Source organism: Polypterus senegalus, chromosome 4, assembly GCF_016835505.1.
Source record: "Polypterus senegalus isolate Bchr_013 chromosome 4, ASM1683550v1, whole genome shotgun sequence".
Lineage (NCBI taxonomy): Eukaryota > Metazoa > Chordata > Cladistia > Polypteriformes > Polypteridae > Polypterus > Polypterus senegalus.
This window is the reverse complement of record NC_053157.1, coordinates 73,507,892-73,614,966: the sequence shown is the minus strand read 5'-3', so window position 1 is coordinate 73,614,966 and position 107,075 is coordinate 73,507,892. Positions and strand designations below refer to the sequence as shown.

Genomic DNA, 107,075 nt, shown 5'->3' with positions numbered 1-107,075 from the left:
AGGCGACTTGTTTTCCATGGGAGGTGAAATCATACATTTTTCTGATTTTGGTTCTGATGTGGCCCAGTGAAAGCACAGCTTCGTGCCTCTGGAGTGAAATACAGCCTTCTATACCCTGCCTGGCTGCTGGTAGCTCAAGAAAAAAACACAGTCCACTGTTATTTACTTCTCCTGGGGAGCCTGCAGCATTGTGCAAGAATGAAATGATAACATGAATACCATTTTCACTTTGTTCTTCATCTCAGGATAACAACTCTCAGTCGCACTGTACTGGTATGGACGGATCACTCCGATTTTTTTTGTTATAAAACTAACTAGGTGTGTTATCAGCTTCACCCAAGAAATCAACAAAGACAATTATCAGAGGAGAACATTTTGAACAAAGGGTGATATTTTTTTTTTTCTCTTATGCGCATTTTCAGAAGAATGCTGTTATGTAACATTCTTTTTTTTCTTTTTTTTTTACCGTGTCCTGTTCGGCTGTGAAGCAATCAGAATTGATGTCTGAATGCTGGCGACTAGCCTTACAGTTTTTCTCTCAGGTGGAGTGTTACAGCTTCTGCTGACGTCACACCTGATACCAAAACTTTATTAAAAATATTTTCAGATGTTTTTAAGATTCGAACCAGACACGGAGACAAAAGGGAAAGAAAAAGAAGAGAGAGAAGGAAGAGATGGAGGTAAAGGGGGAAGGGGGGGGTTTCGTATAGAAATTATGTAACATTCTTGATGTGTATTCTGCAAACAAGTCACCTGCTTTGAAGATCAGACTGCAAAAGTGAAAAGGCCAACGTCTTACTGGTTATTGTGATGGCTGTCTACAGGACATAGATATTTGCCCGATTGCCATAAAGTCACCTACTATGAAATTTTTAACTGAAATTTGAACATTGGTTACTACTCAGCAATATGTGTACCCCTTCTTGATAGCTGGCAGCAATACTTTTTGTTTAGCTTGTGTTTACTGACCTGTACTATTGTTTGATCCCTCGTCATGTTGATCTAAGCAGAGACTGAAGTGGATATATACTTCTGGGCAGTGGGTGGTGATCGCTTGGCCTAAAAAATGAGGGAGGGACCACTAAGAGCAATGCCAGGACCACTTGCTCAGAGGACAGGGGCTCACTGGCAGACAAGGGTACACGGCTGGCAAGACGTAACGTACACAGATGGCGACACCTACCTCCAGGGAGGAAGAGACAACAGTTCAATCAGAGAGACGCTGGTTGTGGGTCCAGCAGGAGAGGGAAGACTCAAGAAAGAACTAAGTGAAACCGGTGGACAAGAAGCGAGGTGTGCCTAAGGTGTTATAACAACACGAGGAGCCTAGAAGCAAAAAAAAGAAAACTCACTCCACGAGAGAGGGACACTGACAGGGATTGGACAATTCGGCAAAACCTCTGTTGGGAAACAAGCGTCTAGCGACGGTGGACATATAGTACGCAGTGCGCAAACTGGACTTCGCATCACTTCACCACGGTTATGTTTTTTAACAGACTTTTAGAGCGTGGACTGTGTGTATTTTTCTAAAAGGTTTTCATTCCTGATATTTTTAGATTCTTATGTTCCTTTATCTTTATCTTTTACACATGATATCCGATATGGTGTTCCACAAGGCTCTATCCTGGGTCCGCTGCTCTTCTCAATCTACATGCTTCCGTTAGGTCAGATTATCTCAGCTTACAACGTGAGTTACCACAGCTATGCTGATGACACACAGCTGTACTTATCAATAGCACCTGATGACTCCGACTCTCCCGATTCACTAACACAATGTCTTACTGGTATTTCTGAATGGATGAATAGTAATTTTCTCAAACTAAATAAAGAGAAAACTGAAATTTTAGTAATTGGCAATAATGGATTCAATGAGGTTATCAGAAATAAACTTGATGCACTGGGATTAAAAGTTAAGACGGAAGTAAAAAACTTAGGGGTAACCGTTGACTGTAATCTGAATTTTAAATCGCATATTCATCAGACCACTAGGACAGCATTTTTTCACTTAAGAAACATAGCAAAAGTTAGACCTCTTATATCATTGAAAGATGCTGAGAAATTAATTCACGCTTTTGTTTTCAGTAGACTAGATTACTGTAACGCACTCCTCTCAGGACTTCCCAAAAAAGACATAAATCACTTGCAACCAGTGCAGAATGCAGCTGCTAGAATCCTAACTGGGAAAAGAAAAACCGAACACATTTCTCCAGTTTTGATGTCACTACACTGGTTACCTGTGTCATTCAGGATTGACTTTAAAATACTGCTTATGGTTTATAAAGCCTTAAATAATCTTGCTTCATCTTATATATCGGAATGCCTGACGCGTTATATTCCAAATCGTAACCTTAGATCTTCAAATGAGTGTCTCCTTATAATTCCAAAAGCTAAACTTAAAAGAAGTGGTGAGGCAGCCTTCTTCTGTTATGCACCTAAAATCTGGAATAGCCTGCCGATAGGAATTGCCAGGCTAATACAGTAGAGCACTTTAAAACACTGCTGAAAACATATTACTTTAACACGGCCTTCTCCTAACTTCACTTTAACTTAATACTGATACTCTGTATGTTCAATTCATCACAATAACTATTCAGTGGCTCTAAAATCCGTACTGACCCCTACTCTCTCTTCTGTTTCTTTTTCCGGTTTCTTTGTGGTGGCGGCCTGCGCCACCACCACCTACTCAAAGCATCCTGATGCACCAACATTGATGGACTGAAAGCCAGAAGTCTACGTGACCATCATCATCAGGTCCTTCCATGAAAACCCTAAATACAAAGAGGACTGTTTGACTTATGTTAGGTAGATTGCCCAGAGGGGACTGGGCGGTCTCGTGGTCTGGAACCCCTACAGATTTTATTTTTTTCTCCAGCTTTTGGAGTTTTTTTTTGTTTTTTCTGCCCACCCTGGCCATCGGACCTTACTCTTATTCTATGTTAATTAATGTTGACTTATGTTTATTTTTTATTGTGTCTTTTATTTTTCTATTCATTTTGTAAAGCACTTTGAGCTACATTTTTATTGTATGAATATGTGCTATGTAAATAAATGTTGATTGATTGATTGATTGATCTTCTTGGTGTATTTTTATATTGTCATATGTAATACAAGTTACTGTTGCTTTTCCTGAAATAGCTGCTGTGTCTTTCATTGTGTGTTTACTCATCGCTCAATTTAAAGAGTCCTGTGTGCTACCAGCTGTAAATCTCAGGAATTTCCAGTCTCTTAATAAAGCTGGGTGGCCTAGTCAGATGTTTGAAGTTAGATCACTTGTAAGTGTGACCAGACTTCACTGATCGTGCCATTGCTTAACTGATTGTATCACAAGTACTACAGTGGGATGCAAAAGTTTGGGCAACCTTGTTAATAGTGATTATTTTCCTGTATAAATCGTTGGTTGTTATGATAAAAAATGTCACTTAAATATATCATCTAGGAGACACACACAGTGATATTTGAGAAGTGAAATGAAGTTTATTGGATTTACAGAAAGTGTGCAATAATTGTTCAAACAAAATCAGGCAGGTGCATAAATTTGGGCACCGTTGTCATTTTATTGATTCCAAAACTTTTAGAACTAATTATTGGAACTCAAATTGGCTTGGTAAGCTCAGTGACCCCTGACCTACATAAACAGGTGACTCCTATAAGAGAAAGAGTATTTAAGGGGGTCAATTGTAAGTTTCCCTCCTCCTTTAATTTTCTCTGAAGAGTAGCAACATGGGGGTCACAAAACAACTCTCAAATGACCTGAAGACAAAGATTGTTCACCATCATGGTTTAGGGAAGGATACAGAAAGCTGTCCCAGAGATTTAAGCTGTCTGTTTCCACAGTTAGGAACATATTGAGGAAATGGAAGACCACAGGCTCAGTTCAAGTTATGGCTCGAAGTGGCAGACCAAGAAAGATTTCGGATAGACAGAAGCGACGAATGGTGAGAACAGTCAGAGTCAACCCACAGACCAGCACCAAAGACCTACAACATCATCTTGCAGCAGATGGAGTCACTGTGCATCGTTCAACCATTGGCACTTTACACAAGGAGATGCTGTATGCGAGTGATGCAGAGGAAGCCTTTTCTCCGTCCACTGCACAAACAGAGCCGCTTGAGGTATGCTCAAGCACATTTGAACAAGCCAGCTTCATTTTGGAATAAGGTGCTGTGGACTGATGAAACTAAAATTGAGTTATTTGGGCATAACAAGGGCGTTATGCATGGAGGAAAAAGAACACAGCATTCCAAGAAAAACACCTGCTACCTACAGTAAAATATGGTGGTGGTTCCATCATGCCGTGGGGCTGTGTGGCCAGTGCAGGGACTGGGAATCTTGTCAAAGCTGCGGCACGCATGGATTCCACTCAGTATCAGCAGATTCTGGAGACCAATGTCCAGGAATCAGTGACAAAGCTGAAGCTGCGCCGGGCTGGATCTTTCAACAAGACAACGACCCGAAACACTGCTCAAAATCCACTAAGGCATTCATGCAGAGGAACAAGTACAACGTTCTGGAATGGCCATCTCAGTCCCCGACCTGAATATAATTGAAAATCTGTGGTGCGAGTTAAAGAGAGATGTCCATGCTCGGAAGCCATCAAACCTTAATGAACTAGAGATGTTTTGTAAAGAGGAATGGTCCAAAATACCTTCAACCACAATCCAGACTCTCATTGGAACCTACAGGAAGCGTTTAGAGGCTGTAATTTCTGCAAAAGGCGGATCTACTAAATATTGATTTCATTTCTTTTTTGTGGTGCCCAAATTTATGCACCTGCCTGATTTTGTTTGAACAATTATTGCACACTTTCTGTAAATCCAATAAACTTCATTTCACTTCTCAAATATCACTGTGTGTGTCTCCTATATGATATATTTAACTGACATTTTTTATCGTAACAAGCAACGATTTATACAGGAAAATAATGACTATTAACAAGGTTGCCCAAACTTTTGCATCCCACTGTATGTAACTAACTTGGCAACTTTTTTATTAACAAAATGTTTAGTTTTCACCCCCTCCCCACAAGTGTCTAATATTATTAGTTCATTGGAGCCAGTGTGGAATGGAAGTTAAAGTCTATTGCTAGCTTCTGTATGAAAATCTGCATGTTCTCTGTGTGGCTAGGTATTATTATAACAGATAAATACGTGTGCTTACATAGAGTAGGGCTGCCAGTATGGAATGCAGTTTTTGGCTTCTTCCCGGCTTGCCTTAGCAGTGTCTAGATTATCGTCCAATTAAGATGCCAAACGTATGACAAGCTTTCTGATAAGCTTGATTAAAAATATAAGAAAAGACTAGAATTTCTGCTTTCCGTTGTAATCAAAAATTGTGTAAGAATGTTCTGTGACCTTTGGATGAAACTGAGCTTATTTTTTCTAACTGTTTCTTTGAAGATTTCTGTTATAAAAATGCAACTGACTCCCCTTGAGGGGGCTTTTGCACTTAGAGCTCTGTAAGGCAAAGACCCTCTACTCACCAAGTGTAAGAAATAAAAGAATTCTGTTTGTTTGAATTGGTGCCTGCCTGCTGTTGTCTTGAACCTTCTTCCACACCAGTTACTCTTGAAAATGCAACATACAAGTGCACACAACTAAAACATTCCTGCTGCTAATTAATTCTTGCTTTTTCTAATGAAAGGTCTTGGCTTTTGTTGACAGTCACTACAAAACAAAATTTTTCAGGAAACTATTCTGTGGAATTGAAATGGGTAATCAGTAGGAATTTTTACTATTTCATTATGTTCACATTTTTCATTTGTTTATGTCGGTCACGAAAGTATTGCTTTTTGATATCTGCAAGCCCCAGAAGTCTGCGAGATCTCTTCTGTACTGTGCCCTGAATAGGACAAGGTACGCTAGAATAGCCCAGACACTGCAACGGTATTATTGATAAATATGGCAGGAAAAAAACCCAAAAAATCATTTTTTTTCCTACATCATCAATAACTATTAATCATTTTTGAGATTTTGGAGTATTTCATTTTTCTATTGTGGGGAGGTTTTACCCCTAAATATCGATATATCAAAATATCCTTTCTTAGTGGATAATTACTGGCCTAGATGTACAATCCTACAAATATCAGTCTTTTAATGAAAAAGGAAAGAGTGTTTATGTTGATGAGTTAGTGAGCGAGTCAGTCAGTCAACTGTGCATTGAACAATATAAATTACAGTGATCTGGTCATGTCATCCATCTCTAGAATACTGTAATCTATGTTTTAAGTGACTCGAGTTTTACAACATTTTAATTATTTTTAAACTGATTAACCAGATATGTTATCGTGCTATTTCCCTCTACTTACCCTTTACCTACTTTCTTTAAGGGTAAGTGTATTCTTCAAGTTTGTTACCGGGTTGGTCTTCTTGTGTCACACTATTAGTCAGACAGATACTTTATTAATCGAGGGAAATTCACATACTCCAGCAGCAGCATAGTGATAAAAAACAATATTAAAATTAAAGAGTGATAAAAATGCAGGTATAGCAGACAATAACTTTATATAATGTTAACGTTTACCCCCTCCGGGTGGAACTGAAGAGTCGCATAGTGTGGGGAAAGAACGATCTCCTCAGTCTGTCACTGAAGCTGCTCCTATGTCTGGAGATGATCCTGTTCAGTGGATGCAGTGGATTCTCCATGATTAACTAGAACCTGCTCAGCGCCCGTCGCTCTGCCACAGATGTCAAACTGTCCAGCTCCGTGCCTACAATAGAGCCTGCCATCCTCAACAGTTTGTCCAGGTGTGAGGCGTCCTTCATCTTTATGCTCCCGCCCCAGCACACCACTGTGTAGAAGAGGGCACTCGCAACAACCGTCTAATAGAACATCTGCAGCATCTTATTGCAGATGTTGAAGCACACCAGTCTTCTAAGGAAGTATAGTCAGCTCTGTCCTTTCTTACACATAGCATCAGTATTGGCAGTCCAGTCCAATGTATCATCCAGCTGCACTCCCAGGTATTTATAGGTCTGCACCCTCAGCACAGTCTCCTCTGATGATCACAGGGTCCATGAAGGGCCTGGTCCTCCTAAAATCCACCATCAGCTCCTTGGTTTTGCTGGTGTTCAGGTGTAGGTGGTTTGAGTCGCACCATTTAACAAAGTCCTTGATTAGGTTCCTATACTCCTCCTCCTGCCCATTCCTGATGCAGCCCATGATAATAGTGTCATCAGCGAACTTTTGCACATGGCAGGACTCTGAGTTGTATTGGAAGTCCGATGTATATAAACTGAACAGGACCGGAGGAAGTACAATCCCATGCAGTGCTCCTGTGTCGCGACCACAATGTCAGACCTGCAGTCCCGAGACGCACATACTGAGGTCTGTCTGCAAGATAGTCCACGATCCATGCCACCAGGTTAACACACACATATAGATATACGCATACACACAGACCTTAACTACAAAAGTACTGGGTGAAAGACGTACTGTATACACATACACGTTTCCCTAGCACTTTAACCCACACAAGTACCAAATAAATAATACATGCACAGTCCACTTTCCCTAGTACTCCAAGGACTTACTTATCATAGGCACGAACAACATGGAATGTCTTAGTTACGAGGAATATTCAAAAAGTTTCTGCACTTTCATATTTTCGTTGGAAACGGTGAAGGCAGGAGGAGTAGTAATTGGGCATTAAAAAGATGGTATGACGCTGGGAAAATTTCATCACAAAGGAAGGTAACTATGTAGAAAAGTGAGGCAATTTGTTTTTGAAATTCTTAATAAAGAAGAGTTAAAAAAAAAAGTGTGGAAACCTTTTGAACGTCCCTCGTATATCTCAGACCTAAATATTACACCTTTGGTCATCGTGGATATATTCAAACATATAAAGGCTCAACATCAACTGGTGAATGTTTTACTTTAACACACTGTTCAGTTTTGGACAGCTCAATAAACCTTGCAGATCAGACTGTATGGCAAACGTCTAGCTGCTCTTAATAAAATTATCTTATTACCTGAATCACTCCAAATATGAAGATAAAAGTATAGAAAGTTAAAAGCAGTGTGGAATTTATTACATGAATAATAATACCACATACAGCAGAACAAGGAATAATAGAAAATAAGATTCATAGTAAAGTCTTTTGGAAAAGCTTACACATAAGTAAAGATGTCAAGGATGAATGTCCTAGGCGGGTGGTGATCTAGCACTCGAAGTTGTTCAGGAGATGCTTTGCGGACGATCAGATGAAAATGGCCGCGTGTTTCAGTCGCTGTTCTGTCGTTGCTCTTTCCTCTTCAGCACGCACACTGTTCTCTTCTTTTTCCTGTGTTGCTCTCAGATGAGGCATATTTATTATAACATTTCCATTGGAGTTTCTCAACACATGATTATTACATACTCCGACTGGCTGGCTATCAATATGATGAATGCATTCACTCCGTCTCTTTAATCTATTTGAATACGTCCATTTTCCAAGCAATGACGTTTCTAATGTCTTAACAATCTCCTGTCTCAAGCTGTAATGTCCAGTCCCACGGCATCACCTTCTGTTCACAGGTTGTAAAGTATTCAGATACAGCTTGAACCATAGCATGTCTTCCTTTCTCAAGCTGTAAACCAATTTAGTCCTGGTGCCCTTCTCTTCACAGGTGATAAAATCGTCGATACAGCTTGAGGCATCTCCTGAATTCCTGCTCCGTTCAAACAGATGGTATTGTGACTGATATTGGTACAATTCAGGAAAACAGGCCACCCTTAAAGTTAACAGTCCTTCCAAATGTCCTGTATTTAAGCTCATCTGTTATTTTGTCTTGAGCAAAATATAATGAAAATATAGACCAACATTTACAGATTTTGCACACCAGAACAACAGGAATAGTTAGGAAAGATCTGGAGTCACACATTGCCCACTTCACTTTATTTAAATGGCTATCCCTGGACAGGGTAATGATTTTACTTTATTTTTCTTTCTCCTCTAATCCTTATTACATTGACCTCATATTAACATTTCCAATTGTGGAAAAGTTGAGCTTTAAGTAATTAGGAGCTTTATGACAGAAGTTATTTTTAAATATATTTTTCTTTATATAATATTTTGTAAACAAATGAATGTAGTGGATTTTGTCATCTTGACAGGAAATGTTCCTAAACTCTTCAAATTTTTAATAACTTCCATCTAAGGTTCTTTTTGCGATTATCCTCGATGATGGGTGAAATTCATCAGCAATTTTTTTCTGATTGAATTCTTTTATTGTAATTGAATCAAGCGTTAGTGAATTTGTCTGCACTTTATTCCCACAACTGGCTTTTGTATTTTGCAATGCTCTGTCTCCAGTAAGGACTGTAGATTGTTTTCTTAAACTGACTCAAAATGTTAAGAATGTAAGGATTATTCAAATATATTCTCTCTAAATAATGCTGTGCTGGCCACTGTGAAATCTCAATGGGAACAAGATCTGTGCTCCAGACTTTATTCACTTTTCCATGCTTCAATTGCATAAAATCTTTCCAGACATTGATACAAAATGTGTGCAAGCCCACCCCAGCTACCCTCCTTCACATGTATTGGTCGTGTCCAACAATAGATCAATTTTGGGATATTTTTCAAAAGTCTTAGATATGTCCATTGTCCCCTTATAGCTATCTTTGGAGTTCCTGAAACTTCCATTTTATCTTATACTCAGTTAAAGACCCTGCCGTCCGTCACTTTGTTGGTACGATGCCTGATTTTGCTGCACTGGAAGCAATCTGTGGCTCAGTGAGAGATTTGATGTAATTTTACCACCTGGAAAAAATAAAGTTTTCCTTCAGTGGTTCAACAGGAAAGATTCACTCTGTCTGGCAGACCTTCCTAAACTGTTTTAATTTTGAACCTTGGGTCTTTCAAAATGATCTCATCTTCTCAGTGATCACATTTATTGTTGCACTTTATCACCTATGAAAGTTCAGAGTTCCAAACCCTACCACTAGATAAGTTGTACTTTGCAAGGAGTTTATTACTTCTATTTAATGTCATTTTTTAATGTAATGTTTTTCTTGTGTGAAGGCTGAATGGGTTACAAGTGTAGAACACTCTAGATCAGGGGTGTTGAACTCCAGTCCTGGAGGGCCGCAGTGGCTGCAGGTTTTCATTCTAACCATCTTCTTCATTAGTGACCTCTTTTTGCTGCTAATTAACTTCTTTTGCCTTTGTTTTATTTAACTTGACTCAGACCCCTTAGTTCTTTCTTTTTCCTTAATGAGGAGCCAAACAATAATGAGACACAAAACAAGCTGCCACATCACCAGCTCACCAGGTTATCTGAACATAAAGCCTCAGTAAGGTTGATCTCTCAGGTCACCAAAACATCTTGACGGTGTTCTTAGAAAGAGAAAAAAAAAAAAGGAAATCAGTTTTGGAAATGTCTGCTGTGGCAGAATGAGAGCAGCAACAAGCTGTGGAATTAAGTAATTGGTTTAATTAACAGCAAGAATTGGCTTCTCGTTCAGGAACTGGTTGAAGTGAAATTGGCAGGAGTTTGAAGCCCCAGTTCAGCTGGTCATCTGTTGGCTCATTTCACATCTCATTTCTGTTTGGCTGCCATTTAATGAAGAAAGGAATCAATTCAGAGCACTGAATCCTTTAAAACAGGGCTATTAAAATGAAGGGAAAACAAGTTAATTAGCAGTAAAAACTGGTCACTGATTAGGGAAAGGGTTAGAATGAAAACCTGCACCCACTGCGGCCCTCCAGGCCTGGAGTGGACACCCGTGCTCTAGATCATGAACACATAACCCCTTGGCGTCTTCATATGCAGGATGTTTGTCGCAGATGCATACATCACATGAACTTATAAGTCCGTCTTACTGTGTCAGACAATACTTTGTCACATTGTCTTTTGTACAACTCACCTTATCTTTGTTCTGCAATATACCTAACTTCATAGTTTTTTTTTTTTAAATTGCAAGGCCTTTGTTGGATGATGATTGCCGTCACATTTATTATAATCCATGCTGGTATCTGAAATTGCTAAATTTCTCACCCACTCAGGTCTAGCAGTAAGCAGTGTATAGCGATGTCAAACCTGCATGGCATCAAATCTTAGTCCAGACTCTTTCATATGAAGCTCCTATCTGGTGGAATGAGCTGTTCACCTCCACCCAAACTAGTCTTGTGATGCTCTATTTGATTTAGACCTCTTTACTTGTTAAAGGACAAGATTACAGTTGATCATCACATTTGTTTTAAAACAGTCCATGTAGAAGGAAATTTTTTTATTAGCATAAGAGAATAGCAAATTAGCATATAGAGCCATAGAAAGTAATTAAAAGCTTCTAAAACATTAGATTAAGCATAAATTAGAATATAAAAGCAAATTACGATAGGTCTAGCAAATGGTTAACTAAAAAATCAGTTATATTGCATTATTTTATAGGCTTACAGCAAATTTTCCAAAGTAATGAAAAGAATAGCTAAAAGATGCAGCGAAATCAGTTTTGAACAGGATAAGAGTGGAAGACACCTGTGAGTCAAGGCTAGGAAGAGATAACATGGAAAAGAGGCCTCTAAGAGCAGCTGGATTGATGAATCAACAAAAGGCCTTTTACTACAAACAAGGTCACACTGTAATGCATCTTAGCAAATGCAGGCATTAGTAAAAATATTATAAGAATATATTAGCAATTAACTTTAGTGTAGAAATTAAGACAAATCAAGCATGGCAAGCAATGATCAAATGAAAGCACATACTATACTTCTTTTTAATTAAAGCTTAAGCTTCAGGTCACTATAGTAAAAAGTTTGGAAAGCCTAAGAGAGGAAAACCCATCTATGGATTAAGTAGCCTTGGCCAGTTAGAAGACAAATGGGAACAGAATAGAAAGAAAACACATTCCACTAGTAGACCAGTCTAATGAGATAAAGGCTCCCATAGAAACTCAAGATTTGGTCGGATGGGAGTAAAAAGGGAGTCAGTGAAGGTAAGCAAATTAGAGCAAGGTCAGAAAAGATAGGAAATTACATCAGGAAAGCCCAAAGATGGAAAGAGGAAGCCATCCACCCAGTCTAAGACCAATCAGAATAAGCCAACCAGACACCAAGAGGAACAATAGGCAGTAAGACCAGGTGTAGAATTAATTAAATAAATGAGCTAAAATGATAAGAAATTGTTATAAAAACTCCAATGGCTGTAATGATCTTTGCTCAATCGAATTTGGCTGTATTGGGTTGAGTCCTTGTTATTTTTTGTGTTGATTTATTGCAATAAATCCTTAAAACTCTGTCTGTCTATCTTGAGTTCTAATAGCCTTTATTTTTAGGTAAAAGCCTTCTGATGATAAATTTGTCGCCACGACATCCACAGGCTGATGTTACTCGATTTTGTTTGACCTCCTTTGTAAGTTGTTTTGGATAAAAGCATCTGCTAAGCTAATAAATTGTTTTTTCCCCCACTGTTATTTTCTATTTCACCCATTGGTCTGAGGTAGGGCTGTTTGGAATTGGCTTGTCTCAGAGGCCTTCAAGTACCATGATATCCTATTCGCTGTAGGGAGTTGGACAGAAAGCCTATAAATCTGCTTGCTCAACCACATTCTCTCTCTGACTGACCCACATATGATGAAGAAGCATCTCTCTCTCTAACCAACATATGATGATAGAAGCATCTCTCTTGCTAACCTGTGATGATGAAGACAACACAATGAAGAGCACAGCTCAGCAGCCATATTGAACAGACATGTGGCTGAAAGCTGAGCACCAACGATGCCTTAACTAGAGACATTTTAAGTAACTGCAAGTCTGTGTGCCACCTGAATTACACATCACCATTTAATCAGGTTGTATGGTTGCCAATATTCAAATGTACTTTGCATTTTGTTATTATTTATGAATATTATCAGTAATACATTATTTTATGTGTAACTTAACTCCTGCTTGTCTTTTACTACATCTAATTGCCTGAGGTTATAGATATAGAAGGGAAGGTGGGGATAAGTATATATACAGTGGTAAGTCTGTGAGATTAGGTATTCTAAGGCTACATATTAATAATACAATAGGGAAAGTAGAGCAATACATATATTACTCTACCAAGATAAAACAATTGGCGTAGTCGGCAGGATTTTGGGGTAACCAAGTTTTGCACCCTGTTTGCAAATACTGTTTTGATGTATGTGTTTGTTTATGTATGTGAATTTTAGGGCACCCAGTGTACAAATGCGTGGAAGTAAAACATTGTTTGGTTGCTGAATGGAATATAACCAACAAAGTGTAGAGACTTCATGTGTGTCACAAGGACACCCGCATGTTTGTTAGTACTGGTGGTAGTGAGTCCCTAATTAAAGTGCTAGGGAGTGGTGAAAGATGCATGCGTCATTCATACGGCATTTAAGTGGTTAAAGTGCTAGGGAGTGATGGGACATGCATTCGTCATTCATACGGTACTTATTTAGGATCTTTGTGTATGTATGTGTATGTTTGCTTACAGGGGCAAAAGTAGGCCAACCCATAACGAATTTGGCAAATTGTATTAGAGTAAATTGTAGACTTAGAAATGCCTAAGTTCATTTTAAAGTCAGCCATCTTCCAGTGGAGTGGCAGAGGAAGCAGGCTAAAGCTAGGAAACCTGTAGTTCAGGTAGAGAAAGCAGAAGCTGAGCTGAGTGTGCCACAAAATGGAAGGGGCTGGAAGGATTAAAAGCAAGAAAACAGAGATCAGGTTTAAAGAAGACAGCTGCTGTTATAAGAGGCTTAGTAGCTTGTATTGTTGGTAATAAGGAAGAAAATAGCAAAGTGAATGAAAGTGAAAGTTATGGAATGTTGAGTGAGAGTTTTGAAAGATGTAACAGTTGGTGTGATAATTGTGAAGTGTTAGCATGTAGAACACCCGCTGCTAAAGTAGAAAGCAGTGAAAGAAGTGGAAAAAAGAAATGTAAACCCCCATGGTGAAAGTTAGGGCAATAGTAACCAGATCGGACTGGAACCCTAAAACATGGGTGGGTGACTTACATGAGACAGATGTGTGCTCAGATAAAGAGTGGGAATGTGAGTGTGAGGAAAAGGAGAGAGATGAAAGGATGGAAAACAGCAAGGGTGTTTTCTTCCTTTATTCTCCACTGCACCACAATCTCCAAGTAATTCTGAAGTCTGTCCAGTATTTAAAGAACATGCTACACTGATAGATATTTCACCACTGTTAGGAAAGGTAACCAGTGCTGCACTGAAATTTGATTTAGGACAAAGAGATCAGATAGAAGGCAGAGGAGCTGGTGAGTGTGAATGGCAATTGTTGACTAGAGGGCATGAACTGGATATTGGCTTAAGATACTGAGTAAAGAAAGTGTGGAATTAAAACAAAGAACAATGGAAATGAAAGGAATTCAAGTGCTTGTGTGTGAAAGGTCTGAATGTGCTAGTGCAAGAATGGCTGAGTTGGAAAGAAAGTGCACCAGTTTAGGAGTTGGTTTGAATGAAACAGGACAAGCCAAAGAACAAAGGATGGGGGATGGTGCAGCAGGAAGCTCAGCTAGCAAGCCAGGAATGCACAGGGGTGTGAGGTCCTAACAGCTGTGCTAGGGCCAGCAGTAATTAAAAGCACACACACTTAGGTTCAGTAATTCGAAACCTGACTGACCAGTTGTTCAAAAAGACAGCCTATGACTCTCCATGCAATAAAATGGAGAAAAGTGAGCTGGTCTTTAGTAAAGAACACAGGTCAGTTTTAGCAGAAATGCTGGATTTAGAACTTGGGTTCTGGAGAGGTTTCAGCCCTCACTTTCAGGTAGCAGTTACCATACAATAAAAAAGGACACACAGGCAATGAAAAAAAATAGAAGGGTAGCACAGGAAGACAGGAAAGGAAAATTAGTTATTTCTGTTTCCATTTTCTGGCCTTTGCAATAGTGCTACTTCTATTGTAAGGTTTTATGGACTTTGGTTTGGTGCAGGTAATAAATAGTGAAGGCAATTAGCAGAGTAAAATCCATGCAGGAGATCGGGTTACCATTGGCACATTGGAGTGGCATGGCACTAGTGCCAAGCTGTTCCAATGAATGCCTGGAAGCAAAGTTTGAGTGTTGGCACCAGGTCGACAGCCAAGAAAATGAGATGGACAGAAACTGCTTTGTCACCTTCCATTTTGCAGACCTGCCTACATAGCAGAATGAAGAAAAGACAACACGTAAAGACTAAAGACAAAGACAAAGACATGAAGAAGAACTGAAGAGACAGCAAGGAAAAGACAGTTACTGGGGTTTAAGTGAGTAACAAGTCCACAAGTCATGCAATAATAATAGGACTAGTCACAATAGCTATAGTTTAAAAGGAAAGGTTTGTTCATTACTGCAGCAAATTTATATTCCAAGGGGTGGAAACTGAACAAACCAGTTAGGAATGCCAAAATAAGGGGATTATTTTGGCTCATAAAGTATACATTCTGGGTATTAATTAATTAAGTGGGATAATTAATAAATTAATACTATTAAGGAAAATGTATACTAAGAAAATTGGTGAACTTTTCAGGAAAGCAGGTGCAGCTGTACATTTGCAAGACATATGGGCTCCGATGTTTAGGTATAGTCTAATTGGGAAAATATGGAAGCCCTGCTGAGATTGTCGGCTGTGGTACAGGCACAGGACCAGTGGGCCAATTCTGAACCGAGGTGTTTAGCACAACAGTATGCATATGGTGAGCAAACAACTCTAGGGGTGGCCTACGGGGAATGATGAGAGTTGCATAGCTTTGATGTCTCATGGTGGTGATGCCAGCCTATACTGGTAAAGGCTGATGGCAGTCAAGAGTTGCACCATGGGTAGGAAAGCACAAGAGGCAACTAAGTCAACCCCAAATGTGTGCAGAGGGCCACAAATGTTGGTTTGTGAACAGTTTATGCAGTGGCACATGTGCTGTCACTTGGGCAGAAGTGGTTGTACTGGCACCTGTGGCATGTTACCTTTCAAATTTTGATGTTAATTGTACAGCTGCATATGCTTAAACAGATAGTTTGGGACAGGGGTCTAATTAGCAGTTAGACACAAAACAGATTAAAAATTCACACAATAGACTAAATTGTAGTGGGCTAGTTTAGTGGAAGGTGTGGACTTGTCTCATTTTGAACCACCAGATCTGATGACATATGAAGACTGCAGAAAGAGTTGACGCAAGCTGGAGCAGATACAAGTCATCAGGAGGCTTCCAAGTTCTTCAGATTGTCTTTGAAATAAAGAAGATATGTAATGGACAAATGGTCACGGACAACTTTTAACACTGGGAGAGCAAATACTGCCAATCAATGCACAAGTTATGCATCAGACTCTTTAAACAATTTAAAGACATTGTTTATAAAGACATTGTACAAAACATTCATCGGGGTGGAGTGTTGTGATGTAGATTTTGCATATAACTTGATAAATGTTTTGTATGTCTTTATTTATAATTTAGGCAAACCAATGTAATTTAGTGGTACCTTGGTGAGAGGCATTCTTGTTTATCCCCCCCATGTTTACGACTTTTCTTTGTAATTTTATGACAGGATTTGGGGATGTGTCTTAAACCAGTTTGATGAGCATTTCTTTGCTAAAGTCTTTTCCCCCATCCCCCACACAAAGCCAGGTTAGTGTAATATATGGTCTTGGGGGCAGGAGATAAGATGTTCTATTTCACCCATTGGTCTGAGGTATGGCTGTTTGGAATTGGCTTGTCTCAGAGGCCTTCAAGTACCATGATGTCCTATTGGTTCTAGGAATTGGACAGAACATCCTATAAATGTGCTTGCTCAACCACATTCTCTCTCTCTAACCAACATATGATGAAGAAGCATCTCTCTTGCTAACCTGTGATGATGAAGACAACACAATGAAGAGCACAGCTCAGCAGCCATATTGAACAGACATGTGGCTGAAAGCTGAGCACCAACGATGCCTTAACTAGAGACATTTTAAGTAACTGCAAGTCTGTGTGCCACCTGAATTACACATCACCATTTTATCAGGTTGTATGGTTGCCAATATTCAAATGTACTTTGCATTTTGTTATTATTTATGAATATTATCAGTAATACATTATTTTATGTGTAACTTAACTCCTGCTTGTCTTTTTACTACATCTAATTGCCTGAGGTTATAGATATAGAAGGGAAGGTGGGGATAAGTTATATAAAATAATATCTTATATACAGTGGTAAGTCTGTGAGATTAGGCATTCTAAGGCTGCATATTATTAATACAATAGGGGAAAGTAGAGCAATACATATATTACTCTACCAAGATAAAACATGGGGAAACAAAAGTTTACCAGTTGCAAACCTCTGTTTTAAATGAAGATTAAAACACACAGTGCATCTATATTTTCAAATTAGGTTTTTAAAGAGCACCTGCTCCGGTATACCAATAGGCCTTCTTCAGATTTTCCCATTCACTTCTTTACAGTTCAGTGCTAAACAGAGATACCAGTGAGTTAAATCATTAGGTGCAAATAGTTTTACAATTTTTGAGCCTTTCAACCTAATATTAATGATAATCTAAATTTGTAATATCCAAATACTAACATGAATAGATTATAAATGTACACCTTTAACTTATAATAGGTATTGTTGGCATACTTCATCATGAAAGGGTGTTCATAAAGCTTTAAAATGCAATTTATGTTACATCAAAAAAAAAAAAAAACTTTACAAGCAATGAAAATTGTTATAAATATATCACAAAATAATTTATTCAAATTAATTTACAGCACAGCATACATTTATACAATTTATATCTTGTTTTGAAAATCTTAGATTCATCTTAAACGATGGGTTAAGCAGTGCTTTTCCTTCTCTGACCCATTTAAAGATTATCAGGTACTAAAGGTTCAGCAGATAAACAAGACGACTGGGGTTTTAGACAATAACTTTTAAAATGTTCCGGAGTATTGGAATTCTTGGTTTAATGCAGACACAAACTTTCTTTTGTTTTGACACATGGGAACTTTGTAGCAAATGGTTTTCATTCTTTTGATAGTGTTTGTTAAAAAGTGGTCTTAACAATACACAAACAATACAAAAATGTTTCTATACAGTAATTACACGGTTAAATAAATGTTACAAATATCTTCATTAAAGACATGATAAATGACAATACTTGTTCCAGAATATTAGATACATCTCCCTGTATTAAATACAACTTTCATTAAATGTATTTTCCCTCCACAGTACAGGCAATTTTCATCTGATATGGAAGATAATACTGAGCAGGAGTGCATGATTGTTGAAAAATCCCTGGGACTTGTGTTAAAAGTCTTTAATGGCTCTTATTCCTTGAAACTCACACTTCTGAAAATATAGAGAGGAAAATATTAGCAAAATATGACACTGTCCATTTACTCTACTTTGAAAGGAGTAACACAAAAATACATTCATTCTTACAAGTATATACATTTTCATTTACAATCTGTTTGTACAGACTGGTTACTCATGAAGTTAAACACGCAGTGCCATAAAGTAATAATGCTTACACTAAAAAAAACGTGGAATTGTGAAAATATTTACTTTTTCATTGCTGCTATTTAAAAATTTTACTGAATCGTGTTTAATATAAATGACATTATAAGAAATAAATATTGTTTCCATATAAATATTAGCAAAAGAAAAAAAGTTTTACAAGGTAAGCAAAACATGCACTGCAATTTATTGTAACAGGTACAAACTTAAAATATATATAATAACTATACTGATCTGCAGATATGAACCAGTAGTGACTCAGAATTAAATAAAATCTTACTTTTCTCCAGATTTTTCAGATGAGTAATCTGGTGTTTTCAAGATGGATCGATCAGGTGAATGGATATTTGGACTAAAAGAGGAACTGAGGGGAGAAGAACTTCTAAAAGATGAAAGAGAAAGTCCTTGCCTCTTCATTTCCTGTATGGCACGCTCACTATCAAAAATAAAAAGAAATAATGGGTTTATGCAGAAGCTACAATAACAAATATTGTAACAAATACATGTCCAACTACTTATTTAAATATGAATCTTTTAATAGGTATAAATAAGATGTTTTTCTTGTACCTATTAATACCCATGCCTATCAGAATAGTAAAAGTCGTTATTCTAGTTATATAACATGCATGAAAATTGCCATGGTAACTGCAAGATTAGTTTAATTTGCAATAGTATTGCTGTTATAGACTCAGAGTAAAATTCTTACATTATATCATTTAACGATAATACTGCAATTTATAAAATATTTTACAATATATTGAACTTTATAATTTAATTCTATATTGCATTTTACTTGCCTACAATTATAATACCAGAAGGAATAAATTTTTACTGTGAAAATAAATTTCAGGTATGTTAGTCTTCATAGTAAGAGCAAAAATATATAGATATGGTACTTAAGCAACTAACATGGGTATCAACCCATTATAAGCATACATGTAATAATAATAATGCTGATGATGATGATAGCTGGTGTAGTATATGAGCTGCAGATGCTGGAAAAGTAAAATAAACCATCAACATGGCAGCAGGAATGGAGCTGCTGGCTTTGAATGCAATGCTAAAGGTGGATTTAGTTCAAACTATAACCATTTCTCAAATAAGCTTACACTAAAACTTGCATTACAACTATATAAATTTCATCCTGTTATTCACCATCCACAACTTGCCATTCACTTCTAGCATTCCTAAAAAGTTATCCACAGTCAGTCTTTCAAAGGGAAAAACTCTCCGACATAATGCATTAACACCACCGAAAAAAAACATCATTTACATGCATAAGCACGAATAGGGTAAATAGGAATTAAGGGTAAATATTTAAAGATAATCAAAATTCTTTGATTTCATCTAATGCTGTGATTAGAGTAGGCTAGTTAGTTTATTTTAAGGACCTACAGTAAATTAAATTTATATGTTAATGGAACTTTATGTTAAAAGTTTAAGCAGTCTTCATCGCCATACAATAAGTTACCCATTAGGCTGGCGGATTAAAAACAAAACTACAAGAACTACTGTAGTTCTACAATGGGTTTTCAGAAATGTCACACTTCAAGCACATTGCAAAAAAAAAACCCAAAAAAAACATTGCCATAAGTAATCATATTCTGGATTTATCAAAACCGCTATTGTGCATCAAACATCCGTTTCCCCTACCAGTACTGGAATTTTTTGTGTCCATAGGCATTTACATATATAATCTAGAAATGATGATTTCACTGAAAGCATATTTGAGTGGTTGCCAAAGTAAGCTGACAAATTCAAAGACATCCTGCACTGTACATTTAAAGTCTGCATGCAAATAATCAAAACATAGCTGGTATTTATGGATGCTTATTATGTCCTTCATGTTTCTACTCTTAGCAGCCCACAGCAACATTCAGACTTCAGTCTTTATTTAGCAACAATTTATGTATGTTAAATGGGTAACTCTTAATTTTTTCTTTTTTAACAGGGATTTTCATTCTGCGTTTTCATGTGGTCTGGTAATATAGCCATTACTTACACACTGCTTATTTAGTATGAAATTGAGTGTAATTTGCTCTGGAGCCTGTTCCGCTGATCATTAACTGTCTTTATTAGGATACAACAAAGTTAGTGAAATCTGCAGAAACACTAGGTGAATTAATATGAAAATGAAGAAAAAATTTCTGGTGTTCCTCCGAATTAAAATGTAATTAAAAAGGAAAACTAAACCAGATACTATGTTCAAAATGACTAGAAAAAACATGAAATTAAATAAAATATTCGAATACATCTTTTATAAAAAAAATGAATATTCAATTAAATCAACTATGTTTCTTAAGTATATCTAATAAAATCAAATGCGTTTTACCGCTCAAACTTCTCTGTAGTAAGTTGTCTTTTGAGAACATCCACTTCTGTCTGAAGTTGAGTAACCTTACTTCTAAGCTGCCCGGTTTCTCTTGTTTGGCTTACACTGTGAAAGGGTGGCAGAACACAGTAAATTTTATTGTGCTGTAGATACATGGAAACTTTGTAAATCCTACATTGAAGGCAAAACACTGGAAAGTAAACTCACGTTTTACTGTCTGCTAAAGTAAGTCTATTCCTGAGAAGAGTAATTTCAGACTCCTTCTCGTGTGTGCTGAGATGACTTTGAAATTCTTTCTCACGATTTCTCAACAGAAGTGTCTCAAGATTTTTCACGGTTAACTCCTCACTGAATAGTTTATTCTTTAAATGTTCAGCCTCTGATTTGACACCTTCCAGTTCTTCAAGCAGCTAGATTAATAAACAAAAATAAACAAATGACTTAAATTTGCATTTTAAGTAAAACACGTTTAGAGACAATATAACATTAACCCTTACCCTTTCCAGTTCCATATTCTTTGAATTTAGCTGCCGAGACAACATGTCCTTGTTGGAATCAAGCTTAACACAAAGCTCCCTGACAGAAGCTAGGTCTAATATGATAGATGATTTGTCAGCATCTGCCTTTTTTAGTTCTTCCTCCAACTTGGCCATGTTTCTAGTGAGTAATGAGATTTGTGTCTCATATGCTTGTTGTGCATTCATGTGCTAGAAAACAAGTAACAAAACCTTTTTTTAAATTAACTTGAATAATACAAATAGACATTTTTAAGAGAATAATAATAATAATGAGGATAAGACTAACACATTAGAAAATTTACTTTCTCTTCTAAAAGGAGGTGATATAAAGACAGGTCACCTTAATACTGATTTGCATTTACAAGTAATTACAAAACTTAACTATGCAGAAAATTGTCAGTAGTCAAGAGTTTTTTTTACATTACGTCAGATGATAAAGGACATCTACGGACAAAAAATGTTTTCAAAGATCAAGTATAGTTTGTTACCACCAAAGCAGTAAACATGGAAACCAAGTTCCTCATCACATACTACATCCCAGCTGTCAGCCACCAAGAGACAATAATCCTCACATGTATATTATGCTTGGGTACACTTAACACTTCAAGATTTGAAGCAGAAGGGCAGCTGTAATGGTTAGATTTGGGATTAAGTCTTAATGGAATATGAGCAGGCAGGCTGAATAGTTTGTTCTACTATATATAGATGTGTATAGTTTTGAAAAGTTATCTATGTGAAAGTAATGAAGGCATTTTAATTGAAAACATTGAAAATATTGTTGGCATTTGGACTAAACTCTCAATATCCCAGAGGATATTTCATTTGATCTAGTACCTGGCTGTAACTGTGGGGCAGTATAATAGCAAGTAAAACAGGAAACCAGTCCAACTCCACAATATCCCTTCCAAGTAAATCTAAAGAAAGAGAAATATTACCCAGGTGGGCTACTGGCTTGGTAAGAGTCCTGACAAATTCAGGGCAATAGGCATTAACCGGCAAACCACTTCCCATCCCCATTCAACCTTGAGACAACATAGTGTATGCAATATTTATCTGAAATCAAGAATTTCTAAAATTCCTGTGTTGCACCAAATGCCTTAAAAATCAATACTATCCTGATAAAGGATACTAATGGAGAATTTGTTTACATGGTTTGCACATGAATTTATGAATATCACACACAATAAAAACCTGGCGTTAATTTTTTTTTATGTTAAATAAAGTTGAATAAATTAACTTATTAGCAACACTACATAATCTGGATGACAAACTAGTGTATATGTAAGAAAAAGGGTTAATTCATACACAAATAATCTACCAGGATGAATTATACAAGTGAGTAAATATCCTATTTTACAATTGCTTCATGTAATCCTCAGCAGCAGGACACAAGATGCATCACACAGATATGCTGATAATTAAAACTGATTACATAAATTTAATGTCGCACTGAACGTCATACCATGTCTTCATCCCACGAAGCTGTTTACTGTCTGCTGTTTGCAATTAACAAAGAGCCACTCTCTTTGTCTTTAAAGAAAACATTAACCAGTCTCTTTCATAAAAATGTGTGATATTTACTTGCTTAATATGCATTCCACAGGGAAAGGAACAGAGGCATTGCTTAAATTTACTTAAATTAATTAAAATTACATTTTGAAGCTGTGGCTGTGAAGCAAATCTTACAGACAGACCTCAATATGTGCATCTTGGGAACTGCAGGTCTGACATTGTGGTCAGCAACAGAGGGGTGCTGTACTTTCTCCGGTCCTGTTCAATCTATATACAGACTTCCAATATGACTCAGAGTCCTGCCATGTGCAAAAGTTCGCTGATGACACTGCTATTGTGGGCTGCATCAGGAGTGGGCAGGAGGAGTAGTACAGGAAGCTAATCAAAGACTTTGTTAAATGGTGCGACTCAAACCACTAACACCTTAACACCAGCAAGACCAAGGAGCTGGTGGTGGATTTTAGGAGGCCCAGGCCCCCCATGGACCCTGTGATCATCAGAGGTGACTGTGTGCAGAGGGTGCAGACCTATAAATTTCTGGGAGTGCAGCTAGACGACAAATTGGACTGGACTGCCAACACTGATGCTCTATGTAAGAAGGGTCAGAGCTGACTATACTTTCTTAGAAGGTTGGCGTCCTTCAACATATGCAATAAGATGCTGCAGATGTTCTACCAGACGGTTGTTGCAAGTGCCCTCTTCTACGCGGTAGTGTGCTGGGGATGCAGCATAAAGATGAAAGTCGCCTCACGTCTGGACAAACTTGTTAAGAAGGCAGGCTCTATAGTAGGAGTAAAGTTGGACAGTTTAACATCTGTGGCAGAGAGATGGGCATTTAGCAAACTCCTGTCAATCATGAAGAATCCACTGCATCCACTGAACAGTGTCATTTCCAAGCAGAGGAGTAGCTTCAGTGACAGACTTTTGTCACTGTCTTGCTCCACTGACAGACTGAGGAGATTGTTCCTCCACCACACTATGCGACTCTTCAATTCCATCCGGGGGAGTAAATGCTAACATTACTCAAAGTTATTGTCTGCTTTTACATGCATTTTTATTACTATTTAATTTAATATTGTTTTTTGTATCAGTATACTGCTGCTGGATTATGTGAATTTCCCCTTGGGATTAATAAAGTATCTATCTATCTATCTAAATGTACAAAAAAGAGGTGCGTTATTGGCTTAAAAAGAATCACTGTGCTTAACATATATTTGCAGATTTAACATACAACTAGCATGTTACTTTTACCTCATTGATTTCCTTTTCGAGGTTGTTGACTCTTTCTCTTAAATGTCTTCTTTCTGTATCTGTAGAAAGTAATTCCAGTTTAATGGAGCTATTTTGCCCTTCTATCTGCTGAAGCTTAACCTCCCAGTCTTCAACTTGACTATGTGCCATTCTGAATTGCTCCAAAAGGTCAAGATTTTCTTTCTCCTAAAAGAAATTAAGCATTTAAAAAAAAACATGAAATAAAGTAATATCATAAAAGAGAAACATATAGTGCCTCCCATGATGTTTGAGATAGACACATTTTTCCTTTAAAAACCAAACCCCTTTGCTCCACAGTTTAAAACTTCAAGTCAAACAATTCAGACAGAATTAAAGTGAACGTTACAGATTTTGATTTAAGTGTACTATATTTAGATCACACCGTGTAGAAATTAAACTTTTTCTATATGGTCCTGCTGTAAGAGAACAATTTTAGGGTAACACAGCATTCATCAAAGAAATAGCTTAAATGTTTAATAAATGTCGGAAACCTGTACAGGAAAATCAGGAAACCAGATAAATGTCAAGTGAAGATTAAATAAACAATGATATAATACACAAAATGTGCTAAAGGATGACCAAGATCAGCAGATGTCCTACAGCAATAAGACAGTTGTCACATAACTAGAAATTGCATGGATAATAGCTAAACCTAAAGGAAGAACAGAAGTATAATAAAATAGGCTTTTATTTATATGTCATTTCTGTGTAAACCAAAAAACCAACCAGAATAAATGCTTGCATTAATTAACCCTATATATAAATTCAATAGTTTATAAAAATGACCCTCCATCCTCTGTTTCTTTGACCATTCTAACCATGCTGTAACACAAGCTGTGATGAATACTTCCTCTTCAGCACGTTGCTGAAAGAGTAATAAAGGACACAGATGGACAAGGTTTTCTGCTGCATGATTACGGACTCAAAAAAGGTTTTATCAGACTTGTACTGGTAGAGGATACGTTTCTTTATTTAATATGTTTAATTTCTGCCACACCCCAATTTCAAGCACCCATTTAGGGACATAGCAATAGCAGGTTGCATATCCCTTGCATGCAATGACTACTAGAGGTCTGCGATTCAGAGACATCATGTGCTCTGCCATGTCTCTGATGCAGCTATCTTCAAATCCTGCTTCTTTCAGGGGGCTTGCCCCCTTAGGTTTTATCTTAAATCATATAGAGGGCATGCCCAATTGGATTTAAATCAGGTGATTGGCTTGGCCATTCAATAATTTTTAGCTCTGAAAAGCTCATGCGTTTCCTTAGCAGTATGTTTAGGTTCCTTATCTTGTTGCAGAATAAAGCACAATCCAATGAGATTGGAGGCATTTAGTGAAACTTGAGCAGAAATGTTTCTATACACCTCAGAATTCAATGTGCAACTGCCATTAGCCGTTACATCATCAGTTAAGATAAGTGTGCCAGTACCTGTGGCAGCCATACATGCCCAAGCCATAACAACCACACCATTAAGCTTAACAGATGAGGCAGCATGCTTTGGATCTTGGGCAGTTCCTTTTCATTTCCACACTTTGCTCTTGCCATCACTCTGATATAGGTTCATCTTTGTCTCGTCTGTCCACAAGACCTTTTTCCAAAATTCTGCAGGCTTCTTTAAGTATTTTTTCACAAATTGTAAATTGGCCATCCTGTCTTTGTGACTAACTAGTGGTTTGCATCTTGCAGTATGGTCTCTGTATGTCTGTTCATAAAGTCTTCTGCAGATAGTAGTCTCTGACACATGCACATCTGCCTCCTGAGGACTATTTCTAATCTGTTGGACAGGGCCTTAGGACTTTCTTTACCATCTTGTGGATTCTTCTGACATCAGCAGGGGGTGGTCTTCTTGGGCCTAACAGTTGCTTTGTGATTACTGAGCTCAACAATGCATTTTTTCTTCTTAAAGTTATTCCAGTCACTTGATTTGGGTATTTCTAAGGTTTTATCAATGTCTCTGGTGGTTTTATAATTGTTTTTCAGCCTCATAATGTCTTGAATTGCATTGGCACATCGTTGTTCTCATGTTAAACAATGGCAACTAAAGACTCCAACGGTAGTCTATAGGTAGACTATCAGTAAACTGAATATATGGAGAATTGTGAAAGTCAATCTCCTGTTGTAATTTCAATATATGTATTAGATTTTTATGTTAAATCACCTACTACGGTAGGTCATGTTTAATACTGAGCTTTACTCCAGACACAATCATGGCTTCGTTTTAAAGTATTTGATTCATCAGTATCAGTAGTTATATGCATGCGGCTTCTGTCACAATGATTTATGACCCTTAAGCCCCGACTCTATGACGTCATACCAGAAGTCCCGCCCTATGATTTATGACCCTTAAGCCCCGCCTCTATAACGCAAGACCGGAAGTCCCGCCCTGCTGATGCAACACTGGAAAGTCCCGCGCCTGCTGACGTCACGTGACCTAGCCCCCGCCCTCTGGCACCTGATTGGTTCAGGAAACTGTCAAGGGCCTTTTGATGGATGTCTGACCCCTGTTTGAACTCATCCCACAGCCACCCGCTTAACTGTCAAGAGCAGCCCCCCTCCATGAATGGGCATGCCCTGGGCATGTCCTGACAAATCCAGGCCATTTACAGACCTGTTGGTGCCCCACTTCTCTCAGAGACACACAAGCGTTTCAAGGGGCAGAGCTGCCTGCCTCTACGGTTTGGGTAAGAACTCCTGTATCTATCTATTATTTAAAAAAAATCTACGACTTTAAAGATCTAAACCTTAGTTCAGAACTTGTAAACCGTTTTTTTTTTTATTTATTTTATCTAAGTCAAGCCCCCAGACATTCTCTGCACTGACAAGCTGTCCCTTCACTCACTCTACACAGTTGACGCGTGAGAGCTGAGACAGCCTCTGCTGTGTCGAAGCTCCAAGCGCACATGCAGTCAAGGTCGAAAGACACTTCCCAGTCCCCCACAAGTCCGTGCCAGTTCTGAAAGGCCGGCAAACAAAGCGAAGCATTTTGTTCTATCTACGTTTTTAAGATGAACACGCAATTAAAACATCTCATCTTTGCTTCAAACTAAGTCAAGCTGCTTTTTTCCATCTCACAGACAGATTCTGCAGTAAAAAAACAGCCTTAGCGGTAATTCGAGCATCCCACCTCACAGAAACCCACACCGACTTTTTAGCAGCCCCTGCTCTCTCTCAAAACTGACAGGCTCTGTGTAGACAGAGAGAGCCGGACAACCCCCCCTGCACGGCCCTGCGAGGTCTATAGCGGCAAACTGTATGAGGCCAGAGCTCTGCTGAGAGAAACACCCCCCACCCCTTGCTGTGTTCTGCGAGCGCATGCTTGTCAACGTCCCACCCTAACCCGGAACGGGAGCGCGCATCAACCTCGCACGTTTGCGCAGCTATTCAGTCCGGGAGAACAAGTTACGTGTGTAACTTTTAAAGTTAAAGGATTTAAAAATCACCCGCACAGTTAAATAATAGGCAACAGAGACCTTTTAAAGAACGTTTGAAACGCTAGCCTCGGATGTATATTTTGTATATCTTTAAAAAAAAGCCCTGTTCCATCCATTACCTCGCATTTTAAATAATCAGCTGCCCCTAAGGAAACAGATCGCGAAAGCACGGCGAATAGTTTTCTAAAAGTTAGAATTGTATTCAGATAATCCCAGAGTGAACGGAGCACAAATATTTACCAGAAGCGGGAATCGAAACCACGCTGGCATTTGTCCCTTGAGTCTTAAGGCCATACCCTTAAACAGATCAGACCTCCGGGAATATAGAAATACGCTTCACAGGCCAGAGATGGCAGGTGTTTGTGTGACCGGTTAGGGGGGAAAGGAGGGGAGCGATTCACAGCACCTAGGCAACAGTCTGCGTCCGATGTGAAAAATTGCCTTACCTTGTGGAATGCAGCTTGTAAAACAACGGATGTTTTTAGGAGACATTCCAAAGACGCGGTGCAACAAGCGTGGCTTGTGTCCGGTTCAAATGACTGGCAAACATAAAGCACTTCCAAAATACCGCTTTATAAAGAGAGATGCTTTAAAATTGTTCTAAAACCTTATAGTGTAAGTATAATATAATGAAGTTATTTTTAAAAGTAACACCACACCGCTCAAGAGAGACTGATTCCACATGTGTTTTTGGATTTGCTGTGGTCAGTGATTTTTTAATTTTTTGCTTAGCTCATTTCTATCACCTAGGAGCCTTTTGACAAAGGAAAACTCTGAAAATGCACTTGTGCATTTAAACGGAGCTTTATAAGGAAGCACACGAGGCTCTACTGGAGTGTGCTGGTGTAACTAGAGGCCTTTAAAACACCCTTTGGCAAGCCACGAATACGTCAGTCATTTTTTCAACTGTTTCCAAAGCACATAGCCCCCAGCATCTATATGAACTTCTTAGAAAAATTATTTCTTTTATCTTTGTATAGGATGAAATGAAATATAACTATTCTTCATGCAGACTATTCATAATTATTATAGGCGCCAATCGAGTATGTTTTAAAAAAACGGATGGCTGAATCCTTAATATTTCCAAGTTGATTCTCAAGTGTGTGCGTGAGCGTGCTCATGCGTGCATATAATATAAGATGCAGCATTTTTTTCTCTCTACGTGTACAACGATTAATGTACAAATTCATAGGACTGAAGCAAACCATAGTAGTTTTTCATACACAAACGGGTAATTCAATCAAATAGTTTTTGTCTCGGCGTCTGAAAATTCAAACAGGGGCCTCTACTCTGAGAATATTCAGGAGTGGCTTTAAAGCGCAGGCCGATGGTGCATTAACTCTGACATAATAAAAGTATTCTGAACTACCAGCAGAAAGGACCCGCTTGTGAAATGCCTACTGTTTCGAAATGGCCTCTCTCTGTACGGAGCGCCTGTTTTTAAAGGCGGAGATAACGAAACATTTTTGCTTTATAAACTCTCATTTGAACAACCAGTTAGAGACAAACTCCAGGAGCTTACTGTAACGGTGTTTTCATTCATTTCATTAAATGTAATTATTTTTAATACAGAATAGTAGCCCAAATTCCGGGTGATTTTAGACATGTGAGTAATATAATGAAGTTATTTTTAAAAGTAACCCCATACCGCACAAGAGAGACCGATTCCACGTGTGTTTTAGGATTTGCTGCGGTCAGTAATTTTTAAAAATTTTTTGCTTTGCTCGTTTCTATCACCTAGGTGCCTTTTGACAAAGGAAAACTCTAAGTACACTTGTGCATTTAAACGGAGATTTATAAGAAAGCAGGTTGCACACCTTATCCCAGTTACACTAGCACAAAATGTTGATATTTTCTGTCTACTCAAAACTAAAATTATTTCTATTAACACAGGGGATAATTAGAAATCATTTTACTATTTTTAATTAAACAGTTAAAAACAGAAAAGCCCAATTATGATTTTGTATGCTCTGTTGCACATCCGAAGTTTATTGTACTAAAATAGCAGAGCTAATTACTCTTTCTGCTTAAACTAATGATCAAATATTTAGGTAACTCTTAATTAAACACTAAAGCATTAGTGAACAAAATACATTTTCAGTAGCCAAGTAAAACGAACAGTTGCTTTAACATGAAAATAAAGCATTATAAGAAAAATCCCTTTTTCCAACAGTTTTCTTGACCGGTCTTTGGAATCATCAGTGCCTTTCTCATCACATCCACCCCAAACATAGCATAGAACTTAATTTCTGCATTCATTTTAAATGATAATAGCTAGTATAAAGTCCCTAAAGGAACTGGAGACATCAAATATCTTCTATCATATATCTTTTCTTGCCAGCCCAAGTCATTCAGATTCTGCTTACAACACACATGTACGATTATTTTTTCTCAAATGGCCAAATCTTTGGCCTGCTAATCATGAAATAATCTGATTTTATTCTCATGACACTTTTATTATACCTACTTAGCTTTTATCGACATTTATCTATCTCTATATCTCTGTATCAGAATGTAGTTTAAGTTCATTTGTTTTGGGTTCAATAGATGTATTTTTCATATTTTCGATTCTTATTTTCTTTTTTTCACATCTTCGCGTCCCCTTTTTGTAACTTCGCGCCCCCTAGCGGGGTCCGACCCGAGTTTGAGAACCACTGTGTAGGGTTTTATGTGTAAAGCACTCTTCGGCATTTCAAGCTAAATTAGATTCCCTTGTTTATTCAGCCGTCCATCGGTGTTCCATTTTTATTATAAATTGTATTTAGTCTCTCTTTATTTACCAAGCATTTTATACGATGATTCGAAAACAGTTATCTTGTTCAGGCTTTAATTTAAAACAGCATTTTCATCAACAGGTTATAAACACTTTGGTACTCAGGGGGCTTTGTATAATACAACGTTTTAGAAATTCTGTGAACGCTTGGTAAGAGCCTTCCATTTTACGTCAGTTATGAACCCCTGAAAATAAGAACGGTTACAGGAGGTTATAGGAGCCTGTACACTAGAGGGCTGATGAGGATTAGGCTTTGGACATGTTAGGCCAATCAGCATAGAAAATGCTTTAGTGAATAGTTACATCACATCTATTATATGTGTTACCACAAGGATTAAAATTTTACTAAAACTGTGAGGTTTTATTCTTTCTTTTAGGTAGTCCAGGTAACATAGGACAGCTGTCATTGAAAACTGCTTTTCCCTCTGTTTGTGAAAAAGCACCCTTGGTTTTAGTAGCATTCAGGGTGAAGGGGATGTAAGTTTAAACTGTGATTCCAAGAGTCAACAAGTGTCTGCAAACATCTTGAATACGAGTCAAAGGACCAGGGTTTGTGCAGGGATCATAGTCAGGGGCTGAGTTAAGCTAGACATTATTATTCCAAAATAAAACATTGACTCGCCCCTATCACAAAGATAAGGCAGTAAAAACTAAAATGTACAAATACTAAGTCACAGAGGAGATTATAAAACATCTTAAGACCGGATCAACAAGGGATCACTCCAAGCTCACCGCACACTACAACGGAACCTACAGTACGTGTTCTGCGATATATTATCAGCTAAACTGTCATGTAGGCAGTTCCATGGGATTGCAAAGAGTTGGGGAAAAACATTAATTAACATCGGCTAGTATGAGGCTAATTAACATTAGCCGGTTATTGTTAGAATCTTATCTGGCAGTAAAAGTGAGGCTTGTGTTCCTCCTGATTCAGGAAGAACATTAAATATTGGAGTTTAGAATATGAACTAGACTGATAGTCATGATGGTAAGGACATTTGTGCCAAAATAAATAGTTATTTATTAAGTAAATAACCACATGAAAAAGTGGAGTGATTACAATTTGAAAAACTGCCATGATGTATAAAAACATTTGAAATAAATAAGCTTTTTTTGACATGCGCAGTCTGAATGTGTCCTAAAGAGTTCATTTTTAAATAAAGCTTAAAAAGGCAAATTAAAAATATTAAATCTGAATAAAACACAGATATATCATTTAATGATATCAATTAGGGTTAAGTATTATCAAGCACCGGGATCTATTTATAAGGTTTATTTAATTTAGTTATAAACAAAATGATTGGTGGCATTTTGATTTGAAATGAACAATAGTTTGACAGAGCTTTAAGAATCAGAATGCAAGGGCTGACAAAGAGTATCTCGGATCTCTGTTTTATTTTAACCTTTTGACAAGAAGCCCCTGTTCAGGGAAATATACCACCTATATTGAAAATGAACAGTGCCAACATGCTAACTAAATAGATATAATCTAAGATATTTTAGAATATGACCTAAATAAATACTAAAGGGTCTGCACTTTATTGTCCAACTTCCTGCGGGTGCTATGGATCTTGTAATGGACACTGAAAAAGATTCTCTATTTACTCTATAATGGTCCATATGACGGAGATGTAGCGCCTGTGTCCGCAGTGTTAACCGGTCAAAATTCACCTAGGGTTTTTCAAAAGAGATGGGACGAGTGCGGCGTGTGTTCTGTATTCTCTTTTCTGTATTCACTATTCACAGCGACCATACCCCCCCGAAACCTTCGTTTTTTTATGTCGAAGTACCTTTCACTGAACCGAATAAGTGACATCCGTCAAAAAGCCCTTGACAGTTTCCCTAACCAATCAGGGCAGGAGACTCTTTTCAAAGAGTATTAAAAACTATTTCCACAACCCACCATCCTCGACAATGAAAGAAATTAGGGTTTAAAAATCAAATGGTCCTTTATTGGTCATTTTCAAAAAACTATATTAAAATTCAGAGAGTTTTTACTAACCACTTAACATTACAACTAAACAGCGTGATTAAAAGCCGACAAAAAACATATGATCTCATCGGGACATTCAGTTCAGAAGCTTCATCTGATTTTCCAGGTCGTATACCCATAAAACCTTAAAGGTCCATCAAACCTATTAGGTCCAGAAAATGGAGTTTACAGAAAGCCTCGGCTATTTCACGTATTTTTGAGTAAGAGTCAGCGTCCGTGTGATGAAAGGCTTGGACGATCGACTCCTGAATAGAATGTTAATTTTTTCTGGTCGTCAACAGCATATTGTACAAAAGTGATGAAAAGGCAGAAAGATGTGGAAGCAGCCCAGAGTCTTGATGACCGGGTTCCTGAGCCACGGTTTGTGGAAAACAGACAGTCGCTGCTGAGCCGATCTCAACCGTCTCAAACAGACCCGTAGGCGGTGTCTGGCTGGGTCGTTCTGTTCAACATCCCTGCCGGTACTTTTTAGGTACCAATCCGTTATTCTATCCGGCAGAGCCGCCATCCAACACTTGCCCAGCTTCTGAGCCTTTCGAAATGTTTCACCCAGGGTCTGTCCGTTTGTTCAAAATAATAATAATACTGTACACAGTAAAAATAATAATAAAAGTAAGAAAATAAAAAGCAGGCAAAAGAGCAGGTAATTTACAAGATCATAAAACATAAAACAGTTCCAAGATAGGAAAATGGAGAAAGTTATGTGGGATAAGCTATTTTGAATAGGTGAGTTTTTAGTCTAGACTTAAAAAGAGAGAAAGAGGTGATGTTTCTTATTTCAGGAGGTAGGGAATTCCAAAGTCGAGGAGCAGAGCAACTGAAAGCCCTGCTCCCCATAGTGGCAAGACGGGGGACAGGGACAGAGAGAGAAAGAGAAGAAGAGGATCTGAGACACCGAGATGGGATGATGATCTGTACCAAATCAGAGATATGGAGGAGAGAGATGATGAATAGCCTTAAAAGTATACAGAAGTATTTTAAAATTAATGCGATATTTGACCGGAAGCCAATGGAGCTGCTGGAGAACAGGGGTGATGTGGTGAATAGAAGGGGTCCTGGTGATAATACGGGCAGCAGAGTTCTGAACACGTTGAAGCTTATGAATTGATTTTTGAGAAAGACCAAAAAGAAGTGAATTACAATAATCAAGCCGAGAAGTAACAAGGCTGTGAACAAGAATGGCAGTGGCCTGTGGAGTAAGAAAGGAACGGAGACGATTGATGTTACGCAACTGGAAATAAGCAGACCGAGTGACATTATTGATGTGTGAATTAAAAGACAGAGTACTGTCAAGGATGACACCCAAACTTTTCACACATGGGGAAACAGAGACCGGCAAGTTATTGAAAGCAATAGAAAAACTATTAGTTCTGGATAATGTTGATTTAGAGCCTACCAGGAGAAGCTCTGATTTATTGCTGTCGAGTTTCAGAAAGTTAAAAGAACCATGTATTTAGTTCAACTAAACAGAGAGTGAGGGAGGATGGGGGAGAGCAGAATCAGGTTTAGTGGACAGATAAAGCTGGGTGTCATCAGCATAACAGTGAAACTGAACATTATATTTACGAAAAATATATCCAAGCGGGAGAAGGTAGATAATGAAAAGAAGAGGCCCCAGGACAGATCCCTGGGGGACGCCAGTGACCAGAGGAAAGGACTGAGAAGTGAATGATTTCAATCGAATAAACTGAGTACGATCAGACAAGTATGATTTGAACCAGGCTAGAGGAGTATGAGAGAGACCGATTGAGACTAACCTACTAAGTAGAATGGGGTGAGAAATAGTGTCAAAAGCTGCACTCAGATCCAAAAGAATAAGAATGGAAAGTAATCCGGAGTCAGCTTGTTCAAGGGCCATCCCCCAAATAATCCATCTTTGGGTGATATGTTCCAAACGGCCAGAGCCTCTACCGGGTCGTCCGCCTCTTCTTGTTGCACGGCCTGAATGGCTCTCTCCTCAGACCCTGCTAGGAATCCCGGAACATCATGAGCAGGTACAAAAATGTCAGGTACTGTGCGGTTCTCCAGGAAACTATCCGACCAATATAGTAGATCACCCGGGGCAGATACCCAAGGCTCAGGCCCCTAGATCTGGGCAGTTGAAGGCATAAGAAGGTCCGGCCGAGAAGGCCGGTCTGCAGGCTAGCTGTTAGGCGCAGAGTACTCCGAGTCGGGCACGATAGCCTCAGGTCAAAACAGGCCAACGTAGGGGACCGTCTGGCCCGTAGACCATCGTGGCTGATCAGGAACATAGCCGGAGAGCTGCAGATTATTAACCGTTCAAAACGCGTTGTTGAAAAAGTTTTTAACGCTCTTTGAAAACAGACTCCCGCCCCACCGGCCTGATTGGTTAGGGAAACTGTCAAGGGCCTTTTGACGGATGTCACTTATTCGGGTCTGTGAAAGGTACTTCGGCATAAAAAACCTAAGGTCTCGGGGGGGTATGGTCGCTGTGAATAGTGAATACAGAAAAGAGAATACAGAACACACGCCACACTCGTCCCATCTCTTTTGAAAAACCCTAGGTGAATTTTGAACATCATGTCCTATGACCGGTTAACACTGCGGACACAGGCGCTAGATCTCCGTCATATGGACCATTACAGAGTAAAGATTAGAGAATCTTTTTCAGTGTCCATTACAAGATCCATAGCACCCGCAGGAAGTTGGACAATAAAGTGCAGACCCTTTAGTATTTATTTAGGTCATATTCTAAAATATCTTAGATTATATCTATTTAGTTAGCATGTCGGCACTGTTCATTTTCAATATAGGTGGTATATTTCCCTGAACAGGGGCTTCTTGTCAAAAGGTTAAAATAAAACAGAGATCCGAGATACTCTTTGTCAGCCCTTGCATTCTGATTCTTAAAGCTCTGTCAAACTATTGTTCATTTCAAATCAAAATGCCACCAATCATTTTGTTTATAACTAAATTAAATAAACCTTATAAATAGATCCCGGTGCTTGATAATACTTAACCCTAATTGATATCATTAAATGATATATCTGTGTTTTATTCAGATTTAATATTTCTAATTTGCCTTTTTAAGCTTTATTTAAAAATGAACTCTTTAGGACACATTCAGACTAATCCAGACTGTGCATGTCAAAAAAAGCTTCTTATTTATTTCAAATGTTTTTATACATCATGGCAGTTTTTCAAATTGTAATCACTCCACTTTTTCATGTGGTTATTTACTTCATAAATAACTATTTATTTTGGCACAAATGTCCTTACCATCATGACTATCAGTCTAGTTCATATTCTAAACTCCAATATTTAATGTTCTTCCTGAATAAGGAGAAACACAAGCCTCACTTTTACTGCCAGATAAGATTCTAACAATAACCGGCTAATGTTAATTAGCCTCATACTAGCCGATGTTAATTAATGTTTTTCCCCAACTCTTTGCAATCCCATGGAACTGCCTACATGACAGTTTAGCTGATAATATATCGCAGAACACGTAGGTTCCGTTGTAGTGTGCGGTGAGCTTGGAGTGATCCCTTGTTGATCCGGTCTTAAGATGTTTTATAATCTCCCCTGTGACTTAGTATTTGTACATTTTAGTTTTTACTGCCTTATCTTTGTGATAGGGGCGAGTCAATGTTTTATTTTGGAATAATAATGTCTAGCTTAACTCTGCCCCTGACTATGATCCCTGCACAAACCCTGGTCCTTTGACTCGTATTCAAGATGTTTGCAGACACTTGTTGACTCTTGGAATCACAGTTTAAACTTACATCCCCTTCACCCTGAATGCTACTAAAACCAAGGGTGCTTTTTCACAAACAGAGGGAAAAGCAGTTTTCAATGACAGCTGTCCTATGTTACCTGGACTACCTAAAAGAAAGAATAAAACCTCACAGTTTTAGTAAAATTTTAATCCTTGTGGTAACACATAATAGATATGATGTAACTATTCACTAAAACATTTTCCATCCTGATTGACCTAACATGTCCAAAGCCTAATCCTCATCAGCCCTGTAGTGTACAGGCTCCTATAACCTCCTATAACCTTTCTTATTTTCAGGGGTTCATAACTGATGTAAAATGGAAGGCTCTTATCAAGCGTTCACAGAATTTCTGAAACATTGTATTATACAAAGCCCCCTGAGTACCAAAGTGTTTATAACCTGTTGATGAAAATGCTGTTGTAAATTAAAGCCTGAACAAGATAACTGTTTTCGAAACATCGTATAAAATGCTTAGTAAATAGAGAGACTAAATACAATTTATAATAAAAATGGAACACCGATGGATGGCTGAATAAACAAGGGAATCTAATTTAGCTTGAAATGCCGAAGAGTGCTTTACACATAAAACCCTACACAGTGGTTCTCAAACTCGGGGCAGACCCCACTAGGGGGCGTGAAGTTACAAAAAGGGGACACGAAGATGTGAAAAAAAGAAAACAAGAATCGAAAATATGAAAAATACATCTATTGAACCCAAAACAAATTAACTTAAACTACATTCTGATACAGAAAAATAAATATAGAGATAGATAAATGTCGATAAAAGTTAAGTAGGTATAATAAAAGTGTCATGAGAATAAAATCTGATATTTCATGATTAGCAGGCCAAAGATTTGGCCGTTTGAGAAAAAATAATCGTACATGTGTGTTGTAAGCAGAATCTGAATGACTTAGGCTGGCAAGAAAAGATATATGATAGAAGATATTTGATGTCTCCAGTTCCTTTAGGGACTTTATACTAGCTATTATCATTTAAAATGAGTGCAGAAATTAAGTTCTATGCTATGTTTGGGGTGGATGTGATGAGAAAGGCACTGATGATTCCAAAGACCGGTCAAGAAAACTGTTGGAAAAAGGGATTTTTCTTATAATGCTTTATTTTCATGTTAAAGCAACTGTTCGTTTAACTTGGCTACTGAAAATGTATTTTGTTCACTAATGCTTTAGTGTTTAATTAAGAATTACCTAAATATTTGATCATTAGTTTAAGCAGAAAGAGTAATTAGCTCTGATATTTTAGTACAATGAACTTCGGATGTGCAACAGAGCGCCCCGCTGAATCCGAACACGGGGTCGCGGGTGTCTGCTGGAGCCGAACCCTGCCAACACAGGGCGCAAGGCAGGGAACCAGTCCCAGGCAGGGCGCCAACCCACCGCAGAAACAAAAATCATAATTGGGCTTTTCTGTTTTTAACTGTTTAATTAAAAATAGTAAAATGATTTCTAATTATCCCCTGTGTTAATAGAAATAATTTTAGTTTTGAGTAGACAGAAAATATCAACATTTTGTGCTAGTGTAACAGTGAGTGCTTTTAAATGCACATACAAAACTGGGATAAGGTGTGCAACCTGCTTTCTTATAAATCTCCGTTTAAATGCACAAGTGTACTTAGAGTTTTCCTTTGTCAAAAGGCTCCTAGTTGATAGAAATGAGCTAAGCAAAAAATTAAAAATCTCTGACCGCAGCAAATCCTAAAACACACGTGAAATCAGTCTCTCTTGTGCGGTATGGGGTTACTTTTAAAAATAACTTCATTATATTACTCACATGTCTAAAATCACCCGGAATTTGGGCTACTATTCTGTATTAAAATAATTACAGTTAATGAAATGAATGAAAACGCCGTTACAGTAAGCTCCTGGAGTTAGTCTCTAACCGGTTGTTCAAATGAGAGTTTATAAAGCAAAAATGTTTAGTTATCTCAGCCTTTAAAAAACAGGCGGCTCCGTACAGAGAGAGGCCGTTTCGAAACAGTAGGCATTTCACAAGTAGGTCCTTTCTGCAGGTAGTTCAGAATATACTTATTATGTCAGAGTTAATGCACCATCGGCCTGCACTTTAAAGTCACTCCTGAATATTCTCAGAGTAGAGGCCGCTGTTTGAATTTTCAGACGCCGAGACAAAAACTACTTGATTGGAATACCCGTTTCGGTATGAAAAACTACCCTCGTGTGCTTCCTTATAAAGCTCCGTTTAAATGCACAAGTGCATTTACAGAGTTTTCCTTTGTAAAAAGGCTCCTAGGTGATAGAAATGAGCTAAGCAAAAAATTAAAAAATCACTGACCACAGCAAATCCAAAAACACACGTGGAATCAGTCTCTCTTGAGCGGTGTGGTGTTACTTTTAAAAATAACTTCATTATATTATACTTACACTATAACACGTTTTTAGGTTACTCATTTTGTAAGGGACGGCAGACATGGGCTGGCATCTCGACATGTACAGGACATGGTTCATTACTCAACCAGGAGGACAGTGTAATTAAGGAAATTAGGGATTTGCTCTTTTTTAGTAACTGTTTTGTCTGATTTTAGACAACCGCCAGGAAAATAAACCCTAAAATTAAGCTCTGTATAAATGTGAACATGTTTGGTATCAGCCACCAATCACCCCCAGGCTAGATATTTTAGACGTCTCAAACATGATTTAAAAGGGAACTGCGGCATACGTCTGTGTGATTTTTACAAGGCTTATATATCAAAATATATTTAAAAGGGGATGAAAAAAGGTTTTAGACCAATTTTAAAGCATCTCTCTAGGTGCTGTGAATCGCGCCCCATCCTTTCCTCCCTACTCTACCGTCTCCGGGTTGTGAAGCGCACCCCCCATCACCACTTTAGCTTCAGGCGAGCACCGCATGTATTTGGAAAATGTCCTCCGTATTCGTGGCTTGCCAATGTGTCTTTACCTTTTCCCAGAATGACGGCACGTTGAAGGCAATCTAACTGTTAGACCTATAAATGTCTAAAAAATAAAATCTAAGTTTGGGGAAATACTTTTTATACACAGAGGATAGCTTTTTTTAAAAAAAGCCATTTAAAAAGGGTGCTGTTGCCTATTTAACTGTGTGATTTTTACAAGGCTTATATCAAAATATATTTAAATGGGGATGGAAAAAAGGTTTTAGACCAATTTTAAAGCATCACTCTTTATAGAGTTAAATATTGGAAGTGCTTTATGTTAATGTTTACCAATCATTTGAACCAGAATATATTTAAATGGGGATGAAAAAAGGTTTTAGAACAATTTTAAAGCATCTCTCTTTATAAAGCGGTATTTTGGAAGTGCTTTATGTTTGCCAATCATTTGAACCAGACAAGCCACGCTCGTTGCACCGCGTCTTTGGAATGTCTCCTAAAAACATCCGTTGTTTTACAAGCTGCATTCCACAAGGTAAGGCAATTTTTCACATCGGACGCAGACTGTTGCCTAGGTGCTGTGAATCGCTCCCCTCCTTTCCCCCCTAACCGGTCACACAAACACCTGCCATCTCTGGGCTGTGAAGCGCATTTCTGTATCCCCGGAAGTCTGATCTGTTTAAGGCTATGGCTCTAAGATTCAAGGGACAAATGCCAGCGTGGTTTCGAATCCCACTTCTGGTAAATATTTGTGCTCCGTTCACTCTGGGATTATCTGAATACAATTCTAACTTTTAGAAAACTATTCGCCGTGCTTTCGCGATCTGTTTCCTTAGGGGCAGCTGATTATTTAAAATGGGAGATGATGGATGGAACAGGGCGTTTTTAAAGATATACAAAATATACATCCGAGGCTAGCGTCTCTCTGTTGCCTATTATTTAACTGTGCGGGTGATTTTTAAATCCCTTAACTTTAAAAGTTACACACATAACTTGTTCTCCCGGACTGAGCAGCTGCGCAAACGTGCGAGCTTCATGCGCGCTCCCGTTCCGGGTTAGGGTGGGGGATTGACAAGCATGCGCTCGCATGCAAGGGGGTGGGGGTTGTTTCTGTCAGCAGATCTCCGGCCTCATACAGTTTGCAGCTATAGACGCGTGCCTGTGCGCAGGGCCGTGCAGGGGCGGCTGTCCGGCTCTCTCTGTCTACACAAAGCCTGTCATTTTTGAGAGAGAGCAGGGGCTGCTTGATTTCTGTGAGGTGGGAAGCTTGAATCACCGCTAAGGCTGCTTTTTACTGCAGAATCTGTCTGTGAGATGGAAAAAAAGCAGCTTGACTTAGTTTGAAGCAAAGATGAGATGTTTTAACTGCGTGTTCATCTTAAAATCGTAGAAAGAACAAAATGCTTTGCTTTTTATACCGGCCTTTCAGAACTGGCAGGGACGTGTGGGAGACTGGGAAGTGTAGACACAGAGCCGGCAAATCGTCTTTCGAACCTTGACTGCAGGTGTGCTTGGAGCTTCAGCCTGAGAATCTCATGCAGAGGCTGTCTCAGCTCTCACGCATCAACTGTGTAGAGTGAGTGAAGGGACAGCTTGTCAGTGCAGAGAATGTCTGGGGGCTTGACTTAGATAAAAAAAAAAAAACGGTTTACAAGTGCTAAACTAAGGTTTAGATCTTTAAAGTCGTAGATTATTTTAAATAGATAGATACAGGAGTTCTTACCCAAACCATAGAGGCAGGCAGCTCTGCCCCTTCAAACGCTTGTGCGTGTGTCTTCGAGAGAAGCGGGGCACCAACAGGTCTGTAACTGGCCTGGATTTGTCAGGACATACCCGTTCAAGGAGGGGGGCTGCTCTTGACAGTTAAGCGGGTGGCTGTGGGATGAGTTCAAACAGGGGTCAGACATCCATCAAATTCCCCTTGACAGTTTCCTGAGCCAATCAGGTGCCAGAGGGGGGGTGCTAGGTCACGTGGGGGGAGATGTGACGTCAGCAGGGGGTGGGACTTCCGGTATTGCTTCAATGGGGGCGGGACTTCTGGTACGACGTCATAAGGGGGCGGGGCTTAAGGGTCATAAATCATTGTGACAGAAGCCGCATGCATATTACTACTAGTATCTTTAACCATTTAATGTTAAACAGACGTCATGCATTTATAATATACTAGCAAAATACCAGCGCTTCGCAGCGGAGAAGTAGTGTGTTAAAGCAGCAATGAAAAAGAAAAGGAAACATTTTGAAAATAACGTAACATGATTGTCAATGTAATTGTTTTGTCACTGTTGTGAGTGATGAGTGTTGCTGTCATATATATATATATATTTACACACACACATATATATATATATATATATATATATATATATATGTATATATATATATATATATATATATATATATATATATATATATATATATATATGTATGATTAACATAATAATAATACTGCCATTTTATTATACAAACAATAGTGAAGAATTTGATAAACATCTTGTTTGATAATTTTAAAATGGGCAAAAAAGAATCTGCAAAAAATCTTCAAAATGTAAACATATAAAAGAGGTGAAGACTTTATCCTTATTTGAACTTTAATAATTGTTTAGTGTACAGTACAAGCAAGCATCTGGCAATGTTTATGTTTTTTGTTCAATCAAATAATTTAAAGGATTTTGACAGTGTAAAATATCACAATATAAAGTGAAAAAATACAAAGCTATCCTAAGTGGCTATTTTTAGAAAGAAAAAAAAATTAGATTACCTTCAATGCCATTAAATTTTGTATTCTGGCAACTTCAGTAATGTAGGTCTGAACTCTTAATTTCAGCTCATCTTTTTCATGCATAGCTTCTTCCATCTCTGTACGAATTCTCTGCAATTTCACAAAATAAATAAAAATCAATAAATAAAAAGATCTGTTATCCTTCTATGGGCTCTAGACAGACAAGTTTGGGAATAGACTCTGAAAATTTACAAAAACTTTACATCACTTCAAAGCTCGGAATGGAATTAGAATCATATGAATGCAAGAACCATGAGTTGTCACTTTGTAGCTTAATATACATGCAAGTTTATAGGTCTTAATTTTTAACTTATAAAGTCATCTTTGATACAGGGCTACTCATGAACTGCTTAGTCTGTACTTGCTAGGGCTGGGTAGTGGCACTAATGCCCCAGTTCAATTAGATTTCATTTTCACAGTATCCCGATTTGATCTGATATCAATTTCATCTTGATTGAATTGGCATGCATTGATATATTTGTAGTGTTGGCTTTTTAAAGAGATCACTTACCCAAGCACAGAGAACATTAATATAATGTGACAAATCTAACAGGTTTCTACATGACATTTAAGAAGAAATACTTGATTAGTAATGAACAATTAACATCAGTATTTGGAAGATGTGGAACAAAATATCACTGCTCCAAATAAAAAAAAAAAAACCCACTCATTTAAAATTCATCATAATTAAACTAACTGTGGACCACCAGGTGGCGCTCTTGCCACCCAAACCAAACACTTTATTTTTATTTCCCCTGTTTCCCACCTGTACAGCATTGTCACAGGCACAGTCCAGCACTAAAAACTCTTCTTTCTCTTGCTTTGCCTCCACTCCTCCTATTTGTGTTCTCCCACCTGACTCTGGCTCTTGCAGTAGTGGATGCTGGCTCCTTTTATAAGGCACCCGGAAGTGCTCCGGGTGCTCATTGACCTATTCTGGCAGGACTTCTGGGTGTGCCGGAAGTGTTGCAACCAAGGGCTTAGCAGCAGCTGCAGCACCCCCTGGTGGTGCCCATGAAACACCAACAGGGCTGCTCAGGATAAGTTTCCTCCCCCAGTGCTACCAGCGTGGAGGCGTCCTGGCCAGAAAAGGGCTCCAGCCGTACGCCACATAACATATGTATCACCACATCAGAGTCCATACATATTAGGGTGACTCCTTGTTTTAATACAATGCAATGGCATCTACTTTATAAAACATCTATATCACCTTGCAAATATTATTCTAATAAAATACATTACTTCAATAACCTATTCATGTGCTATTAATCTCCATGTAGACATCCTTAAACTAAACTGTTAACCAAATTTATCCCCCTATTGGACATTTAGAATAATCTTAAATTAGTCAAAATTAAAGATACAGCGGGAAGACTTGTCTTTGTATAGTTCAACAAGTTACACATATCTTCAGTTGCTTGTTGCAACAGTCTCAATTAGTTTTCGAAAATTTGTCTTTACACTTCCTCCTCAAATAAAAAGGAAACATTTTAAAATGAGGATCTAGAACTGATGCTTGTTGACAGTGACATTGGATGAATGGAACATAAAAGAAAAAGAAGCAGCCATCGTGACTGACAATGCCAGTAATATGATTCGTACAGTGCAGGTTATAGAGATATTGGTGTCGGCTACTTTGTGCACAAGCTCCCTTTGGTATCACAGGATGCTCTGAAAATTCCAAAAACAGCTTTTTTTTAACGTATTAATATGTGATTGTGAAGTAGAAATCTGATGTCCTTAAAGTTCAGCTGTCGCAGGTTAGGGCTGCTGTCTCCAGTGACCTGAGAGACGTGGTAATGCTTTGCTCTTCATAAAGCCTTGTTTGCTTTCTGGTTGGAAAAGCACCCAGCAGTTCAAAAACCTGGATGATTTGTGGAAAACCCTAATTTTCAACAATACTGTAGGTTTCATATTTTTAGATAAAAACTGCTATGTAAAGGATGAAAGCTGCTGGGTTTAAAAGGTAACACAGTTTTATTGTGCTTCATCATACACATTGATCTCATACAATGTAAATTAAAGTAACGTGACTTTCCACATATAAAGATGTGAATTTAGCATTAAAATAATGCAGGTTTAAATTTTATGATGTGGATGAAATTAAAGTATAATATCTTGTTGAAAAAGTAACACCCAAACTGTGCTGCAGTTGGGCGCAATAAAATTAACATTTGCAATCAATACACAGTTACTAGCATTTTAAATGGACATCAAGAAATAAGTGTCAAGTTTCATTGAGATTTATTGACCCATTATATTTAAAGCTTAACAGCCTGGTATACAGACAAATATCCATTCCAAATGTGGTCCATGCTGACTCAACATCATCCGCTCCTAAAAATGTGACTTGTTACACATTCAGGCTTTGAATCTTCTGTTCCACCTTATCCCAAAGGTGCTCAGCTTTCCTGAGATTTGGGAATAGTGCTGTTCATTAGAGTAAACCGTTATCAATGAAACTTTCATAAAACCATATTGTGGCATGACATGTCACCCAGCTGCAATAATTCATTTGAAAAGTGTTGACTGTGTCTATATGGTGATGACCATGGTTAGTAAAAATACTTACCTATGTTGTGGCATTAAATTAGTTAATTAAGGAATTAATAGGGCAAATGCATATCAAGAAGCCAGTCCCACAGAATAAGGTTACCACCAATAATCTGAACTATTGACTCACTGTAGGACACATTCATGTTGTATATAATAAATGATCATACCATTTGCAAGCTGCAGCAGAAACTGAGCTTTGTCAGAAGCAGTAACATTTTGTCAATCCTTAACAGGTTAGGTGATCACGTGACTACTTTCAATTCTTACCTTACAGGATTGTAAGCGACCATGGGACTCTGCCCCAGTAACCCATTTGCTCCAAAACATTTTCAGAGATGTCTTGCTCCATGCCAATTTTAAAATAGCTGTGGTCTTTCTGTTAGTCTGGTCATTCACAACTGACCTGTCAAATTAGCATGATCTATAGACAGATCACTTGTTAAATCTTTTTTGCTTATTATACCAATCTCAGTAACTGTAGAGAATGTACTGGATGACATACCTAGGAAGGCAGATGTTTTTGAAATTCTAGAACTACCACATTTGGCATGAACAGTTACAACATGGCCAAAGTAGACTGCATTATGTCACTTTGCCTATTTTAATGTGCAAATACACATCATGGGTCAGGACTATGTGCGCTCTCTCTCTCTATATTATATATATATATATATATATATATATATATATATATATATATCTATATATATATATCTCTATATATATCTCTATATATATATATCTCTATATATATCTATATCTCTATCTATATCTATATCTACACACATACACACACATATATACACTAGGCAAAAAAAGAAACGTCCTCTGACTTTCAACTGTTTTTACTTTCAGTAAACTTAATGTGTAAATATTTGTATGAACACTATAAGAGTCAACACCATAAGACATAAACTAAAAATGTTTCACAATGTGTCCCTGAATGAAGAGAGGCTCAAATTCAAAAGTACCAGTCAGTATCTGGTGTGGCCACCAGCTGCTTGAAGTACTGCAGTGCATCTCCTCCTCATGGACTGGACCAGATTTGTCAGTGAGATGTCTCACAGTGCGGACATGGCAATTTATTGCCCTAGCCACATCAGCAGACCTCATGCCTCCCTGCAGCATGCCTAATGCACGTTCACGCAGATGAGCAGGGACCCTGGGCATCTTTCTTTGGGTGTTTTTCACAGTCGGTAGACAAGTCTCTTTAGTGTCCTGCGTTTTTAGAACTGTGACCTTAAATACCTACTTTCTGTAAGCTGTTAAGGTCTTAACGACCATTCCACAGGTGCATGTTAATTAATTTATTATGGTTAATTGAACATGCATGGAAAACATTGTTTAAACCCTTTACAATGAAGATCTGTAAAGTTATTTGGATTTTTAAAACATTATTGTTGAAATACACAGTCCTGAAAAAGGGACGTTTCTTTTTTTGCTGAGTATATGAGTGTATATATATAGTTAGTTGTGATCAAACGACTGGCTGTTTGGAGGAGCACATGCACTTAATAGAGCAGACAATAAATGTAAATACCTATGGTATATTGTATTTCGTGCCAGTAATTCATTTATGATTGATTTATGAGATATAGCCTCAAAGTAAAATATTTCTGAACTTTAAATGTAATCATTGCTAACTAAAGATACAAAGTATACACATTATACACCTTACAGCTGTGTATTATTGGTGACCAATTACTGATAGAACATCTAACCTTATATTGTTGTTTGGATTATTCTTCAAATGTCATATGTATAGGTGTGGAACTCTCAATACCTCATTACATTTAAGAACAACTAACCTGATTTTCCATGCTCATTGTAGCCAAATCATCCTGCAACCTCCGATTTTCCCTGAGTGTTATTTCTCGGAAACTACCAACATCTGAAAGTTCCTTATGTACTGCATCAAGCTGGCGCCTCAAACTGGCAATCTCTCTGAGACGGTCATTTAGTGAATCTTTGAATTGACTAGAAGCAAATAGAAAAATGATTTTTCATTAGTTTATTTTAAAATGCCAGAATTGCTTCAAATAGGTTATAAGGCTGCAAGGCTGGACAGTTGGCATAAAAAAACATTTTTAATAATGAGGTATGTATGTATGTATGTATGTATGTATGTATGTATGTATGTATGTATGTATGTATGTGGCAATGACTTTTCATGTCCATCTCCTCATTGTTGAGTTCACTACTTCTACTGGCATCTTTCTAATTAGAATGGAAACAAAACAATATATTCTGTACACATGACAATGACTCTATAAACCTATAATGGCCCTATGTCACTCTAAATACAATAACACGCAACACTGATATTGATACTTACTCAATTAAGGATTCCAACTCAGAAACCTTGTGTTGATTATCAGAAAGCATTTTCTCCTAAATAACAAAAACATTAAAATTAAGAGGATTATTTGAAACAGGTCCCCCCCCTAATTTATATTAGAACCACTTAATCCTGTTAAGTCTGACAGAGAATTAAGCCTTTTCCTGGCAGCACTGGGTACAAAACATGAACCAAACCTGGATGGGGTAGCAGTCACAGTGCAACCCCATGCTCCAGTTCAAGTTGAGATTTGATTTAAATAAATAAATACAATTTTATATATAGAGCATACTCTGCAAAAACAGTACTTTATCTATTCACATAGCCAATAATAAACTTAGGGGTCTAAAATACATTAACAAAATATCAGTTCCGGAAATTGTACTTTCAGACGAAGACCTTTATTTTAAACTGAGGTGTCGTAAAGTTACCCAAGAATATTGTTAAAAATAACTGAGTGCTAACTTTGGTAGCAATGGTTTCCTCCAGAAATGCTATTTTCTCAGTCTTCTTATCAACTGTTTCTTGAAGATGGTCTTTTTCCTTGTCAAGGACTTCAATAGTCTTCCTCAGCAGGTTAATATTCTCGTTTTGTGATGACTCATGTCTAGCTAGATTATCTTAACGAGAAATAAACAAATTATTCATTATCAGATCATATAAAAGTACAAAAAGAAATGGCCAATGCTAATTTATATACAGGTGCAATGTAAGCAACTACTATATAATTAACAATCACGAATGCGGATGGTCTGTCACCTGTGCACTTAGGTGAGAAACGCCCACATCGCAAATCGCCCTAAGAACCGCTTCAGCCACAAAACCACCACGCCCCCTCACCAAGCCGTGAGCACAATTATTTTAAAACTGGGCTTTGACAGGAGCTGTGGACCCACTATACCATACACGTGAAAATTCACAGAGAGTTATAGCGCGGGTTATTAACCGAATGCTAGCAACTGGCACCCTGACGCTCGTGGGCAGTCGTGGCTTTGTCTCGAGAGAGGTAAACAAAGTGTGGTGTTCTAGCACGTGAGCCGTATTCCAAGCAAAATTTTTCGTGTCCAAACAGGACTTATACCAAGTTGGACTTATTCCAAAGCAGACGTATACCGAGGTACCACTGTATTAGCAATAATGGTATCAAATACTAGAAATTAGAACCAATAAGATAAACAGAGGTTTTTAAGACCTTGAGCATTCTTTTTGCTTTGATTGCATAACCAACATTCAGTTCTCAGCTCTAACAAAGCTTCGAACTGGCAGTCTAAATGAATTAAATATACAGAACAATTCTTTATACAAAAACAGACTAGTCTTCCAGAGATATTTTTCCTTCCACATTAGTGCAAGTACGGAGAGGTGGCTCTGAGGCTAAGGATCTGCGCTGGCATCCCAAATGTTGCTGGTTCGAATCCCCCGTCACTGCCAAAAGAGATGCTACTCTGCTGGGCCCTTGAGCAAGGCTCTTAACCTTCAATTGCTCCAGGGGCGTTGTACAATGGCAGACCCTGCGCTCTGACCCCAAGGAGTATGCGAAAAGATGCATTTCACTGCGTGTTGTCCTGTATAACTATGTACGTGACAAATAAATAAAGAATCCTCTTTAATAAAACCCCTGTGAGCATCCAGGTGTCCGTGTGTGTGTGTCTTCTGGTAAAGTGCGCATGGCACCGTGGAAGCACACACACACTGGAAGCTGGGCACACAGTGAATGGCATAAACGCGGCCGTGCATGATAAGAAAATAAAGGACATCATTGCTAGGGAGAGAGCTGATTGGGTTGTCGTGGCCTCGCACATAAAATCTGTTGCAGGGGAGACGCCACACATACTGCCCCGCGCATGTTTACTAACAACATGCCACCCAAAAAAAAAAGGACACGTCAAGTAGGACAAAAGACAGACACTCAAATCGTATATAAGCAACATCTCCTGGAAGAACGGTCAGCTCAGCAAGTAAACATCAACAAAAGAAAGGCTGAAAGACAAAGAAAAATACGAGCAAATAGATCGATTGAAGAAAAAGAAAATGAGCGTCAGAATATTCCCCTTATTGATTTAGCTCCATCCTCTATTAATTTACCCTTTACCTTAAGAAGGTGACAATTTCCAATTACATTAGCCTTTGCCATAACAATTAATAAAGCTCAAGGGCAAACATTAGAAAAAGTTGGCATTTACTTGCCAAAACCAGTTCAGCCATGGTCAGATATATGTTTCATTATCAAGACTTAGAAGTTTTATAGATGTTGTTGTCAACGTTGTAGCTGGTCCTGAACAAAGCAAACTGTTGCCAAACTCAAAGAGTATTTACAAAAAATGTTGTCTATAATGAAATTTTATAGAAAAATTTCATGAGGTAAAAAAATAAAAACTCTTTCCTAAATATCTTCTTCAGATATTGTGTATTACAGATTGTTACAAAGTTTTACACTAAGGCAATATTAATTATACTTACTGTATTGTCATATACATTTCTATTTTATTTTTATTATTATTTTACTTTAGGCTTCCTGCAAAAATATTTTTAACAAAAAAAAAAAAAATAAGAAAACAAACAGAATGAGGTCAAGGTCCCTTACCATTTAATATAGACTGTTCCTAATAATGTTTATGCAATACTGTTCTGGCACCCGTTATTGTAACGGGCTTAGTGTCTAGTTATTATTATAAAGAATTATCTTTATAGTGTCCGAAGACATCTTTCAGTATTTCAGACTAGATGTGCCGTAAACAAGGAGGACATACTAAAAGGCATAGCAATCTTAAATTTATGGGTAATGAAAACAGTTTTCAATAATCAACTGAACAAATACATATTAATTTATTAATTACACATTTTACACATTTCTGTGATTCATGTTTTTTTTTATTTTGTTTTTTTTACCTATCTGAACTTTAAGTTCACTTATTTGATCTTCAGCATTCTGAAGTTCAATGACTTTTCCAGAGAGACGGTGCTGGACATCAGAAAGAGACTGCTCAGTTTGCTCTTTTAATAACCTGAGGCATAAAAATCAAAAACAACATTTCATCCAATAATCATAAAAATTTCAAAATAAGTAAGGTATTCATTTTAAATTAGAAATTAAGTCTTTAAATGACAAATGAATCATTATAAACAGACAAATGAGTATGCATGAAAGACTAGGTGTACAAAAAAAATAGTTGAACATGTTACATGAGACAAAACAAAGAATCCTTGCATTTATTTGTGACACGTATGAGAAATGTAAACAATGATTATAATGCTAAATGGAAAAGGCAAGAAAATTATATAAAAACTGACAAATGACAGAAACACAGTAATCAAACTAACTTCAACAACTTATTTAATAAATCAATTTAATCTTGGGTTTGTTTCATGTTTACACTTACCAGTCTAACTTTGCTGTAAAATATGAGAAAAATCTATGACAGGCTCATTAATTAAAATGGAGAGAATGGATACTAATCCTGGAAGGCAAGGAGGACTATTAGTAAAGCGAGGCTACAATCTTACTCCGCCGTATTACAAAGTTGTTTGTGTATGTTGCAAAAAACCCACAACTATATCAAAAGCAATGTTAAAAAAAAAAATACCCCACACAACCATACCCAGGTGTGTCCTTTTTCAAATAAATCACATATTTCCATGTTGTCTGCTTTCATTTATTAAAGAGCGAAATATTTGTTAAATATGCAATTTTAAACGAGCAGGGCATTACAGCAGAGCAAATCTGCTTTTATCCAAGATCTTATGCCACATTGCATATAGTGAGAGTTCCAGACATTTTTAAATGATGTATAGTTGTCTATGATTGGTTACTTTTACTAAACTTCATAGCCATGCATAAAAGACAGGAAGTCCATTGCTTATGCACTAGTTAGCCTATATGCTTTTTAACGTATTGTTATGCACATGATTCTGTAACAGCGCATGTGGATTGCTTTGGTTGATGTGCAATAAGACTTGAACTTTGTACTATGGAAATGTCTACTACAGAAAAGACATACAGTTGAGGTCGTCCTAGAAAACTTAAAGAATGCCAATGATACACAATATGAAAACCTTGAATCATGATTTTGACTTGATTGAGAAAGATACAATTGCTGATGAACTCAATGCTATGCTTGAGTTGTAAATACTGTTTAGTAGGACTTTGAAGCATTGTGACATGTAATTTTACAGTTCAAAAGTTATGGGATCAATTACAATATATGGACACAGTATGCTGTTTGTTCTTCCTATGTTAGTTTTCTGAGCAGTGCTCTGCCAGTTTCTACATCTTTGTATACCCACTCACAAAGTTTCCCCACTGAATGTCACTGAATCATACCATGCAATCTTTCACAGGGGACTGCTTATGCTACGCCACTCTACTCCTCAGTATTCAGTGTTTTCTAATAATAATTACTTTTCAACTAAATCATTGACATGTGTTTGAAGCTCCTAAATAAAACAATCTATTTGCAATGTATCGATAACAGGTAAAATCCTAAATATTCACACTAACCTGAGCGAACTTAATTCCATTTTGTAATGAGTAGCTTCATCTGCTGTTTGAGCCAGTTTACTTGATTGAGACCTAATTTCATCTTGAAATGCGGATTTGTTGAGCTTCAGTGTTGTCAATTCACAATTGAGATGATATTTTGCTTTTTCCAGCTGAAAATACATTACATACAAAGACACATTCAAAAATAAAATAATTTCGTCTCTAGGAATAAGAAAAAAAATCCTATATTAAACACAGAATAAAATTTGCAAATTCTGGAAAATGCACATTGGGGAAAAAAAACATGTTCTGCTGTTTTCCTAAATAATACATAACATAATAGACATATTGTTTAAAATAATTTTTTTGTCGTGGTACTTAAGTCAGAATCTTGTTGTTAAACATATCAATTACTTAATTAAATGACAGTAAAAGTCTAAAATTAGTGTTTAGTTAGTATTCATTTATAAGGTGTGATGGTCTGAAATACACAAGCTGCATTGAAACTAAGCCATTCTGTCTGAAAAACTGCTTTAGTCTAAAGTCCTCAACTAGTCTGCAGCTGAAGACAAAATAAACTTCAATTAAAAGTTAAAATGAATTGCCATTTTAAACTTCTTTTAAAGTAGCAGTTCACACAAAGTGACTTTTATATAAATTATGTATATATTACTTGCCTCACGTATTGTGTTTTCCATCTCGGACAATCTTTTTTCATATTGTGATCTGTCAGTGGTGGCCAGTTCTTGAACAGCCTGTTCAAACACAGGTAATGTTGAAAAGGTACAAAAACAATTAAGAAAGATGTGCACAGTTTTATGCACAAATACTTGGTTAAAAAAAAAACCACAACAACTCTGTAAGTACAAGTTCTACTTGCAGGGTAAAGGAACAATGACAGGTTTTACAATAATGCAACATTTTTATCCTCGGTCAGGTCAGACACAGTGGATTTGAATATTATGTTATAAAAAGTTTGGCTATATGCAAGACGTCTTGAATGCAAATGCTAAGGAGACCACATTGGGAGAATTGGGTGATATTCCCATCATGATGATATATAAAATACATAGTACTACTAGTGAGAAGTTAAACAAAATTATACCATTTATAGGCTAACTAAAGAGATTACAATATGCAAGCTTTCAAGGCAACTCAGGCCCCTTCTTCAGGCAAGATATAAATTTACATCTTGCCTGAAGAAGGAGCCTGAGTTGTCTTGAAAGCTTACATATTGTAATCTCTTTAAGTTAGCCAATAAATGGTGTCATTTTGCTTGACTTCTCACTACATTCACAATGGTTAATATAGTACAACACCCTAGTACTATAATACTATTAGAAAGAGAAGAGATACAAAGCCCATAACATGACTAAAGGGCATTTACCTCTCTGACATTCTAAGGGAATGGAAATTCTTCAGTCTGGAAAAGACATGGCCACAGAGAAATAATACTTGTTTTCAAAATTATTATGAGGCTGGAATACAGACAGTGAATAATGAACTAAAGAACATATCCTGAAATTTACTGAAAAGTGCGTTCAAAACAAAACAAGGAAGCACGTAATAATCTGGGCATACTAACAAGACATGTTCAATGAACAAATGGATGAATCAAGTTATCTAGTTATCAGCCAAATAAGGGGTATACTGAATCCTTCTGTGTATAAAATTATGCTGTCATATCAAAAAGTTACATTGATATACATTAACCATAATTTGGATAATATGCACAATATTAAATATTGAACAATAAAAGATGTCAACAGCAAAAAAGTTAGCCAAAGTGGTAAGTGTATAATTAGTAAAAATGATATCCATAATTTAACTTAATTTTGAATAAAGGAGATATGAAATACAGTTGACTATTTCAAGTTTTCAATTTTCTGCTATTTAACCTGTTTAATGCTCAGCTTTATCTAAACACATATTATGGAAAATGTTGCAAAAAACAGCAATAATGTTACCACTGATTTAGAAATTTAGGCTACATAATATTTCACATATATTGAGTGTATATACATTTATATACTCATACGCACGCACGCACGCATACACACATCTATTACCCCTAATCCAAAATTTTAAAACCTGAAGCTTTGAGCACCAAGATGATTTTTTTTTTCCATGCTGAGCAGATTTCAAAACTCTCTTGATTGACTACCACTGTGTGTGGGTCTGGTTACAGGATGGGGGTTGTGAGAGTCTCCCATGAAGCTCCAAAACACTGGATAGATGCTGCGTAGTCTAACAAGGCCAGACATACAATATTGTAAATATACCTGGAGACATCCATGAGTGAATGTTGCTAAAAAGCTTATGGAAACAGTAGAGTTCATTAAGTGTCACTTTTCAAAAAAGCCTCATGAAGGCACTCAAAGTAGGAATGGTGATTTTGAACAGCAGAGCAGTGATGCTCTCGTTAATATGACCTGACAGAAAGCAAGTGTCCTATTACGATAAATTATGTACAGCAGAAAAGTCCCATAAAAAGACCCCGTTAAACAAATAAATGTGTGTCGCGTGTGCAGACAGCACATAGAACGTGCTAAAAATAGTTTTTTTTTGCTTGCAACAGATTCTTTCTGTAAAATCAGATCATGCATTGACATTCAAAGACAAAAGTGGCCTACTGTTAAAAGTGAATGATACCTAGTTATTTAGTGTTGACTGTGCTCTAAGTTGTTCACATTTAGAACGATAATGAAGGAGCTGATGTAAGGTTGAAAGAATTTCAAGCCCTATCAAAAGGACCTGCAATTAAGGAAACTTATAATGAAGCACCACCGAATATTCAGCTTTCAGTACTCAAAACATCCAAATCAACAAATCTGCCTAACTACATCAATAGAGACACAAGGCTGCACAACATTCACTGTCTGACTACACATCTAAACAGAAAACTAAAAGATCTTAACATTACTGTCTAATTAGAAATGCAAAAATGCCATGCCAGAATATAGATGTAGCCCTTTAACACATAGTAGATCAGCAGAGAACAATGCTTATCTAAACTTGACTTGCTGTTATTCCATAGAGTGATACAATTGTCAAAATGATAACGATATCGTGGAAGACAGAAGCACTTCTTAAAACATGGAGCTAAATAGCTGCAGTGGTCTTCTTATGTGTGCATGTGTCTACTCTGTTGAAGCGCACATCACAATGTATAAATTGTAAAGTTTCAATTACCATGTGCTACTGAGCTGCTAAATTGATATCACTTTTGCCTTTTTATTTTCAGTCCACATCAAGTCTTTTAAGGCGAGAGCAAATGAAACTGAACAAAACACCAGCAATTTAAAATAAAAAGGACTGGAGATATTGCTATTATTCATTACAGACTTTTTAATGAGTTGTCTGCAGATGTGTCTCCTCATTTAAGAACCATGTCTGAGCTAGCAATAGCAAGACTGCTAGCAAAATGATGCATGGCATTCTCAATATGCTGCATGGGGGTTTTGGGAGCAAAATGTTAACACCTGTGCAATGTGTTAATGGAATGTCACAGTTTAAAAAAAAAAGCAGTAAAATTCTCCAATTACATTTGGAAAACCAAACACTGCTGTAAATTGACATTTTATGTTACCAATTGTTTGTGTTGGTAAAAACATGTATGTACACCCAAACCATAAAAAAAACTGAATGTAGAGTCTAGTCAGTCAGTTAATGGCTTCAACACAGCAGGCACTGTACAGTGAAAGCTGACTGAAATATTCCTGAACCGTCTGCCAGTTCTCAGAGAAGTGACAACAGACAGAATGTATAAAATGATGAAAAACCAAAAAAGTTCTTCAGTTAAAACATTATTGCCCCACTTAAAAGGGAACCAAAATACAGTCTGTACCTCATATTAATCACCTTTGAGGTTTAATATGTTTATCATATCAAAGCACATTATAATAGCAGCTCGATGATGTAAATTATTATACAAGAGTCACCATTTAGCTGGTTTGGCTGCATTTCCCTACTTGATCAATGGTTTTCCTAAGATATCTCATTATGAATATGCAAATGTTCCAAAACCCAAAAGTATCTGAAATCTGAAATGCATCTCGTCCCAGCCATTTCAGATTAGGGAGACTCAACATTATAACAGAAACACACAAGTGACCAAAAGTTTTAGAACATATCAGTTTTTATTCAAATTTAATTAGTTGAAATGCAAAGAATGACCTAAAAAGGTGAAAAGGTAAACAGTAAACTGCCAGAGGTTTACATTTAAAGTTAAGGGCTAGCGAATAGTAAAAAAAGAAAATCAGAATATTAAAAATGGGCCTTCTTTAGAGAACAACTAATAGGTTACAACCTACTGATGTTCTGTAGCAATAAAAGTAAATTAAGTGTTGCAACTTGAAGTAAAATAGTGCAACAGTTTCAAGCAGAGCATAAAACAGTGGTTGAAAAAAAACAAGTCCCAGTTTCTGCTGTGAAAAGACTTTGTTCAGTCTGTAGTCGTCCACAATAAGTATTTCAACAATATATATAAAAATATATATATATATATATAAATAAAAAAAATATATATATATATATATATATATATATATATATAAATAAAAAATATATATATATATATATATATATATATATATATATATATATATATATATATATATATATATATATATATATATATATATATATATATATATAAAATATATATATATATATATATATTTTTTTTTTAAGGAATGGCTTTCTTACTGCAAATTACCCTGTCAAACCTGCAACACAAAGACTACCCTTCTCAGCAGAAATGAACACTTGATTTTTTTTATCCACTGTTAAGCTGTTCTTGAAGCTGTTTGCTGTGGGGCTCCTATCATGCAAACTGGTAGCCCTCAGAAACTTGTCTTATATTTGAGTTGTGACTTTGGGTCTGCCATATCTCTTCCTCTCAGAGTTCCTTCCAGTTATGAATTGCCTTTGGATTGTGTAGGACACCATACTCACTGATAGTTTGATTTTTGTTTGCAATTTCTCTAAAGGAAAGGCCTACACTTGTGAGGGTGATAATGCTCTGTGTCATTTCAATTGTTAATTGCCGTTTAATTGCCATTATCACCAGAACACTGTCCAAGTTGTATTTCAGAGGGTGTAGTAACAAAGTCTGTATACAACTCACCCCTTACGCCCTGAGGGCATTATTCAGCAATCTCCACCTTTGGGGGCATGGGGGTTGGGGAAATGGGGGTACCCCAAAATAAATTACACACATACATACATAACACACACACATATATACTGCTCAAAAGAATTAAAGGAACACTTTTAATCAGAGTATAGCTTAAAGTCAATGAAACTTATGGGATATTAATCTGGTCAGTTAAGTAGCAGAGGGGGTTGTTAATCAGTTTCAGCTGCTGTGGTGTTAATGAAATTAACAACAGATGCACTAGAGGGGTAACAATGAGATGACCCCCAAAATAGGAATGGTTCAACAGGTGAAGGCCACTGACATTTTTTCCACCTCATCTTTTCTGATCATTTCTTCACTAGTTTTGCATTTGGCTACAGTCAGTGTCACTACTGGTAGCACGAGGTGATACCTGGACCCTACATAGGTTGCACAGGTAGTCCAACTTCTCCAGCATGGCACATCAATACGTGTCATTGCCAGAAGGTTTGCTGTGTCCCCCTGCACAGTCTAAAGGGCATGGAGGAGATTCTAGGAGACAAGCAGTTACTCTAGGAGAGCAGGAGAGGGCCATAGAAGGTCCATAACCCATCAGCAGGACCAGTATCTGCTCCTCTGGGCAAGGAGGAACAGGATGAGCACTGCCAGAGCCCTACAAAATGACCTCCAGTAGGCCACTGGTGTGAATGTCTCTGACCAAACAATCAGAAACAGACTTCATGAGGGTTGCCTGAGGGCCCAAATGTCTACTGCGCCCTGTGCTCACTGCACAGCACCGGGGAGATCAATTGGCATTTGCCATAGAATACCAGAATTGGCAGGTCCACCACTGGCGTTCTGTGCTTTTCACAGATGAGAGCAGGTTCACCCTGAGTATATGTGAAAGATGTGAAAGGGTCAGGAGAAGCCGTGGAGAATATTATGCTGCCTGTAACATCGTTTAGCATGACTGGTTTGGTGGTGGGTCAGTGATGATCTTGGAGGCATATCCATGGAGCGACTCACAGACCTCTAAAGGCTAGACAACAGCATCTTGACTGCCATTAGGTATCAGGATGAAATCCTTGGACCCATTGTCAGACCCTACGCTGGTGCAGTAGGTCCTGGTTTCCTCCTAATGCACGACAATGCCCGGCCTCATGTGGCAAGAGTATGCAGGCAGTACCTGGAGGATGAAGGAATTGAAACAATTGAATGGCCTTCACGATCCCCTGACTTGAACCCAATAGAACATCTGTGGGACATTATGTTTCGGTCCATTAGGCGTCGCCAGGTTGCTCCTCAGACTGTACAACAGCTCAGCTTAGGAGCATGCCCCAACATTGTCAAGCATGCATACAAGCTTGTGGGGGCCACACAAGATACTGAAAAGCATTTTGAGTAGCAGAATTTAAGTTTTTGAAAAAATGGACTAGCCTGCCACATCTTTATTTCACTCTGATTTTAGGGTGTCTACACAATTGAGCCCTCTGTAGGCAGAAAACTTTTATTTCCATTAAAAGACTTGGCATCCTTTTGTTCCTAAGACATTGCCCTGTCGTTATTTGTATAGATATCCAACTTCATACTGAGATCTGATGTATCTAATGTGTTTCTTTAAAGTGTTCCTTTAATTTTTGTGAGCAGTGTATATATGCACCATTACATACACAAAAACACCGCTATGACATATGTACAGTTATAATTATTAGAAACTGTGTTACTCTCTAATAGGGTCATACTGCAATATTCTTTGATAAAATACCTTTAGTCGCTCTTTTAAACTATCACGCTCTGCTGCTATTCTCTGTAAACCTGCAACAGCTTCATCCCTTTCATCTTCTACTCGATGAAATATCACCTCAGTAGACACTGCTGACTTTTGGGATTTCGGAGATCTGATCGATTCCATTCGCAGTCTGGATAGTTCCTCTTGAGCCTTGTACAAAGAAAGTATGTGTGTTATTTGTAGATATATCAATACACACAAATACTTTTGTGAGTGTGAATTCAACGACCATTATGATTTAGACAAGAAGGCTTATTTCTTTAAGCTGTGGCTTCCTCAATTGTTACTGTATTGTTGTATTTTAGAACAGTTACACATTAAATCTTGCAATCACCAAGTATATTCTTTAAAATTATATTTAAATGCAAAAAAATATGTTGTAATTATGGAAGAATGTACAGTACCTGTTCATAAAGAATACTTAAATTTTCCTTTTCACCAGTTAGGATTTTTACTTTGCTTTGAATTTCCATCATGCGCTTCTCAATGTGGTCTAACATTGATTGAAGTTCATCACGTTCTCTGATAACTTGAATCAAGTCAACTTCATAATTAATCTGAAGAGACAAAAATCCAAAAAATGTCCTTAGAATGAGTGAGGAAACCAGAGTATCTGCTTGTACAGCGTCATCATGAATGAATATACTAAAAACATTTTAAACAATTTTTTTTTGGATTAATGGGAAAATGAGTATTTTGTTAATATACTGTAGTATACCAAAAACAATCCTTTTGAAGTACACCCTCCACTGCTTAAAGTAGTTTTTATTGCACTAATTTACAAACACTTTTTTTTTTTTTAGTTTGTTTATACTTTGTGTACCTTGAGTATATATCAAACTTGTCAATGCCATATATGTAAAGTATGCAGTTTTTTGTGCACATTTACTACAATTTACCATAAGGCTTGCATTACAGCGTTAAATTCTATAATCTGATTTTTAGCTCTTACAATACTGTACTTACTGTATAATCTAATATGATTTACATTCCATTAAATAAGAAAAAAAATGTCATTAATATATATAATTTGTAGACAACAATCATTAGACTTCAATTTCAACCACCTTTAAATTTTAAACTGATCACAATTGATCTAGAATATTTGGAAAGTATGATAAAGGAAAAAAATGTAAACTGCCACTGAAAATTTCTCACCAAGGACATAAGTCTGTCACAGTGGTAGATGTTAACATTTACATTAATTTTTGAACACAGGGCAATGATACACAATAATCATGTCTTCCTTGTAAATTCTCATATAGTAGAAAAAAATAGTTCACAGCAAAAGTTAGAAGCTTTACCTTAGCAGGTGAAACAGACGGACTCCTTCCAGCCTTCAAGCCTCGTAAAGGACTTCTTCCTGCTCTAACAGTTCTCTGTAGGTAGTCAACTTGTGACTTATAGAAATCTCGGTCTTCTTCCAAATTCTTCACAAAAGAATCCAGACGGGATGGGGATTTATCCCTTTTAGAGACACCAAACTGAAGCCTCATTTTTTCCATTTCTAAAACTAATTCTTTTTCTGCAGGGAAAAAAAAAAAAAATCCACTTATTAATGTAACCTTTACCATTGTGTAAATGATACACTGCTGAAAGCTTCATTTCATAAGTAACAAGCCAATTAGCAGAACCATAAATATTATCCATGCAAGATTATATCACAAGTAATAACTATTTGCATGAATACATATTTAGTGTTTTAATTACATCAACACTGTACTTTATATGAACATTTGCCCTCAGCTATATTATGACTTTCAAAGACTAATCAGTGTATAACATGCATTTTTGCAATCAGCCACAATAAACAAAGTGATCTGTGAAGCGCTCTGTTAAATGGCAAAGATGGCTAAAATAGCCATGGCATCATTCATTAACAAAGACATAGCCAATACTGGTATCTAAATTGATATTATGTCTGGACTTTGTGATATTTTATTGTTTGTGTGAAGGTTTTTTTAAGCATATTATCCCCTTTAAGGAGCTGCATTAGTTATTTTCTATAAGGCATGTAAAAAATGTAAGCATACTTAAATAATATGACACATTTTGACTCGATTCAATTATCTAATAACCCATATCGGATATTTTTTTTTTTTTGAATAGCTACTAATAGAGCAGGCCAGCAACTTAAAAGTACTGGTAATTATGTATGCAGAAAAATCTTAGATAGAGATAGATACTTTATTAATCCCAAGGGGAAATTCACATAATCCAGCAGTATTATACCGATACAAAAAACAATATTAAATTAAAGAGCAATAAAAATGCATGTAAAAACAGACAATAACTTTGAATAATGTTAGCGTTTACCCCCCTGGGTGGAATTGAAGAGTTGCATAGTGTGGAGGAGGAACGATCTCCTCAGTCTGTCAGTGGAGCAGGACAGTGACAGCAGTCTATCACTGAAGCTACTTCTCTGCCTGGAGATGACACTGTTCAGTGGATGCAGTGGATTCTCCATGATTGACAGGAGCTTGCTTAGCGCCTGTCGCTCTGCCACAGATGTTAAACTGTCCAGCTTCATTTCTACAATAGAGCCTTCCCTCCTAACAAGTTTGTCCAGCCGTGAGGCGTCCTTCATCTTTATGCAACATGTTAACATTTACATTCATTTTTGAACACAAGGCAATGATACACAATATTATATAAATTAATGCATATAACAAAATAAAAGTATATATTCATTTTATAACCAATTTTTATCGCATATGTCACATATTAGCTCACTTCCAGATTTAAATTTAGGACCTTTCCTCCACCTTCTCAGTCAACAAGCTAATTAAAAGGGCAGGCTCAATTATGAGAACTAATGAAAAATTGGTTAAATAATGGAATATTAATTAAGACACATTATTTCTTGCAGCCTGGAATTTTCACATTTTACACTCAACGGATTTAATTTTTTTTTTTCGTTAGAATTATGGTGAGAAGTCATAAATTCTAATTCATAAATAAACTTTCTCTAATGACACTTACAGTAAGTTTAAAGTGTAAAGCAGGTGCTCTGTGCCCTAATGACATTAAGATTCCTGCTGAGTGTTAAGGATTTTTTTATATGCGCTTCAAACAGTTCACTCAAGCAAAATGCATTTTGTAACCTTTTATGGCTCCTCCTTTAACAGCTACCCTACCACTCCTAGATGGGAAAGGAATCTCTACTCCTCTAATTCACACAGAATAGGTGGTCAAATAGAGATGCTGGAGGGCCACAGTGTCTTTAGGTTTTGGTTCAGTCCACATTCTTTGTTAGCAAAAAATTCTTAATGCTATTGGAACATCTGGTATTGCCTTGATTTGTATTGATTGAATTTTAACTATTTAAATTTTCTTTAACCAGCAGTCAAAGACATTCTAAGTGAATCAACAGACAAACACTTGTGCAATATTTGCTTCAATAAAACAGTACAAATATTAAAACAAATATTAAAAAAGAAAAAGGTAAAGGTCTGAGAAACACTGATTTGTTCTAGCACATAAAAAACTTGGATAATGTACACACAAAAAAAATTAACAGTTGCAGAGATGTCTTGTGTGTTAGAATAAGAGTACTAACAATCCATTAACTGTACTACAAAGGATTAGCTAAATAAGCAGCTAAATAAGAAATTGGTTGGAGTCAAAACAGTAGTGTTCCAAGATGCCCAAGTCAGTTGGCCATTTATTGGCTTGCTTTATTTCTCATTACTAGTGATAGGTGAACCCCTCAGAATTTGCTTTGTCTAGAGTTGGTGAAATCACAGAAATCGTTGCAAACTTTTTTGAACTCCATGAAATGCATTGAAGTCAATGAGCAAGGAGGAACTGAACTAGTTTTGAGTAGATTATAATGGTGCAAATAGCCTTTTTTAATGACCCTGAGGTCTAGAAAAAAAATCTGCCAACTATGCTAGACCGATTATTGTGCCTGAATGTGTTATCTGAGCTATGAGGCAGTAGTGTTAATCACTGTGCTACCATGCCTTAAACAAAAAAATCTGTGTAGATGCTTTGCACTTCTTCCATTAAAAAGAAACTCCTTGTAAACTGTAATAAATCTTTTATTTTATTTCAAAGCATATCCTGCGTTTTATGATAAAGGCAGGGGAGGGGCCCTTTAAGGCTTGTTTTGAGATGTTGCCAAGAACATGGCTAATCAACATGCATAATTAGCCATGTAGTGCTTCTGCCAGCACAGGGGTCAGTTTTATATAGTATATTCAGTAAAAGTAGCCATAATACTTTAAGTTATTTATTTACTTTTGTTTTTTTAAAAAAAGCAAGCGCTATTGCAATGTCAGTTTTTCAACCATTACGGCTTTGGGGCACTTTACCTTTTCAAATTTGTTGATGACCCACATAAATTGAAGAGCGCTGGGGGCTGAAATGGCCACAAATGGAAGAAAAGAGTGCAGTAGGGTCAGAAAAATATCACACAGCATTGTCAAGTGATATGGTGGATGGGGACTAAAAAGAGGGTTGTTTCAGTGCATCTCAGCAGCTAAAACAATATTTTTTCCCTTTGTGTATTTGTGACCTTTAAAAAAAATAAATAAATAAAAATCACAACTGGGCTTGTGAAACTAGAAACAGGCATGCATGAAAGATCTGTGATGTCACACTGGCCATGTAAACCAAGGAACACAGCATATTGCCTTCAAACTCTTTGCCAAATTTTGCTGATACTACTCAATACTGTTTGGTTGCTAGTTAAGGGGGGAAAAAAAAAAAAAAAAAAGTTAGATTATGAAGGTTGAAAAGTCAATTAAAATTAAAAGCCAAAGTAGTATGTTCCATTATAAGCAGTAATTGGTTGCTAATTAGGGAACTGGCTAGAAGGAAAACCTGAAGCCACTGCAGACTTCCAGTATCTGAGCCTGAGGATACCCTTGAATGATCAGTATATCCAATTTCTGTAAATGAAGCAACTTAAATGTGAAAATCCTGCTGTAATTGAACATTTTGGCTTGTAAAAATATCTGAAAAGTCTACTAATTTGTAAACTCCCAAATTGCGAATGATTATCAGGAAATGTTCAGGTTTGTGAAGCACATTGTTTTCATAACTGAATGCAGTTACATGTACTAGCTGACTGCATGACTGACCTATAAGCTCCCCTGGCATTTACTAATCCACAAAACATGAATAGTAAATTAGAGAGTACATGTGTTGTGTTTAAGCACATTCAAAGCTGCTTCACAATTGTCTGGGCCTGAATTCACACTCATGTCACTACCGCACTTTGTTTCTGTTCAGCTTCTTTATAATTATTACAGTATGATGGACACTTATTCCCTGCAATGCTTTCACCCATTATTCTCTAATACCAACTAATATGATAGCATAGCAAAATATGTATTAATTTAACATCATTCTCAGAAGACCCTAGTAGTAATTTGAGCTTTATAAATCCATCTCCATGGATGTGTGGGTATTTTTCAAAAAGGGAGAACAAACAACTTATGAATGTAAATATTTTATGAACAGAAAGGGGTATTTTCTTTTACCAGATACAGAAATATTTTCCACTTTGTCCATTAGTCTTTGCTTTTCCTGTTCAAATTGATTCAACAAACATTCAAGCTTCTGATTCTGTTCTTTGCTTTCAAGAAGATCATTCTGCAGTTTACTATTTTCTTGCTGGCACCCAGAAAGTTCCTACAAACAATACAAAAAAATCAGTACATAATTTCATTCTCCTATAGTTCATACTACCCTACAAAATACAGTATATCATTTCCCTCACAGTCTTCACCACTCTCTCCAGCCTCTTTCCGTTTTGCATAGTAATTTTACCATATCCTGTTGCAATACAGAGTATTAGCATATCACTATTATTGCTGTGTAAAAATGTACAAGCATCTACTGATGTAGGTTTTTTCAAGCTGGAAAAGAGCATTTTAAAGGTTTCCCCGTTTATGTAGGGTACACAGTAACATGTGCATGAGGGACTAAGACAAAGAAAATGTTTCTTGCTTTTAACTTACCAGGATGTTTTTTGAGCTTTTTTCCCTGGGTTCGCATGGAAGGGTGCTAGCATCTGCTGTGGCTAGATCCAGCATCCTATAGACTGGAATGTAATGATGGCTCATAAATCACAGTTCAAAGGGCCCTCAAACTGGGATTGATATCAGACACACTGCAACCTTGACACAGGGTAAATCAAACAGCTATGGTGGGTTGTATGTGTCTACTACACTGTGGCAGATGACCTGGAAATCCACATGACAAGGGAGTGCAGTGGGACAGCATACTGGGTGGTTCTACCCTGTGCAGCGTGTGGTGTGCACCTGGTTGGATATGGGTGTGCATGTGACGTTGCAGTTGTGCAGGAGCCTTACTTTAATATTGTAAGACACACAGGTAAATGAGACATTGTTAATTTGTTTACTTTTAATGAAAAGGAGTTGTACTCCGAGTGTGGAAGTGAAAAGAATGCTTTTTCTCCATGAACATTCTGGAGATAAACAGTGGAAAAAAACATTTGAAATGTTGACAATTTTTTGCTCTCTAGTTTTGTTTTTGTCCCTGGTATGTATATATTTTTTCCAAGCTGTTTTAAGTATGTTTTGGGCTATTTTTTTATTGTGGTACACTAAAAAAAAAAATCACTTTTTGTACAAACTCATTGGTGTTTTTGGACTCCTATAAGGATTCACCGGTACTTGGTCCAGACTACTAGACGTTCTGGTCCTGCTAGTCCCAAGTAAAGGGATTTGGATCATCACAGTGCTATCAACATGAATCCCTAAAATTCTTAAAGAATCCACCAATTTGATTGTTTGACCTTAAAGCCATACAGCAAATTGCGAACTGGCGTTTTGCTCTCTAGTATGAACATCCTTATGTTTGCTTTGGATTGAGACTGAGGTCCAGTCCCCCCCAGAGCCCCAAAATGATTTATTTTTCAAGGAATGACTCATTTTAAAAGTAGGAACAGTTGCTTTGCAGATACAGTACTCTTTCCCAATATCCTCTACCTAAAACCAAAATACAAACATATTAAGTTCTTTCGTGAACCATGGTTTTCTTTTTCCCCCACTCATTTACTTTCTTCAGAGTCTCAGTATTGATTAACATTAGCTTTGAGTGCATAACACATGTCCTCAGCCACAAATTTCATTACTTACTCATTTCTTCCTCACTTGTCTTAAAATAACTGTTTGTCACAGAGCAAACTAAAAATTAAGTTAGCTTAATGTTTACTTATATAATTTATTGCTCACGAAGGACCAATATCAACTTACCATTTTAATCTTTGAAACAATATCTTCATAATCTTCCAATTCTCTGTGCTGTCTCTGAATTTCTTTCTGTAAATAGATATGTTTCAGAATTTTTGTGAGTCATTTTCATTCACCATGTCAACTACAATGTAGAATTCTGACAAATACTTCCACATGGCTGTCTATCTTACTAAAGCGATTTGAAAAATTTGTAGACGTGTAATTTAAATTTTAGTTTTGTCAAAAAATGTAAGTACCTTATTAAAGCAAAGAAAACAAAAGGGTTATTGTGAAAAAGAAAGAAAATGGCAAACACATATTTTATATTAATAATAATATAATCATAATTATACTACTAATATAATAAAAATAATAATGTAATATCACACCATGCAAGCTGCTATCTATTACAGACAATGAATATCACCCACTATGGACCACAATAATTAAACAGAGGAGTTTGATTAGTTGTAGGCTGCTATCATAGAACTGCAGTACAGACAGATACATGGCTTTGTCGCCATAGCCATTACACTCCTTAATTCTTCCCGATAGGGGTGGAGGGTGGTTGAGTTCTGGGCCTGATGCTCCTTCTCTGTTCATAAGCTATATCAGCTATGCACTACATCTGATATCTCACTAATTGGTCACTACTATACAACCTTATTACATAATGCATCACTTCAAACATGCTGCCCTATCAGCATATGCCATGTCACTTTATTTTACTTTAATATTATGTGGCACGGGCAGCATGGTGGCGCAGTGGGTAGCGCTGCTGCCTTGCAGTTAGGAGACCCGAGTTCGCTTCCTGGGTCCTCCCTGTGTAGAGTTTGCATGTTCTCCCAATGTCTGCGTGGGTTTCCTTCGGGTACTCCGGTTTCCTCCCACAGTCTAAAGACATGCAGGTTAGGTGTATTGGTGATCCTAAATTGTCCCTAGTGTGTGCTTGGCGTGTGTGCGTTGCCGCGGTGGGCTGGTACCTTGCCCATGGTTTGTTTCCTGCCTTGCGCCCTGTGTTGGCTTCAGCAGAACCCAGTGACCCTATAGTTAAGCCAAAACATGGCTGGATAATGGATGGATGAATTATGTGGCACCGGTCACTTTAAATGTTTGTATCTAACTTGGTATAATATTTGGCTACTAGTACTTGAATTTCCATTGGTATTAATGATCTATCAATGTTTCACTTGGAGTTTTGGATTGCAGCCCTCTGTAACATTCTATGCTACAAATGCCTACTACACAATATGACAGAATCCAGAATACATACAAGTGCATCCGGAAAGTATTCACAGCGTATCACTTTTTCCACATTTTGTTATGTTACAGCCTTATTCCAAAATGGATTAAATTCATTTTTTTCCTCAGAATTCTACACACAACACCCCATAAGGACAACGTGAAAAAAGTTTGAGATTTTTGCAAATTTATTAAAAATTTATAATAAATAAATATATTAAAGGCTGGAGCATCAAGAATACTTAAATTATTATTGTATCATAATAATTTTTTTAATACAAGTATAAATTTATCATGTGTTGTTGTGTCGGTTATTTTGTCATCATTTTGGCTTTCAGGTGACATGCTAAAATGGGGCGAACTTTCCATGGTAGGATTACGAGTACTGAACCTGGACATCATCCATGGAGCTGCTCCACACACCAAACGCAAGCAAGCATGAATAACAAAAAAAAAAAAAAAAAAGCCCATTTTTGAAAGCATAATAAAAACAGAAATTTGTCTTGAAGCTTCTTTTAACAACACATTATATTTTTATCCATGTAAAATGCACAAAACCTTTTCAAAAATGTCCAGATAAATCCTTATTGACATTCTGAAAGGGAAAAGTCACACAAATGAGTTATAGGTTTAAAAAATTATCTAAGAGAGTCACATGTCCACAATAACTGGGTCTGTCAGTGTTTAGACAGACTACCATATTATACCTTTGCTTCTTCAAGCTCCTGATCAGCTGCTTCCAGAACAATGTTTTTGTCTCTTTCTAATTGTTGTGCAAGCTGATCTATCTCAGTAAGTTCTTGGCATAATTCTTCATTTTTTGCACTTAAATTTGCAATTTCACTGGTGGAATTATGCTTTTTCTCTTGGAGCTCCTGAATACGTTTTTCTAGCTCATGGTTAGATTTTTGAAGGAATTCAATCTGGAGGGAAAACATACACATATGCAATTTAAAATTTATAATATTGTAGAAAGGCGCAGCATATATCTAAGATGTTTCAAGTTATGCATGTTGAAAAACTGAGCAAGAATGAATATGTGAAATAAAAAAAATAAATAAATAAAAATTATATATGTTGTATTATGGCAGTATAAAGTCAGAGGAGTTGTGTGCTGGCATTGAACTGCTGAATCAGGGATTACGATTCAGATGCATAATTTTGCAATAAGATATTGGAATACATTTTTGATTGAAGATTGCTGAAATGAAATATATATTGTAATTTTACACAAAATGTTATCTGTTTATTAAAGATTGTTTTTGTTCTTGCTACTAGTGCCCAGGCCTATTGCAACGGTTAAACCAGACTCAGATGTTAAAAAAAAGTTTTTTTTTCCTCTAATACAATGGAAAGTATGAAATGTCAAACTTAATGTAAGCAGTACATGAAGTCTAATAATGATAAATAATGCTGTAAAACATTAAAAACATAAAACTACTCATCAAACATTGGACACATCCCTTGCTCAGATTAGCTACCATTTTGCAACATTTTTTATGACTTAAATTTGACTGAAATTAATTTTATATCTATTTGTTTAAAGCATAAACAAAAATAAAACAAATTGATACTGTGAAAGTTTAGAAACGAGTTACAAAACGAAGAAGGAAAGAGAAATGTGTTCAGGATCACAAAACAAATAGAATAAGAAAGACTAGATGGAGTATATGTAAATAACTTGAAGTGTTGAAGAGAACATCGTGATTTTTAGTAATGGAATTAAGGATACCTGAAAGAAGTACTTGAAAAAAACTGCAGAATAAGGAGAATGAGTGGGTGAATGAATGACACTTGCGGTGAAAAAAACAACCTAGCTGTATATCAGGTTAACAAAAATTGGCCCAAATGGAATGTTGCCCAAAATATTAAAGACTGAGAAAGGGTTCTCAAGGAGATTCTTGAAAATTGGAAATTTTTTTTTGTTTCAGTCCACAAAAGAAAGGGTGATCCACTAAAGTGCTGGTCATGTCAAGGGATCAGGTTTTTGGAGTAGGCAATGAAGGTGATTGAAAGAGTACTAGGGAAAAATATAAAGGATTATGTGAAGTTTATTGAAAAGTGCTATGTTTTCATGTCTTTGAAGGTAACAACTGAGTCACTGTTGCCAGAAAAATGCAGGAAAAGCATCAAATGGTGGGAAAAAATACATTGCTCATGTGTAGATTTGAAAGAAGTTTTTGATTTTATGTTGCTAGAGAAGGCAGCGAGTGTGACAATTGTTTGTAAAAAGAGTGCGACACTGAAGTAGTAAATGTAGAATTAGATATCAGAAATTAAGTTGCTGTGGAGAAAGTAGGGAAGTTCTGATACTCGGGTGACATAAGTGAAGAATAAGGTGCAGTAACAACAGTAACATGGGTGAGAGGCACATAGACGAAATTCCAGGAAATGTCCTTCATTTTGACTTGGAAAGGAGCCTTTTTGGCAAGTTTATGAAACCTATGGGTGGACTAGTATGAAGTATGGGATTGAAATGTGGTCAAAGTAGGCAGAAAAGGAAAAAAGAATAAATCAGGTGTGTCAGAGAAAGACAAGTACAGAGCTGAGAGAAAAAGCCAATGTGGAGGCTACAGGCGCTCAAAAGAGAAGAAATGGACAAAGGTGTTTTGAGTAAGTGGAGAATGAACTAATAGATAGGTGCACTGTGATGGAGGTAGAGGGAATATGGTGCAAAAGGAGGACAATGGAAATGTAGTTGGAAGATTCACATGACATAAGAAGAATGGTTCTCACCCTAAAGATACATAAGACTGCAAAAACTGTAGGAGAAAGATGTATGGGCTAAATTGCCAACCTGTGTAAATTAAGACAAAGACCTTCGCAACATTGATGACCATCATGTTGATGATACATATGAGATAAACTAGAAACATTTGAATTTATATAATTTTTTTTTTGTTCTGTATGTTTTTCCTCTGTGAACTCTGTTTTTCTATCCATACCATTAAAGATGTACAGATTAACTGGCAATTCAAAACTGCTCCTAGAGAGTGTGAGTTAGCCGTGCAGACAGTTGTTTCCTAATTTGCACCCAATGCTAATTGGATTAGCATGAATCCTCCATTACTGTTGCTGGAATTAAGCAGGTCTAAGAGTGCTATATTACCTGTACATTCAGATGTGCTATCATTTTTTCATTGCTTTTATTACGTGCTTCCAATGATATAACATCATGAGGTCGACCACCATGTAGTGCGCGTCCAAGTCTTTCTATTTCTTTATCTCTTTCCTGTACCTAAAACAAAAAGATTGTATGTATTTTAGAAAGGAAAAGAGCAATATAAAGGACTGCAAAAATCCATACAATAAATGACACATGCATATAATGATTGCACAATTATAATATTGTTGCAATTTTATTTGACCAATCGTGGACTTATGACTACATTTCAGATCTATAATTATAATTAAAAAAATGCATAATTAAAGGATAATAATCATTGGATGCCTCAATGTTTTAACTTTCAGTCATAACAGCTAATCAGGATTAAAGATGTGTAAAATAAAACTGTACATTTTCGGGTAAACCTAGAATATTAATGTTTACTTAAAATACTGTAAAGAGGAAAAAAAACAAAGTGGCCGATTTTTTTTTACCTTTTTTTGTCTACATCTAGCCCAAGGGCTGTATATCAAATGTCACAACAAACATAAGGCATCACTTTCATTTCCTGTACCTTTCTATTTGGTGAGATTTAAGGTGGTACTACAAGTAGTTTATGTAGGACAGAAAAGAATTCAATAATCCTTGAAATTTTCAGGGAAATGAATTAATTTAATTTTAATTGGATAACTTTGCCATTTCACCAATCTCCTGGCTGGGGCAGTGAGATGGTAATTTCAGTAGGGTCGGAGGGTGGGACTGGACTGCATGTCTGCCATTTGCCAACCAGGATCTCGAGCGGTTTTGTCATGTGGTGGGTGTAGAACGTGCTGTATCAGTGCGTTCTACCCAATCTGATCTGCAACTAGTTGACCATACCCATCCTCTTATCTCCAATAACTTCCAGTGTGTCCAGGGTTCTCAGTAATTCATAATGGCAAAGCAAAAATTTGCAAAATAATTGAAAACCAAAAACTGATGTAATCATTCAAACCCTTTGCTGTGGCACTCCAGACTGTGGTCAAATGTGCTCTAATTGCTTTAGTTATTCTTGATGTGTTTCTAGAACTCAAGTGAAATCCTCCTGCAGAAAACTGAACTGATAGGACATACTTTAGAAAGGCACACACCTGTCTATACAAGACCCCACAATTTACACTGCATGACAGGACAAAAAAAAAGTCATGTAGTCCAAGCAACCTAAACTCATGGTGGGGCACAAATCAAGGCATGGGTATAAATCCATTTTGAAAGCTTTGAGTGTTCCTATGTGCAAAGTGGCCTCAATAATTAGAAAAATTCCCAGAGTTGGTTGTCTAGTCAAAATAAGCAACGAGTAAAGAATGACCTTAGTCAGTCCAAAAGAATTCCTCTGCTGAGAATTATAGAGAGGACCATCTCAGCAGCACCCTATCAATCAAGAATTTATGGTAGAGTGGTTAGATGAAAGCAACTCTTTAGAAAATGGCATATGTCAGGGATTCTCTGGTCTGAAAAATCAAGAAATGACCATCTCTGAGGCAGAATTCCAAGCACAATATCTGGCAAAGACCTGGAACTGTTCATCAGTTGCTTAATACTACTCCTTTGGTGCTGGATGTTTCATGTTAAGGGGGTGTTTATCAGCAGCAGGAACAGGGACACTGGTCATAATTGAGAGAAATATGAATGCCACCAAATATAGAGAAGTCCTTGAAGAAAACCTGCTCCAGTGTACATGCAACCTGAGACTAGAGTGATGTTCACATTTCAGCACGACAATTAACTCAAGCATCTAGCCAAGACAATGCTGGAGTGTTTTTTGGGGGAAAAAAGTCCAAACTTAAACCACAATGAAAATTTGTGGGAAGACCTTAAGATGGCAGTTTACAGAAGCTTTCCATCCAGTCTAACAGAGGTTGAGAGGATCTGCCTGTAAGAACTAGAAAAACTGCCCAAATCCAGATGCACAAAGCTTGCAGAGACTTGCCCAGGAAGACTCAAATCTACATTTGCTGTCAAAAGGGGTTCTACCATGCATTTCACCAAAGGTCTGAATACTTACATGAATGACAGATTAAGTTTTGATTTTGAATACATTTTCAAACCTTTCTGAAAACACTTTCCCGATAGGGAGTCTGAATGTATATTAAAGGGCAAAAATTGTAAATCTATCAATTTAAAATTACATCTACAACACAATAAGGTGTACAGAAAGTGAAGGGGGTAAATACTTTCTGAATCCTCTGTACATATCCATAATGATCTAATATTACACTTGTACTAGGTATCAAGCACCTCTAATTCAGGTAGTAACTAACACCTCACCTAAAGACAGGAAGCAAAACATTCCTGGAATTGAATTTTGATCTCACATTTGCAGAGATAATTTTTATTGTAATCACTTCACAATCAGTAAAGATCTTAATCAATAGTAACTGGTTATTTAGTCTCTGAGGCTTGGTTGACTATTTGAGTCTCCTTTCTGGCACATCCATCAGGAGGCCCAGGCAAAGGATGACCTCCGTAATTGATACACAGCCTCCCTTGCTACAAAAAAAATAATCAAAAATAATAAGAATATATAAAAAGAAACCCCTAATAATATGTAGAACCTTTAGCATTTTCATCCATATGCAATTCACCCCTGCTGTCTTAGCACGGTGGAACTTCTTACCAGCCAAACGCAGTCACAGAAACAAGATTCTTTACTCCTCATAAATTTAGGTCCTGTAACTTGAAATCCTTTACAAAATCCTTCAATTTTTTTAAATGTCCAACAAAATGTTTAGCATCTAATGCTTAAAGATTCCTAACCACTGCTTAGAACAGCTTGTCCTGCACCCTATCTGCTCACATCCAGGTGTCTACTAGCATACAATAAGCTGCTGGAAGATTCCTAAACATTAATCTCCATTGTCTAAATTCCTTCCTCAGACAGGCCAGCACTATATGGAAGCCTTCTTCATTAACATAACTTCAATGCTTCCTTCACCAAAGTTATTCATAAATGACTATGGTAACTAAAATATCCAACAAAATAGGCACCCACCACCATTTATTACTGGTCTTTGTTTAATGCCTCCATAAGTGAGGTGACTGGTGACTACAGTGTCCCTTTAGAGATCATGTTCATGACATGTTACAAAATACGAGAGGCAAAACCTTAAATCACCATGGAAGAAGACACCCCTTGGAGAGTCCTGGATACCCTTACAACTCATTTTGGTCTTCAGGGTCTTTAAAGCTGATGCATTAGTTGCCTGACAGCTGGAATAATAGAGACCCCAAGCTAGTTATGTTATCCCAGATACTCTCTTAAACCAGTGCTTTGTAGTGTAGTGTGACTCCGTTCTATATATATATATATATATATATAGGCATCATACTGTAGGACCAGCCCAGGCTTGTTCATGTATAAGTATAACTAAGCTTTTCACTTTAGCTACAGGCTAGATCAGATTTTACAACTTGTCTTACCTTTTATCTTCCACAAACATGCTGAATTTTATCTGAAACCAAAATTTGCCATAAGCAGGGCCTGGTTTATCCAGCTTCCTTACTGCAAGGTTAAACATTACTTCTTTAATTAAAATTCAAAAGCCTGGTTCAGACGGATTCGATAAAGGCAATCGATAAATTATTGCAATATATGCTAGATATTACCAAGTTTTACTCTACAGTGCAGCTTCCATTACCAGAAGAGCAACCCAAGCTGTGTGCTATAGGATGAAGTATCCACTGTGCCATTTTGCAAGGCTTTCAATGGCACATAAAGTCTGTTAAGACAGAAGACAGAAGCAGGGAGGAAGCTGTATTCACCACAATATGCAGATTATTTCTAGTAGAACACTACTCCGTCTGATAAAATGAGTGTAACATAAGGATAACTGGACATGTCTGCAGAGATTACTTTAGTCAAAAATGTGCTCAAAATTACATTCATTTTAAGCTTATAAATTAAGGGTGGCTATGACGGACAAAATAAGATTCCGAATATGTAAGTGGAAGAAACTTAGATTCAATCACTTTAGGCTACACCTTTTCTCTGTCTCTTTGGAGCCGAGAGTGGACACCCAATCTTTCTGGATTGACCTAGGAACATTTTAAATAACCTGAATTAAAATAAATGTGTGAAGTGGGGACTGTGCCCTGTCAATATACATGTTTCATTCTTTATCCCAAAATTATTACTGAAAGGTTCTGGTTGGAAAAACCCACAAGTTAAGTACAGCCTAAATTATAATGCTGAAAACTAGAGAGTGTAGGTAGAAAGCAAAAAAAAAAAAAAGTTACAGGTCTTTTGACCGGTTTAACAAAAAGGGGGCCAGCCTGACTATTATACTAAAGTAATAGGTGAAAAATAATGCTTCTTGACCACTGAGGATAGTGTTTAACTTTAACTTGACAAATGCAAATTTTGAACTGATTTTATTAACTTTATGATAATTGATTATATAAGATTTGTGATTTTGCCATAATCCCCTAAAAGACATACTACATTTGCAAACATCACCTCCCCATATGCACACTTACTAATTCTAACTTAACAGAAAATGAAATCATGACTTTAATTTTTGAAATAAATAAAAGCTTAATTGCTGTTCTGTAACTTGTAAAAGTACTTGTAACAGTAGTCTCAAGTTGGCTTCAGTTTCATCTTAAACATTACTATTCCAAATCTGGCACTACTCATAGTGTGGGAATGGAACTACCTCATGTTGTAAATGACATTTTAAAATATCCTGAAGGGAGTGCTACAGCAACCATAGTGTTAGATTTAAACACAATCTGGAATACTATTGACTGTTCTATTTTGTTACATATTTTAGGCTGGAAATTACATTGGGCTCTCAGGCAATGTTATTGTGTGGTTTAGTTCATATTTTAGAACAATGTTGGATGTTTTAAAATATGTTGAAAGTATTTCATCATTATCTTCAAAAATTAGATTAGAACGGAGGAAGATGTGGAAAAGAGCTACTTGTGGTTTCCAGAGACAGGGCATTGGGTCTTACAAGAGGAAAACATTGAGATTGGAAACACTAAAGAGAGCAGAGAACATGAGGAAAAAATAGGAAGGAGGAGGAAAGTGCAAGGGCGGCATTTTTAGTGACCTGTTTAAATTTACAAAGTCTTTGTTCGTACCCTAAAAGAAAGGGGGACTTAAAAAGGGCCCAAAGAGGAATTAGAGGAGCACTTGTACAATATGTATCCTGAAAAGGAAAGACTGGGAAAATTAGATTGCTGCTGGACATGCACAGCTGGAAAGGAGGGGGGTGCGTGCAAGACGTCATATGCACTGTTGAAACCTTCTCGGTGTCATGGGACTTAAATCCATAGAAACATCATTTGTGAGCCATCTATATGGTGCAATGCACTATGTGCTTAAATGTCAACCCACAACGCTTAATATTCTCAGACATTTACCGTTTCCATTTTACGTGCTTCCACTGGGAAAAATCTTTAGAATATGTAACACTCACATTTACTCATATGCAGATGATATTCAGCTGTACCTTTTGTTCAAACCAAATGATGTTTCTACTACAGTATCCTTAATTGTATCAATGAATTGAAAGAGTGGACAGATAACTCTCAGAGGCTGAATATAGAAAAACAAATGCTATTTAGCAAAAATGATACAGAATTTAACAAGACTCAGTTACTTTAAGTCACTACATCTAAATTAGTTTTACTAAATGGGCACAAAACTCAGGATCTATCTTTGATTGCAGTCTTTCTTTTACAACACACATTATAATACCATATAAAACTTACTATATAAAAATTTAGACAGCTTCTAAATATGGGGGATACCATGAAATTAACTGATACATTCTGGAGGTACTGAGAGCTACAGTGCATTAGCAAAATGTTCAAAATGCAGCTTGCATTTAATTCTAAATGCTGTTGCAGGAATCATTACAAGAACTAGTAACTATAGCCTGAAAATATAAATGCATAACTTTAATTAATATTTTTAAATTTACACATTTAAGCCAGATACTAGTTAATTTGGGTCAACCATAGCTACCAGTTATAACTGCAAAAAACAGTATTCTCAGTCATAAGCATGTTAGAATTAAAATTACCCTTACTTGAACATTTAGATGTCTTATTCCTGCATCAGATCTTTCAAGTTCCTGTTTCACTCTAGAGAGTTCTTGCTGAAGTTCTTGAATTCTAAATATTATATACCAGGAATACAATATTTTAAAAATTGAGCTTTAATTAAAAAATTACCTTTTAACATGGCAAGTTTTTTTTTTAATACTACAAAAATAATAAAATGTGTTAAATTATACATTTCAAAAGGAAAAGCAAATACATTCTTCAAATCTATTAATGAAAACATCTAAACCTTTCAACAAGTCTTAAAATTTGTAAAATAACTGGTAAAAAATGAGATTCTATAAATTCAGCGTGAACAGATGTACCTGCAAAAGCTTTTATTTGCATAAATTAAAAACAAAAAGCATTTTCAATGCTTATTGCAAGTTCTGAAGTTAAAATAGTGCTCACAATTTTAGAAAATGCTATGTTTACTTTAAAGATTTGAAATACCTGTTATCTGCAACTTGCAGGAGGTCTGCAACATATGGATCCTCAGGCTGAGGTACTGGCATAAAAGAACCAGAAAAAGGAGGAACTACTTGATCAATCTGCATACGCTGACGTCTGAAAGGAATTGTTCTTTTTTTACCACCTAAAACAAAAATATACATATAAATTTGTTACTGCCAATAGGATCTTTGCTGAATGTGGACTGGGCAATACGCTACCATTAAAAGTCTGACCTGGATGGAAAACAAATCAGTTCAGGTGGCATAGGTTTACAAAGAATCTGTGAGCATCTTAAAATCTGTTCTATTTAATCTGGTTTACAATTTAGAGTGATTATACACCTTCTTCTTAAATGAATTCAACTAAATATCTTATGCAGGAATGAGGTGTTGGATAAACATTTACGGTTCCCTAATTATTACTTTTTATTTTTTATACATTATCACAAATTAAACAAACACAAGCAACTCTTTCTTGTTCACCTATACCACTATTTTTCAAATTCGGTTTATATTTATATAAAAAAAAAAAAATCCAACAATTCTTCTGATCTCATCTATTTGTCATTAAAATGAGCACTGTGCCCTGGATAAATTTCATAAGTTCCATGGTCTCAGATACCAAATTTGCTGTTTTCATTTTTTATGGAATTGTAAGTAACCCTATATCCAGCTCTCCATAATTTGTGTATCTCTACTGGATAATGTTTTCACACTATGGACATTATGGAAATACATTAGTCTTCCTCGAAAATATACATCATGCTTTTCCTATTAACTGAACCTCGTCACATCTACTTATCACTTACTATAAGTTTTTGAAATTTAGGCCTCTATAATTTAAACCTAGGCCAATCTTATTCTCAATGCTTTAGGGATATCGGATCAATGGTCACTATTTCAATATAATTTAAACATATTTTAAAGAAATAGAGAGCTAGAGATAGATACATTACTTAAAGGCAATAAATGATGTATAAATGAAGAATGGTTGTTCTCTTTACCATGCAAATAATTTCACCATTGTCTTAATACTCTAGACAAAGTATACAGTACTGGAATTTTTCAGAAATCTTTTTGTACATCACTTCCACAATCAGCATTCTTCCTTCCTAAACTCCACAACACATCTTAGAAATGTTTTTTGTACCTTACAGCTTTGCTCTTTGATCTATATTTATATTAATCTGACACTATAAAAGTATCTTTTTTCTGATTCTATCATCCTAGAGTTGCTACTGTTTTACAATAGCACTCTTAAGTATCCATGGCACCAAGTAAAAGCTAGTTTCATTTATCATTAAAGATAATGGAAAAGATCACTGTTGTACTTCCGATTTTCTTTTCATCTTCCTAAAGGCTTTACAATCACCATCTTAAAGAATTTTCAGTGTCAGCATGCTCATTTACAGTGGTGTGAAAAACTATTTGCCCCCTTCCCGATTTCTTATTCTTTTGCATGTTTGTCACACAAAATGTTTCTGATCATCAAACACATTTAACCATTAGTCAAATATAACACAAGTAAACACAAAATGCAGTTTTTAAATGATGGTTTTTATTATTTAGGGAGAAAAAAAAAATCCAACCCTACATGGCCCTGTGTGAAAAAGTAATTGCCCCCTTGTTAAAAAATAACCTAACTTAAATAGGAGCTGCCTGACACAGAGAAGTAGACCAAAAGCACCTCAAAAGCTAGACATCATGCCAAGATCCAAAGAAATTCAGGAACAAATGAGAACAGAAGTAAGTGAGATCTATCAGTCTGGTAAAGGTTATAAAGCCATTACTAAAGCTTTGTGACTCCAGCGAACCACAGCGAGAGCCATTATCCACAAATGGCAAAAACATGGAACAGTGGTGAACCTTCCCAGGAGTGGCCGGCCGACCAAAAATTACCCCAAGAGCGCAGAGATGACTCATCCGAGAGGTCACAAAAGACCCTAGGACAACGTCTAAAGAACTGCAGGCCTCACTTGCCTCAATTAAGGTCAGTGTTCACGACTCCACCATAAGAAAGAGACTGGGCAAAAACGGCCTGCATGGCAGATTTCCAAGACGCAAACCACTGTTAAGCAAAAAGAACATTAGGGCTCGTCTCAATTTTGCTAAGAAACATCTCAATGATTGCCAAGACTTTTGGGAAAATACCTTGTGGACTGATGAGACAAAAGTTGAACTTTTTGGAAGGCAAATGTCCCGTTACATCTGGCGTAAAAGGAACACAGCATTTCAGAAAAAGAACATCATACCAACAGTAAAATATGGTGGTGGTAGTGTGATGGTCTGGGGTTGTTTTGCTGCTTCAGGACCTGGAAGGCTTGCTGTGATAGATGGAACCATGAATTCTACTGTCTACCAAAAAATCCTGAAGGAGAATGTCTGGCCATCTGTTCGTCAACTCAAGCTGAAGCGATCTTGGGTGCTGCAACAGGACAATGACCCAAAACACACCAGTAAATCCACCTCTGAATGGCTGAAGAAATACAAAATGAAGGCTTTGGAGTGGCCTAGTCAAAGTCCTGACCTGAATCCAATTGAGATGCTATGGCATGACCTTAAAAAGGCGGTTCATGCTAGAAAACCCTCAAATAAAGCTGAATTACAACAATTCTGCAAAGATGAGTGGGCCAAAATTCCTCCAGAGTGCTGTAAAAGACTCATTGCAAGTTATCGCAAACGCTTGATTGCTGTTATTGCTGCTAAGGGTGGCCCAACCAGTGATTAGGTTCAGGGGGCAATTACTTTTTCACACAGGGCCATGTAGGTTTGGATTATTTTTCTCCCTAAATAATAAAAACCATCATTTAAAAACTGAATTTTGTGTTTACTTGTGTTATATTTGACTAATGGTTAAATGTGTTTGATGATCAGAAACATTTTGTGTGACAAACATGCAAAAGAATAAGAAATCAGGAAGGGGGCAAATAGTTTTTCACACCACTGTATCTATATCAGCTGATGCACTGCATTCTGAGCAGTTTTATGATTAAACTTCTTCAGTAAATATAAAGCTCAAAACAGAGGAACTGTGTTCAAATTAGTTCTATACGTTATTCCTTGACTGATCGCTCCTATCTGTAGCACCTGAAGTGTCGTCCAGTGCTGCAAAGTATCAAGCCTTGTCCAGAAAACATGATCTAAACCCCAAGTGTCTTGTGTCTTGCTTTAAAATGTTCTCTGCACAGTTTGCATGCATACATACACATACATATATATAGATATTTTTTTAAATAAATACCCCACCTTACTTTTTTTTTGAACATATGCTTGCTACATATGAAGTCACCCGCCAAATTTATAATTATAATGTGGAAGAATCACTTTAAGACCATTATAATGCACAATTTAAATTATATTCAGTTGGAAAATAACTGACTGTTTCATTTGTGAAACATGTACATATTTACAGTAATTTAACTTACTAAAAGGCACATGGTTAGTCACAATTCTTCTTCTGACCTCCACTGGCAAAAACAATATTAACATGTTTGCACAAATACAAGTGATTTTGTTTTTGTTTCTATTATAGGTTAACAGTGTCCCTGGCTCTTCTTTCCCTCCAATTTCATTAACTTGTGCACACTGTGAAGCCCATTTTTGCAAAAGCCTATTTTCAAGTGTCACTGTCAACTGTTGTAAAACCAATGTATTTTTTGTTTTTTTCATTGCAGTTACAAGTCTTTTCCGCATTTACAAATTATTTTATAAGCATAATTGTGTGTGAACTGTGCTTTCTCTTATCTTGTCACTTGGTGTCAACTGAAAATTACATTTTAATGAAGGGCTATGGTTTGTGCCACGTTCTTTCGAAGGTTGCCATTTTACCCTGCTTATTTTAACCAGAGGAGTCCTAATGATGTTGACACACCAAAAAAAAAAAAAATCACTGTTTTCCAAATCAACAGGGGCCTTTTTAACCTGCACCGAGGATGTCCCTTAGGAAAGAAACAATGTTAGACATATTACACACTGAACAGATCATATATTTCAGTTTGCCTGAAAGTGCCCAACTCACTCACTCCATGCCAGACAAGGGAGTCTCGTGCAGCCAGTCACGACAAATCACACAGAGGTCACTACCCATGTCCAACAAGACTGGGATCTGTTTTCCAGCCAATGCAACAGACAACACAACGCAATTCCTGTAACTTCTTCAAAGCAGATAAAATAATAAGATGAAACTTTACCTGGTGTTTGAACAATGGCCTGCAAGTTTTTTTCCTGTAGCAGCTGAATCTTTTCAGCCTTGGCCTTACTGTCTTTCTCAAGAGATTTTACTTTATGAACATACTGATTGTTCAAAAATTTAAGATCTGCCGTCTCATGTTCCAGTTTTCTGATGGTAGCTTTTAAATCTGTAGCATAAACATTAATACAGTGTTTGTTATTGAAAAATATGCAAGATCATTAAATTCTATCAAAGTAAATCTTAAAAAAAAATCTAAAAAAAGTGAAAATAAAATTAATGCAAATATAGATTTTTTTTGTAAATTATGTATTAACAATATATTAACCAATCTTTAGAATCATTACGCATTCTTAGGAACACACGCCAGCTAAACAAGTCTAAGAAAAAGGTATAATTCACCAATAATATTTTGTATCCTCTAACTAAAAGGATTAAATACAATAGTATAAATTTGATTCACAACATGTAGAATTTAGTTTGTTGTGACTTTTTATGAATACAGCAATCCCTCCTCGATCGCGGGGGTTGCATTCCAGAACCCCCCGCGACACATGAAAATCTGCGAAGTAGAAACCATATGTTTGTATGGTTATTTTTATATATTTTAAGCCCTTATATACTCTCCCACACTGTTAACATTATTAGAGCCCTCTAGACATGAAATAATACCCTTTAGTCAAAAGTAAACTGTGCTCTATGACAAGACAGAGATGACAGTTCTTTCTCACAATTAAAAGAATGCAAACATATCTTCCTCTTCAAAGAATGCATGTCAGGAGCAGAGAATGTCAGAGAGAGAGAGAGAGAGAGAGAGAGAGAGAGAGAGAGAGAGAGAGAGAGAGAAAAGCAAACAATCAAAAAATCAATACGTGCCTTGGGGTTTTTAAGTATGCCGAAGCACTGCAATAAAGCAGCATTTTGTAGAGGAGCGTCTGTATCCTTTAGGCAAACAGCCCCTCTCTCTCTCCGTCAGGCAGAGAGAGTGAAAGAGACAGAGAAAAGCAAACAATCAACCACCATGCGGGAAGCATATCGTATATCACGGAGGAGTTTTATTTAAAATGTAATACATGCTCCGATTGGGTAGCTTCTAAGCCATCCGCCAATAGCGTCCCTTGTATGAAATCAACTGGGCAAACAAACTGAGGAAGCAAGTACCATTAATTAAAAGACCCATTGTCGGCAGAAATCCGCGAACCAGCAAAAAATCCGTGATATATATTTAGATATGCTTACATTTAAAATCCGCGATGGAGTGAAGCCGCGAAAGTCGAAGCGCGATATAGCGAGGGATCACTGTAATTCATTAACACTTTCAATAAAAACATTCAGCAGCGGCAGATTTTAAAGGCAAGAGACTTTAAGAGGTGGAGTCAGATACCCTCACTGGGCATCTTCTTGGTGCTGCGGAGTTAAAAGAAGAGGAGAAGGTTAGTGTCCCTTCTCAGCCCAAGGTGGTAATACCAGCTTCAGATGAGCCCAGAGTGTGATCCACAGACGCACTTGCGTGACAAAATATTATATACATTACACACACCTACGTCTATCTATAGAATATAATAATCTCTATATATAATCTTCATTTGGGTCTTGATCTTTGTTTGTCCGCGAATGAATTAGAAGAAGCACTAGATGGCAGTAGAGAGACAGCTAAAACATAGGCATTGCATGAAGAATCTCCTCCAGGCTTATACTACTGAAGACTGTAGTACTCCAGTCACATCTCAAAACGCAGACATTCCAACTAAACAAATTGTTGTGCTTTAAATTAACTAGAGATCTTCATTTAGATATTGATCTTTGTCCACGAATTCCATGCATGCGTTGACCACCTTCCAGTTTAGTATGTTGTTACCAACGGATGTCAACAATGTGTCGGAATAACGAAAGGGGTGGTGCACAGTGTTACGCTGATTAGCTCCGGAGGCCTGGTTAGAGAATGATATTGCCGAAGATAAAAGGTACGTGCCTACGTAACATATGAATGAAAGAAAGACAGTGGGTAAAATGAATGAACGGAACAGCACGTTCCGGAAATTATTATTGTTACGTTGTAGCCGGCGAGTGCTGCGCATTTCACAGTTGTACATGCTCACATGTCAGTGAAGTGATCTCTATTTATGCTTTAAAAAGCCTGGATACCTATGTGTCCCCCTTTAATAACCATTGCTCCACATATATTGCCTTACTCTTTGGATTGCCACAAAGCAACCTGCGAGATTGGAGAAAGGTTGAGAAGACATCGTGAGAGGAAACGACAGCGTCCTGAAAAAAAGATGGACTGTGAACGGACAGAAACAGAAATGCTCCAACACCACCACATAATTACGATTCGGATAGTGATTCCGAGTGGGCCGTTCCTATCGAATCAATATCCAAGGGTTTTCTTTTTTAATCTTGTTTCCCTTATAAAAAAATCATAAAGCTATGTGACGAAGGGCCCAGTTCACGACTGGCAGTAACGTTTTAACTGGTAGCCCTTCACAGACAACTTTAACACGCGCAACGTAGTTGGGCGCACATGGCTAGTATAATATATAGTGCATCCGGAAAGTATTCACAGCGCATCACTTTTTTCACATTTTGTTATGTTACAGTCTTATTCCAAAATGGATTAAATTCATTTTTTCCTCAGAATTCTACACACAACACCCCATAATGACAACGTGAAAAAAGTTTGAGATTTTTGCAAATTTACTAAAAATAAGAAAATTGCAAAAACACATGTACATAAGTATTCAAAGCCTTTGCCATGAAGCTCAAAATTGAGCTCAAGTGTACTGTATCCTGTTTCCCCTGATCATCCTTGAGATGTTTCTGCAGCTTAATTGGAGTCCACCTGTGGTAAATTCAGTTGATTGGACATGATTTGGAAAGGCACACACCTGTCTATATAAGGTCCCATAGTTGACAGTTCATGTCAGAGCACAAACCAAGCATGAAGTCAAAGGAATTGTCTGTAGATTTCCGAGACAGGATTATCTCGAGGCACAAATCTGGGGAAGGTTACAGAAATATTTCTGCTGCTATGAAGGTCCCAATGAGCACAGTGGCCTCCATCATCCGTAAGTGGAAGAAGTTCGAAACCAACAGGACTCTTCCTAGAGATGGCCGGCCATCTAAACTGAGCGATAGGGGGAGAAGGGCCTTAGTCAGGGAGGTGACCAAGAACCCGATGGTCACTCTGTCAGAGCTCCAGAGGTCCTCTGTGGAGAGAGGAGAACCTTCCAGAAGGACAACCATCTCTGCAGCAATCCACCAATCAGGCCTGTATGGTAGAGTGGCCAGACGGAAGCCACTCCTTAGTAAAAGGCACATGGCAGCCCGCCTGGAGTTTGCCAAAAGGCACCTGAAGGACTCTTAGACCATGAGAAACAAAATTCTCTGGTCTGATGAGACAAAGATTGAACTCTTTGGTGTGAATGCCAGGCGTCACATTTGGAGGAAACCAGGCACCGCTCATCACCAGGCCAATACCATCCCTACAGTGAAGCATGGTGGTGGCAGCATCATGCTGTGGGGATGTTTTTCAGTGGCAGAAACTGGGAGACTGGTTAGGATAAAGGGAAAGATGACTGCAGCAATGTACAGAGAAATCTGGGATGAAAACCTGCTCCAGAGCTATCTTGACCTCAGACTAGGGCGACGGTTCATCTTTCAGCAGGACAACGACATTAAGCACACAGCCAAGATATCAAAGGAGTGGCTTCAGGACAACTCTGTGAATGTCCTTGAGTGGCCCAGCCAGAGCCCAGACTTGAATCCGATTGAACATCTCTGGAGAGATCTTAAAATAGCTGTGCACCAACGCTTTCCATCCAACCTGATGGAGCTTGAGAGGTGCTGCAAAGAGGAATGGGCGAAACTGGCCAAGGATAGGTGTGCCAAGCTTGTGGCATCATATTCAAAAAGACATACTGCCACTGTTAAATCGGTTATATCAGAAGTACTATGTAATTAACTTTTCTATATACAATATTGGTAGTTTTTTTTTTGTTTTTTTAAATCAGAAAAAAAAAAAGGGGCTAATATTGCTGACACGTGAATGTTTCCCTGATGTATTAGCCAATATCTAAAGGCTGATTTATACTTCCGAGTTGAGCCACCCTACACAATAGATATGCAATTGGCTGCACAACTCTCTATAGCACCCGTTAATCAAAGTTAATCTTAGTCATTAAAAATTGAAATGTGACAAATTTGCCAATCAATCTGAGTCAGGTACTCAGATTGGTCTGTACAAACCTCAACTGCAACTTAACAAAGGCATCTACATTTTCTCAAAACTGTGACAACTAGTGTAGGTTCAATGCCATTTAGCCTTTTACAGTGACCATTAAACATCAGTTAATTTCCTTCATTGCCAAGTTTGCCAGTCAGTCTGACCCATGCAGGTGCACTGGGACAGAAAAACTCAACTACACTTTAATAAAGGTATTCACTTTTCTCTGAAAATGAATGCGGGTCAATGGCATACAACTCTGTATAATGCCAGTCAAATATCACATTGAAATCTGTTCATTACATATATGGGAATATGACAAATTTGCCTGTCCATTTGACCCATGTACCTAAAGTTCAATTGCAACTTAACAAAGGCATCTTTCTTTTCTCAAAACTAGTGTAGCCCAATGCCATCCAACTCCCTGCAGTGCCCATTAAACATCCAATTCCATTCATCGGATATGGGAATGTGTCAACTTTGCCTGTCATTTTGACCCATGTACCCAACTCATATGTAACAAAGGCATCTGTCTTGACATAAAGCTGTGATAATGATGGATACCCAACATCACCCAACACTTTACTGTGCCAATTTAAAGGCACCCGTCTTGTTGCAAAACTTTGAAAATTAAGTTGGTCTAACTTGACGCAACTCCTTTGTATCCAATCAGGAAGAAAATGTGGAAAACTGCTTACTTTTTTCAAAAATAAAAGGCCAATTTTACTTGTAGTAATGCATGTTAATATCTTTTTATGCTGCAGAATATTTTGACTAATTCTTAACGTTGAATAAGTAACTATTTTGCCCAAGTTGTGTGAATAAGAAACTTGCTTAATGCAAATAAATTCAGGCTCACATGAAACTGTCACGTTCTCCCCATACCTCCATGGGCTTTACACCAGACTTCATTTATTTCACATGTGAGTCTTCAGGGAGGGTCCACAAACATTTACTAAATGTTGCTAGGAAAAAGTCTAATCCGAGAGACCTTCACGGAGGCGGAAATTGAACCGATGATGTAAATAGAGGAGGGGCTGTTACACAGTGGTAAACGTGGCCCTGTTCCAACTTTCTGAGATGTGTTGCTACCATCAAATTCAAAATAACCTTTTTTTCTTAAAATGGTACATTTTCTTAATTTAAACATATGAAGTTTTCTATATTCTTTTGTTAATAAAATATGGATGTTTGAGATTTGCAAATCATTGCATTCTGTTATATTGATATTTTACACAGCATCCCATCTTTTTTGGAATTGGAGTTGTACGCAAAATGCAGTTTCAACGGCAATTAACTACTCCTCTATGGCTAATTGCACATTCACTATAGTAGCATACATTATATCCAGATACTGTATGCAGCAGAAGTGCAAAGAACATTTTGCATTAAGTTTAACATGACTCGGCCAGGAGAAATTCCTTCTCGTCATACTGCATGAACACCTTGAAATATAAAAAGGTTAAGATAAGCAGTCAATACTGCTGATAGTGCTTACTTTTTAGGAATAATTTAGCCTTTTTTTTGTTTTTTAAATGTACTTGTTTAATTGAATTAAAGGAAACCAGGAGAATATTAAACTGTTTGCAAACTTTAGAAAATTGTATTTTTAATGGTAAAACATATTTTAAAAAAAGTTATATAAAAAAAATAGTTATTTAATACATGGTTAAAAAAAGCTGCATTGATTAGTTAATTTGTGAACTACTTCATTCATTATTTAGCACCATATTTTGAATGACTAAGTTAAGAGACCCTGTATACTATCCTTTCAAAAATCCTTATATCCTCATGCTACAAGAAGTTCTTTGATAAATCAGACTACATGTAAACTTTCCTGTGTGTGTCTTGTTCAAATTAAAGAATGAATCTGAATACTGTATATATTTGTGAAAGAAATTGAATATTGAATTAAATGAGAGAATATCAAAACAAAATGTAAATAGAGGACCAGAAGGCAGCAATTAGTTAGCACTGCAAAAAATGTACACAAAGGGGCCAAAGACATTAGGCAGCACTTCAGTGACAGGAATGTCCAGATTCCAGGTCCATAGCAAAAAATTTACAAGGAGTATATTAAATTAAACATTTTTTTTTTTATTTTATTTTTATTTATTTATTTTTTTGTTAAACAGGTTGGGTTTTGTAGTTGAAAATGACACATTTTCTAGAATAGATTTCTAAGAGTCTGATGCAGGATGGGGAGAGGACTTTTTCCAGACTGACTGGATTGCTAAAATGCAAGATGCTAAACAACGGATAGGGGAAAGGGGCGTCACTGCTTCATGCCTCTAAGAACCTGGAACAGGTCAGATGTGAATTAGTGGCTGAAGTGGGGGATATAGGGATTTAATCACATTGATGAAGTTGTCACTAAAACCCCTAAAGCTCATTATATGGTACAGGAAAAATTAGGACAATCTTTTTCATAGTCAAGCATCTTAAATGCAGTTGGCAGATATATAAAAGACAGCACATATAAGTTTGATGGGAACCAACGAAACCTATGCAGTTCACATGGACACATGTATTTATCTTATAAATCTTGAATTATTGACAAAACGGTAGTCTTATGAATACCATTGTAAGTTCTTCGACTATTAATAATTTGTAGTGGCACTATGGTTGAATGATTATTGATTGTTCACATTTATTAAAATATCAATTTTCTTCAAAATTCATGTTACCTTTCTGTTTTCACATTAAATTTATTCAGAACTATTTTATTAAATGTCATTCAACCAGAACAATTATATAGATTTGAGTTCAAACAAACATACAAATGAAACATTTGAAATGAATGCCAACACAATGCTTTGAGAATGCAATAAAATGTCCTTAAAAAAAGTTTACATGCTATACCATATCCAAATATTTACATAACAGATTCTCATATCAATATTAACAGTTATATATTGATTATGGTGATGTAATCTTAAAAACAGAAATACTGTAATTTACAAATAATTGCTCAGTCTATATCAAAAACATCAGAGCAGAAATGCTCATTACCAAGGTGAAAAAATGATTGAAATCAATAAAGTACATGTTAACATCACAGAACATTGTAAAAGGCCCTTATTTGGGTAAAACAAAAATTCTGGATGTTTTGGTGCAAACTACACAAATGACCTGTAACACAACAGAAACAAAAAATAGAAACAGCATCCAGATACCTATGCTGTTGATGGCTATGGGTCTGGAATTAGATACAAGTAAATAGCAAAGGAATGTAAAAGTTTTTTATACATATATAAAGGCTACATGACAGATTACCTACAAATAAAGAAAATTCAAGATTACAGGCAATATTCCAAGAGTTTACTGGAAGATGACTGAAAGAGCTACAAAGATCTAGGTTTAAAATGAAATGAATCTAAAGGCAGTTCTTGCCATAATCAATGTTATAATGCATGATTCAAGTGCCATTAAGAGACTGATCAAATTTGATCAACATGCACAGTTCAGGAAATAAGTCTATTTTCTCTTCGACAAAGCACAAAATGGATGACTGATGTTTAGTACAGACCACGTGTTAGTAGAACAAGACTTCTGGATAAACAAAACAAAATTTAGAGTAGTTGTGCTTCAATACCAGAGATTATATTTGATTCAAACGAATAATAATGTCATACAAGCTGTAAAGTACAAAATGCTTGGGTTTGAGGTTGTTCTGCTACTTTAAAGCATAGGTAGCTTGCTATCACTGAACATGAATTCCATCATAGATCTGAGACTACCTAAATAGAACCTGGTATTACTTCTGGAAAAGTAGTCTTGTAAAAGGAACAATGATCCAAAACCTGAACAAATTTACAAAAGTAGCTTAAAAAGTAATATAGAGAATTATGTCTGTGTAAAAGGTTAGATGCAAATGTAAAGAAAATGATTTAGCTGCAACTGAAATAGGCTGTAAATGCAAGAGTGTCCTCTAGTATCACAATTGTATAATGGAAAAAGTACTATGTAAGTAACTGTCAGAAACATCCAAGTAACACTCACTTACAAGCTGTGCATACGCCAGGTACTGAAGCATAGAGAGGACTTCCGATTTCTGCACAATCAATAACTGCCATATTATCAAATGCAATTGTAAGATTTGGTCACCTTCATTTATTAAGTGAACAATTTTATACAATTTATAGTATATTTATTTCTACTATCATCCATAACACAGAAGGTCTAAGCCCACTGTCTTATATTTTTGTTATTGTACTTACATGGTCATCAAACCAAACACCATTCTGAAAGATGGAGTTTGGACAATTTGCTGAAGACACGGGGCCATAATAGATGGAGTAAAAATATTTTAACGATATTAGAGTATAATGAGCTTCACTTGCACAAACTAACCTTTACTAAATTTTTCTTTCTCCTCCTTCGCTTTCAGTAAAGATAGATGAAGTACATTGTTTTCCTCTACTAGTCGAGCATTTTCTGCCTGAAAAGGCTCAAGATAAGCATCCACATTTTTGTTCTCTTTTTCATTTTTTCCGACTGAAAGCTTGGCATTGCGTAAGCTCTCTGTAGTGTGCAACAGGTCACTGTAGGCCAAAAATAAGTTATTGTGAAGATTCATTATGCATTGAAGATGGCAAAAACTGTTAAAATGATAAAGAAACAAAATTATGCAAGTTTAAAAAAAACAAAAAAAACAAAAAGTACAGACATTATTGTATGTATTATATTAATTTTTTTTAAATTTCACTTTAAAACGGAGACCTGCCAGCACATTGCCACCAGTTTTCATTGAAACTGTTTATCAAATTTTAACAATGAAATAAGCAGTTTCTTTTTGGCAGGTCTTTCACTATTAATACCCGTGGCTCTGCTTAACTTTTAAGCACAATCGTGTCTGTATTTTGTTTCCATTTTGCCACTTTTAAACTGGAGGTAAAAAGAATCCGACAAAAAACAGAGAGCAAGAAAAAGTAGCAAACGGCTCTAGTTTTAGCAGCAGCAAATGTAGCCACTAGGGCTCCTGTGTAAAACACAAGTCAGCAAGTACAACAACAACATTTATTTATATAGCACATTTTCATACAAACAGTAGCTCAAAGTGCTTCACATAATAAAGAATAGAAAAATAAGACAATAAGAAAAGAAAATAAGTCAACATTAATTAACATAGAATAAGAGTAAGGTCCAATGGCCAGGGTGGACAGAAAAAACAAAAAAACTCCAGACGGCTGGAGAAAAAAAATAAAATCTGTAGGGATTCCAGACCATTAGACTGCCCAGTCCCCTCTGGTAGTGAAAAAGCATGCTACTAGTTATGCAAGCAGTGCAACAAAACTAACACACTCTTCTATCCATACCCCAGAGACTGTCACTGACTGTAGCCAATGGTTTTAAGTGTGCCTCTGTGATCTGTAAAAACATTTTATTAAAAAAAGGTATTTGCTGAAGCCACACAAACCAGATGACAGGGTGAACCTGACAGGGAAATGACACAAACCTCAGATAACACAGGCAGGCTATTTAAAAGTACTTATGTGCTCTGATCAATATATGGCCAGGGCCACTAAGTGTAAAAGTGATTAGGGAAGGTGCACATGGTGCTATGTGGGTCTGAAAAGAGCACAGATCAGATGTCAGTTGCCCATATCTGGCAAGGTTTAAAAAAAACACACACACACACACACACTTGACTATATAAAATATGGAGAAACCATAAGAACATTAGAAGCCATTCCAGTGCTGGCTACATTCTACAGGGACCAGACTAACATTCATCAGCATTCCCCACTGAAGAAATGGATGATGATTGTTCTGCTCCAATGGCTTCTCTTTGGCCTGAATATTTATGTATAAATGATTATACTACATTGTATGTTGGAAAAACACTGAAGGAAGGACAAACTCAAGCCTTATACAAATCCTTTCAGTAACCATAGCGGAAATAATCAGATGAGAGAATTATAGTAGAAAAGATACACATACTGTATTTAACTTGCTTTAAAATGTAGCTTCCACTCCCAACAGGTTCACCCTATAAACTGGCTTGCGTGCCTTTGGCAAATACCTATTTTATTAATAAAATTATGTATATACACTTGACAGTGGCACACGTAAAACCACTGGCTGCAAACAAAATGACAATATCTTAAGTAATAATTATTTACATCATCTTAGGTTATATTTTAAATATCAAAAAATAATGATTTTTAAGATGATTTTAAAGACAGTAAGTTTATGCTAAAACAATGCATTTCATTGTGCCAAAAAGATGAAAAATGATTAAAATGATATGAATCAAACAACTCTTAAATTTTCATTATCACTTTTATAATCATATACATGAAACAAAGGAATGAGTTAGAACTGACTAATCTAATAATAGTGATAATTTATAATAACACACTTTATTTATATAGCACCTTTCCTATGCTCAAAGTACTTCACAAAAATACAGAAAGAACAGGGCATATTCAACAAATAATATCCACACGTTACCACATCACAGATGTAGTCTGGTGCAAGACCATTTAAAGATTTTGTAGGTTAGTAATAGAATTTTATATCCAATCCTATATATAAAAAAAGGAAGCAGTTAACGCAGAGGAAGACAGGTGTGGGTCTGTGTAACAACTGTTGTAGTAGAGTTTTGAACCAACTGGAGCAGTGAAAAAAGATAAAAAATGAGCTCCTCAAGGCAGGGATTTACAATAGTCAACATGTGATGTAATACAAGCATGGACACTTCTCAGCATTAGAAAAGCAGAGTTATGGAATGGAAGCAAGAAAGTATCCTAATGGAATATAGGAGGGTTCAATATTAAAGAGAGGGATCCTCCTTTCAGAAGGAGATGGTCTGATGACATTATCACCTAGAGTGTTCGAAGAGGAGTTCATTTCCTAGCTTTGTTGAGCTTTATTGCCAATTAGCATAACTTCTGTTTTGTTGCAGTTTTATTTTAAAGAGTTATATTCCAATCAGTTTTAATTTCACGGAGGTGATTTGCGAGATGAAAAAGCTCTAATGAACTTTCAGTTTAACACTGAAATAGATCTGTGTATCATCAACAAAAAAATGATATCCTAGTCCAAAGCTAAGAATAATATGGTCAAGGGGAGGCATGCAGATGTAGAACAGGGTAAAGGACAAAACCTTGAGGGACTGTTACCAAGACTAATAAACTCTTGGTTAACAATTAAATAGGACTTAAACCACTGCAAGGCAGCTCCAGAGATACCCAGTATATTTTCCATTCTTGACAGTATGAAATGCTACACTAAGAACTAAAAAAATTTGTATACTGGTTTACCCAGAGTCTGCTGCCATAAGAATATTATTAGTTACTCAAAACAGAATAGTTTCACAGCTATACAGTGTTCTCAAACCAGACTAAGAGGGTTTTACCAGCTTATTACAAGTTAAGCAACTACTACGGAGTGGGGAAGGCCACACTCCAGTGTTTAGGATCAATTAACTTATTAAATCAAGGGCTTGCCCCTCCACAGCTTTAAAAATGAAGGATGAATTCCACACCTGAAAAGCCTTTCAACTAAAGGCAAGGACTCGATCCCCAAAGGCTGTCTGTAACCCAGCTGATCCAGGCGTTTTCTTATGTTTATAAATTTCCTTTCTCCTGCGGTGCTCATTGCAGATCCTTTTAGCTTCAAATTTAGAGCAAAAGCTGCAAACAGAGAAACAAAAGTTGCAAACATGAAAGCTTCGTGATTCTCCCCCCCTGTCAGCAGTGCATTTAGTAAAACGCATTGAAGTTTGTGCTCATAATTTGATCTCGACTTCCACCACATGACAAATATATTTGGAAATGTATAATGTATAGCTTCGAGGTGGAAACATATTCCTGCAAGCAAAAAGACAGTAAAAGAGCACAAAAACAACAAGTAAAAGTGAGATGTCGTCAATAAACTAACCATTTATTCGTTATAAAACTGTTGAAAGCATGTAAGCGGAGGTGCTATGTAAATCACTACTTGGTTGTTTTCTACACCGTAAGAGGCAATTGTCTAATTAAAAATTATCGCCCGTATGTGCCTCTGTTGGAAACATGTTATATATGAATAATAATACTTACAAGTTGACCGAAAGCTTTTTTTTCTTTAATGTTCCCTTCAGAGTAATGTCATAACAACAAACCCATTAAACATTTAACTATAGCAGGCCAAAGGCGGGTGGATCTCTTCTTGACAGTTTCATCTTGCTTTGTCTTTGATGTCCACGCTACATCTGTTACTGGTTGATTTCAGCGGTTACAGGTTGCTGGGAGTCGTTTATCCAAACTCCCTTCCCTCTATTTCCTGTTCCTCTGGCGACTCTGTGCAGCCTTGACGGCGGTAAAGCTTTTTGAAAATGGCGCGTACGGATACCAGCGGATGCATAGAGATGGACAGTTTTCTTTTCCATAGAAACGGAGAAGTAAAGTGGCAGGGAACCGGAAGTAAAATGAGTTTCCCATCCGGGTTATGTCTAAAGGACGGGGGTGGGGTTCGCTAGTTTTGGGCGGGGAGAGAAGGCGGTGGCTTCAAAAAAAATAAAGCTTACGTCAAGAAAGGTGGGTAGAGACTAGCAAGAACTAAGCGACTTCTTGTTAATGTTACAAGCGGTTCCTTTTGACACGGCTAGCATTCTTTAACTTTTTATACTAATAACGTATATTTGCCCATACAGGAAAGCTGTGCATTTAATTATACTAACTTTCTCATACATAAACGTGTTTGATTGCCGGTTTTTGCTACTATATCGGAAATTTCAGGTAATAAAATATAAAATGTTAGGTCATAATGATTGTATCGTTGCGCATATACCAATGCAAACAAAATCATTTGTATTCAATTAATGTAAACATACATGTGTGCTACATACTATGTGACGACCGAATGAATATGAATGCGTACATTTCAGAGAAGAGAGAACACCAGATTACCATTACGATCGTAGCCATTCCAGTTGATGCACAACAAACAGTTAAAACAGTGGGCATAACCTAGGACGTTTTCTATGGTCACGTCATCATCTCAAAATATCATGTTAAGTCGTTTCCTTTAAATACATTCTCCAGTTCTCAAGACGGTCCCCGAAATAATCATTCTGCGGTTAAATCCACAGCCCGTGTTGTCCTTCCTCATAAACTTATCAAAACTGCACCGGGGTGTACGGCAGCCTTTTGGGCGGAGCTTGCTAACATCACGCAAATCTGTGCAGCAAGAACGTGATCACAGAAGTGATGTCACACGGAATACAATTCTTATTGGAAGAGGGGATAAGCAGACTGAGAAAATTAATGAATGGGCTGTTGTTTGTAAGCAGGTTCAATAAATTGGATGCATAATTTATCATAATACTTTTCTCTTATTCAGTGTTCCTTCCTATGAAGATTCAAAATGGCATATTGCTGTTTTTTAATAGAAATTTGAAAATATTTTTTATGGAAAATAATACCGTGGTTTTTAAACAAATTTCTTGATAGTGACACAATTCAATAATAGTGAAGAAATAGTTGGCACAGTATCACAACAGATAGACAGACAGACAGATAGATAGATAGATAGATAGATAGATAGATAGATAGATAGATAGATAGATAGATATTTTTATTTTAAAAAGTAGACTTTGATGAAGAAAATCAGCCAACTGTACAAAAATCTACATAACTTTTTTATCAGTATGCTGCTGCTGGAGTATGTGAATTTCCCCTTGGGATTAATAAAGTATCTATCTATCTATCTATCTATCTATCTATCTATCTATCTATCTATCTATCTATCTATCTATCTATCTATCTATCTGATAGAAGTATATATTCATGCTATACTAAAACAGAAAAACTCTCCTATAAAACAAACTGTAGTTCTTCATTAATAAAATCACATGATATATAATTCACACATCATATACTTTTACATTTTTCCAAATTATTTGTATATTTGCAAAAGTTAAAATCTGATATTTTACTAATATACTGTATTTTAAATAACACAGTTGGGTCCTGTAGGCCACCATCTTCAAATTTACGCTTCTCATTTTTCCGTTTAGCTAATTTACTTTCATAATAAAATTTGCAAGTTTTAGATTGCTTTCTTTTCCTTTTGTTTTAAACCCAAACAGAAAACTCACACTTGCGTACAAAATTCTCAGTCTCTTAATAAGCTTCTCTATTAAATCATACAAAGGCTCCAACATTTTCTAAAACATAAACAAAGAAACACCATCTGAAACCTCCAGAGTAATAATTCACAAGAAAGAGTTCACAGCTAAGATTCCATGTAAAACCTTCCACTGTAAATCACACGCTCTACTGGTCAATGGTGACTTATACAGCAACTTCCAGGCTGCCACCATTCCTTCTGTACATTCTGTCTCCTTCCTCCATGGAGTGTCTGGTAATGTCTTCAGTGAAACTTGATGTTTAACTTTCACACATATCTAGCACATTTGTTTCCATTTAGCAGTTGGTAAAGGCTGTTCCATCAGCCTGTCTACTGAACATAATTTTGTTCAGCCACTGTCGAGCGTCCTACAGGAGACACCTGAAGTGTAGGAAACTTAGGATTTGCGGGTGGATAAGTCAGTTTCTCTAAGCTTATTTCACAGGAGTGTTGAGCTCTCAGCTGACAGTGATGCCTTTACTTGCAGCAAACATTTCTTTACCACTCTTAATGATCAGGGATTAAGGTGGAGCCAGGCATGTTGAGTGGACAAAGAGAAAAAGCATCTGGGAGCATGTGTAACTGTTTAAGACCTGAGTGGCATGGCAAAAGCAGAGCTGAAGATGACAATGTTTCTTTTTAGGCCCACTCACAAGGTATTGGCATAAAGGAGTTAATTCCAGTCCTCCACCTCTTTCACCTCAAGGGCCGTTACACTGGTGGCAGCGGTTGGGAAAAGACCAGACTAACAACCCCCGAGATGGAGGACTGGTTTAGTACTGACATTGGTTTACCCATCAATCACACTCAGGATAGCTTGCTTGAGGTAGGGCAGATCAACTCATGTTACAAGCCTTGAATGTCCCGGCAGATGGAGTTCTTGCTAACCTTGGGATGAGGGCTTAAAAAAAGGGGCAGTGTAGCAACCCCTGGCTCTGGATCTGAGAAGAACACGTTCCACAGGTGACTAATGACTGCTCAAAGAGGCAGGAATACTGGAGAAGCTGGCAATAATGTAACTCTGTGAGCAGTGGGTGGGGTGAGGGGGGTACAGACTCAGAACTTAGAGAGCAATTTGATCATGCCTTCTGGCTGCTATAGCCGATTGCCTAGATGCATGACCACTTGTGAGGGTCAGATGTGGATTCACAGAGTTGGGGGATAGTGTGGCATACAGGTTGCCTCTGACCCCAAGTGATTGGAGAGAAGTGGGGATGGGTGGGGTAAATTAGTGAACAAAGGGAGAAAGAAACTGGGAGAGTGTTTTGCCACTGGAGGCTGGAGTGACTCGGCAGAAGCAGAGCTAAAGTTGCCACCTGTTTATTTTAGGGCTATTCATCAGAAATCAATGTAATGAGGCTAATTCCATTCCTCTATCTCCTGCACCACTCCCCAGGCTGTTACAATATTATTATATTATTACAAACAAACAGTCTCTTTCAAATATATACCAGAATGACTAAAAAGAAAGAAAAATGACTAACTTGGCAGTTTCAGTCACAGTGAAACATTATACAAGTATATTGCCATTGGTATAAAGGAGCCCTAGTAATTCTTCTTAAAACGCTTCTGCTGAATAATTTCTTAACTTAATTTTCTTAACTGTCAATGTGTCAGAGAGGGGATGTGCAGCATTGTTCATAACTGCACTCAGTTTTGTTTTTATTCTCTCCATGTCTACCAGCTCCAGGGGGTCAAGAATGTGCCCCATAACTGAGCCTGCCTTTTAAATTAGCTTGTTGAATCAGTGGGCCTTTCTTAAAATGATGTTACTGGCCCACTACATAGAGAATTACACCACAACATAGAGAATCACATTGGCCACCACAGTTTTACAGAATATGTAAAGGATGTCACTTCCTACATTAAAGGAATGCACCCACTTAATAAAAAAAAGAGTCTGGTCCATCCTTTTTTATATAGTTCCTCTGAGTTACAGGACCAGTCCATCCTTTCTTTGTAGAGTTGCACATTCTTCCAATGGAAACATTTCCATTAGAAATTGACCCTTCAGACATCTGGGTCAGTGTGGCTTTTCCTCAGGGTCCTTCAATTTTCCTCCAATATCAAAAAGATGTTTATGTGTTTGTGTGTGTGTGTGTGTGTGTGTGCATGTGTTAAGTAATTTGGTACCACTCAATATGATTGAGTCTGGATTTGTGCACAAGTGTAACATCCAGCAGACTGGCAACTAGGGCTGGTTTCTACTTTGCAACCAAGTCGTATTTTTACTGGTGGGGAAAGCTTTTCTGCTAATTTCATACATAGTCCTTTATCTTGGGCTATTGATCTCCAGAAAAGGTCTACAATGTGATGGAAGGTACATTAGCAAAGTTTGCGACTGGCCAACTCCCTAAATAATTACAGAGGTAAGAGCATTAATAGGTTTGTGCTCATACTATAGGAGAATTGTCAGAAATGTTTGGTTATTGCCTCATCACTTATTATAACTCTATCTCAGGAAGATGCTGACTTTGAATGGATATATTAATGTATGAGCACAATTTAATCTTTGCAGTTTTCCCTTATTACTCCTCCCAACCTTTCTGCACAAATGCTTCCCACAACTGCATAGGGTATGTGCTTGCTTAAATTAAAAACGAGAGAGAATGAATTAATGCATATACAAGATATGCTCTCATCATATATGAAAGGAAATGGTCCACTTTTAATTGAGTGGTTAGTGCATTTGTTTAGCCAGAGACATTCACACCAGTAGTCTGTTGGATGTCATTCTGTAGGGCTCTGACAGTGCTCATTCAGTTCCTCCTTGCCCAAAGGAGCAGATACCGGTCTTGCTGATGGGTTATGGACCTTCTACGGTCCTGTCCAGCTCTCCTGACGTAACTGCCTGTCTCCTGGAATCTCCTCCATGCCCTTGAGAATATGCTGGGAGACACAGGAAACCTTCTGGAAATAGAACGTATTGATGTGCCATACTGGAGAAGCTAGACTATCTGTGTAACCTCTGTTGGGTACAGGTATCGCTTCATGCTATCAGTAGTGACACTGACCATAGCCAAATGCAAAACTAGTGAAAAAACAGTCTGAAAAGATGAGGAGGGAAAAATGTCAGTGGTCTCCACCTGTTAAACTATTCCTGTTTGGGGGTTTCAGTGTTGCTCCTGAAGCTGAAACTGATTAATAACCCCCTCTGCTATTTAACTTTCCAGATCAACATTCCAGAAGTTTCATTGACTTGATGCTATACTCTGATTAAAAAGTGTTCCTTAAATTTTTTGAGCAGTATATACATATATATATATATATATATATATATATATATATATATATATATATATATATATATATATATATATATATATATATACAGTGGTGTGAAAAACTATTTGTCCCTTTCCTGATTTCTTAGTCTTTTGCATGTTTGTCACACAAAATGTTTCTGATCATCAAACACATTTAACCATTAGTCAAATATAACACAAGTAAACACAAAATGCAGTTTTTAAATGATGGTTTTATTATTTAGGGAGAAAAAATCCAAACCTACATGGCCATGTGTGAAAAAGTAATTGCCCCTTGTTAAAAATAACCTAACTGTGGTGTATCACACCTGAGTTCAATTTCCGTAGCCACCCCAGGCCTGATTACTGCCAAACCTGTTTCAATCAAGAAATCACTTAAATAGGAGCTGCCTGACACAGAGAAGTAGACCAAAAGCACATCAAAAGCTAGACATCATGCCAAGATCCAAAGAAATTCAGGAACAAATGAGAACAGAAGTAATTGAGATCTATCAGTCTGGTAAAGGTTATAAAACCATTTCTAAAGCTTTGGGACTCCAGCGAACCACAGTGAGAGCCATTATCCACAAATGGCAAAAACATGGAACAGTGGTGAACCTTCCCAGGAGTGGCCGGCCGACCAAAATTACCCCAAGAGCGCAGAGCGACTCATCCGAGAGGTCACAAAGACCCCAGGACAACGTCTAAAGAACTGCAGGCCTCACTTGCCTCAATTAAGGTCAGTGTTCACGACTCCACCATAAGAAAGAGACTGGGCAAAAACAGCCTGCATGGCAGATTTCCAAGATGCAAACCACTGTTAAGCAAAAAGAACATTAGGGCTCGTCTCAATTTTGCTAAGACACATCTCAATGATTGCCAAGACTTTTGGGAAAATACCTTGTGGACTGATGAGACAAAAGTTGAACTTTTTGGAAGGCAAATGTCCCGTTACATCTGGCGTAAAAGGAACACAGCATTTCAGAAAAAGAACATCATACCAACAGTAAAATATGGTGGTGGTAGTGTGATGGTCTGGGGTTGTTTTGCTGCTTCAGGACCTGGAAGGCTTGCTGTGATAGATGGAACCATGAATTCTACTGTCTACCAAAAAATCCTGAAGGAGAATGTCCGGCCATCTGTTCGTCAACTCAAGCTGAAGCGATCTTGGGTGCTGCAACAGGACAATGACCCAAAACACACCAGCAAATCCACCTCTGAATGGCTGAAGAAAAACAAAATGAAGACTTTGGAGTGGCCTAGTCAAAGTCCTGACCTGAATTCAATTGAGATGCTATGGCATGACCTTAAAAAGGCGGTTCATGCTAGAAAACCCTCAAATAAACCTGAATTACAACAATTCTGCAAAGATGAGTAGGCCAACATTCTTCCAGAGCGCTGTAAAAGACTCATTGCAAGTTATCGCAAATGCTTGATTGCAGTTATTGCTGCTAAGGGTGGCCCAACCAGTTATTAGGTTCAGGGGCAATTACTTTTCACACAGGGCTATGTAGGTTTGGATTTTTTCTCCCTAAATAATAAAAACCATCATTTAAAAACTGCATTTTGTGTTTACTTGTGTTATATTTGACTAATAGTTAAATGTGTTTGATGATCAGAAACATTTTGTGTGACAAACATGCAAAAGAATAAGAAATCAGGAAGGGGGCAAATAGTTTTTCACACCACTGTATATATATATATATAGCGAGGGATTGACGGCCGTATATCCCGGCCAACAACCCCAAACCGCCAGATGGAGCCATCCCTGCAACATGGAAGGGCCCCGAATTACATTAGGGCATCATGGAACTTGGAGTTTTTCACCACAGCCTTACTGGATACCATGGGGGCCACCGGAGGACGCTGCAGGGAGGCCCAGGGACTTATACTTTCCTTATAGCCCGGAAGTAAATCACAGTTTTCTTCCGGGCTGAAGAAAAGAGAAGATTACCTGACCCGGAAGTGCTGGATAATCACATGGACTGAGGGCTCAGAAACACTTCCGGGTCAAGGAGTATAAAGGACTGTGGGAGATCACAGACAGACGAGCTGAGTTGGGAGGCAGGGTGGCTAAGCGTCTGGGAGAGGAGGATTGTGATTTTGAATTATTGTATTGTTTATTGAAGAATTGTGGAAAGGAGCATGCTTTGTGCACATTATTATTATAATAAATAATAATTGGACTTTTTATCTGGTGTCTGACGAGTGGTCTGAGGGTACAAGGGTGCGAGAAAGCCCTAATCTGTCACTATATATATATATATATATATATATATATATATATATATATATAGTATACTATATATATATATATATATAGTATACTATATATATATATATATATATATATATATATATATATATATATATATATATATATATTATATATATATAGGGTGGGCCATTTATATGGATACACCTTAATAAAATGGGAATGGTTGGTGATATTAACTTCCTGTTTGTGGCACATTAGTATATGTGAGGGGAAAAACTTTTCAAGATGGGTGGTGACCATGGTGGCCATTTTGAAGTCGGCCATTTTGGATCCAACTTTTGTTTTTCAATAGGAAGAGGGTCATGTGACACATTAAACTTATTGGGAATTTCACAAGGAAAACAATGGTGTGCTTGGTTTTAACGTGACTTTATTCTTTCATGAGTTATTTACAAGTTTCTGACCACTTATAAAATGTGTTCAATGTGCTGCCCATTGTGTTGGATTGTCAATGCAACCCTCTTCTCTCACTCTTCACACACTGATAGCAACACCGCAGGAGAAATGCTAGCACAGGCTTCCAGTATCCATAGTTTCAGATGCTGCACATCTCGTATCTTCACAGCATAGACAATTGCCTTCAGATGACCCCAAAGATAAAAGTCTAAGGGGGTCAGATCGGGAGACCTTGGGGGCCATTCAACTGGCCCACGACAACCAATCCACTTTCCAGGAAACTGTTCATCTAGGAATGCTCGGACCTGACACCCATATTGTGGTGGTGCACCATCTTGCTGGAAAAACTCAGGGAACGTGCCAGCTTCAGTGCATAAAGAGGGAAACACATCATCATGTAGCAATTTCACATATCCAGTGGCCTTGAGGTTTCCATTGATGAAGAATGGCCCCACTATCTTTGTACCCATATACCACACCATACCATCAGTTTTTTTGTTCCAACAGTCTTGGAGGGATCTATCCAATGTGGGTTAGTGTCAGACCAATAGCGGTGGTTTTGTTTGTTAACTTCACCATTCACATAAAAGTTTGCCTCATCACTGAACAAAATCTTCTGTAAACTGAGGGTCCTGTTCCAATTTTGTTTTGCCCATTCTGCAAATTCAGTGCGCCGATCTGGGTCATCCTCGTTGAGATGCTGCAGTAGCTGGAGTTTGTAAGGGTGCCATTTGTGAGTAGCTAATATCCGCCGAAGGGATGTTCGACTAATGCCACTCTCCAGTGACATGCGGCGAGTGCTACACTGTGGGCTCTTGCTGAATGAAGCTAGGGACAGCCACTGATGTTTCTTCATTAGTGACAGTTTTCATGCTTCCACATTTTGGCAAATCCAACACTGAACCAGTTTCATGAAACTTAGCAAGCAGTTTGCTAACTGTAGCATGGGAGATGGGTGGTCTCGTAGGGTGTCTTGCATTGAAATTTGCTGCAATGACCCGGTTACTGCGTTCACCAGACATCAACACAAATTTCTATCTGCTCCTCACGTGTTAACCTCTGCGACATGTCAATGGCTGTAAACAAAGAGAAACTTGTAAATAACTCATGAAAGAATAAAGTTACGTTAAAACCAAGCACACCATTGTTTTTCTTGTGAAATTCCCAATAAGTTTGATGTGTCACATAACCCTCTTCCTATTGAACAAACAAAAGTTGGATCCAAAATGGCCGACTTCAAAATGGCCACCATGGTCACCACCCATCTTGAAAAGTTTCCCCCCCTCACATATACTAATGTGCCACAAACAGGAAGCTAATATCACCAACCATTCCCATTTTATTAAGGTGTATCCATATAAATGGCCCACCCTGGTATATCAAAAGTAGCTGCTGTTGGGTCTGGTCATAGTTGTGAACACAGATGAATGTGAAAGTGAAATGTGAAATTTTCTCTCCTAAAATTAATGAAAACCTGTTTGAAGAATCCCATGTGACAGAGCATGTTAAATAATAAAATATATGGTAAAATATAATATATAATTTCTTTTGTAGGGACCAGATTCATGTGCTTTTTGATGATGATGAGGCAGCAGACATCAGGGCATCTGAGAAAAATTAATATGTAAAATTTTAAACCTGGCAATTATTATGAATATTAAAAGTTTTTCATTAAGTGATGTCATCCTAGTCTTTTTTTGGTTTAATGAGTTAGCTACTCCTTCATCCCGACGACCTAAAAATATTTCTGGTGAGAACACTGTACACATTTTCAAGGATAATTTACGATCAAGATTGTTTCTGCAATATTCTCAGATGTGAGGCCCTTTGTCACCGTCAAGTCATTTGTAGAGTTGTACTTACCAGCCCAGTTTTCTCCTGTATTTTGTCAATGTGTTCCCTTTTAGAGGTAATGTTAATTATTCCTGGTATAGAATCCAGTTCCTTAAAAAAAACACATTTTATGGTTGGCACATGACACACTATTGTCTAGCACTTGAAAGCTACTGTATGTTTTTCTAGTTTTGCACAGTGACTATAGTATTGAAACCTCAAACCAATGGGGTGGTGTGTGTGGGATCTCTGGATCACCAGATTACCTTCCAGCAGGGATATCACAACTATGAAGATATCTGTACAGTTTATGTACACATTAAATAACTTGTAACGCTCGTGTTTGTGGTTCACAGGCGATCATAGATTATTTTTCAAAAAATAACCCGAACGCACTTTCTTTAATAAACCCACAAATACAATTTATCTTCTATACTAATAAAAGGCAAAGCCCTCACTGACTGACTCACTGACTCATCACTAATTCTCCAACTTCCCATGTAGGTGGAAGGCTGAAATTTGGCAGGCTCATTCCTTACAGCTTACTTACAAAAGTTAGGCAGGTTTTATTTTGAAATTCTACGCACAATGGTCATAACTGGAACCTACTTTCAACCATATATATGGCCATAGCCTGCAGCTAGGTCGGCGTGTGAGGCAGAGTTGTGTCCCGCATCATCACGCCTCCCATGTAATTGAGTGCCTGCCCATATAAGGTAAATATTTGCGGGTGAAGGACTGTGCTTATGCAAACGAAGATGAGATGGTCTAGTGTTTGGCACAAACTCAGCGAAAGTGCGAGAGAAACGTTTAAGTGCCGGGTCTTAGCTAACATTAAATAAAGCCGTGGACATTGCAAGATCACACATGAGAGTGACTCACATGAACTGACTGTGAACGCAGTACGAAGAGAACAAGGAAGAGCTCCAAAGAGCGCTGAACAAAAACCGCATTACACAATAGAGAAGGCAGAAAAAGAATATGAAGCGAGTGACGCATACAAGCATACTCATAAGTGCAGCTACTGCGGAAACAAAGCGCGGTGTAAACCGTAAGTTTAAATTAAGTTTATAGACACGCTACTGCTGGCGTTTGTCATGCCTACGACGAATATGATATTCGCGAGATAAAAGTTTAATGAGAAGACATGACATATAAACAAGACTTTGGATCACTTTGTATCGGAGTTAAACTTGCGGGTGAAGTACTGTGCTTATGCAAACGAATAGAAAAGCAAGGTGTAAAGCTTAACTTTAAATTAAGTTCATAGACACGTTGACGTTTGCATTTGTCATGCCTAAGATGAATACGATATTCACGAGATACAAGTTTACTGAGAGGACCCAGGGTATAAACGAGAATTTTGATCACTTTGTAACGGAGTTAAAATTGCTGGTGAAGGACTGTGCTTATGCAAACGAAGATGAGATGGTCAGGGTGGTGTTTGGCACAAACTCAGCAAAACTGCGAGAGAAACTTTTAAGTGCCTGGTCTGAGCTAACATTAAATAATTGCTGGTGAAGGACTGTGCTTATGCAAACGAATAGAAAGCAAATGTTATTTTAACATTAATTATTTTTAAAATGTTTCCTTTTCTTTTCATAACTTCTTTAACACACTTCTTCTCTGCTGCAAAGTGTGGGTATTTTGCTAGTTCATAATAATAATAATAATAATAATAGTAATTTATACATAAGGATAATGAAAAAGGAATATATGTACATGCACATACAGATAAAGGTCAATAACAACACAAAAACAAAACATAAATCTACGCTAGCTCCCCCCTTAATTTTTTGCAATAAAAAGAGTACAGTGACGTTTCATTTTAATGACTGATCACACCAAAGCAACTGTCGTAATTGAAAAGTGTGTGCGCTGTGTGTGTGGACCCGGTCACTTCAACTGAACACCCAGAAGCAGGAGTGACCAACTACTTCATATGGGCTCCATTTGAAGGCCAAAGGATGGCAGCAAGTGGCCCGAGCCAAATATAAGGGTTGACTGCGCTTGTCTGCAGGCTGAGCAGACTGTCATGTGAGCAGTAAGATGTGTTTGAAAAGGAAGCAACGTGGCTTGTGATTTTTACTTTCTCATATATGAAGTATAGGGAAAGTATTGTAATTGTCCAAATGATTGATGTTGAGATTTTGATGAATCTCGACATTTTAGACCTCCCTGACTTTCTCGTATATGAAGTATAGGGAAAGCACTGGACTCCTCCAAAAATTCCATTTTGAGATTTTGATGAATCTTGATGTTTTAAACCTCACTTAGTCCAAAAAAATACAATTTCTAATTATGTCTGTGTGCCTGTCTGTGTGTGTGCATGCAAACTTGAGTACGCTTTCACTTAGGTCAACCAAATTTTGCATACTGGTATTAGCTACAAACGTAGATTTCTATCAACTTTTGGAGTATTTCCGTTAACCAGAAGTGGTACTTTACCTTTTATTCATGCAGCTGCAGAGTCCGATTTATTCAACATTACTTTAATAATAATTGTTGAATATATTATTAATTTGGTTTGATTTGTTGTTGATGGTTCTTTAATGTACATAATATAAAAATATAATCATTGTCTTGTGGTTTACTCCTCAAATATTCATCCCCATATCTGAGTATACGAGAAAGTCTAGGGGAGACCACTCCCGATTAGTCATCAGTCAGTCAGTCATTTTCCCACCCGCTATATCCTAACAGAGGGTCATGGGGGTCTACTGGAGCCAATCCCAGCCAACACAGGGCGCAAGGCAGAAACAAACCCTGGGCAGGGCGCCACCCCACCGCAGGGTACACACACACACCCACACACCAAGCACACACTAGGAACAATTTAGGATCGCCAATGCACCTAAACTGCATGTCTTTGGACTGTGGGAGGTAACCGGAGCACCCAAATTATGTTTTTGGAATTTCACTTTTTATTTGGAATTATTTATTTGAAGACTGCACCATTTGCACTTTTGTTTGAATAAAAAGTACTTTTGCACATTTGGGCCACTTCTGCTGTTAGTTATGTATGTATCTTCATGGCCCAGTCCATCCTCAGTCTATGATTATCGATGTCCCGGGTTCAAAGGAGCTGCAGCCAACCTGGATATCACACGTCAAGGCCAATTCATTTGTTTTGAAGCTTTTAAGGACTTCCACAGCTGCACTTTTTCTATGGCAGAAACATTGTACAACATACAAAAAAAGAATTACAAACCCACAAATTTAGCACAAGAGGTTGTGATTTATTGTAGATTTTCTGAAACCATCACTGGGTCAAAACTATTTAAACACCTACTTAGAAGATTAAGTAAGCAAAGCTGAAAATTCCAAAACTCAGTGCCTCTGTACTGCGGGCTAGTGATCGTGAGGGTCTACAGTTGGTAGCTTCTCTGTGGTGCTTGTTTGGCAGCAACACTCATTGGACTGGCCAGCACACCTTAGAATGGGAAAGTCAGAAGAGCTCAGTGCAGATGTGACAAAGACGATCGAAGATTTACACAGGTCAGGAATGTTTTCTGTGGGCTATTTCTCAAGAACTTCAGATTCCAAGATCAAACAATTGTTCATAAATATAAGTTATTTGGAGCTGTAGTCACTTTTGTCAATGTCTGGAAGAAGATCCATACTGTCACATTCAGCTGGTCAGAAGCAATCCAAGACTCACCAAGGCAAAGGGTCTGTTATGAACTGGAAGCTGATGGAACACCAGGATCACTGCCCACAATCAAGCAGGTTTGATGGTGCCATGGGTTGAGAGGCTGTTGTCCAAAGAAAAAGCCCCCGCTCCAAAATCAACAGCTTCAAGCATCACCAAAGTTTCATATTGGACAAAGATTGAGTTGTTTGGACACAATGACTAGAAGTATGTTTGGGGAAAGTGAGGCATTCAACCCCAAGAGCACAGTGTTAACTTCTAAGCATGATGGTGGTGGCAGCTTCATGCTCTGCGGCTGTTTGGATTCTAGTGGAACTGGTGCATTGTACACTGTAGATGAAATAATGAATCAGGATTACCTCAGAATTATTTAGCATAACCTCAAACCATCAGCTAGAATGTTGAAACGTGGGTGTTCCAGTGGGACAATGACCTTAAACATACATCAAAGCCAGTTTTGGAATGGCTAAATCAGATTAACAATAAGTGTTTGGAAAGTCCTGACTGCAAAAGACTGTGCTTAAAAGACAAGTCTGTGTCAGGAAATCAACAAATTTGATTGAACTCCACCAAATTGTATAAGAAGAGTGGTGAAGTATCCAACCAAAATTCTGCCAAGGTTGTTGATAGCTACAAGAAGCATCAGATTGAGGTGAAACTTTCTCACCAAGTGTTAGGTAAGTTGTGCAGTATGCTTAATTTTGACCCCCTGATGGTTTCAGGAAACCCATAATAAACCTAGTGCTAAACTTGATTTTTTTGTAATAAAGATGCATGATGTACAGTCATTGTGTCACAGAAAGACAACCATTGTAGAAATCATCGAAAGCCCCCTACTGCCCTGACATACATGTCCATTAGATTAATGGATGGAGACTTTTCACCACACCTGTACCAGCAAGCACTGCCCCATGTTAATGCTTTAACAGAGGGTCTCCCGCCAGGTGGAGGTCCATTTAGATTTATTCAGAACCATCATAGATTCTTCATAATGAAGATGTTTCAGATGTCAAAACCTCATTAACATCTTTGTCAACCTGCTTAACCCAGATGAGGACCAAGAGGGACTGGATTCTATTCCAGAAACACTGACAGCAAGGCAGGAACCAGGAC

At 37.2% G+C, this 107,075-nt stretch overlaps 1 protein-coding gene across 2 annotated transcripts; it reads right to left on the bottom strand.

The window, feature by feature from the left end:
- Positions 1–18,197: 18,197 nt before the first annotated feature.
- cep135 (centrosomal protein 135) lies at positions 18,198–93,539 on the bottom strand. 2 transcript variants are annotated; one of them, XM_039750887.1, is made up of 26 exons: positions 93,337–93,539; positions 91,932–92,079; positions 88,793–88,983; positions 80,216–80,383; positions 76,027–76,168; positions 75,561–75,645; positions 69,484–69,612; positions 67,082–67,297; positions 65,154–65,219; positions 63,414–63,564; positions 59,229–59,449; positions 58,329–58,481; positions 57,901–58,074; positions 51,694–51,771; positions 51,035–51,186; positions 49,426–49,541; positions 47,002–47,156; positions 46,534–46,589; positions 46,007–46,175; positions 41,622–41,732; positions 24,022–24,207; positions 21,238–21,447; positions 20,948–21,150; positions 20,741–20,845; positions 18,689–18,844; positions 18,198–18,240 (listed from the first exon to the last, which is right to left on the bottom strand). In XM_039750887.1, exons 2-26 carry the CDS (start codon positions 92,042–92,044, stop codon positions 18,219–18,221), a joined length of 3,528 nt encoding a protein of 1,175 aa, XP_039606821.1. In that variant the 5' UTR covers positions 92,045–92,079; positions 93,337–93,539; the 3' UTR covers positions 18,198–18,218. The 2 variants fall into 2 exon arrangements, with proteins under 2 accessions (XP_039606821.1, XP_039606820.1); XM_039750886.1 differs by lacking the exon at positions 93,337–93,539 and adding an exon at positions 92,488–93,099.
- Between the last annotated feature and the right edge of the window lie 13,536 nt (positions 93,540–107,075).

Bases quoted from the DNA above. Each gene is read 5' to 3' on its own strand.
- cep135 (XM_039750887.1), bottom strand. From the start codon at position 92,044: ATGAGCACCGCAGGAGAAAGGAAATTTATAAACATAAGAAAACGCCTG. The intron at 65,220-67,081 runs GTATAATATGGT...ATCTATTTACAG, and splicing joins AGGAGCTTGAAGAAGCAAAG to AAAGAAATTCAGAGACAGCA. The intron at 18,241-18,688 runs GTAAGATTTTAT...CTATATTTTCAG, and splicing joins TCTGAAAAATCTGGAGAAAA to AAGTGTGAGTTTCAAGGAAT.